Source organism: Zea mays, chromosome 5 (assembly GCF_902167145.1).
Source record: "Zea mays cultivar B73 chromosome 5, Zm-B73-REFERENCE-NAM-5.0, whole genome shotgun sequence".
Classification (NCBI taxonomy): domain Eukaryota; kingdom Viridiplantae; phylum Streptophyta; class Magnoliopsida; order Poales; family Poaceae; genus Zea; species Zea mays.
This window is the reverse complement of record NC_050100.1, coordinates 14,600,839-14,743,584: the sequence shown is the minus strand read 5'-3', so window position 1 is coordinate 14,743,584 and position 142,746 is coordinate 14,600,839. Positions and strand designations below refer to the sequence as shown.

The window sequence follows — 142,746 nt, the reverse complement described above, 5'->3', positions numbered from 1 at the left end:
GGACTGTCCGGTGCGACTCCGGAGCAACGGCTATCTCCGCGCCAACGGCTCTCTGCAGAGCAATAAATGCGCGCGCAGCGCGCACAGGAGTCAGAATCGCCCATGCTGGCACACCGGACAGCAAACAGTACATGTCCGGTGTGCACCGGACACCCTGGAGGGCCCACAAGTCAGAAGCTCCAACGGTCAGAATCCAACGGCAGTGATGACGTGGCAGGGGGCACCGGACTGTCCGGTGTGCACCGGACTGTCCGGTGCGCCATCGAACAGACAGCCTTCCAACGGCCACTTTTGGTGGTTGGGGCTATAAATACCCCAACCACCCCACCATTCATGGCATCCAAGTTTTCCACTTCCCAACTACTACAAGAGCTCTAGCATTCAATTCAAGACACACCAAAGAGATCAAATCCTCTCCAAACTCCACACAACGACATAGTGATTAGAGAGAGTGATTTGCTTGTGTTCTTTCGAGCTCTTGCGCTTGGATTGCTTTCTTCTTTCTTGATCCTTTCTTTGCAATCAAACTCACTTGTAATTGAGGCAAGAGACACCAATCTTGTGGTGGTCCTTGCGGGAACTTTGTGTTCCAAGTGATTGAGAAGAGAAAGCTCACTCGATCCGTGGATCGTTTGAGAGAGGGAAGGGTTGAAAGAGACCCGGCCTTTGTGGCCTCCTCAACGGGGAGTAGGTTTGCAAGAACCGAACCTCGGTAAAACAAATCTCCGTGTCTTACTTGCTTATTCGCTTGGGATTTGTTTTGCGCCCTCTCTCGCGGATTCGTTTATATTTCTAACGCTAACCCAGCTTGTAGTTGTGTTTATATTTGTAAATTTCAGTTTCGCCCTATTCACCCCCCCTCTAGGCGACTATCAATTGGTATCAAAGGCCGGTGCTTCATTAGAGCCTAACCGCTTGAAGTGATGTCGGGAGATCACGCCAAGAAGGAGATGGAGACCGGCGAAAAGCCCACTACAAGCCACGGGAGCACTTCATCGGAAGAGTCCCGCACCAAGAGGAAGGAGAAGAAGAAGGACTCCTCCAAACGGAAGGAGAAAAAGTCTTCCTCTTCTCACCACAAAGAGAAGAAGGAAAAGTCTTCTTCCCACAAGCCGCATCGGAAAGGCGACAAGCACAAAAGGATGAGGAAGGTGGTCTACTACGAGACCGACACTTCATCAACATCGACCTCCGACTCCGATGCGCCCTCCGTCACTTCTAAGCGCCAAGAGCGCAAGAAGTATAGTAAGATCCCCCTACACTACCCTCGCATTTCCAAACATACACCTTTACTTTCCGTCCCATTAGGCAAACCACTGACTTTTGATGGTGAAGATTACGCTAGGTGGAGCGATTTAATGCGATTTCATCTAACCTCGCTCCACAAAAGTATATGGGATGTTGTTGAGTTTGGTGCACAGGTACCATCGGTAGGGGATGAGAACTATGATGAGGATGAGGTGGCCCAAATCGAGCACTTCAACTCTCAAGCTACAACAATACTCCTCGCCTCTCTAAGTAGAGAGGAGTATAACAAAGTACAAGGGTTGAAGAGCGCCAAGGAGATTTGGGATGTGCTCAAAACCGCGCACGAGGGAGACGAGCTCACCAAGATCACCAAGCGGGAAACGATCGAGGGGGAGCTCGGTCGATTCCGGCTTCGCAAAGGGGAGGAGCCACAACACATGTACAACCGGCTCAAGACCTTGGTGAATCAAGTGCGCAACCTCGGGAGCGTAAAGTGGGATGACCACGAGATGGTTAAGGTTATTCTAAGATCTCTTATTTTCCTTAATCCTACTCAAGTCCAATTAATTCGTGGTAATCCTAGATATACTAAAATGACCCCCGAGGAAGTTATCGGGAATTTTGTGAGTTTTGAGTGCATGATCGAAGGCTCGAGGAAGATCAACGAGCTTGATGATGCCACCACATCCGAAGCTCAACCCGTTGCATTCAAGGCAACGGAGGAGAAGGAGTCTACACCAAGTCGACAACCAATAGACACCTCCAAGCTCGACAATGAGGAAATGGCGCTCGTCATCAAGAGCTTCCGCCAAATCCTCAAGCAAAGGAAGGGGAAGGACTACAAGTCCCGCTCCAAGAAGGTTTGCTACAAGTGTGGTAAGCCCGGTCATTTTATTGCTAAATGTCCTATATCTAGTGACAGTGACCGAGGTGACGACAAGAAGGGGAGGAGAAAGGAGAAGAAGAGGTATTACAAGAAGAAGGGCGGTGATGCCCATGTTTGTCGCGAGTGGAACTCCGACGAGAGCTCAAGCGACTCCTCCGACGACGAGGACGCCGCCAACATCGCCGTCACCAAGGGACTCCTCTTCCCCAACGTCGGCCACAAGTGCCTCATGGCAAAGGACGGCAAAAAGAAGGTTAAATCTAAATCCTCCACTAAATATGAATCCTCTAGTGATGACAATGCTAGTGATGAGGAAGATAATTTGCGTTCCCTTTTTGCCAACCTTAACATAGCTCAAAAAGAAAAATTGAATGAATTGGTTAGTGCTATTCATGAAAAGGATGACCTTTTGGATTCACAAGAGGACCTCCTTATTAAGGAAAACAAGAAACATGTTAAGGTTAAAAATGCTTACGCTCTACAAGTTGAAAAATGTGAAAAATTGTCTAGTGAGCTAAGCACTTGCCGTGAGATGATTGACAACCTTAGAAATGAAAATGCTAGTTTAAATGCTAAGGTTGATTCTCATGTTTGTAATGTTTCAATTCCCAATCCTAGAGATAATAATGATGATTTGTTTGCTAGGATTGAAGAATTAAATATTTCTCTTGCTAGCCTTAGATTAGAGAATGAAAATTTGATTGCTAAGGCTAAAGATTTTGATGTTTGCAAAGTTACAATTGCCGATCTTAGAGATAAGAATGATATACTTCGTGCTAAGATTGTTGAACTTAATTCTTGCAAACCATCTACATCTACCATTGAGCATGTCACTATTTGTACTAGATGTAGAAATGTTGATATTGATGCTATTCATGATCATATGGCTTTAATTAAACAACAAAATGATCATATAGCAAAACTAGATGCTAAAATTGCCGAGCACAACCTAGAGAGTGAGAAATTTAAGTTTGCTCGTAGCATGCTTTATAATGGGAGACGCCCTGGCATTAAGGATGGCATTGGCTACCAAAGGGGAGACAATGTCAAACTTAGTGCCCCTCCTAAAAGATTGTCAAATTTTGTTAAGGGCAAGGCTCCCATGCCTCAGGATAACGAGGGTTACATTTTATACCCTGCCGGTTATCCCGAGGACAAAATTAGGAAAATTCATTCTAGGAAGTCTCACTCTGGCCCTAATCATGCTTTTATGTATAAGGGTGAGACATCTAGTTCTAGGCAACCAACCCGTGCTAAGTTGCCTAGAAAGAAAACTCCTAATGCATCAAATGATCATGCTATTTCATTTAAAACTTTTGATGCATCCTATGTTTTGACTAACAAATCCGGCAAGGTCGTTGCCAAGTTTGTTGGGGGCAAACACAAGGGGACAAAGACTTGTGTTTGGGTACCCAAAATTCTTGTGTCTAATGCCAAAGGACCCAAAACCGTTTGGGTACCTAAAGTCAAGAACTAAACTTGTTTTGTAGGTTTATGCATCCGGAGGCTCAAGTTGGATACTCGACAGCGGGTGCACAAACCACATGACAGGGGAGAAAAGGATGTTCTCCTCATATGAGAAAAACCAAGATCCCCAAAGAGCGATCACATTCGGGGATGGAAATCAAGGTTTAGTCAAAGGACTTGGTAAAATTGCTATATCTCCTGACCATTCTATTTCCAATGTTTTTCTTGTTGATTCTTTAGATTACAACTTGCTTTCTGTTTCCCAATTATGTCAAATGGGCTACAACTGTCTATTCACTGATGTAGGTGTCACTGTCTTTAGAAGAAGTGATGATTCAATAGCATTTAAGGGAGTGTTAGAGGGTCAGCTATACTTGGTGGATTTTGATAGAGCTGAACTCGACACTTGCTTGATTGCTAAGACTAACATGGGTTGGCTCTGGCACCGCCGACTAGCCCATGTTGGGATGAAGAATCTTCATAAGCTTCTAAAGGGAGAGCACATTTTAGGATTAACAAATGTTCATTTTGAGAAAGACAGGATTTGTAGCGCATGCCAAGCCGGGAAGCAAGTTGGCACCCATCATCCACACAAGAACATCATGACGACCGACAGGCCGCTTGAGCTACTCCACATGGATCTATTCGGCCCGATTGCTTACATAAGCATCGGCGGGAGTAAGTATTGTCTTGTAATAGTGGATGATTATTCTCGCTTCACTTGGGTATTCTTTTTACAGGAAAAATCTCAAACCCAAGAGACCTTAAAGGGATTCTTGAGACGGGCTCAAAATGAGTTCGGCTTAAGGATCAAGAAAATAAGAAGCGACAACGGGACGGAGTTCAAGAACTCTCAAATTGAAGGCTTTCTTGAGGAGGAGGGCATCAAGCATGAGTTCTCTTCTCCCTACACGCCACAACAAAATGGTGTAGTGGAGAGGAAGAATCGAACTCTATTGGATATGGCTAGAACCATGCTTGATGAATACAAGACTTCGGATCGGTTTTGGGCGGAGGCAGTCAACACCGCTTGCTACGCCATCAACCGGTTGTATCTACACCGAATCCTCAAGAAGACATCATATGAACTCCTAACCGGTAAAAAGCCCAACATTTCATATTTTAGAGTCTTTGGTAGCAAATGCTTTATTCTTGTTAAAAGAGGTAGAAAATCTAAATTTGCTCCTAAAACTGTAGAAGGCTTTTTACTGGGTTATGACTCAAACACAAGGGCATATAGAGTCTTTAACAAGTCCACTGGACTAGTTGAAGTCTCATGTGACGTTGTGTTTGATGAAACTAACGGCTCTCAAGTAGAGCAAGTTGATCTTGATGAGATAGGTGATGAACAGACTCCATGCATCGCGCTAAGGAACATGTCCATTGGGGATGTGTGTCCTAAGGAATCCGAAGAGCCTTCAAATGCACAAGATCAACCTTCCTCCTCCATGCAAGCATCTCCACCAACTCAAAATGAGGATGAAGCTCAAGTTGATGAAGTAGAAGATCAAGCAAATGAGCCACCTCAAGATGACGGCAATGATCAAGGGGGAGATGCAACTGATCAAGACAAGGAGGATGAAGAGCAAAGGCCGCCACACCCAAGAGTCCACCAAGCAATCCAACGAGATCACCCCGTCGACACCATCCTCGGCGACATTCATAAGGGGGTAACTACTCGATCTCGTGTTGCTCATTTTTGTGAACATTACTCGTTTGTTTCCTCTATTGAGCCACACAGGGTAGAGGAAGCACTCCAAGATTCGGATTGGGTGGTGGCAATGCAAGAGGAGCTCAACAACTTCACTAGAAATGAGGTATGGCATTTGGTTCCACGTCCTAACCAAAATGTTGTAGGAACCAAATGGGTCTTCCGCAACAAGCAAGATGAGCATGGTGTGGTGACAAGGAACAAAGCTCGACTTGTGGCCAAGGGATATTCACAAGTCGAAGGTTTGGATTTTGGTGAAACCTATGCACCCGTAGCTAGGCTTGAGTCAATTCGCATATTATTAGCCTATGCTACTTACCATGGCTTTAAGCTTTATCAAATGGACGTGAAAAGTGCCTTCCTCAACGGACCAATCAAGGAAGAGGTCTATGTTGAGCAACCTCCCGGCTTTGAAGACAGTGAGTACCCTAACCACGTTTATAGGCTCTCTAAGGCGCTTTATGGGCTCAAGCAAGCCCCAAGAGCATGGTATGAATGCCTTAGAGATTTCCTTATCACTAATGGCTTCAAAGTCGGCAAAGTCGATCCTACACTCTTTACTAAAACTCTTGAAAATGACTTGTTTGTATGCCAAATTTATGTTGATGATATTATATTTGGGTCTACTAACGAGTCTACATGTGAAGAGTTTAGTAGGATCATGACACAGAAATTCGAGATGTCGATGATGGGGGAGTTGAAGTATTTTCTAGGATTCCAAGTCAAGCAACTCCAAGAGGGCACCTTCATTTGTCAAACCAAATACACTCAAGACATACTAACCAAGTTTGGAATGAAGGATGCCAAGCCCATCAAGACACCCATGGGAACAAATGGGCATCTCGATCTCGACACGGGAGGTAAGTCCGTGGATCAAAAGGTATACCGGTCGATGATTGGTTCATTGCTTTATTTATGTGCATCTCGACCGGACATTATGCTTTCCGTTTGCATGTGTGCAAGATTCCAATCCGACCCTAAGGAATCCCACCTTACGGCCGTAAAACGAATCTTGAGATATTTGGCTTATACTCCTAAGTTTGGGCTTTGGTACCCTCGGGGATCCACATTTGATTTGATTGGTTATTCGGATGCCGATTGGGCAGGATGTAAGATTAATAGAAAGAGTACATCGGGGACTTGCCAGTTCTTGGGAAGATCCTTGGTGTCTTGGGCTTCAAAGAAGCAAAATTCGGTCGCTCTTTCCACCGCCGAAGCCGAGTACATTGCCGCAGGGCATTGTTGCGCGCAATTGCTTTGGATGAGGCAAACCCTGCGGGACTACGGTTACAAATTAACCAAAGTCCCTTTGCTATGTGATAATGAGAGTGCAATCAAAATGGCCGACAATCCCGTCAAGCACAGCCGCACTAAGCACATAGCCATTCGGTATCATTTTCTTAGGGATCACCAACAAAAAGGGGATATCGAGATTAATTACATTAATACTAAAGATCAATTAGCCGATATCTTTACCAAGCCACTTGATGAACAAACTTTTACCAAACTTAGGCATGAGCTCAATATTCTTGATTCCCGCAACTTCTTTTGTTAGATTGCACACATAGCTCATTTATATACCTTTGATCATGTCTCTTTTATATGCTATGACTAATGTGTTTTCAAGTCTATTTTCAAACCAAGTCATAGGTATATTGAAAGGGAATTGGAGTCTTCGGCGAAGACAAAGGCTTCCACTCCGTAACTCACCCTTCGCCATTGCTCCAAGTAAAGGACCGGACTTCGTCTTTGGTATAATCTTAACTCATTTACTTATGACCAAAGGGGAAGATAGTACTTCGGAGGGCCCTAATGACTCCGTTTTTGGCGATTCATGCCAAAAAGGGGGAGAAATAAGCCCAAAGCAAAAGGACCGCACCACCACCAATTTCAAAAACTTAGTGTTGAATATTTTCAATTGGTTTTCCTATTGTGTTCAAAAGGGGGAGAAAGTAGTATTTTAAAATGATATATCAAAACCCTCTTGAACACTAAGAGGAGGATCTCATTTAGGGGGAGTTTTGTTTAGTCAAAGGAGAAGCATTTGAAACAGGGGGAGAAAATTTCAAATCTTGAAAATGCTTGGCAAAATCTTATTCATTCACCTTTGACTATTTGCAAAAGAACTTTGAAAAGGATTTACAAAAGAGTTTGCAAAAACAAAACATGTGGTGCAAACGTGGTCCAAAATGTTATATAAGAAAGAAACAATCCATGCATATCTTGTAAGTATTTATATTGGCTCAATTCCAAGCAACCTTTGCACTTACATTGTACAAACTAGTTCAATTATGCATCTCTATACTTGCTTTGGTTTGTGTTGGCATCAATCACCAAAAAGGGGGAGATTGAAAGGGAATTAGGCTTACACCTAGTTCCTATATAATTTTGGTGGTTGACTTGCCCAACACAAATAATTGGACTAACTAGTTTGCCCAAGTGTATAGATTATACAGGTGTAAAAGGTTCATACTCAGCCAATAAAAAGACCAAGTTTTGGATTCAACAAAGGAGCATAGGGGCAACCGAAGGCACCCCTGAACTGGCGCACCGGACTGTCCGGTGCGCCACCGGACATGTCCGGTGCACCAGGGGAACTCAGACTCAAACTCTCCACCTTCGGGAATTCCCGGAGGCGACTCGGCTATAATTCACCGGACTGTCCGGTGTACACCGGACAGTGTCCGGTGCGCCAAGGGAGGTCGGCCTCAGGAACTCGCCAGCTTCGGGAAACTCCAACGGCTAGTCCACTATAATTCACCGGACTGTCCGGTGTGCACCGGACTGTCCGGTGCGACTCCGGAGCAACGGCTATCTCCGCGCCAACGGCTCTCTGCAGAGCAATAAATGCGCGCGCAGCGCGCACAGGAGTCAGAATCGCCCATGCTGGCACACCGGACAGCAAACAGTACATGTCCGGTGTGCACCGGACACCCTGGAGGGCCCACAAGTCAGAAGCTCCAACGGTCAGAATCCAACGGCAGTGATGACGTGGCAGGGGGCACCGGACTGTCCGGTGTGCACCGGACTGTCCGGTGCGCCATCGAACAGACAGCCTTCCAACGGCCACTTTTGGTGGTTGGGGCTATAAATACCCCAACCACCCCACCATTCATGGCATCCAAGTTTTCCACTTCCCAACTACTACAAGAGCTCTAGCATTCAATTCAAGACACACCAAAGAGATCAAATCCTCTCCAAACTCCACACAACGACATAGTGATTAGAGAGAGTGATTTGCTTGTGTTCTTTCGAGCTCTTGCGCTTGGATTGCTTTCTTCTTTCTTGATCCTTTCTTTGCAATCAAACTCACTTGTAATTGAGGCAAGAGACACCAATCTTGTGGTGGTCCTTGCGGGAACTTTGTGTTCCAAGTGATTGAGAAGAGAAAGCTCACTCGATCCGTGGATCGTTTGAGAGAGGGAAGGGTTGAAAGAGACCCGGCCTTTGTGGCCTCCTCAACGGGGAGTAGGTTTGCAAGAACCGAACCTCGGTAAAACAAATCTCCGTGTCTTACTTGCTTATTCGCTTGGGATTTGTTTTGCGCCCTCTCTCGCGGATTCGTTTATATTTCTAACGCTAACCCAGCTTGTAGTTGTGTTTATATTTGTAAATTTCAGTTTCGCCCTATTCACCCCCCCTCTAGGCGACTATCACAGCTGCTGGAGGGGCTTGGCCCCCAGCCTCTACCCGTGGTGTCCTGCTTCATCCTTCAGGCGACCATCGTTGCCTACCTCCACGGGATGTCCGTGGAGGCGACGCTCCTTCCCGCTTCTTCCACCAGCATTTGGGGGAAAGGATGATCACCAGCCTCGTGAAGGTGGACAGCGGGCTGATCCACGACTCTGTCCCACGCGCCCCCCAGTTCTTTGGGGTGGGAAGCGAGCCGTGCTGCGGCTCCATCTCTTTGGCTTTGATGGTTTTGGTGTCGCCTCCAACGCTGCCTCCCACCGCCAAGCGGGGCGTGGTTGTCCGTCCACTGCACGGGCGACGGTCGCGCCGTGCGCAGGTCCACCGCATCTGTGGCGTCCCCTGCGCCACCGGCCGCACTGCTCCGACGCTGCCCGAGGGGTCGTACAAGACGTCGTACGCCGTGGAGGTGGCGGCCGTGTTCTTGATGGTCTTGTCCTCATCCCCATAGGAGGACAGGGGCGAGGACCTCTTCGCACGCGCTGAGGTGGCCACCGCTGCCGGCAAGCCACCAGTGCAGAGGTGGCCGCCGCAGCTGGTGAGCCGTTGGTGTAGAGGTGGCCGCCTTCGCTGGCGAGGCTGCCCGGAGCTAGCTTCCAATGCGACCCTGCTGGTGCAGAGTAGTCCATTCCTGGAGAGTAGAGATGGAGCTAGGACTCCGCTTGAAAGCGGATGTAATACTTTTGCTTTTTGTAAGGTACTTTTGAGTAGTATTTATCAAGCAGTATTAGCACTTATCTGTGAACCACTTGTCCCTGTTGTGTGTGGTGTAACTGATTCCTCCTTGGTACCTGGCCCCGGGATGTAGGTTCAGTTTGTCGAGGCTGCAGACCAGCATACCAAAGAAAGAGTTGGCAATGGCCCCTAGGAGGTAGCCTCGACTGGGACCTGAGCCTGCACACAGTTTTGGCTAGGGAGCATTAGTAGTACACCCACAGGACCCACCATCTGACACTAGTCATCCTTTGATACATGCTCGGGACCTACAGGGTCTAGTCTGGGAGGCCAAATTGTGCGTCCGGACCCCCTGTATGGTGGTTCTAGGTACTAGGACACCCGTCGCAGAGTGGTGGAGCGTGCAGGCCCACGGTACGGAACCAGGCTGAGCGGCTACACGGGCTCCGGACCACCCCAGGAGACAAGTGTCCATTCTCTAGTTCCGGACCCCAGGTTGCCGGACCCATAGGACTTGTAGCTTCAAATACTAGGGTACCCGTCACGGAGTGGTGGAGTGTGCGGGCTTTCGGGTACGAGACCAGGCTAAGTGGCCACACAGGCTCCGGACCACCCCATGGAACGGGCTTCCGTTCTTTAGAACCGGCCCCCAGGCTGTCGGGCCCTCCTGCTTTCGCAAAAAGGTCCTAAACTACAAGCCTAGCTGTTCAATTCGGATGTCATTACTTCTGATGGAAAGGGAACTGTTTGGGTGGGTTAGATAAAATAATATCTGGAAAACTGCAAGGTAAGACCATGGAGCAGTAGGATAAACTACCATAGAGGCACATCTGAGGGGGGTAAATCTTTTCTTTATAACCTGTCATGCATGGGTGCAGACCAACAGGCCGGGCTTATAAGGGCGGACCTCACCGGGTTGGCATACACGTATGCGTTACCTAGTTACAAAAGGGAGAAAAATTTGACCCCTCAGACTTGCTCCTATGGATAGAACTTACAGAGATGCTCCAGTGGCCAGGAAGAGGTACTCCTTCAGTCATAGCAAGATAGTCACCCCCGGGTCGGCGTATTCCCGTCACCTTGAAGGGTCCTTCCCAGCTGGGGGCGAGTTGCAGAGCCCTTCTTGGTTTGGTACCTGCCGTAGGACTAGGTCCCGACCCTGGGTTCCCATCTGTGTTTGATGAGGGAGTCCTCGTCCTCGTGCTGTAGCCATTTCTACATGGACCTGTCAGAAGCCTGGACCCGTGGGGAGTCCAGAAGGGTTTCCGGGGGAAGGCGGGCTTCGGCCCCGTAGACCGGGGAGTTCGGGGTCCCTCCGGGGGTTCACCTAGTTGTCGCCACCGGAGTGGGACTCTCCGGCGAAGACATCCTTCAGGTCCCCCTCGGATGACTGATACCCGAGGTCCCGTTCAGCCACGGCCACCTCGCCGTCGTCGACCTTTTCTTTGCCAAGTCGGCGACGAGGTGGGGAGCCGTCCTTGTAAGACTGCTCGCGCCGCTCGCTGACGCATTTCGCGAGGTCAATGATCTCGCGACACTCCACGGCGCTGTGGCGACCGTTGGGGTGCACAGGGCATGAGCCGCTGTTACCCCTCTGCGGTCATGGGTGTTTGTTGCGGTCGCCCCGGCCCCCGGTCACGGCTGCAACGACTAGAGCGGTGGACCGTGGCTTCTAGTAGTCGCGGTCCTTCTTCTTTTTCTTCCTACCGTCCCGGGGGATGGCACCCGAGCCACCCGACTGGGCAGCCCCGGTTTGTGGGGCCGAGTGCCATGCACGGCCCTCGACGGCTCTGGCGCATTTGTCGGCCAGAGCGAAGAGTGTGGGGACAGTCTCCACGTCATGCGTGGCCAACTTCTCCAACATTTTCTCATCACGTACTCCCTGGCGGAAGGCAGTGATGATGGAAGCATCGGAAATGCGAGGTATAGTACCTCGCACCTTGGTGAAGCGGGAGATGAACGTCCGGAGAGTCTCCCCGGGCTCCTGCCTTACCGCGTGGAGGTGGGCCTCCACACCGTGCTGCTGGTAAGCGCTGGCGAAGTTCGCAACGAACCGCGTGCAGAGCTCTTCCCAGGAGTATATTGACCCTGGGGCGAGGTTCATGAGCCAAGTCCGGGCAGGTCCAGATAAGGCGATATGAAAATATGTCGCCATCACAGCGGTGTTTCCACCTGCTGCTGTGATAGCGGTGACGTACACATGCAGGAATTCCGACGGGTTTGACGTACCGTTGTACTTTTCTGACAGGTGTGGCCGAAACTTGGATGTCCATGATGCCGCGCGGAGATGATCCGCGAGAGCGGCGCAGCCCACGCCGGCCAAGGGGACACCCGCTTGAGACCGGGTGCCTATTGGGGCCTGCGGTGCTACTGCAGCGAAGGCTTGATCGAGGTTGCGACCCTCGATGTTTTGGCGGCGCTCGCGCGCCCTCTCTAAAGAGACCCGGGTGTCCTCTCCCGCACGCCTGCGGTTGAGCTCGGCCCGGAGGTCGTTGGTCTGTGCGCCCCTTACTGAGGGCGAGCACATAGACGTTGATGCCCCATGTTGGCGCCGGGATGACCGTGGCCTCGACCTGGTCGAGGTAGAATGTGCCATGCCGAGCAGTCGGTCGACATCGTCCCGCCACTGTTTCATGGCCCCTGGTGAGGTCGTGGAGCTTGGAGGGTGACGCAGCAACTCCCTGGCTGCTGACAATGCTCTCGGAGCCACCCTCGACGGAGTCCGGGATGTCTGTGCAGTTGTATGTTGTCGTGCAGCGTGCACAGCAGTAGTGCCCGACACTGGGCGGTTGGGAACCTGTGGCGTGGAAGAAACAACTTCTTCCTCCACCAGGAAATCCGTTGAAGTCTCGGCGCGGTGCTCCACGATTTGCACCATCATGCTGAGCGAGGAAACAAGCAAAAACTTAATGCCTAGCCCCCTACCTGGCGCGCCAAATGTCGGAGAGGGAATTCTTCAGACGGGTGGCGGAATGCACCCGCCCTAAATCCTAAGATGAGGAAGGGGCTTAAGCGTTTTGCCTATCTTGCTAAGCGATCACCGAGCACATGAACACGCGAGGATTTAGAGTGGTTCGAGTCGCCAGAGCGTAATACCCTACTCCACTGTGTGTTGGATTGTTGTGGAAGCTTGAGCGTTCAGAGTCTTCGTCTAAGCTTGGTCAAAAAGAGCCTCCCTTGTAACGTTGCATGTCTCCCCTTTTATAGCTAAGGGGGGCATGTACAAGGGTACTGAGCCCCGACATGTGGGCCCAGGAACATAACAGATGTAGTACTTGGAGCTACTAATGTTTGCTGCTGGAGCAATCTTCTTACGCCCTGACGTCTGAGATCTGCGTAGCCTCGGCGTGCAGGAGAAGCTTCTCGTAAAAGGGATGATGAGCACAATGCGCCGCGCAGCACGGGCGCACTGTTTGACAATGGACTGGACATGTGCGCCGTCTGCAGGGTGCCCCTGGCGCCGCCTGCCAGCGGAGTGAACTGGACGCATTAAATGCTGAAGGGGCACATCGCCTGTCAGCAGGGTGGACAGGTGGCGCGTCCACTTCGCAATAAGTGCAGAGACCGCGCGGCCTAGAGGCCTTACGTCAGGCTCCGCCCGTTGGCTTATGTCATGGGCAACAAGTCACGTGGCAGCATCGGATCTCCGCCCAAGCGAGGAGCGCAAGCGCACAGGATAAGGCCTGGACACGTGTCAGTACCGGACCCTTGCTTATGCCAGGGTCTCCCCTGTCCTGGGACCTTGTTGTGGCCCAGACCTCACTCGGAGGGATCTGGACCCCATCCAAGGGACCCGACATGCTTACTTGGGAGTCCCGGGCCGTAATCGGGGGTCCGGGTTGTGCGTACAGGGGTCTGGTGCTCCCTCGTGGAGGTTCGGTCCAACTGATACATCCTGGGATGTATCATATTTTCTCGCCACGTGGTGCCCCTTGAGCCGCCCACGTGGTGGGGTCGGGTGCTGTTCACCGTGCGGCTAGGGAATGCCGTACGGGCACCGCGTCTTCATACTGTAGTAGGGGGTACTCCTGATTCAGGGTACCGACAGAAAATATTTTGAGGTCATTTCCCTTTTGATCTTCTCCTTTTTGGTGATTGATGCCAACACAACCAAAGCAAATAGAAATTTTAGAATCACAGCTAGTTTGCAAACTTCCAGGTGTTCATAAGATATTAAGTGAAAGCGGTTCTATTAAGTGAAAACAGTTCTAAGTGAATATAAGTTGTGTTTGGTATGATTAGCATTTTGGACCTCTTTTGCAGCACTTGACATTTGACTTTGCTAAGTTTTTTAAATCTTTTGAATCTATCCTACTTTGCAAATATCTTAAGTTTTTGAAAAGTTCTCTTCCTTGCTCAAATGCTTTTGCTTTGATCAAAATAATCTCTCCATTTAAAAACATTTTTCTTTCACTGAGTAAAAGAGTTTCCCCTTTTTGCAACTACCTTCTCTTAGCTATCAAGAGGGTTTTCAGATAAATTCAAAATTTTGAAAACACAAGCGGTGGTGTGATTCTTTTGTTTGAGCCAAAAAAAATCTCCCTTTGGCATTAAACACAAAAAACGGAGTAAAGTTGTATGGCCTTTACACGAAAGATTTTGCGATTAAGAACATGAGTTTGAGTAAGGGATATTTGGTATCGATTAAATATGCAGAGAAAGCGCTTTCCTTGCTCAAAATTCAATTTCCCTTTCACCTAGCAATTTCTAAAACCTGGATTATGACGTTAGAGTTTAGAGAATGTTTAGTTTAAGAAATGTAGTTGAAGTTAATGAACGTTTTGGTTCGAGAAATAGAGCAATCCATCATCTTTGAATTCCTCGCTTTGTGTTTGTTTGGTTCATAAAATAATGAGATAATAATATATCACTATCACATTCGGTCATTTCCCCCAAAGTTTAAGCGATAGACTTATAATCAACCATCCCATCTAACGTAAGATGAATTTTCAGATGAAACATTCCATTGCTGCTACTTTGAAACTACTATATTTCCTTGCAAACATTAGCCAAAGCCATAATTTCTTGTTTATCTGACTTAACCGTATATGATCGTATGACCAGGTCCATGGCGATATTCGTTTGTGCGACCATCATTGTGGAATTGCCTTCGTATTACCCTGCTGATACATCACACATCACAGGAGAACATCTGCAACACTGGAAACAATGTACTCCCTCAGTCCTAGAAAAAAAATACAATTCTAGCACATTATTATGTGAGTATTCTAAGTCTAACCAATTATTAGAAAAACATATCAATATTATTATATCAAATAAATAATATTAGATTAATTACAAAATATACTTTCACAATAAATTGATTTAAAGCCATAAATGTAAACCATTCACAGAAAAAATAGTCAAATGCGAACCACTATAACTAGCACACACCCAAAGTTGTTCTTTTGGAAGAGTATCTCGCGCGGCAATAACGTAAATTCATTCAGTACCAAGCTGGATTCAGCCAATAATATACATTTTTTCCGTAACACAATACAAACCATCAAATATACAACCTTGTCAGAAACAAACATCAACTGGGCACAAGAAACAGAAAACCATCCAGTGTCCTCATTTTAACCAAAAACTCACTTAGCAAATGAGCTAGGATGGAATGCAGCTAACAAAATCCATCAGAAGTACGAACTAGTATCTGCATACACGTGTATGGCGACGCCCAATGTATTATGACATGTTGAGTTGTTTCCTTGGGCTGAAGTCATCGACCAAACAAATTTACAAAAATGAGTTTTGTAGCTGACAACACAACTGGTATCTACTCGCAAAACTATCATTTCTCCTGTAGCACTTAGGAAAACACTGAAGAATAAGAATATGTATTAGGGTCCAGAGATGTATAAAATGTTGGATGTGCGCCAGACAAGCAGCAAGTTAAGAATGCAGATTCTATCAAGACAGGAATAGGCGCAAAAACAAGGAACCTACCAACAACCTTACACAGAGAGAGGCAACAACAGTCTTCTCTCTCGTTTCTTAGCCAGCTTTCTTTGCCTCAAAATATACAGGCCAGCAGGAAGAAGAATACCGAGTGAGATAATAATGGCACTAAGCCAAAAGTGCCTGAAGTATAGCGTCATGTACGATGATATTATCAGAAAACAACACAACAAGCCCCATGATATAGCTCCGATAACGTCACGCCTACAGAATGCAGAAAGCAGATTCATGTTCAGGTCGTTGAAGAAGCAGGTGTGAATGTGTGATCTACCAAGTAACAACTAGCAGAGAGAAGAAATAGTTTTATGCTTTCCATCGGTATTGTATGATATGTTAAAGAACTATCAGCTTCCAGACTGACATGAAGCATGAAGTGGTACGCTAGCAAGGTTTACCATTGCCACTCTAGGATAATCAAGAAAGTGCATGTTGTACAACTTAGGGCACAGACAATAAGTTCCTTATAGTGATGTGGTTAAAAATGCAGTGGTAAATAGTAAGTCAAGAGTCAAGACAATTTATCAACCAGGGATCAAACCCACCAGATGCCATAGTGCTACGTTCAGGCAAAGTTATGAGATGCAAAAACCAGGACAGTTTGAATCTGAGTACCCCTGTTCATTTGCAAAGAGCGGGTCACTGGTCATGGGTCAAGTGGCAGAAGGTGGAATTGACAGTTCAGTGCTTGAGTATGGGCATGTCAAGTACCAATACTCCCCCGAGGTTAACATCACATATCACGATAGAGAACACGGCAAGATCGACAAAATAATCACTAGCACAAACACTGCTCTAAGAAAGATCAATAGCCACCGACTGTATTGGATTAGCTACAGTTCTACACTATGAACTAACAATGCATGCGCGAAGAGAAACAGAATTCAATCGGCAAAACCACCATTAGCTACAACTAATGCAACTCGACCCACTGAAGTTCCGACACAAAACCTAACCACAGACTAATGGAACCAAATCTAGCACCACCCGCGTCCAGGCCCACGAGATCTGAGCACACCGCGACCGTGACTACCCCATTATTACTAGGCGGAGTTACCGGTTGGGGTTTCAGGTTCAGGGGAATGGAGACGGGCGGGGGATTTACTTGTGCTGGGATCGGATCTGGTAGTCGCGCAGTTGCTCCACCAGCTTCGACCGGGTTATCATCGTAGATACCCCGGCCGCCGACGCCGACGACTTCGCCACCACCGCCTGCCTGCTGCTGGTCCTCCTCTTCTGACGGTCTCTCCCCTGGTTCTTCCAGACCCTGCTCGATCTCCGAGGCCACACGATTTGGTGGCGTCGGGGCTCGGCTCGATTTCGTGGGCTTGCAGTTGCAGGTGGATTCCGCAACGCCGTGGTGGGTTGGGGACTCGGGGTTGTGGAAGACGGGGGAAAAGTCGTCCAGAGGACGACGAGGCCAGACAATCACACTTCACACAGACAGATTTCGCTCTGGTCTTGAAGCTTTCACCCTTTGGTCCAGTTTACAAGCGTATCAAAAATTAACTTCAGAATGGTTGGCCAATAATTTAGTCAGTAATTTTAAGCTTATAATCATAAAAGAATATATTATAACCAAATAAATAGTTAAGTTAATTTTAGCATCTAGAGCTCTAAATGAGTTGGCTAATAAATTGGCTAATTATTAGCCGGAGAGATAGCAAATTGTTTACCATTAGCCATCGACCTGGCTAATAGGTGCTAATCTCTACTACTCCTTAAGAGTGTAAGGAGGACGTCCACATTTGCTTCACCACGGCTCCGCCCTCGCTCCCTCACCCCGCCAATCTCGCGGGCGAGCCGCGCCCGCCCCATCCGCGCAGGCCGCAGCCGTCACCAGCGCGGTCCAAGCCCAAAGATCCGCACTCCCTCGCCATGCCACCGAGCTCTGCTGCCTCGGGCCGCCGGCGCCAATCAGACCTAACCACGCCTAGATGGAGTCGTCGCCGCCCCAAGCTCCACCCAGGTCGCGCGCTCGCCTGTCAGGACGACCTGGACGAGCTCCTCCACAGCGCCGGTGGTCGGCACTGGCAGCCGAGCTCCTTCAGCGGAGGCGTGGATCCCCCGCTAATCTCACCGTGCACGCCCTCCCTCACGTCTACAACTACGTTACTGCTGAAGATCCAGCCGGCACACACAGACACCATCTCCGATGGAAACATCCTTATCGAGCGGTACTTTTCCCCTTGCCCTCCACTCACTCCGCTGAGATCTGATCTCGATTCGCCCCCCTTGACGAGATCTACCGTCTCTCTTGCGCAGATTCCATGGGGTTCCCGCGGAGGAGAGGCTCCACTGGCGCTCCTTCCTGGTGAAGCTCGGATCTGAGAACCTCAAAGGGTCCAAGAACGAGGAGCTCCATGTTGCCTCCCACAAGTACGTTTCATGATCATCTCTCCCTACAAACCAAATTTACCCTTTTCATTCTTATTGTTGTCATATGCTTGTGACCATTTTGGTTTTATTTAGAAATCAACCCATCTCTGATGGGAATTAGCTCCAGGAAAAAAAACTGTGGTACTATTATTAACTGGTTACTTTCAATTGGTGGAAGCCAGTCCATGAAGATTCTCCCTCTTCTTACGTGAAATTTCCCCTCTTTTTTAACTTGTTACTGGGCGAGGTGTTCTATCGACGATGGCTTATTTTCTGCTCTTTTTCTCGGGGTGGCGGTGGGCGGGCTTCAGATGTGATTAATCATCTTCAACATGGTGCGCGACAAGGGCATGGCAGCGATGTACTCATGGTCCTGCAAGAGGTAATGCGACACTACTCCTTGTTTGTGACATTTTCCTGACCTGTTTTTTCATGGCAATCTCTTTTTCCCCCGGTGTTGATCGATCAGTCGATGGTTTCAGGAGCTACAAGAACGGGTTCGTGTGGCACGACCTTTCGGAGGACGACCTCGTCCTCCCGGCAACCGACGACGAGTACGTGCTCAAGGGCTTCGAGCTCGTGGACCAATCCCCTTCGGGTGAGCATTTCTCTTCCCCTTCTGAATTCGCATTTCCCCTTCTAAATTGTTGTGCACCGCTTAGCAAAATAATTCTCTGCGACGGTTACTTCCATTGGTGTGGTTGGTGCAAGGTGATTCTTCCTTGCGACGGCAACGCCAACAACGAACTGGGAGGTGTTGCGGCTCTGCACAACCCTTGGTTAGCCTTACTCAACCTTTGCATCCCCTCTTGCTTGCTTTCTCTAACTGTAGGGATTTGTTTTTTTTCTGTGCTTTTACAGACACAACATATATATTATTTAGGATGAGCTGTTACAGACGCATATTTAGGATGGGCTCAATCACTAGCTTTGTTTATAGAATTTTTGTTACCTCTGAAACTATTAATCAGAATAAGCAATCTGTAGAAGGGGATTGTCGGTGTTTTGGGTCCGACCGCACACCCGGGGTTGCCCCTCAAGGTGTTTTAGGAGTAGGACGGTGTCGCCGACTGTAGCTAAATGGTTTGTGTCCGGTGCACGAGGAACAATGGACAATGTTTACAAGTCCGGGCCGCTTTGAGATGCGTAACACCCTACGTCCTGGCGAGTTTGCTTTGTGTAGTGGGTTACAAGGTAGTTCTCCTAAAGAGTTGAGGTGGGCGGCTGAGTAGTCGGATCGATCGTTCTGAAGGGGTGCCCCCTAGGCCTTATATATTCGACCGTGAGGCAATACATGTGGATATGCACCTAAAAGATAGTGAACCGTTTTTGTCTATCTTCCTATGATTCTGCCGACTTATCCTCGCCTGGTTACATCGTACGGGGCTCCAGCGCGGGAAAGTCGGATCTTCTGTTGCGATCGTTTGCTCGACACTTTGGGGCCATCCGGGCTTGCATCAACCCGGCCTTATGTTGATCTGCTTCACTGGTCGCTCCTCCCCAGGCCCATGAAGGAGTGACCTTACGATTTATTGGGCCCTTAGGCCTTTCGTGAGGTCTTTTATCCTTCTAGTGGACCTGGGAGATATCTGTCCCCCACAAGCCCCCGATCTTCGGGCTGATTTTGAGATAATCAGCCCAAAGATCCCAGGTCCAGCTTGCAGTCTTTGTTTATGACGAGAAATGCTTTCCAAGCAGTTTGGCAAAAACGATTTTTTACTGTCTCCTCCTGCTTTGATTACTCGTGAACTGGAGCCTTGTTTCATGCTTGTGCCTTAGAAGTCGGCATTTCATATTGTAGGACCCTGAACTTCATTGGGTGCACCGGAGGTGCACCCAATGGGTGTAGCCCCCGAGCTTCGAGTGGATTTTGGAAAATAATCCACTCGAAGGTCTTCATCAGAAATCTTGCCTTCAGTTTTGTCTTATGCCTTAGAAACTGGCGTTGCTTTCTCTCGAAATGGTGATTTATTGGGTGCACCGGAGGTGCACCCAATGGGTGTAGCCCCCGAGCTTCGAGCGGGTTTTTGAAGATAATCCACTCGAAGATCTTCATTTCGTGTCTTTTTGCTGAGAGTAACCCTTTCTTTTTCCGAATGCCTTAGAGGTCAGCATTATGTCATCAATATTATGCTTTAGAGGTCAGCATGCATTTTGTCTTTTGCAGCCGAGTTCGCGATCCGCCCATATCTTGCTAGGTGGTGTAATTTACTTGCTCTGCGACTGATTGGACATTTGATGGGCGTTCTCTGGCTAGTCTTCACGTCGCTTCTGTCGGTCGGATTTTGTACTTCACCGGCTATATTTGGCTTTCCTCTGATCCTTACTGATATCTCATTTTTGTCTTGAGGTATTCATTGCATGCCCTGCACGGATGTGACAGTTTTGAAAAATATACTGATAATTCCTGGGCGTCCCCCCCAATGGGTGTGGGCAAGGGACGGCTTGGTACGCTGAGTGTTTTAGTCGGCTGCTTCTGAGTAGTAATGTGATGTGACGGCGGGTGTAATCATATCATCCGCGTTGTTGACTGGAGTCCCAATGGGTGTTGCGTTGCGTGAAACAGCGTCAGCCGCCTGACGTGTCTTCAGACGGGTTGAAGTGTGTATTGAATGCTTCGCGACTGTTCAGTGACCGTGGTTGGAGGTGAGTGGTTGCCTTCTTCTTCTATAAATAGTGCCTTTGCCTCTCTGGTTTTTTCATATCTCTTGTTGTTCTCCGCTGCTTGCTTTCTTCCTCTCCTTGCATTTCCGCCATGGGCAAGAACAACAAACGCAAGCACGAGCCGACTCCTCCATCAGAGGACTTTGGCGACTCGGAATACTCAGAGGAGGAGTTCTCCTCTAAGTCCGAGGGGTCTCCAGCTCTCGTCTCTCCCCCAGCGTCGTCTGATGACTCGGACGACTCTCAGGGGATTGTCGCGGAGGTCTGGACTTACATCCGGGCCGTCGAGCGCTCCGGGCTCGAGGGCTCGGATGAGTCGGAGTACTCCTCGGACGAGGAGGACTCGCCCGAGGAGGACGGCGAAGGTGACGACGATGACGACGACGACGAAGGCGACGGCAGCGACAACGGTGACGGCGGCAGCAGGGGCGGCAACGACGGCAGCAGGAGCGGCAACGGCGGCAGCAGGGGCGGCGACGGCGGCAGCAGCAGGGGCGGCGGCGGCAGCAGCAAGGGCAGCAACAAGGCCAGTGGTTAAATGCCACTGGTTTTTAGATATTAGTATAGATTAGAAGTAGTATAGTGAAATAATGTAGTAGTATTAGTAGTGTAGAGTAGTATAGTGTAGCGTAGTAGTAGTAGTAGGGGAGTATCAACTCATAATGAGTTGATTTGTAAGTATTGTTACTTCCCTTAATGAAGAATGACTTTGTCTCCTCCTGTGCCAATTACTTTGCTTCATAGTAAATTGATCTCTTATTTGTGAAGTTGATTCATTCGGAATAGTATCCAAATAACTCGGGCATCATATCGTCGCCTCAGGGGTGATGGCCGAGCTATTATTGTCGACATTTATGCGTTTGAAATAGAGTCCGAGTGACGACGAAATCATGTCAGCACCGGAATGACTGTTGACCACGTCGGCGATCTTAGTGGTGACAGCCGAGTGACTTGTGACGATGCCCGCGTTTTTTAGAGATAACCGCCAAGCGACTGAGGACATCGTCGGCGCTTTAGAGATAGCCGCCGAGCGACTGAAGACATTGTCGGCACTTTAGAGATAAATGCCGAGCGACGGGAGGCATCGTCGGCACTTTAGAGATAAATGCCGGGCGACTGGTGATAACGTTGGCGTTTTAGAAATTGCCGCCGAGCGACTGAAGACATCGTCGGCACTTTAGAGATAAATGCTGAGCGACTGGTGATAACGTCGGCGTTTTAGAAATAACAGCCGAGTTAGAACGGGTCGTGTCGGCCACTTTGAGGATAATAGCCGAGTGATGGTGTGGCCCGCCGGGGTTTTAGAAGTAACCGTCGGGTGACAACGTGGCACACCGGTGTTTTAGAAGTATCTGCCGAGTGACAACGTGGCACGCCGGTGTTTTAGAAGTAACTGTCGGGTGCTGACTGGGCGCTTTTGGAAACGGTATCTGGCTCGGGAATATCCCATATGCACTGCGCTTTTCAGCCGCCTCTGCTTTCCGTGCCCTAGTTCTTGCTTTCCTGCCTCCAGATCCTCTCTGCAATTCAGCTCCCGCTCTGTTCGCCAGTAGAGTTGAGATGGCGCCCAAGCGAAAGGCCTCGAGTTCATCCGCTGTGGTGATTCCCCCCATCGATCCCAACAGCCAGTTGCCATTCGCAGGTAACCATATGTCTGTTGTCTCCGAGCCTGACCTTCTCCACCTCGTATCCATTGGGGTCCTTCCCCTGAGGGAGCTTTGTTCTTGGCGGATTTGCCATGGGGTCACTGTCCCGACAGAGGATACCCACGAATCCGTAATTTATGTTCATTTTCTTCTCCGCGGTCTCGGTCTTCCCATTTCTCCCTTTTTCCGCGGCCTCCTTGACTTTTATCGTCTTAATTTGACCCATCTGAATCCCAATTCCATTCTACAAATTTCCATTTATGTTCATATGTGCGAAGCTTTTCTTGGTGTCCTGCCACATTTTGGACTGTGGAAGTATCTGTATCACTGTCGCCCTGGAATGGCCGAGGGGCAGCATCAGCTGGTTGGGGTGCTACTTTAGAGATGCGCCGTGGGAGGAAGTCTGATTATCTTGAAATCCCTCTCAAGGACAGTATTAAGGGATGGCGCTTGGAGTGGTTTATCGTTGAAAACCACGGAAATTCTCTCCCCCCATGTTCGGGGAGACAGCCGGACGTTCGTACTCCGAGTTGGACCGAGTCCCCCACAGATCAGGAGGTGGCTGAGGCTGGGGCTTTGCTAGCTGAAGTTGGACTACTGAAGGAGAGGGGTCTGACTGCAGAGGCTGTGGTTGCTGATTTTGTTTTCAAGAACATTCAGCCGTTGAAGGACAGGGCTTACCCGGCTTATCTGTACCGAGGCCTAGCTGACTCAACTCGGGTTACCAACAGAAGAGTTCCCTCTATAGACTTGGTGAACCGACTTGAGATGATTCTTAGAGGCAAGGTATCAAACGTTGGTGCCCCAGTGGCATACTCGGCCTGGAACCTGCCTCCTTCCAAAGCCTTCACTCATTTTGCTTCGAATCCACCTGTTGCTGATGGCAGTTTGGGCCTTAGAGTGCGACCCTCTGCTGAAGAAGTTAACGCCTTGGTTGCCTCGCTCGGGGAAATTCCTGATGATGAACGGCAAGTCCACTTTGAGGTACCTTTGGATCCTAGTGACGCAGAAATAAGTGCTATGCTTGATTTGCTGGCTGAGGACTCTTCTGGTGCTGCTCCTGTTGGGACGTTGGTGGTGGCACCTCCCCCAGAAACTGATACAACCTTGGATATTCAGAAGCCTGTCAGTGTTCGCCCAAGACGCCCTTCCCGAGCCAATCAACTTGATCCTCCTCCTGACGAGCAGAAAAGAAAAAAGAGACGTCTCCGGCGAGTATCTAGTTTGGATCGGGATGTTGGTCCTTCGGTTCCTGCTGCTGGAGAAGTGCCTGCTCCTGAATTTACTGATGCTGACCTCAATGGGGGTGCTCCACCTGCTGCTGACCCCAATGTGTGTGTTGTCTGTGTTGCTGATGAAAACGATGGGGAGGAAGAAGATGAGGTCCCTTTGACTCGAAAGAACAGTCGGCAGTATGTCGCCAGTGGGGAAAGTAGTGGAGTTCCTTGTCCTGCTCTGTCTGCCCTCATTGGTCTACAAGAGTTGTCCCTGGCAAACTTTGATCAGACTCTTGAAGATATGGTTCCAGAAGACCTGCTGTCAGAGCCAGCGGATGATGGTGTGATGGAGGTTTGTGCTGATGTGCTCGACGCCGGGTTGGGATCATCCCGAGCAGCGCCCCGCGCCTCGTCGACCTTAGAGCGCGGTCTCGGGGGTCAGGAAACTGACTTGGATCGTCTTGCTCCCATGGAAGTAATTGAGGGACCCTCAGCCTTAGAGGCGGCTACTGCGGAGAACTTGGTCCTCAAGGATGGTGTTGACACTTGCCCAGCCCCCGAGGATGTTGCCAGAGATGACTCGGCTCGGGTGGGAAACACAAGCCACTGCCCAGCCCCCGAGGGTACTGCCGGAGATGATCCGGCTCAAGTGGGTAGCGCAAACTATAGCCCAGCCCCCGAGGGTGTCCGAGCAGGGTCTCCTTCTTGTACTTCCATGGATGTTCACGCAGGATCTTCTCCGTGCTCCGGTTGCATGGTGGTAGCCCAAGCTTTGGGCCAGAGAGTCGCTTTAGAGGCTAGCGTTCCCGCTGACCAAGTTTTGGGCTCTGTTGATGGTACCGAGTTGATCCCTGCTGGTTCATTGCAAGCTGCTTCGGGTGGCGACCTTACGCCAGGTCGTCAATTGATCTCTCACGATTTGGGAGTTCCTTCGTTCTTCTCCAATCTCCTGGTACTGTGGTATATTCTGGCCTGACTTTTACACCATACGAACTGCTTCCAACACGCTCATATGTTCTCCATATCAGGCATTGGTGGACGGAATGGCTAGTCAGCTGAGGTTGCAAGGTGCTTCTGTTCCAGAAGGAGCTTCATCTCTGGCACGTTGGAATATGGTGTTGCTCCAACATCGTGTCTCTGATTTGGAGGCGATGAATGCTGGTTAATACTATTTTGCTTCTCTTTGTCTACCTTATTGAACTGCTTTACATTTTGACTCTTTTTGCTTGATTGTCTCTTGCTAGATATGGCTCGGCAGATTTCCATTCTTGAAGAAAAACATTCTCAAGGTCAGGCTGAACTGGTCCAGCGGTGTTCTGATTTTGAGGAAAAGTATTCTCAAAGCCAGACTGAACTGGCCCAGGTCTCTGCTGCTCTAAATGACGCTAAAACGCTGAACTCTGCTCTTCGCGCTCAGCTTGATTCTGAAAAGGTGACTTATGAAACTGTGCCTTGTATTACTGTGTTCTTATTGCCCGCTTGATGTTTGAAGGAGTTGATTCTTGTTTGCAGGAAGAAAAAAGTGCCCTTGTCGCTTCTCGCGACAATCTTGACAGACTGTATCGTGATTCTAGCAACTCGTTGACCATCCTGGAGAGAAGTCATCGCTTCACCATGGAGGAGTTAGACAATCATCGTTGTAAGCTGCAGGAATCCACGGATGATGTGATCCGTCTCAGGCAGTTGATATCGGCTAAGGATGTTGCTATCAAAGAACTCCGTGCTTCCAAGAAATCCATTGCCCAGGAGCTAGAGACCGCTCAATTGGCTGCCAAAGTTGCTGAAGAAACTTCCATTACTCTGAGAGCTAAGCGCGACAGAGCCATGGATAAAGCCATTCGTGCGGGGCGAATCTTGATGAGGAGACCCGATGTGGTTGTTCCTAAAGACATAAGGGCTGACGTGAACGCTGCTCCTGATTCCTCAAGTCGCCCTTCTTCGTCGGTTGCTCCTGAGAAAGATATTGCGAGATAGAGAAACATTTTGCATGCTTTGAGCGCGCGGTTAGCATGATCGAATATTTGTTAGAGGACACCGGTTCAGTATTCGAATGATATTGTTACTCTCGGAATTCGACAGTACGTAAATTTGCAGTAGTAAAGTGCTATGTGATGGCTTTGGAACTTGTTTATGGGATATAGAAGTCACCCCTATATGAGTATTCGTAAGCATGCAAAATCGTCTTAAGTCGTTGCTGACTTGAATCGATCGCTTTTGTTAGTAGGGCATAGTGGTCACCCCAAGTTAAGTAAGCGCGAGCATGTTGCACCGTCTTAAGTCGTTGCCGACTTAAGCCGATTGCTCCGTTAGCAGGGCATAGTGGTCACCCCGAGTTAAGTAAGCGCGAGCATGTTGCACCGTCTTAAGTCGTTGCCGACTTAAGCCGATTGCTCCGTTAGCAGGGCATAGTGGTCACCCTGAGTTAAGTAAGAATGTGAGTCAATCATGAACAAACTGAGTATTCTTGAAGCCTTTCTTTATTGATGACATATTTCCCATTTTACAGAGTATATTGTCATCTCGATAGCTTTTGAAATATAGCTAGGGATAAAACTTCCTGAGGTGTTCTATATTCCAGGAGTTCCCAATTTCTGTGCCGTCCATTTGAGTGAGACGATATGATCCCGGCCGAGTGACTTCTGCTACTATGAATGGTCCTTCCCATAAGGGCGATAACTTGTGTCGTCCCTCCCCCGTTAGAATTCGGCGGAGGATGAATTCTCCCACTGAAAAGGATCGTTGTCGCACGGCCTTGTCGTGATAGCGTCTCAGAGTCTGCTGGTACCGTGCCGATTGAATTACTGTGTTCAGCCGCTCTTCTTCGAGTACATCAACATCTTCCAGCCTAGTTGCTTCGGCCTCTGCTATGCTCTCAAAGATCAACCTTGGCGCCCCAAACTTGAGATCAGCAGGTAGTACTGCCTCTGACCCGTAGACCATGAAGAAAGGAGTGTTTCCATGCAGAGCTCGGCTAGGTTGGGTTCTTAGGCTCCAAACGACATAGGGCAATTCACTTATCCACTTTCCTGTGAACTTTTCATTTTTATCAAAGACATTTTTCCTGAGTGCCTCCAATATCATCCCGTTAGCTCGTTCAACCTGCCCGTTGGCTCTCGGGTGTGCTACCGAAGCATACTTGATCTGAATGCTTTTTTGCTCACAGAAATCGAAGAACTCTGAACTTGTGAAGTTGGACCCCAAGTCGGTTATGATACTGTTCGGTATTCCAAACCTGAATATTATGTTTTGTATGAATTCCACGGCTTTAGCTGAGGTTAAAGAAGCAATGGGTTTGAACTCTATCCATTTAGTGAATTTGTCGATAGCTACCAACACGTGAGTGTATCCTCCTTGAGCTTTCTTGAAAGGTCCAATCATATCTAGCCCCCAGCATGCAAAGGGCTAGGTCACCGGTATGGTCTGCAGTTGCTGTGCTGGTAGATGTTGTTGTTTCGACAAGTACTGGCAAGCTTCGCACCTCTGAACTAACTCGGCGGCATCACTTTTTGCTGTTGGCCAATAGAATCCCGACCTGAAGACCTTCCCGACTAGTGTCTTGGACGCTGCGTGTATTCCACATTGTCCAGCATGAACCTCCTCCAGAAGTTGCTTCCCAGTAGATGATAGAATGCATTTCATGAAGATGCCTGATGCGCCCCTTCTGTATAGTGTCTCCCCAATGAGTGTGTAGTGAGCCGACTGTCTGGCGATGCGCTCGGCTGCATTTTTATCGTCTGGCTCCTCTTCATTCTTTATATATCTGATGATCGGCCTTCTCTAGTCATCAGAGCTTGACTCTGGTTGATTCACGATATTACACTCTTCTGCCTAATCCATTGAGATGCTTGGTTGTGGTATTTCTTGTACAAAGACTCCGGGTGGGACCTGAGTTCGACTGGATCCTAGCTTGGACAATACATCGGCTACCGTGTTTCGATCTCTTTCTACATGATGAAATTCCAGGCCTTCAAATTTATCTTCTAGTTTTCGGACGACAGTGCAATATTTTCCCATTGAATCATTCGAATAGTCCCATTCTTTGTTTATCTGGCTTATGATTACCAAAGAATCTATGTATACCATTAGTCTCTTGATGCCTAATGATATGGCGATGTTTAGTCCATGGATCAGAGCTTCATACTCGGCTGCATTGTTGGAGGCTGGAAATAACAACTGGAGGGCATACTTGAGGTGCTCGCCTCCAGGTGCGATGAAGAGAATTCCCGCGCCTGCTCCCTGCAGCTTCAGCGAGCCATCAAAATACATCCGCCATACTTCTGCAGTTTCTGGGTTTTCTGGTACTTGTTGTTCAGTCCATTCTGATACGAAGTCAACCAATGCTTGGGTTTTAATGGCAGTGCGAGGTCGAAATTCGATGTCATGAGATCCCAGTTCGCAGGCCCACTTGGCTATTCGGCCAATGGCTTCCTTGTTATGAAGGATGTCCCCTATCGGAAAACCAGTGACTACTATGACTTTGTGGTCGTCAAAGTAGTGACGTAGCTTGCGGGCAGTTAGAAGTACTGCGTATAATAGCTTCTGAACTTGAGGATACTTTTTCTTCGAGGGACCCAGAACTTCACTGATGAAATAAACAGGATGCTGCACTGGGTAGGCATGTCCTTCTTCTGCTCGCTCGACTACCAACGCGGTGCTTACCACGTGAGTCGTGCAAGAGATATACAGCAGCAGACCTTCAGCTGGTTGAGTTGATGTGGCTCGCCGCGGTGGTTTCAGTACTGGTGGGGTTGTCAAGAATTTCTTCAGTGCATCTAGGGCTTCCTGTGCTTCTGAAGTCCACTGAAACTTGTCCACCTTCTTGAGTAGCTTGTAAAATGGTAAACCTTTTTCTCCCAGCCTGGATATAAATCTGCTCAGGGCTGCCATACATCCGGTAAGTCGCTGAACCTTCTTTTGTGATCGTGGAGCTTCCATTTTCATGATAGCTTCAATCTTATCCGGGTTAGCTTCAATTCCCCGGTGGCTGACAATAAATCCGAGTAGCTTCCCTGCCGGTACCCCAAAGACACATTTTTCAGGATTAAGCTTCCATCGATATCGCCGTAGACTGTTGAAAACCAGCTGTAAGTCTTCGATGAAGTTTTCTGAGTTCTCTGTTTTGATTACTATGTCATCCACGTAGGCTTCCACACGCTTGCCCCAGTGATCGGCTAAGCATGTTTGAATGGCTCTCTGATAAGTCGCTCCAGCGTTTTTGAGGCCAAACGACATGGAGGTATAGCAGAAAGCACCGAATGGAGTGATGAACGCTGTTTTTTCCTCGTCTTCCTTTGCCAAACAGATCTGATGATATCCAGAATAGCAGTCCAGAAAAGACAGCACAGAACATCCAGCGGTGGAGTCTACCACCTGATCTATCCTAGGGAGCCCGAAGGGATCCTTTGGACAATGTTTGTTGAGATCTGTATAGTCGACGCACATGCGCCAATCCACTTTATTCTTTTTGAGTACAAGAACAGGGTTGGCTAACCACTCGGGATGTAACACCTCTCTAATAAATCCGGCCGCGACCAAGCGAGCCAACTCAGCGCGAATGGCCTCTCTTTTGTCGGGCGTGAAGCGACATAGTTTTTGCCAGATCGGCCTTGCCTGGGGGTAGACCTTCAGTTTGTGCTCGGCCAGTTCTCTCGGGACTCCCAGCATATCCGCAGGTTGCCATGCGAATACGTCCCGGTTGTCTTGCAGAAACCGGACGAGCGCGCCTTCCTATTTATCGTCCAGGCTAGAGCTGATGATGGCAGTCTTGCGTTCATCAGCAAACCCCAGGTTGATCCTTTTAGTTTCTTCAGTCGGCCGCATAGAGGTTGCGGCTTGAGCTTCGTTCGCCGGTGCTGTAAGGTCTTCCTCAGGCTTAGAGTTCACCTGCGCTGAAGAAGTCGTCGACGGTTTGGTGGTGAGGGCTGCTTGGATGGCCACTCGGAAACATTCTGCGGCGCTTTGGAAGTCAGCGCGCACAGTTATGATTCCTTGTGGCCCTGGCATCTTCAGTATCATGTACGTGTAATGCGGGATGGCCATGAATTTTGCCAATCCCGGCCTCCCGATGATGGCGTTGTACCCGCAGTCGAAGTTTTCTACTTCAAACCTCAGGAACTCGGTTCTGTAATTCTCCGGAGTTCCGAAGGTGACGGGCATGTAGATGTGGCCCAGCGGGTATTCCCCTTCGGTCGGCACGATGCCGAAGAAAGGAGTGTCCGACCCGCGGAGTTCTTTGAGGTGAACTCCCAAGCCTTGGAGTGTCCGGGGGAAGGTGACGTTGATGCTGCTTCCCCCGTCCACTAATACCTTCTTCACCCTGCTCTCTCGGATCACCGGATCGACGAGGAGCGGGTACTTGCCTGGGTGGTCGAAGTTGAGCCATTGATCTGCCCGAGTGAAGGTAATCGGGTGCTCCGACCACCAGTACGGAGCGGGAGGACCGGTGGTCGCCACCAATATCTAGCGATCGTTAAGCTTTTGTTGTCTTCTGTTCTCCTGCGATCTGTGTCCGCTGAAGATGACGTTGACTTCCCTGTCAACGCGTGGGAAGGCTCCTCCTTCCCCCTCCTCCTGCTGCTGGGGTTGTCGTGGTTCTTCTGGTCCTCCCCACGGCGGAGGAGGAGGTAGAGGTTGGAAGGGTCGGCTGTGTCCGATGGAGTGCTTGAAGTCCCTGCAGTTCCGCAGGGTGTGGCGCATGTCCTTGTGGTACGGGCACTGGGCGTCGAGGATGTCGTCCAGCGTGCGCTTGCCTCCGCGGGGTCCTCCCTGGGCACGAGAGGCAGGTGGTCCAGCGGCGTGCACCTCTTCGCGAGGTCTTTTCTCCCAGCGTTTGTCGGGTTGCTGGTTCGTGTCGCGTCGTGGCGCTACCGGTGTGGGCTTCGCTCCCCCGATGAGGTCCTGAGCTCGCTCGTCGGCGGTGATGTAGAGGTCGGCTTCCCGGAACAGCTGCTCGGAAGTAGTCGGCGCTTTCTGCAATATGGCTCGAACGAAGGCTGAGTCATTGGATCCTCTGTAGAAGTCCTCGATCACGGCCGCCTCCGTGACCTCGGGGATACGATTTCTCATGGTCTGGAACCTTTTGAGGTACGATCGGAGAGTTTCGTCCCCCCAGCGCTTGATGGATTTGAGGTCCCATGGTTGCGCTGGTTTGTCGAAGAGGGACTGAAAGTTGGCGGTGAAGCGTCGACTGAAGTCGCTCCAGTCGTCGATGCAGTGTCGAGGTAGATGTCGCAGCCATTGTAGTGCGTCTTGCCCGAGGACAATGGGTAAGTACGCAGTCATCACGTCCTCGGATGCCCCGGTGGCTCGGGCGGCAGTGGTGTAGACGGCCAGCCAGCCTCCTGGATCCTGCTTAGGTTCATATTTGTCGACATTGGATACCTTGAAGTTAGGGGGCCACTGAATGGCCCTAAGGCGTGGAGTAAGGGCTGTCACTCCACACGTGTCCTCCTGTCGTCGGGGATGATGTCTGTCCCGGGGAGGGGAGTAGTCGTTGCGATTCCTCGACCGACCCCGGGTAGTACCGCCAGTCGAGGCCGTTGCTGACTCGGTTCTGGTTGCCTGACTCCGAGCTGGGATGCCATGATCCCTGTCGTACTCCTCCCGGCGGCGGATCTCGTTCTCATGACGTCGTTCACGCGAAGCGTTGATGGAGCTTCGCGTGTCCCGGCGACTATTGATGGCGTGTCGTAGATCGTTCGGCGGGTGAGCGAGCGGTAGAAGATGGTTGGCTGCCTGGGTGAACAGTCGTCGATAGCCCTCGGCGTCGGGAGTCCGAGAGAGTCCATCAGCTATCCGAGCTAGTACCCCTCCGACTTCACTCGGCGTGTTCATGGCTCGGGCGAAGTCGGGATTCAGGTTGCGCCCGAAGAGTGGATTTTCCCGGCGCTGCCTTGCGTCCTGCTCGACTTGTTCCTGAGCTCGTCGGCGATCACGTCGGTGGGAATTCCTTCGTTCTCTGAAGATGCATTCCTCCGAAGTTTCTCCTATCTCCGAGACCTTGTCCCGCGAAACAGGTTGCTCTGGATCCTGTTCTCCGGCCTCATGATGTCGCCGAATGTTTCGACACCGGTTTCTCCGTCGGCGGGATTCCCGCTGAGGTGGTTCTTCTTCGGGTGCGGTCGGCTCGTCGTCGGAGACGGGGGGCGACTCCACTCTTCCGATGAAGAGGATGTCGGGGTAGAATGGTGCGTCGGTCGTGGCGATCTTCTTCCCGTTCTCTTTTGAGGGCGGAGGAATGGAAAGAACGACTTGCTTCCTCCCGGTCTCTTTCTTCCTTGCGATCTGTGTCCATTCTTTCATCGGGGAAGTAGACAGTGGAGTTCTCCGGGTCAGCGGGCCCTCGGCTTCTGGCTTTCTGAAGGCGATTTTTTGCGGAAAGCTGGAGGTTGCGCCTCTCCGATATTTTCGGAGTTTGTTGGAGGAGACTTCTTTTCCGGTGGATCTGCAATGCGGTGTAGAGTTCCCTCTTCATCTGCTATGGACGAGATCGTTCCAAAGCAGAATACGGATCCGGGTCGGAGGGTGATCTTGCTGTAGAAGGTGATGGCCATTGAGCTAGCTTGGATCGGCGACACACCCCCTACCTGGCGCGCCAGCTGTCGGTGTTTTGGGTCCGACCCACACCCGGGGTTGCCCCTCAAGGTGTTTTAGGAGTAGGACGGTGTCGCCGACTGTAGCTAAATGGTTCGTGCCCGGTGCACGAGGAACAATGGACAATGTTTACAGGTTCGGGCCGCTTTGAGATGCGTAACACCCTACCAACTGGCGAGTTTGCTTTGTGTAGTGGGTTACAAGGTAGTTCTCCTAAAGAGTTGAGGTGGGCGGCTGAGTAGTCGGATCGATCGTTCTGAAGGGGTGCCCCCTAGGCCTTATATGTTCGACCGTGAGGCAATACATGTGGATATGCACCTAAAAGATAGTGAACCGTTTTTGTCTATCTTTATCCTCGCCTGGTTACATCGTACGGGGCTCCAGCGCGGGAAAGTCGGATCTTCTGTTGCGATCGTTTGCTCGACACTGTGGGGCCATCCGGGCTTGCATCAACCCGGCCTTATGTCGATCTGCTTCACTGGTCGCTCCTCCCCAGGCCCATGAAGGAGTGACCTTACGATTTATTGGGCCCTTGGGCCTTTCGTGAGGTATTTTATCCTTCTAGTGGACCCGGGGGATATCTGTCCCCCATAGGGATTAAGGTGTGTCTTGGGATCATTGTTAGGCAGCTCTCATATGAATCCAATGGAAAAAACTTTAGATAAGTGCTTACACACTATACTGCGCAATGCAAACTTTTGTAAGATTTATGTTACCTGCACCTTAATGTTAACCTACAAGAAAAAATAATAAGGAATTCTTGGTATTCAAAGCACAAAACATAGATCTTAATGTTTTAGTATTCAAAGCACCTTAATGTTAGAATACTGTGACTTAAGGCTGAAGGTTGCTGCAATTCAAATCAATAGAAAAATCCTTTTAAATCATCTACTATACCTTTTTGCATGAACCCAGCATGTGAGGCTCAACATTTCTCAAGGTTCATTCCTAGCTCTTCAGTTATTACCTGAATCATGATGAATTGATGAGACAAGTCGTTTATAATTATGCAAAGAAATAAAATGCACACCAGAAAGATTGTTTCTGCATAGCCCCCAGAATCTCCAGAAACCCCATATAGATGTCCTTCCTCATAAACATTTGTTAACCTGGGTTATAATAAAGAAAAATTACATGTCAGCCCTGAGATAAATCGACAAGAACAGATAAAACGAACTATGGTACATTCAGATAGTATACAGACAGTAAATGACCATTAAATGGATTTCTTTTCAAAACATGTGGTTGGAATAAAATTAGCTAAAGTTTGTAGACAGAAGTAGCAGTCAAACAGATTATAACCCATGTTAATAATCCTGTACTTGAGTACAGGCACAGAATGAAACACTTCACCAGTTGTCAGTACTGAATCCACCTCTGTAATTTCTTTACCATCTATTGATAAAGTGAAATCATCCCGGACGGCCTCTAGCTTCTTGTCGTAGCAGGGCATCACAGTGACATGATATACATGATACGACCTACATACCCCTTTATCAAATACTAGAAAGTAACAATACTATAAAGAATGAAAATTGTCTACTTCAGCATATAAAATACATCGGTAATACAATCTCCCATGATTGTTGGGCTTGAGGTACATCTATATAAGTTGTTGGCTAAACTGAAGTTGACTCAGTCGTTGGCTCTAAAGATGACCTACAACAGCGAGCCACTGCTACTTTTACAAAACATTTCCTGATGACAGGTCTCTTAAACCAAAATATACAAAGCAATAAATTCAATATTAGTACTAAATTAATACCAGCACAAATTAGGTACTGCTATTTTTATTTTGCTTCTCATTTATAATTGATTCAAGCCTCCAAAACAGTCGTGGCAGCAGATACAATCCCAAGTTCCTTTTTTCTTACTTTGGTTCGTAGATTTCTGTTATTTTATCAGTGTGTATTAAAATGTCTACAGATCACTACTTGCTCTGTCACGCTGCAGCTGTATTCTGATTTAGGATAGGCTTCATGCAGTTTGAGTGTTTCTGGTCCTTCATTTTGACTACATAACATGTTTAGCTGTTTCTTCAATCAGGATAGGCCTCATGCAGTTCGAATTACTCATTTGGGGCACTGGGTTGAATGCTTACCATCCTCTATCTTCGAAATTCATTATCTGAACTCATATATTTGTAGCTGCTCTTTCTGTTATGATTTCAGTTCATTATTTCTATGTTCTAAAATCTCTGGATTTAGTTATCATATTCGGACTGCTATACTCAGACTGTTCCACTGTTGCTACTTAGGGTTTTTTTCCAGCTAGCCAGTGATATGTAGCTAAGGCAGTATTACAACTAAATAAATACTGACCTACGTGTGTACTGATAGGAATACTCATTTGGGGCAGGATGAACAAGGGCTATAGTTTCTAAAATAAAAGAAATACACAGTTCTATTTGCATTTGTTCTTTTATATACATAACTTTATGTTGAATCCCGCATGTGAACCTATTTTCTTTCATCTCTCGTGATTTTATTGGCTTCAACCATTTGATATCATCTCTTTGGTCATACAGTGCTTTTTTGGATTACATCCTTTATGATGACAAAGAACCGCATTGTACATGTGCGCTATTTAAGTACAAAAGCTATACATCAAGAATTTGCACTATTAGAATATACTTCTCACACCATTTTTTTGGGTTCTGCGGTAGAGTTGTGGAGGCTAAGATCCCTATGGCAATTGTGATTCCTGTAAGGGGATCTTTGCCAATAAAGGGACTGTGTCGACGATTGACCCCATTTTTTCCCATCATTCATAACGATATTAGCAACGAGATACCTGTTCATATGCAAAGAATGTTGTATGTCGTGTTAGCATCACTCTTAGGTATGTATTGGTTTACCCTTTATCTGAAATGCTATTCTTAGTATTACCAGTGTTCATGTTGTCACCACGCAATAATGGTACCTTCATCACATTGCAAAAGTTATTGATGTGTATCCTGATATATGTCTGGTAAGGTTGGTATTTGCTTGTTTTGGAACATAATCTGTGTTACCGCTGCCTGAGCAAAAGGGTTATGTACGTGATAAAAACTTGGTTCACGGCCATGTGCATCTGTTGGTGAAGAGATGATGACAATTTAAATTAATTATATAAAAGAAAGAATTTGTGTTGTTTTGTTTCTTGGTGCAGGTCCTAAGATATGGTTTCTCGCAATCATATACTTCATTCTCGGATGCCTCCAGTGCCTACTACCTTTGGTATGGCCACTATACCGTGCAATGAGGTAAATGCGATGTTTCCCATTAGTTGTTTCCTCCCTGCAAAAAATATTTCATTCAACGGGTTTATACTTTGAAGGCATATTAAGCATCGCCCTACCTCATATAAGTTTCTGTCTACAACACATGTGTACAGGAACGAGAGCGCTCATAAGTTCGGATGGTTTTTCCTCTTCTACATGGTGAGCTTCCGATAACGTTGTTGTATTAGAATGTGTGCAGATAACGCACACAGGTTCATGCTCATGCTAACCCCACACAGGTTCATATCGCCTTTTGCGTGTATGTAGTTGTTTCTCCTTCAATTCTCTTTGTGGCAAAACGTTAATGTAAGTTACATTTTTACTTTTTGCACCTATCACTATTGTTTTGACATCTTTCTTTCTTGAAAACTCGTGAATCTGAATTGTAATGCGATTTTCTTCCACCTATCTACCCGTCATGCAGTGGGATTTTCCCGGCAATCAGCTTGATAGACGACAACGTCATTGTTGGGGTGAGTGAGTCTACCGCTATTATTCAGTCTGAGTCCAGTAAACCAGAATTCCACAGGATATGATTGTACATATATTTATTTCCTGAAGAGACAAATGAAACATACATCAAAAGCAAGCCCCTGTCTATTATTTTTGACCTCCAGATCTTCTACTTCATTGGCTTTGCATTGTTCTGCCTAGAGGCTTTTCTGAGCATGTGGGTCATTCGGGTGAAGTTACTGCCTACCGCTTCTTTATTCATCTCCCTTGATACTTTCAGTTGGTTGTGAACTGTAAGCTTTGTGTCCCTAACCAAACTCACAAGGATCAGTACAACAACGTTCCTAGCTTTTTATGCACATTGAGTGCCATATGTCATTAGAAAATCTCTAAGAGCATAGATTTAATTGTGACTAATAGTTAGCCAGATGTTGCTTCACTCATTACATGGCCACAAAAAAGATCAATTGGTCTTGAGAAGATTACCTCCAGTTGTCATCCATGTTGCTGCTGCAAAAGCCTCTAAGAGTTCCATGGCATGTACAATATATAGGCTTGTTGTTCTCTGATTTTATGAACCCTGTTGAAAATTATGGATATCCTTTCTTCCATGGAGCGGGTAGCACATTAATGTTTCTATGTTCATAGCAAATGGCTCTAAGAATGTGTGTCCAGCTTGGTGCTTGAATCTTTTCACTTTGCACACTTGGGTTCTATTTATTCTGTTATATGCTTGTGTACTCTTCATCCTACCCCTATGCTAAACTACCAACTATTCCAAAAGCATAGTAGATTAATAATATGATGACAAACCCATATGAGTAGAGGACCATTGGAGTTGGGTGGTACCTTCTCTTAGGGGTGTGCATCACCTGTTCGACGGAATGTGTGGGTCAATTTGCAAATGTCTGTCTTAGCATTGGGTACTTGGCAGTCCAGAAGTTAGCCTATCCAAAAGAGCACAACCGGCATCATCCTGTAGCAGAAATAGTTTCGTTTGTTTAGTACGCCTTCATGGTTATTCCATAGAGTGGATGCACGTTCAGTGCTTTAATTTAGTTTTCAAATTTCTTTTGCACCTTCAGTTCATAGTGAGACATCGAGTTATAGTTCTAGCAAACTCTCTGTATGATTGCACCTAAACATTTTTATTTGAAGGTTATTTGATATTCATTTTCAGCTTGCAGTTTAGAAATGGTCTTTGGATTCCCTGGTAGCCAAGGTTACTGAAGGGTAATAGAACATCTTGACCAACGAATTTGTAATATTTACTCTGTTTGGTTATCAATGTTTACTTGCTATTTAAGTTTTGTTTGATCGTCAATTTTTTCTCAATGTTTGATTGTCAACTTTTTCTATACCAGAATCGATGTACAATCGTGTGAAATTGTATTACAGGAGTGCACGTGTATCTGCTGAAGTTTTTAGAAGATGATAGTTTTATATACTTGATTGTTATGACAAAAATGTTTTATTCATAAAGAAATTTGTCGGTGTATTGCTACCAAAATTCGCTATTAAGTTTGAGAGATCTGATGGATGAGGTGAGATCTTAAAGGCACTACTATATGTTTCTGTAATTGTTAATTTTAGTAGGATATAGTCTCACCACATTGTTATTGTCCATGCTAGATTCTATCGATTGATGCTGATGTTGGTGAAGTTGAGTTTGGGAAGAAGGTAAGTGTTGGCACCGATCCGGGCACCAAACACGGGAATGGACCGCCTGGCGGGGCTCTCTGCGGAGGCACGGACGGTCCGCGACACAGGGTCGGACGGTCCGCGACCTGGCGCAGGAACGGCTCCTCCTCTGCACACTTCAGGACGGTCCGTGTAACACCCTGAATTCTGAGATATAAAATTTCTTCTCTAAATGCCTATCAAATTCATGTGTTACCCTGTCGCCGACAATTCTCTGGTGGTAATGTGATTTTAAAAGTATTGTTATCTATTGTTTGTACAGGTGAAACTAACACATCCTTGTCGTCGTGCTGATTCCAGATCAAGGGGTAGTAATTCGGAAGGTGGCTATGGTTTTTGTAAGTACGAGGCTCAAGATCTTGTTCAAGGAAGGTGGCTATGGTACTTTTGATCCTCTGTTTCTCAACTTGATTGCATCTATGCAAGCGCTACAACCAGATTGAAGCCCAGTCTGCTGCTAGCATGGCACCTATGTGGACCCTCTGCAATATGTGTATGATAGGATGTGTCATGCGTGAGTTGATATATGTTAACTGAATTGGCAAAACACTTGATATATGTTAAAATATGTTGACCCCAATAATCCTACCAAGATCTTCCTTTGGCATGATATATGTTTTATACAATTTTTTTACTCCCGTCGCAACGCACGGACACTCACCTAGTATATTATAAAAAAGACATCCATTAGTCAAAACTCCAAACATACACTATCTAATTATTTGTTGGCTAATTGTTAATCACTGACAAACAATTAGCTAGGAGATCTAAATAGCCATAGATCCATATTAAAGACAGATTAGTAATATAATCTAATGTCCTGTCGGAATGCAACCGGCTAATAACTAGCTATGGTACAGATTCTAAATATATGGCGAGAGAATGAGAGTATAAAGATGAAGTTTAACATTATTTTAGCCAATAAAATAAAAAATATATTATATGAAATAACTATATAGTCAAAATATGAAGGATTTATGATGGCTTATAGCCGGCAACCGGTCAAGGACATGTTTGTTTTAGCTTATACATTATATAATGTTATAATATATCGAGACTATAATTTGTATAGAGCTATGTGGATGACCAGATTATATAAATGAAGATTATTGATCTTTGACACAAAGGCAAAGACAACAATACCCTGTGTTTGTGATTTAGGGGAAAGAAGAAAAATAGCATACATTGTAATTTTACGAACATAACTATAGATAGTGGGTCTTTTATCAAAAAGTAATCTCAATTAAGCTACTCTTAAGAAGATTATGAGGTTAATCTGGACTTTAGATTATATATAATCTTACAATCTAGATGTTCGTTTACATATTAAATTATTTACGCTGGATTATTAAATCTGAACAGATTATAGACAAATTATAATCCGAAACAAACATAATCTAAATCATAAGCCTAGCTTGCTCGCAAGTCGCAATAATCAACCAGTGCAGTGGCGGATCCACAGGGTATGCTGGGTATACACCGGCATACCCTGCAAAACCAGTGTCACATGCACATGGTATATATACATATAGTTTATATATGGTATATATATGCACATGTATAATATTTTATTTAAACAATTTGTATTAAAATTTGCCGTCGTACTGTATATGATTTTACCGAATTCGAATATGGTTTTAATAAATTGTATAAGACATTTTTTTGTATCACATAACCATAACCATGGTCAAATTCTAGATTCGCCACTGGTTACCAGTGCGTACCGGAGCAGCAGACGCGTGCGTAACGGCTCTCTCCACTCTCACCCGTTATCGACATCGTCCTCTACTCCTCGGCGACTGCGAGCCTTGTCGGAGTCAGAGGTGGGTGTGAGTGGAAGCGCCCACTGCACCCGCAGACCCCGGTCCACCCGCCGTCGCCTCCAAGGTCCAGCGATCCGACTCCGATCGCCGTCTACGTACGCGCCACGGCCCACGCACGTGGCCACAGCTCAGCGCGCGTCCTCGCACAGCCGCCCGCACTCTCAAGTGAAGCCTCCAGGTACAACACGTACACCAAACACCGGATGCCTTCCCCCTTCACTAATAAACCTTACCCACGAGCTAGCCACGGCGGGCCAGTGACAGTGTGGCCTTCGCGCTAGCGCCATTGCATAGGCTGCTGGGTGCTGGGTGGGTGGATAGCGGCGCCCAGGCATACGATTCCCTGCGTCATCTGGCTGGCCGACGGGCTGCGTGTTTTAACGGCTCCACTCCTAACACTGGCTGAGCTCAGCCCACACTTGGCCTGGCCTCGTTCTGCTGAAGCTCGACCCGTTCCCCCTAATCTTCTCCAATCCCTTTCTTCTGGGCTCTGACAGGGTGACGAATCCCATGGGCGCCGCGGCGAGGAAGCCCGCCGCCGCTGGGGTGTTGCCAATCTGGCTCTGCCTCGTCTGCGCGTCGAGTGAGTATACTGCTACTAGAAGTAGCAATCTCTTTTTTGTCTCCTTTGTTTTCTTTTCTTCCCTTTTCGCGGAGCACCAATCTCGATCAGCGAGTCCCGAATCCAGGCTTTACCCGCCCGCCGTAAAGTTCTTCTGGAACTGGAATGGGGGTTCTTCTCTTTTTTCTGGCTAGTTGATTGAGAGCCTGGATTGAGTTGGGGGCAGGATATTGGTGATGATGATGCGGGAGCGGATTTGTTTGCGCCACATTGCGCGCGTGCAGGAGCGCAGCCGTACATCGGCGTCAACTACGGCGAGGTGGCGGACAACCTGCCGTCGGCGGACGAGACGGCGAGGCTGCTCAGGTCGACGTCCATCTCCAAGGTGCGGCTGTACGGCGTGGACGCGGGGCTGATCCGCGCGCTGGCGGGGTCCGGCATCTCCGTGGTGGTGGGCGTGGCGAACGGCGACATCCCGTCGCTGGCCGCGGACCCGGCGGCCGCGTCCCGGTGGCTGGCCGCCAACGTGCTGCCCTTCGTCCCGGCGACCACCATCTCCGCCGTGGCCGTCGGCAACGAGGTGCTGGAGTCCGGGGACGCCACCCTGGGCGCCGCGCTGCTCCCGGCCATGCAGAACCTCCGCGCCGCCGCCGCGGCGGCGGGGGGCGGCGCCGCGGGGATCAGGTTCTCCACCGTGAACACCATGGGCGTGATGGCGCAGTCGGACCCGCCGTCGACGGGCGCGTTCCACCCGGACGTGGCTCCGCAGCTGCAGCAGATCCTGGGGTTCCTCAGCAGGACCGGCGCGCCGTTCATGATCAACCCGTACCCGTGGTTCGCGTACCAGTCGGACCCGCGGCCGGACACGCTGGCCTTCTGCCTGTTCCAGCCCAACGCGGGGCGCGTGGACGGCGGGTCCAAGATCAGGTACACCAACATGTTCGACGCGCAGCTGGACGCCGTGAAGTCGGCGCTGGTGCGCGCCGGGTACGGGGACGTGGACGTCGTGGTGGCGGAGACGGGGTGGCCGACCAGGGGCGACGCCGGGGAGCCCGGCGCCACGGCGGAGAACGCCAGGGCGTACGTGTCCAACCTGGTGGCGCACCTGCGGTCCGGCGCCGGCACGCCGCTGATGCCTGGGAAGGCGGTGGAGACGTACCTGTTCGCGCTGTACGACGAGGACCTCAAGCCCGGGCCCACGTCGGAGCGCTCGTTCGGGCTGTACCACACGGACCTCAGCATGGCCTACGACGCCGGGCTGGCCTCCTCCGCGGCGGCGGGGGGTCGGGGCGGGGGCGGGGGCGGCGCGGCGCAGCCCAGGGGCGGCGGGTGGTGCGTGGCGCGGGCCGGCGCCTCGGACGCGGAGCTGCAGGCGGACCTGGACTACGCGTGCTCGCAGGTGGGCGTCGACTGCAGCGCCATCCAGCCCGGCGGCGCCTGCTTCGAGCCCAACACGGTGCGCGCGCACGCCGCGTACGCCGTGAACCAGCTGTACCAGGCGGCCGGGCGGCACCCGTGGAACTGCGACTTCCGGGCGTCCGCCACGCTCACCTCCGACGACCCAAGTACGTGTGCCCCGCGTAGTCCCTGTCTGTCTCCCTTCCAATCTCTCTTGCTCTGCAGTTGTTCTTGTCCATGGAATCATGGCCCGCCGCATCATCTCATAATCGTCACGGGGAGCGTCGTCAGCCGTCGTTTGCTCGCTAGCAAGGCAGGCCGCCGACATGGCCTGTTTTTTGTTGGGTTCTGTCCGTGCAGATCTCGCAGCACTGCTCGAGCATGACAATGGTGACATGACATGACATGTGCACGACGAAAGGAGACCAGCTTTGCTCATCCCCTGCCCTGCTCCGGCGCCTTTCCTTCCATCGCCCATTTGTCCATGTGCTGACAGTTCGCACACGCACAGCGTCTGCACTAGTGCACTCTGCAGACTGCAGTGATGAGTGGACGGACACCCTTCCCTGCGCAGCTGTGCTGCCGCCTGCCGGACGCTTTCTGTCGTGTTCCACTCTTCGCTGCAGAAAGCTTTTTTTTCTTGCCGGAGATTGTTCTCTGCTCCCATTTTCGCGAGGAAACCTAACTCGTTTCTCTCTCTACGACATCTGCAGGCTACGGGGCATGCGTGTACACCGGGGGAGGCCAATAATGCACGGCGCACTGGAAGAAATTTCCCGTTCCTTTTCAGCTGCAGGCTACGGGGCATGCAGTGCAGATCCTCTTGTTTGTTTCGTCGTACCGGAAGAAATTTCCCGTTCCTTTTCAGCTGCCCTGACTGCCTGCCTGCCTTGGGACAGGCTGGGATGTGTCATGTGTGAGTGTGACTTCGTGTAAAAGAACTATTGGACGCTGTCAGTGTCGCCGTGAGCTCTGTGGACGGTAGTAGTACATGTGTCTAATGTACAAGTAGAGTGAGATTGTATCTATATATGTATTTTTTCCCTAAAAATAAAACTTCATTCGGCTCTCATCGGAATGCGAGATTATATTGCGAGCAGAACAAGGGCCACATATATGTCATGATGGTCCAATTGGGAAAGATATATGCTGTCAACATGCTCTGTCATCGTGGATGGACGACGGCGCGTGTGGATCGAATTCTTCCGCTGGATAACGGTTGGTGGGGTTGGACCTGTCGGGATCCCGCGGCCACTAACCAAGCTGTTGTTTGGTTCACATATTTGTAATGTAATAGATAACAAATAACGTTAGATCGTGTTTGTTTAAGTCCAATCATAATCAGATACCACACTAGGAATTGATACCAGCTTATTTAAATTTGTTACCGCTGATAATCAAATGCAAACCATTACCGTTATCATTTACGTTACATTTTGGAAACCAAACGTGTCGGGGACCATAATTAGGGGTACCATCAAGACTCCTAATTCTCAGCTGGTAACCCCCATCAGCATTAAGCTGCTAAGACCTGATGGGTGCGATTAAGTCAGGGATCAGTCCATTCAAGCGACTCGATCACGCCTCGCCCGAGCCTAGCCTCGGACAAGGGCAGCCGACCCCGGAGGATTTCCGTCTCGCCCGAGGCCCCCCTCCAACGGCAGACACCTCTCCGGCTCGCCCGAGGCCCTGCCTTCGCTAAGAAGCAACCCTGACTAAATCGCCGCACCGACCGACCAAATCGCAGGAGCATTTAACGCAAAGGTGGCCTGACACCTTTATCCTGACCGAATTTTTTGTATTTTAGCCCCTAAACCGAAGTAAATTTACGTTTAGACCTAAAAAAATTTTAAATGCAGTTTTGGACCCTTTGCTCGGCGCCATAGGCCGTGGCGCCGAGCTAACACAGCTCGGCGCCACAGCCTATGGCGCCGAGCTGTGACGTGGCCGCAACGGCTAGTTGCGTCCAGGGCTTACCTGGCTCTGACGTGGCGGCGGCGCGGCCTCGTAGCTCGGCGCCACAGATCTTGGCGCCGAGCTACGAATGCCTATAAAAACGCCCGCGCGGCTGGCCGAGAGCAGCTCATTTCATCCCATTTCCAAACTTCGTCAAAAATTGTTGGATTCAAAGATTTGAGTTGGTTCACTTCGTAGGCCAAGGTATGATTTCCAACTGATTCGTTTTGTATATTGGGTTGTTAGTTAAATAATTTGTATACACCTATTATATTTTTATTTCGAATATTAGTTTGTGTAGACTTATTATAAAGCAGAATAGGTACAAGTGATAATTATAATCGTTTATTAGATGAAAGACATGTACCGAGAGGCGTTGTGGCAGAAGAGAGGTCGTCCTCGGGAGTTATATCCGGACGTATCTAGTAAGGATGCTCCTGTTCCTCCTGAACTCCCCGTGCCTAACTGTGACTGTGGCAGACTGGCTTGGGTACATCAATCACAACATCCAGACACGGCTGCTCGCTGCTACTACCTTTGTGGCACTTTGGACGTACGTAGCTTATGACTTGTCACTTAACTTTATTCGCATTCATTTTTTTGTAGATATGTAATAGTGCATCTTTCCATTATTTTAGGGACATCAGAAGTGTTTCTTTTTCCAGTGGATCGATGGTCCTGATAAATTTGACCCTCGATATCTTCTTTTCATTAATTGGTTGAGTGGAAAGACCAGTCATGAGCGTTTTAAGCGTTGGGTACCTCCTCCCCCGAATCCTCCACCAATGACGGATGCAGAGAAGGAGGTAGCAACAGAAAGACGGATGGACTCACCGCCTCGATGCGATTGTGGAGACCGTGCTGTCATCGACGAAGACTATGACAAGCAGTTCTGTTGTCCGAACATTGATTATGTGAGCCCATTGATACGGTAAATATATGAACTATTTTTATTTACAATAAATTACTAATTTTTTCTCCTGCAGCCATACGGGTGGCGTAAGTGTCGTTTCAGAGAGTGGTTGTATGGTCCTTTGTCCCATTGGCCAGAGCCAGAGGTAAAGGAAAAGAGATACATGGGGTGGGCGGCAGAAGAGGTCAAATTTGATCCAGTACTCTGCAAATGCGGTATTGAAGCTAAGTATGGATTAGTTCCTTTGGAGCTTGGTGTTGGATATTTTTGTGGACATATGGTCGATTACGATGAGGTTGGTATTTTTTTTTGCACCAGATGTAATGTTATAGCGGTACTTACTATTTTTTTTAGGAGACGAGGAAATGCAGTTGGGAGAGTTACGACGACAAAGGAGAGGTGATGCGGACAATAGAGTCCAAGAGAATAATGGGACAGAAGATGCGTTGTGGATCTCAGCTCGTTGATTCGTACATTAACGATCGCATACGCGACATGCGTAGGGAAGCAAAATCTGCCTTTTATGATAGCCCGAAGCGTGCAGAGTATAGGAGGTTGAAGGCGGCAGATGAGAAGAGAGCACAGGATGCAAGGGAATGGGAAGCGGCTCAAGCCGAGAAACAGATGTTGGATAATCTTGCTGATCGCCTCAAGGGAAGTAAGTGAGATAAATGATATTATAATTATGTTAGTACAATTTATTTATCCTGACTTTGCTAACTTAATTTTCTCATTATATTTGCAGAGATTGGAAGCGGCGTAAACTATTTGGCCGATGAGGCGCATGCGAGATATGTTCAGGATAAAATGGCAACAGTTGAGCTGATGGAGGAGGAGGACGACGACACATCTAGATTGAGTGAGCTTATCGCCCTCGCAGAGGCAGGATTACATGAAGAAGAGGAGGACGACATGTCAAGGTTGAGTGAGCTCATAGCACTAGCTGAGGCAGGATTACGTGCTCAAGAGGAAGAGGATGAGTTTCTGTCACAGGCCGCCGCAGAGGTAGAGGCAGCTTATTACAAGAAGAAGTCTGATGAGGCTGAGGCTGAGGATGAGCTATTCTCCCAAGCTGCAGATGAAGCAGAAGCCAATTATTACAAAAGAACTGGTGACAAGTGTGATGCAGGACAATGCAGCAAGTGGAATGAGGTTGTTGTTGAGGATTGCGCGACGGATGACTCCGAAGATGAGTTACTCATAGATTGTGATTCAGACTGAAGAATTGTAGCCTATTATGTAGTATTTACGTATCAAAAATAATTTAGAACTCTAAAGATGCGTTACTTATTGATTATTATGTTTTTTACAGTTCACAAAAAAATTTTGCAAGAGTTCCCCTTGTTTTATTAACAACCACAGTTCAAATAATCACATATTATAAGACATATAAGCATTTCAACATATAATACATCACAAAATCACATCGAATATAAAAACATCCACAGAACATAGTTCTTCATATAATGTCCACAAACAAAGTCCAAAATACAAGTTCCCAACACATAGTCCAAAACACAAAACATAGTTCATATTACAACCGTCTCCAGCATAAGTCCAAATCACACCGTCCATATCACAAAAGTATTCATTTCCTCCTAGTCTTACCCTTGCCCTTGGCCCCAAGAGCGTCGGTGCCTGGAGTGTAAGGGTCTCGTGGACGCCTTCTACGTGGTGTCAGCTGTGATGCCTGAGTTGTAGGAGCATCCTGCAACTGAGACGGTCCAATCTCCACCTGACCTGCGGCGCCAGCGCCAGCGCCATCGTCGTCGTCGTCGTCGTCCTGGGCCACGTTCTCAAACGTGTCCCGCGTCGATCGCGACGAGCTGAGTCCTGCTGTAGATGGTCCAACTGCACAAATGGGAGGCTGAACGTCCTGCTGCATACGAGGCACAGGCAGCTGCACGTCAACGCCCGCTAGAGACCGGCATCCACACCGAGCCGCTGCTCGACGAAGACGACGTGATACCCTCTGTAATCGAAATGTTAGTTAAAGACATATGTTACAACATACAAATAAACAAGTTTTCTGTTAGACATTGATACTCACTGATAGTAACGATAGCGTAGTAGTATCTGAAGTTCTCTGTGAGATACGCTCGAGTTCAACAACAGATACGAGCATAGAGTTTCCCTATCACAAGTTAAGACATTAGGATGCTCAAAACTAGACATATCTCATTGAATTGAAATCTCTAATTTTAGTAAAGAAATAGTTACCACTCTATCAAGGATTGGAGCAGCCTCAATTTGGGACCCGTGCCGAGCAGCTATGTCGAAAGCTGTGTCTTCGTCGTCTGACGATTCTTGCTCGGCGTAGTCTGCTGCTGTCCACTGTCCCTTCAACTTGCACCTAGTCACACCAGAATACCAAATCAAATACCTCCGGAAGTTGTAGTTTGTGTGCGCCTGGTCATTCTCATAGTTCAGATCCCCCTGCTGGTCCCATTCATCAATGTAATCACGATGGTGCGTCTCGAAGTCCGTGACCTTCTTCTGTCTCTGTCTGTCGAACCTGCAAAAGTTAGAACCATATATTAGCGACTAACTGATATTTCAATTATTAGTTAGAATAACAAGTGCATGTAGTAACTCACTTATGAAGTTCTATTGAAGTCGAGAATGGCTCCACCGGAAACTCCTGGCGCAATCCGAACTGTCGAGCAACTCTGTGGGGCAAGTGGTACTCAACAGCATAAAAACAGATGAGGGGACACCTCATGAGGTAGAGGTTCTCGTCTATTGAGCACATGCTGCTCAACTGTATGCTGGCGAAATATGGATCAAGATACGGTTGCCAAGTCACCTGCAAAAGTTTTAGAAAGCCCATGTAAGCACGCTGGTGTCGTGTGATAAAAGTAGAAAGGACATGTAAAAAGAAAAAAGGAGACAACTCACCATCGAAGGAGTAAGTGCGTCGAGCTCGTTTGAGTACTCCACGTAAGCACGCTGGTGTCGTGCGAATGGCTCCTCGACCTGGTCCCAGCGGTAAGCAGCCGTGGGCTTAAGCCGATGTCCGGCTACCACGAACCACTCACGAGGAGGAAACTCTCTGGGTCGCCCGACGGGTATGTGTGCCCACATCCACAGCTGTAGTAGGTAGACACATCCACCTAAGCTGGCGGTCCTCGACGATCGACGACAAGCCTCGCAAAGTTGCCTGTACAGGAAGGCCAACACTGCTGAAGCCCAGCTGTAACCTCCGGTCGTATCCCAGTCAGTCAGGCAAGGCAGAAACATCCATGACGCGCTGTCGCCTGTTGCGTCTGGAAAAAGAACTGAACCAAAGAGATGGAGAATCCAAGCTCGACAATGGTATCCAACCGTCTGCTCATCTGCACCAGGTGGACACTGCCCAAAGCTCTGCCTAAGCCAGGTCAGTGGGACTCCGGTGTTGTGGCTACCTCGTAGCTCATCCGGAAGCAGTCTCCCAAGAAAGGCCTCCACCCTCTGCCTCCAACCGCCTGGTGATGCCTGACCGGTCACTGGACGACCCATAATGCTGAGACCAAGAATCTTCTGGCAATCTTCAAGCGTCACAGTCATCTCACCGCAGGGAAGGTGGAAAGTGTGAGTCTCTGGCCGCCACCTATTGGAAGACAAAAGAATACAAAAATCATTAGTATGCAAAGTAGATTTAATAATTGTAAATATTAAACAACTAGAGAAGTCTTTACCTGTCGACCAGAGCCGTCAACGCCGCTGGGTTGAAAGTGGGCAGCCCACGGCGGACCTGGTACGATAAGACGTCCAAGCCAGCCCTCTGTAGGAGAGGAGTGTACCTCTCATCGTACCTCATCTCCTCCAGAAACCGGTCGTGGGTCCGGACCCGCAGAACGGGCAACACCTAGCAATCAAAAGATTTTTCATTAGTCAAATATAGGTCGCATATATTAATTCAAATATAGGTCGCAAATATAGCAAACAAAATATTACCTCTCCCTCTGCGGTGAGACGGCCCCTGTGGTGCTCGTCGTAGTGAGGGTCCAGCAAGTGGAACTGCGCCATCCTGCAAATTAAGATATCAACATATTAGAATATAAGTTGTGTACAAAGTGTAACAAAAACATCGACATATTAGAATAAAATTTGTCTATAAAAAAATATATCACACCTGACTAAGTGTCCAAATGCATGTACGTGAGTTGTGGCCAAGTCTACCGCATTTTCCGCATTCATTCTGCTCTGGGTCCACGAGAAAGGGGGACGCTCGTCCTCTCCTACTGCGACCGGAAACCTGATCCATAACCATGTTGCACCGGCTCCTTTTCCTACTACCACGTTTGTCCCATCGATGCGCTGGATCAGCAACGTATACCGGACCGGTGTACGGTGGCCATTGTGACTCATCAAGAAATGGCTCAAAACGAGGGCTCCAGGTACGTACTAAGCTCTCTACACTGAACTCAGAAGGTATTCTGCTCTCAAATGCAAAGTTACGATGACGTGCGGCCGCAACATAATGAGAACATGGAAAATGGTATTGTCTAGGTTTACCACATCCACACCAGAATGCATCAAGTAACACGACATGTGTCCTCGAAGGTCGCACCTCACCGTCGGAAGTTATGCCGCCTAGTGTTGTTACCTCGTATTTACCCAGCTCCTCATCAAAGCATTGTACCTCATGTCTATGGGCACGTTCCTTTGCATTATTAAGGTGTGATGTTGGTTTAGGTGCCCATCTCTGCCCTCGGGTCTGCATTGCCTTGGCCTGCGCGTGTCTATCATTAAACCAAGCCACTAGCCTATAAAAAGTGAATGTTACTATAGCATTGACTGGCATGCCCCGTATACCCTTGAGCACACTGTTAAATGACTCGGCCATGTTGCTAGTCTGAAACTCGAACCGCCAGCCACCTTCGTCGTAGGCCCTTGTCCATTTGTGCGGTTCCCTCAGCAATCCAGCAATCCAGTTCTTACCTTCAGCATTTGTTGCATCTTTTAGTTCCTTCAACTTATCCTCGAAAAACGAAACCTCCAACTGACGACATACCTCCTCAAAAAGGGGGAAGTTAGCCTTGCTATGATCCTTTCGAAGAAGATTTTCTGCTAGATGTCGAGTGCACCATCTGTGGTGCATGGGTGCGTAGCCAGGAATCTGCTCTTGCACTGCATTAAGAATACCTTGGTGTCTGTCAGATATGACACCAACCTCGCGTCCAGGGCCTACGACATGGATGCGTACAAGCCGCAAGAACCAAGACCAACTATCTCTGTTCTCCCTCTCCACCAAAGCAAATGCCAAAGGAACCAGTGAGTTGTCTGCGTCGCATGATATGGCAACCAACAATGTGCCCTTATACTTCCCAAGCAGAAAAGTACCATCAATAGAGAGCACGGGACGACAATGCCTGAAGGCCTCTACGCACTGCGAGAAACACCAGAAAGCACGATAAAATATCTCTTTGACGTTCCTCCATTCATTAGGTTTGGGGATGTACTCGTAATGCATGCCTGGGTTTTTTGCTTTCATTGCATTGAACAATGCTGGTAACTTCTCATAACCCTCCTCCCAATCCCCGTATATCATCTTCCATGCCCGCTGCTTTGCCCTCCATGCTTTCCCATATTTGATCCTGTAACCAAACAGCTCCGCAGTCATGGTCATAATTGACTTCACCTTCAAGTTTGGCTGACCCTTCAATATCCCCAATATCCTTTTCGCAATCAGGGTAGATGTCAACTGACGATGCTTAGAGCTCAGCTCTGTCTGGGCACAAGTGTGTGGACCTACAATTTTGGTGATCTTAAACTTTCCGGTGTCCTTCTGCCTTCGGGCACATACCCTCCAATTACATTCTGGCACCTCGCACACAACAGTGTAACGACGCTGTGCATACGAATGTCTCACCTTGAACGGCCTCTTCCGGTTCACAGAATATTCCTGTAGCCATCGTCTCAGTGTAGGCAGATCCTTGAAAAGTAAGCCAACCTTAATCTCAATGCTATCGGCGTTATCCGGAGCCTCTAGCAGTTCATCGTCACGTCCTTCAGCATACGCACGGGTGGAATGACTTAAACTGCTAAATTCATGTACTGCAGGGTCTCGCTCCGGACACAAACGTCTTATGAGTTCAATTTCTTGCTCGGTCATTTCTTGAACCGGACGGTCATCATCAGAATCTACGGCCCGTGCAACCTCATATGGCTCCTCCTCATCCTCAATCTGAACATCAACACTATTCGATGCCCTGCATATGTTGTCCATATTATATGACACAGGCACATCAATCTGAACATCAGCATTATTGATATGTGGAGATCCTGCATCGGGTCGGAGCAAGACAAACCACATTAAAAAGTCTAATCAAACGAAATAATGATGGATACGAACAATGTGTCGAAGACACTTACTAGGATGATCGTCAACTGGATCCTGGGTCAATGGGATCTCTTGGGGGGGTACCACCGCATTAGAAGCCCCACAAACGCCGGGAATAGGACGAGAAATCCCATACTCGTGCGGACCCGATTGAGCATCGGGCACAACAACGACTTCTTCATGAAGCTCTACCAAAGGAGCTTCAATACGAGATGCATTTGGCATTTGTGGAGATAACCCGACTGGACCTTCGCATTGACTAACAGGTAACTTTTGAACAACCACATCCAAACATGGTGGAACCATCGTCTTCACAATTTTTAAATATATCACCCAATCATCTTCTGAGGTAATGGAGATCAACCGTCGGACAACTGTTCCATATGTAATATGGGACAACAAACCCTGAATTGATATTCTAGGGTCGTTTATGTCGCAACTAATCTCCTCACAAGCTCGAGCCAAAAGCTGGTCAAAAGTTGGTCTTTCAACGAACAACATGGTCACGATCTTCATACCATCAAAAGTAACACTCCCATAAGCATCTATCTCCACCCTTCCTCCATGGTATAGTGTTACTAGGCTGTCCATCTATTGCAAAAATGGATTACTAACTCAATAATGGCTACATACTTAAGCCTACTAACTTACTAAGTAATAAATATATATTAACTAATAACTATACAGTAAATATTAAATGAACACATCAAACGAAATTACATAATCTATAAATAATGTACGAAATACTATGTATACCTGAGAACGCGTACGACTCCAGCTAACGGTGGAGAAGGTCAAGTCGGACGAACACCTACGTACAAAAAAACCAATTGTCAGTAAAAAATTTGGCAGCACCTCCCCTGTAAAGTGATGTTTATAGAACCTGCGAATAAACGACAACACGATGGTTGCCAACACAGAAAACATATAATATCAATGCGCTAAACAAAATGATAACTATATACTACGCAACTATAACAACAAACTAGCTAACTATTTTAATCACTAAGAATTTACTAAACACTAACAATATACTACGCAACTAAAACAACAAACTAGCTAACTATTTTAATAAACAATAACAACAAACTATCTAACTATTTACTAAATAATAAATAAGTGGATACCTAACTAATTACTACTAGTTTACAAATTAAGAAATTAAAAAAAAATGGTCGGCAATGGAAGCGGGAGCTACCGAGGACGGAGCGGGCGGTGGCGGCAGTGGGCTTCGTGGGGAGCTCGGGCGCGGCAGTGGGCGGGCGGAGCTCCGGCGACCTCGGGGCGGCAGTGGGCGGAGCTCGGGCGCGGCACAGGGCGGGCGGCGGCGACCGCGCACGGGGGAGCTCGAGCGGGCGGCGGCGACCGAGCTCGGGGGAGCTCGAGCGGGCGGCGAGCTCCGGCGACGTCGGGCGGGGCTCGCTAAGGCGAGCCGGAGCTGGGCCGGGACGGGCGGGCGGCGGCGAGCCGGAGTCCGGGGAGGCGGCGGCGATTGAGGAAGTCGGCGGCGGCGTTGTTTGGAACGAGCACAAGACAAGAAACGCGCGCACAGAGAAGGCCGTTTCCAGTTTTTTCCTAGCTCGGCGCCAAGATCTGTGGCGCCGAGCTAGGTGCCACGCGGGACTGCCACGTCAGGGAGCTCGGCGCCATAGGCTGTGGCGCCGAGCTGTGTTAGCTCGGCGCCACGGCCTATGGCGCCGAGCAAAGGGTCCAAAACTGCATTTAAAATTTTTTTAGGTCTAATGGTAAATTTACTTCGGTTTAGGGGCTAAAATACAAAAAATTCGGTTATCCTGACACGCGCCCCCCGGCAGAGCCGAAGTGACCGCCGTCACTTCGCCGCTCCACTGACCGGCCTGACAGAAAGACAGCGCCGCCTGCGCCACTCCGACTGCAGTGCCACTCAACAGAGTGAGACTGACAGGAAGTCAGGCCCTGCCAAAGGCGCCATAGGAAGCTCCGCCTGACCCAGGGCTCGGACTCGGGCTAAGTCCCGGAAGACGGCGAACTCCGCTCCGCCCGACCCAGGGCTCGGACTCGGGCTAAGTCCCGGAAGACGGCGAACTCCGCTCCGCCCGACCCAGGGCTCGGACTCGGGCTAAGTCCCGGAAGACGGCGAACTCCGCTCCGCCCGACCCAGGGCTCGGACTCGGGCTAAGTCCCGGAAGACGGCGAACTCCGCTCCGCCCGACCCAGGGCTCGGACTCGGGCTAAGTCCCGGAAGACGGCGAACTCCGTTCCGCCCGACCCCAGGGCTCGGACTCGGGCTCGGCCCCAGAAGACGACGAACTCCGCTTCGCCCGACCCCAGGGCTCGGACTCGGGCTCGGCCCCAGAAGACGACGAACTCCGCTTCGCCCGACCCCAGGGCTCGGACTCCGCCCTGGCCTCCGCCGAACGACCTCCGCCTCACCCAACCCAGGGGCTCGGACTCGGCCTCGGCCACGGAAGACAGACTCGACCTCGGCTTCGGAGGAGCCTCCACGTCGCCCAACCTAGGGCGCAGGCCAGCCACGTCAACAGGAAGCGCCATCATCACCCTACCCCGAGCCGACTCGGGCCGCAGGGAACAAGACCGGTGTCCCATATGGCTAGCTCCGCCAGATAGGCAATGATGGCGCCCCCGCACGCTCTGTGACGACGGCGGCTCTCAGCTCTCTTACGGAAGCAGGAGGACGTCAGCAAGGACTCAACCGCTCCGACGGCTGTCCCTCCACCAGGCTCCGTCGCTCCTCCGACGGCCACGACATCACACCGGCTGGGTGCCAAAATCTCTCCGGCTGCCACATCGGCATGTACTTAGGGCACTAGCTCTCCCCCGCTAGACACGTAGCACCCTGCTACACCCCCATTGTACACCTGGATCCTCTCCTTACGCCTATAAAAGGAAGGACTAGGGCCCTCTTAGAGAGGGTTGGCCGCGCGGGGACGAGGACGAGACAGGCGCTCTCTTGGGGCCGCTCGCTTCCCTCACCCGCGTGGACGCTTGTAACCCCCTACTGCAAGCGCACCCGACCTGGGCGTGGGACGAACATGAAGGCCGCGGGATTCCCACCTCTCTCACGCCGGACTCCGGCCGCCTCGCTCCTTTCCCCCCTTCGCGCTCGCCCACGCGCTCGACCCATCTGGGCTGGGGCACACGACACTCACTCGTCGGCTTAGGGACCCCCCGGTCTCGAAACGCCGACAGTTGGCGCGCCAGGTAGGGGCCTGCTGCGTGTTGACGAACAGCTTCCCGTCAAGCTCCAAATGGGCAGTCTCCAGCAACCTCTCCGACCCGGGACGGTGCTCCGTTTCGGGAATCTTGAGTTCATGTCCTTCGACGGCAGTTACGACATGACACTCCTTCCACCGCCGCGCGACAACGACAATGGCGGCCGACAGCTCGCCCGCCGGCGGCGGAATCGACGACGTCTTCCCTGCGTGGTGGAAGAACAACATTCGAGGTCGCCCCGTCCTCTCCCCCACCAACGGAGGAGGAGGCGGGGCAACCAGGGCCAAGCAGGAGGCCGCGCCTCGTCGGCTGTCGAGCGGGTCGACGTCCCCAGCGCCCCAACGAGGGGTGCACCGGGCATCGACCTCGCGTCTGAGACGAAGACGAGCGCCGTCTCCCCGCGACACGCCAAACCCGAGAAAGTGGACGACGCCAGCGCGCTTGCGAAAAGCTTGCAAGACGTCGCCCTCGTACCTGAGGCGACGGTGCAGTCAGTCCCCGACGTGACTTCATCGCCGCTCGACGACCAAGAGGTACCAACCGATTCCCATCCTACGTCTTTTGGATTCAGCCTCAACCCGCCTAGCAATCTTGCTTTGGCGGGCACTCTCGTAGAGGCGAGTTCAAACCCTCTGGGGTTTCGCATGCGGTCGCCTTGGGACCGGCTGACGGACATCTCGACCTACGGGCCCTCTGAGTCCGAGGGAGACGACGACCCCAGCATCTGTTGGGATTTCTCTGGACTTGGCAACCCCAGTGCCATGCGGGACTTCATGGCCGCATGTGACTACTGCCTCTCCGACTGTTCCGTCGGTAGCCGCAGCCTCGACGACGAGGACTGCGGCCCAAGCCGCGAATGTTTCCACGTCGATCTAGGGGGTCCCTCCGAAGGCAATCATCTTGGCATGCCGGAGGACGGTGATCTCCCTAGGCCGGTGCCTCGCGCCGACATCCCGCGGGAGCTAGCTGTGGTCCCCATTCCGGCGGGGGGTCACGACCCACAGCTCGAGCAAGTCCGCGGGGCACAGGCCAGGTTCGACGAGGGAGCAGGAGCGCTTGAGCCAATCCGCCGGGACGTCGGGCAGGCATGGGCGGGCCAACCCCCGGCCGGAGAAATACGTCACCTGCCCCAGGGTCTCCAGCTCCGCGTCGCCAACGACGTCAGGGTCAGGCCGCCGCCCGCATCCAGTGGGGTCGGTCAGAACCTGGCTGCAGCAGCGATGCTACTCCGCACGATGCCGGAGCCGTCAACCACCGAGGGTCGGCGAATCCAGGGAGAGCTCAAGAATCTCCTGGAAGGCGCTGCGGTCCGACGGGCCGAGAGCTCTGCCTCCCGAAGGCAGGGATACCCCTCGGAACCTCATGCCGCAACTTCCCGATTCATGCGGGAAGCCTCGGTCTACACCGGGCGCACGTGCAACACCGCGCCAGCGGCTCCGGGCCGCCTCGGCAACGAGCACCATCATCGCGACCGTCGGGCCCACCTCGACGAGAGGGTGCGCCGAGGTTACCACCCCAGGCGTGGGGGACGCTACGACAGCGGGGAGGATCGGAGTCCCTCGCCCGAACCACCCGGTCTGCAGGCCTTCAGCCGGGCCATCCGACGGGCGCCGTTCCCGACCCGGTTCCGACCCCCGACTACTATCACAAAGTACTCGGGGGAGACGAGACCGGAACTGTGGCTCGCGGACTACTGCCTGGCCTGCCAACTGAGTGAAACGGACGACGACAACCTCATCATCCGCAACCTCCCCCTGTTCCTCTCCGACACCGCTCGCGCCTGGTTGGAGCACCTGCCTCCGGGGCAGATCTCCAACTGGGATGACCTGGTCCAAGCCTTCGCCGGAAATTTCCAGGGCACATACGTGCGCCCCGGGAATTCCTGGGACCTCCGAAGCTGCCGGCAGCAGCCGGGAGAGTCTCTCCGGGACTACATCCGGCGATTCTCGAAGCAGCGCACCGAGCTGCCCAACATCACCGACTCGGATGTCATCGGCCGTTCCTCGCCGGCACCACCTGCCGCGACCTGGTGAGCAAGTTGGGTCGCAAGACCCCCACCAGGGCGAGCGAGCTGATGAACATCGCCACCAAGTTCGCCTGTGGCCAGGAGGCGGTCGAAGCTATCTTCCGAAAGGACAAGCAGCCCCAGGGCTACCCATCGGAAGATGCTCCCGAGGCGTCTACTCAGCGCGGCGCCAAGAAGAAAGGCAAGAAGAAGTCGCAAGCGAAACGCGACGCCGCCGACGCGGACCTTGTCACCGCCGCCGAGTACAAGAACCCTCGGAAGCCCCCCGGAGGTGCCAACCTCTTCGACAAGATGCTCAAGGAGCCGTGCCCCTATCATCAGGGGCCCGTCAAGCACACCCTTGAGGAGTGCGTCATGCTTCGGCGTCACTTCCACAGGGCCGGGCCACCCGCGGAGGGTGGCAGGGCCCGCGACGACGACAAGAAGGAAGATCACCAAGCAGGAGAGTTCCCCGAGGTCCGCGACTGCTTCATGATCTACGGTGGGCATGCGGTGAATGCCTCGGCTCGGCATCGCAAGCAAGAGCGCCGGGAGGTATGCTCGGTGAAGGTGGCGGCGCCAGTCTACCTAGACTGGTCCGACAAGCCCATCACCTTTGACCAAGCTGACCACCCCGACCACGTGCCGAGCCCGGGGAAATACCCGCTCGTCGTCGACCCCGTCATCGGCGACGTCAGGCTCACCAAGGTCTTTATGGACGGGGGCAGCAGCCTCAACATCATCTACGCCGAGACCCTCAGGCTCCTGCGCGTCGATTTGTCCTTCGTCCGAGCAGGCGTTGTGCCCTTCCACGGGATCATTCCCGGGAAGCGCGTCCAGCCCCTCGGACGACTCGACCTCCCCGTCTGCTTCGGAACGCCCTCCAACTTCCGAAGGGAGACTTTGACGTTCGAGGTGGTCGGGTTCCGAGGAACCTACCACGCGGTGCTGGGGAGGCCATGCTACGCGAAGTTCATGGCCGTCCCCAACTACACCTACCTGAAGCTCAAGATGCCGGGCCCCAACGGGGTCATCACTGTCGGCCCCACGTACAAACACGCGTTCGAATGCGACGTGGAGTGCGTGGAGTGCGCCGAGGCCCTCGCCGAGTCCGAGGCCCTCATCGCCAACCTAGAAACCCGGAGAAGATCGCAGCCATCACCAGCATGGGGCCCATCAAGGACTTAAAAGGCGTACAGAGGGTCATGGGATGTCTCGCGGCTCTGAGCTGCTTCATCTCACGCCTCGGCGAAAGAGGTCAGCCTCTGTACCGCCTCTTAAGGAAGGCCGAGTGCTTCACTTGGACCCCTGAGGCCGAGGAAGCTCTCGGGAACCTGAAGGCGCTCCTCACAAAGGCGCCTATCTTGGTGCCTCCAGCTGACGGAGAAGCCCTCTTGGTCTATGTCGCCGCGACCACTCAGGTGGTTAGCGCCGCGATTGTGGTCGAGAGGCAAGAAGAGGGGCATGCATTGCCCGTTCAGAGGCCAGTTTACTTCGTCAGCGAAGTACTGTCCGAAACCAAGATCCGCTACCCACAAGTTCAGAAGCTGCTGTATGCAGTAATCCTGACGAGGCGGAAGTTGCGACACTACTTCGAGTCTCATCCGGTAACTGTGGTGTCATCCTTCCCCCTGGGGGAGATCATCCAGTGCCGAGAGGCCTCGGGCAGGATTGCAAAGTGGGCGGTGGAAATCATGGGCGAGACAATCTCGTTCGCCCCTCGGAAGGCCATCAAGTCCCAGGTCTTGGCGGACTTCGTAGCCGAATGGGTCGACACCCAGCTACCGACGGCTCCGATCCAACCGGAGCTCTAGACCATGTTTTTCGACGGGTCGCTGATGAAGACAGGAGCCGGCGCAGGCCTACTCTTCATCTCGCCCCTCGGGAAACACCTACGCTACGTGTTGCGCCTCCATTTCCCGACGTCCAACAATGTGGTTGAGTACGAGGCTCTGGTCAACGGGTTGCGGATCGCCATCGAGCTAGGGGTCCGACGCCTCGACGCTCGCGGTGACTCGCAGCTCGTCATCGACCAGGTCATGAAGAACTCCCACTGCCGCGACCCGAAGATGGAGGCCTACTGCGATGAGGTTCGGCGTCTGCAAGACAAGTTCTACGGGCTCGAGCTCAACCACATCGCTCGGCGCTACAACGAGACTGCGGATGAGCTGGCTAAAATAGCCTCGGGGCGAACAACGGTTCCCCCGGACTTCTTCTCCCGGGATCTGCATCAACCCTCCGTCAAGATCGACGACTCGCCCGAGCCAGAGGCGCCCTCGGTCCAGCCCGAGGTACCCTCGGCACAACCCGAGGCACCCTCGGCTCGGCCCGAGGCACCCTCGGTTCAGCCCGAGGTACCCTCGGCCACCGAGGGCGAGGCATTGCGCATCGAGGGGGAGCAGAGCGGGGTCACGCCTAATCGAAATTGGCAGACCCCGTACCTGCAATATCTCCGCCAAGGAGAGCTACCCCTCGACCGAGCCGAGGCTCGGCGGGTAGCGCGACGCGCCAAGTCGTTCATCTTGCTGGGCGATGAGAAGGAGCTCTACCACCGCAGCCCCTCGGGCATCCTCCAGCGATGCATCTCCGTCGCCGAAGGTCAGGAACTCCTGCAAGAGATACACTCGGGGGCTTGCGGCCATCACGCAGCACCTCGAGCCCTCGTCGGAAATGCTTTCCGGCAAGGCTTCTACTGGCCAACGGCGGTGGCTGACGCCACTAGAATTGTCCGCACCTGCGAAGGGTGTCAATTCTATGCGAAGCAGACCCACCTGCCCGCTCAGGCTCTGCAGACGATACCCATCACCTGGCCCTTTGCTGTGTGGGGTCTGGACCTCGTCGGACCCTTGCAGAAGGCACCCGGGGGCTACACGCACCTGTTGGTCACCATCGACAAATTCTCCAAGTGGGTCGAGGTCCGACCTCTGAACAGCATCAGGTCCGAGCAGGCGGTGGCGTTCTTCACCAACATTATCCATCGCTTCGGGGTCCCGAACTCCATCATCACCGACAACGGAACCCAGTTCACCGGCAGAAAATTCTTGAACTTCTGCGAGGATCACCACATCCGGGTGGACTGGGCCACCGTGGCTCATCCCATGTCGAATGGGCAAGTAGAGCGTGCCAACGGCATGATTCTACAAGGGCTCAAGCCTCGGATTTACAACGACCTCAACAAGTTCGGCAAGCGATGGATGAAGGAACTCCCCTCGGTGGTCTGGAGCCTGAGGACAACGCCGAGCCGAGCCACGGGTTTCACGCCGTTCTTCCTGGTCTACGGGGCCGAGGCCGTCTTGCCCACTGACCTGGAGTACGGCTCCCCGAGGACGAGGGCCTACAGCGACCAAAGCAACCAAGCTAGCCGAGAAGACTCGCTGGACCAGCTGGAAGAGGCTCAGGACAAGGCCTTACTACACTCGGCGCGGTACCAGCAGTCCCTACGACGCTACCACGCCCGAGGGGTCCGACCCCGAGATCTCCAGGTGGGCGACCTGGTGCTTCGGCTGCGGCAAGACGCCCGAGGGAGGCACAAGCTCACGCCCCCCTGGGAGGGGCCATTCGTCATCGCCAAAGTTCTGAAGCCCGGAACGTACAAGCTGGCCAACAGCCAAGGCGAGGTCTACGACAACGCTTGGAACATCCAACAGCTACGTCGCTTCTACCCTTAAGATGTTTTCAAGTTGTTTATATACCTCGCACCCACGCAAAGTTTAGTCATCAAGGAAGGGTCGGCCTCGCCTCGGCAAAGCCCGACCCTCCCTCGGGGGCTAAAAGGGGGGGCACCCCCTCTGCGTTGAAATTTTTCTCGAAAAAAGATTTCTTCTGCCAGAATATCTTTCGTGCTTTTTGACTACTTCGAGAAGTGGATCCTGAAAACGACGGAGTACACGTAAGCAGCCAAGGCTGACCGAGCCGAGGGACTCCTACGCCTCCGGGATACGGATACCTCACTCATCACCTTCTGCGATAAGTAACTCGCGTTCGGATAAAGTGATTCCGCGGACCGAACAAGTCTTTACGTTCGGAAGCTCTTCTGCCGAGGCGATTCTTCGGGCCTTCTCGACTGAGTCGGTGACAGGGCCTCATGGACGGGTGAAAGTACGCGTAAGCGGCAAGGCCGACCGAGCCGAGGGACTCCCACGCCTCCGGGATACGGATACCTCACTCATCACCTTCCGCGAGAAGCAACTCTCGCTCGCACAGACATCCCCGTTACCGACAAAAAAGTCCAGATACTCGAAACAAGAGGAAAGGAGACGCAACTTTACAACACAGCGAGGGTGTGTTTTCTGGCCTCGGCGGCCGCAGAAGACACACACTACAAGACATTCTGATCCTGCAGGCTCGGGTCTTGATGCTGGAAGGGGGCAGCAGCACCCTCGGCATCGACAACACCTTCGGCGAGGTTCGACCTAGCCTCGGACGGCGACGCGGTCCGAAGGCCTCCGCTCCGAAGGACGACGTCATCACCACGCCCGGGCCATCGCCGCCAGGGTCTTCTCCGGGAATCCGGCCCGAGCAGGCGGCTCGGCCGGTTACCCCTGGGGCCTCGGCCAACCATCTTCCAAGGGCGCCAGCCCGACCCGAGGCCTCGGCTGATCGACTCCGGTGTCGGTCCCGCTGACGGACAACCCGGCTAGGCTCCGGCCAACCAGGTTTCATTTTCGAGCCAACTCCGCCTCTGTTCATGCTGATATCGCTACCCCTGGCCTCGGCTCGTCGAAGAGCGGCCGAGGGGTCCTTTTAACTAAGCTAGAGGAGCCTCGGACAACAAGGCCGACCGAGCCGAGAGACTCCTACGCCTCCGGGATACGGATACCTCACTCGTCACCTTGACACGAGGCGACTCATGCTTGGTGAAGCGGTTCAGATAATCAACAGGCGAGTCTTAGTGCTCGAAAATGAGGAAAAAACACGGCTCCGAGCCAAAATTACACATGTTCAGGCCCCGAAAGCCGCAGTGAACAAAACACCGGCATTCAAGATGCCATCACAAACGGAACTCCGGTTCCGTCCCCGCGGGTATGGACAACCTCCACGCCGGGGAAGCCCGTGGAGCGACAAGCTCTAGGTGAATCACCAGCAAACGCGGGCCGCCCCCAAGCGCACCAGCAGATCCTCGCTGCCGTCCTCGCCGCGAATGCGAGGAAGAGGGCGGAATGTTGCATCCTAGCTGGGCAGCAACAGTTCGCCTTCCCCGGCATGGCTGGAGGACGTCTCCGCCACAGGGCTGGAGGGCGATTGCCACCACCAGAAGCTGGAAGAAGAGGTGGTCCGCCGACCCGCGCAGGAGGTGAAGCCCCGGCTCGCCTCGCTCCCCGCCCCAGCGAGGATGGCGAACACCCTCAACACTGAGGGCGGGATCGGGATCACAGCCCGGTTTGCCTCTCCCCATCGAGGAGCTAGAGGTCACCGTCTTGGGTGACCACCAGCGGAGAGGAGCAACCGGGCTGTGTGATGAAAATCCTTGAAGCTGAACGATGGCTGAGAGGTACCAACTCCCACGGAGTTGCATCCCACCAACGATGAGGCGAGAAGACGGCGGGTACCCCCCATCCGGGGGCTTGGAAGATGGAAAGACACGATGCATGAGGGAGTAAGAAGACATGGTCGCCTTCCGGAAGGGATCACCCTCCTTTTAAAGGCAACTCTCCCTGCTCGCGCCCCCGACCGTCACGGGCTAAGTCTTCTCCAACACGCTCCAAGGCCATCCCCTGCGGCGCGGGGGCTGGGCCCCGCATGTCATGCAGACAGGCTCACAGCGGAAGAAGCCAAACCGCCGCGCGTGGTGCGCACGACCGCCCAGCGGTTACAAGAGACCCTCCACTTTTGCCCAGACCACCGGGCGAAAGAGGCGGGCAGCCATGCAGGCGGCATGCAACCGCGCCAAGTGGACGCGCTTCTCCGACTCCCTACACGCCAGCATGGAGGCCCAGGCCCACGCGTCACGCAACCGGCGCGCCGGATGCTGCATGCAAGCAACTGCACCGTCACTTGCGCCACCACCGCGCCTCCTCGATTGCGGAACCAATACCGCGACTCGAGGCGACCCAGCGCATGACCCAGCAGCGCCGGCCTGGCGCGATGGTCAATGCGGTCAAAGGTGGACCGGCAGTAATGACGATGGCAGGCGGGCGGGAGCAGCGGTCACGTCGTCAGCCAAGCTCACGTCCCATCCGGGGGCAACGAGAGAACCCCCTCTCACGGCGTGAAGACGACGCGCCCGTGATCCGTTCCTCGAACGGCTCGCGCACGCGCAACGGCCGCCCCGCCAACCACTCGCCCCGTCGCATTAACTCCGCGGCGGAGCAGGCGGCGCTTCTGGCAGAAGAAGCGGGCGACGTTTCGCCTTCGCCGTAACAACCGCGCCAAAAAAGGTACGCCGCGACCGTTCGATTTCGTATCCTTTTCCTTTTTTCCTCTTTCTCTATCTCTTGCAACAGGGACCGGGAAAGAGAGATACCCCGAAAAGGACCCTTCCCCGTGAAGGAACCAGGCCCCGAGCCTCCCTACTGATCAGAGGTTCGAAGGCTGGCCCCCCGAAGGGTTCGACAGTCGCCTCAGATCGCGTGGGCCCTACACCCACTACTGGTCAGAGGTTCGAAGGCCGGCCCCCCGAAGGGTTCCACGGCCGCCTCAGGCTACCCGGGCTTCGCGCCCATTACTGATCAGGGGTTCGAAGGCTGGCCCCCGAAGGGTTCACAGCCGCCTCAGACGCCGAGCGAGGGATGACCAGGGGTACGTTCGATACATAACCAAGGCTCGGGCTGCGCTCCCGAGGTACCCTAGGACATTTCCGAGACCAGCGGGAGCGATCTTGTAACAGAATCCCATCAGAGGGAGGCATCGAGCCCTCGGACCCCGTCGCCAGGGGACCGGGTCTGGCAGATCACCCGCAGGTACTTTTGGGCGTGCCTCTGGGCCCCTAGCCGACCCCTAACGAACGGGGCACGGACGTCCACTCGGATTACCCGCTTGCAGCTCACCGGAGACACCATGTTCGGTGCCCATCAAGGGTAACATGGCGCTTTCCCCCCTCCTCCTTGCGGAAAGGCGACGCAGGGGCGTATGCAAAAAGCTGAGTCTGTCCCTGATCGCCCTCTCGCTTTGTGCAGAGGCTCGGGGGCTGCTCTCGCAAACCCGGCTCCGGCCGAACCGTTGACAGCGTCAACATACCAGCCCGAGAACTTGGGCCCCGACCGTACACCCGGGCTACGGCCAGTTCGCATGAGGGAACAACCAGACCAGCCGAAGCATTACGCGAGGCATTAAGACCTCGAAGGAGTGAAATCACTCCTCCGAGGCCTCGGGGGCTACACCCGGCGGGTGCGCTCGCGCGCACCCACCGGAACAAAAATGCAACCGAGAAAGGCTGGTCCCCTTGCAAAAAAGTGCGACGAAAGCCTCCAAGCGAGTGCTAACACTCCCTTCGAGGCTCGGGGCTACTTTCGGGGACCATAATTAGGGGTACCCTCAAGACTCCTAATTCTCAGCTGGTAACCCCCATCAGCATGAAGCTGCTAAGGCCTGATGGGTGCGATTAAGTCAGGGATCAGTCCATTCAAGCGACTCGATCACGCCTCGCCCGAGCCTAGCCTCGGACAAGGGCAGCCGACCCCGGAGGATTTCCGTCTCGCCCGAGGCCCCCCTCCAATGGCGGACACCTCTCCGGCTCGCCCGAGGCCCTGCCTTCGCTAAGAAGCAACCCTGACTAAATCGCCGCACCGACCGACCAAATCGCAGGAGCATTTAACGCAAAGGTGGCCTGACACCTTTATCCTGACACGCGCCCCCCAGCAGAGCCGAAGTGACCGTCGTCACTTCGCCGCTCCACTGACCGGCCTGACAGAAAGACAGCACCGCCTGCACCACTCCGACTGCAGTGCCACTCAACAGAGTGAGACTGACAGGAAGTCAGGCCCTGCCAAAGGCGCCATAGGAAGCTCCGCCCGACCTAGGGCTCGGACTCGGGCTAAGTCCCAGAAGACGGCGAACTCCGCTCCGCCCGACCCAGGGCTCGGACTCGGGCTAAGTCCCGGAAGATGGCGAACTCCGCTCCGCCCGACCCAGGGCTTGGACTCGGGCTAAGTCCCGGAAGACGGCGAACTCCGCTCCGCCCGACCCAGGGCTCGGACTCGGGCTCAGCCCCAGAAGACGACGAACTCCGTTCTGCCCGACCCCAGGGCTCGGACTCGGGCTCGGCCCCAGAAGACGACGAACTCCGCTTCGCCCGACCCTAGGGCTCGGACTCGGGCTCGGCCCCAGAAGACGACAAACTCCGCTTCGCCCGACCCCAGGGCTCGGACTCCGCCCTGGCCTCCACCTCGCCCGACCCAGGGGCTCGGACTCCGCCTCGGCCACGGAAGACAGACTCGACCTCGGCTTCGGAGGAGCCTCCACGTCGCCCAACCTAGGGCGCAGGCCAGCCACGTCAACAGGAAGCGCCATCATCACCCTACCCCGAGCCGACTCGGGCCGCAGGGAACAAGACCGGTGTCCCATCTGGCTAGCTCCGCCAGATAGGCAATGATGGCGCCCCCGCACGCTCTGTGACGACGGCGGCTCTCAGCTCTCTTACGGAAGTAGGAGGACGTCAGCAAGGACTCAACCGCTCCGATGGCTGTCCCTCCACCAGGCTCCGTCGCTCCTCCGACGGCCACGACATCACACCGGCTGGGTGCCAAAATCTCTCCGGTTGCCACATCGGCATGTACTTAGGGCACTAGCTCTCCCCCGCTAGACACGTAGCACCCTGCTACACCCCCATTGTACACCTGGATCCTCTCCTTACGCCTATAAAAGGAAGGACCAGGGCCCTCTTAGAGAGGGTTGGCCGCGCGGGGACGAGGACGAGACAGGCGCTCTCTTGGGGCCACTCGCTTCCCTCACCCGCGTGGACGCTTGTAACCCCCTACTGCAAGCGCACCCAACCTGGGCGCGGGACGAACACGAAGGCCGCGGGATTCCCACCTCTCTCACGCCGGACTCCGGCCGCCTCGCTCCTTTCCCCCCTTCGCGTTCGCCCACGCGCTCGACCCATCTGGGCTGGGGCACGCGGCACTCACTCGTCGGCTTAGGGACCCCCCGGTCTCGAAACGCCGACAAAACGGCACCCAACTATCTATCTATTCCGTCGCCGCTACACGAACACGAGCACGGCTGTCATTATATCTTTGCATATCGTTTTCACTTTTCAATACGAGTGTCTGTTCTAGAGCCGGCGAAATCCTCAAGCTCGATAGCATCTTCATGAGTGACACTGACACCCATTAAGGCTTGTCTAGTATCCATCGCCTCATTGTGGTCCTCAAGGTGTCGCTCCTCCTCCTCTTTAGCCGGGTCAGGATCCATGGCCTTGACCTCGACCACGAGCATGAGGAGCTCGGCTGGCTCCTAAACCTCTCGGCACGAGGGTTAGGGATAGGGATAGGGATAGGGATAGCGATAGTGATGTTAGGGCCCGAGGAACTCACCTTGTGCAGTTGGAGCACCGGAGACGACTGACGATGGTCAGAATCCGAGGACCGAGAAACACCGAAGGGGATTAGTGTTAGGGAGAGGACCGAGAGAGGAGAGGTAAGGATAGGGAGGGAGTATAGATGTCCAAGCACGACGCGCCAAGGAGGGAGACGTTGGTCCTTGAGCGGTCGGAGGCTTTGAGCACCGGAGACGACGTTAGCGACCAACTGGTAGGACCATGGATCCGAGAGAAGCACGGCATGTGCAGAACAAAAGACGTTGATCCTTGCACGGTCGGAGACTCCGAGCACCAGAGACGACAGCGGCGGTCGGCGCGAGACCGTGGATCCAGGAGAGCGGAAAGCCGTCAGGCGCCAGTGGGGAGGGGATTAGGGTTCAAGCGGAGTGAGCGAGGCGAGGGCCGTGAGGCCAAGGCAGGCGAATATGCGAAATGAGGCGAGGGGACGATGCGGAGCCCACATGGCGGGTGGCTAGTATATCCTAGATATCGGGCCACAACCGTGCCTCTCGCTGGAATGGGCCGGGTCGTGCTAAGCAATGTGGGCCGAATACCTTGGCCCCACTCGACACGGCTAACGGGCCGTGGTGGCCCGGGTACGTTTCTAGATGGGCCGTGTCGGGTATGGGCTGGGCCAAATTCGTGTCGTGTTGCGGGCCACACTGTGGGCCCAGACCATATGGACATATATACATTCGACGTCGCGTCGGTGCCTGCTCTGTGGTTGTTGTCCGTGATGGGACAATGATGTCTATCGAGCGTCGTCAAGGTCGTCATCAGCACCGACCGGATCATGGCCGACGTCCAACCGCGGTGCCTGCGCTTCAGCAGAGCCACAACACCGACAATGTGCGGGCCTATGATACCCTCATACGACGATACAGATACATGTACGTGATACGTCGATTCCCTGCTGCGCTAATTCTCAAAAAAACATTGATACGACGATACACAAATATATATTATAAAAAATAAAATCTTGGTATAGTGGACCACATAAGTTTACAACCAATCCATAGATAATAAAGTTCGGGCCATCAAACCTAGGAACTTTAGCCTTTAGGTTCTAACATACCATAATATTCCATCAAACCAGAGAAGTAGCTATCAGTAGATTGAGAAGCAAGGAGTTTGAGAACCAAGGAGGGAAGAACATAGACTTGCAAGTCAATTTGTGGCAATGGTACACAAACGCCTAAGACACACACCGGCGTGGATTTTTAGATCGGTTGGGGCCACCACGACACGGGTCGGCAATGGCGGCCACAGACCCACACGACCACACCCCACAATCCGTGGCGGTGGCAGCAAAAAACTCAGACATTATTGCATTGTGGTTCAAATCGGTGACCAGCGGATGACGACATGATTCAGTGGGTGGCGGCGGGCGAGTGGAAGCACCGAGGTGTCTTTGAGCCTTTGGCGTTGTGCCGAACGGTTTGTATACAATACTCCCTCCATCTTAAAATATAGTTTTTTCTAGTCCATTTTTGCATCCACATTTATTCAAATGATAATGAATATAAACATATATGTAAACTACATTCATTTATTATTTAAATATATGAGTAGTCTAAAACGAATCATATTTTTAGGACAGATGAAGTATAATATAAGTGTGGTCCATCTTGGTACTGTGCCAGGCCCAAACACACCATCCAAATACTTTGCTTGTTTTCTTTGTTAACTCGTGACAAAACAAAAATATAAAACATGTTTTGTATGTACCATTTTCATAAAAGGTTCTATTAATAACTTTCATAAGCCATTCACTGTCCCAAACATACCCTAGTGAACCGTGAACAACAGCACAACTTCCCAACTTTATCCCGATGGGGAAAAATAGTGGTGATAATTTGGAAAAAAAAATTGGTGCAGCCGACTGCAAACCAGGATGTTTACTGCCTCTCACACAAAAAAGAATTGACCTCACCTGCAGCAGCAATAACACAACTAAAATATTATCTAGTGGACCTGCAGGTGGAGTCAATCTTCCTTTTTGTGAGGGACTGTAAACATTCTGTTTTGCAGCGGGCTGCACCAAAAATTTTTTCCGCTAATTTGGTGACGTAAACTTCCATTACAAATGGCCACGAGCCACGAACCGTATCTATATTTGTACCGTGTCTTCCGTGATTGTAATTAATTCTTCCATTCTATCTTGGCTGGAACTCGGACGCGGACATCCCGTTCAGAGAGAAGGCAGCAGCAGCACGAGACACTGACAGGATACCCCGCTCGTCAGAACTCGTGGTCTCCCCGTAGGCAAAGGCGAAAGCCGGCTTGGACGGTGCCGCGAAGCCTGACGAGTGGCCGTGGAGCATGACGAGGACGTCGAGCATGTTGGGGCGGTCCGCCGGGTTCTCCTGCACGCAGAGCAGCCCCAGATGGATGCACTTGACCACCTCCGCCTCCGCCTCCGGTGCCTGGCAGTGGCAGGCCAGGGACGGGTCGACGGCCTCCAGCGCGGTGCCCCTGACCCAGTGGTCCCACACCTAAGTAACACAAGACAGAACCATTTTGCTTAATTGGAATGGAGAAGAAGAAAAACAGAGAACGTAACGTAACAATAGGTAGAGGACTCACGTAGCTCAGCAGGATGATGGACTCTCCGGCTGCCGACTCGAACATGTCGGTGTTCCTCCGTCCAGTTACGACCTCCAGGATCAGGACTCCGAAGCTGTAAACGTCAAGCTTCACCGACAGGTGCCCCAGAACCGCGTACTCCGGCGCCATGTATCCTCTGCCAAGCAGGCATGAAATTCTTCATCAGGTCGCGGAGCGGAGCTGCTCGGCAACACAGCTTAATTACATTAACAGGCTCGCTTACAGCGTTCCGACAACTTGGCTCGTGACGGTGGTGGTGTTGTCGGCGCTGAAGAGCCTCGCCAGCCCGAAGTCGGAGATCTTGGGGCTCATGTCGGCGTCGAGCAGGATGTTGCTGGCCTTGAGGTCGCGGTGCACGATCCTGACCTGCGAGTCCTCGTGGAGGTACAGCAGGCCCCGCGCTGTCCCGTAGAGGATGCGGTACCTTGCCTCCCAGTCTAGCGATGCACGCTTCTCATCAGCTGCTGCAAAACCAAAACCAACGGCCACGTACGTACGCGTACATTACATTACGTTATTAATTGGAATATAATGCTCCATCGAGCACAGCTGGGAAGGGAAGGGATGGCATGGCAGTGTGGCCTGTGTACCGAAGAGGTAGGTGTCCAGGCTCCGATTCGGCATGTACTCGTAGACAAGCAGCTTCTCCTGTCCCTTCACGCAAACGCCCAGAAGCTTTGCCAGGTTGTTGTGCCGGAGCTTGGCGACCAGCAGCAGCTCGTTCCTCAGCTCTTTCAGGCCTTGCCCCGAAGCCTTGTCCAGCCTCTTCACGGCGATTCGCCGGCCATCAGCCAAGAAACCCTGCAATTTTAGGCGCCGTGCGTGCTTGCTTATGAGATGTGTCTCCCTCCCTCTAGCTAGCGCAGGAGCAAGGGTAGTACCTTGTATACCGCGCCGAAGCCTCCATGTCCGAGCTTGTTCTCTTCGGCGAAATCTCCGGTTGCCCTTCTCAGTGTTGCCAACTCGAAGATCAGAGACCCGGAATCGTCAGCTTCCTCGGCATCTGCACACATATGCTTGTTCTCATCATCACCATACCGATTTGCGCCGTGCTTATTTTGCTCTGACGCTCGTTTCTACCATACTTTCAGCTCTTCTTCTTCTTCTTCTTCTAAGTATGTTTTCACCTCCCACGACTCTTATTATATTGGAGGAGATTTTAATATTCTAAGGAGTAGCAAACAGAAAAATAATGATAGGTTTAATTGTCGGTGGCCTTTTCTTTTTCAATTATGTAATTGATAGTTTTGATTTAAGGGAAATTGATCTGACATGCATGGCGGCAATACACCTGGTCAAATTCCCTTCCAAAACCAACCTATGAAAAGTTGGATAGAGCCCTCATGTCTACCGAGTGGAAATTTAAGTACGCTTTGGGTGTTTGAGTGTTTCAGATCTCCTTCTCCTTGACACAGGTGATCCAGCCTTCCCGGGAAGTAATAAACAATTTAAGTTTGAACTGAATTGGTTTCTTCGTGAAAGGCTTTGATGACAGTGTCAAGGAAATTTGGACCAAGGGAGGCGACTAAAGGTCAAAATTCCATAAAATGATGGAACAGCAAGTTGGGTGCTCTGCGTAGATTTCTACGAGGATGGGCTGCTCAAACTAATGGGCAGTTCAAGAAAAAGAAATAGAGCTTCAAAATTTAATTTGCTCTCTAGATATTCTTGCTGAAGTCAGAGATCTGACTGAGAGGGAGCAAGAGTACTTGGCTCAATCTCGAGATCACCTGACCAGACTTCTTAGGGAAGAAGAAATCAAATACTACCAATGTGCAAAAGCAAAGGATGTCCTACTAAAAGATAACAACACTCGGTATTTTCATATGATAGCCAATGGGAAATATAGGAAGCAGAGAATCTTTTCACTTGAAAATGGAGACACTAAAGTGAAAGGTCGTGCTAATTTCAAAAGCTTCATCACTAAGTTTTATAAGAGTTTATTTGGTGAACCGGAAGATAATTCCTTCACTTTAGATGAATCCAGAAACCTAGATATACCCCAAGTTTCTAGTTGGGAGAACAATTTTTTTACAACCGACTTTACTGAAAGTGAGATCAAGGAGGCTATTTTCTCAATGAAACTAAATAAAGCACCAGGTCCGGATGGCTTTCCAGCTGAATTCTATCAGTATTTCTGGGAAACCGTCAAGGGGGGCCTAATGTAGATGTTTTGGGATCTCTCTAAAGGAGACCTTTCGCTTTTCAGTGTCAACTTCAGGGCTATTACCCTGATCCTGAAGGTTCATAGGCAAATGTCATTCAACAATATAGACCGATCTGTCTACTTAACGTGAGTTATAAGATTTTTACTAAGGTGGAAACAAATAGGTTGAGCTAAGTAGCAGACAAGGTAGTCAGCCCGACTCAAACTGTTTTTCTAAAGGGTCAAAACATTCTTGAAGGGGTGGTGAATTTTCACGAAACATTACATGAACTTCATCGAAAAACAGAACGGGGTAATTCTTAAGCTAGATTTTGAAAAAGCCTATGACAAAGTGAGATGACCATTTCTATTCTAATCACTCTGGATGAAAGGTTTCTCGTCCAAATGGATATCTTGAATTAAGACTTTCATATCAGGAGGGAGTGTAGCGGTGAATGTCAATGATGACATGAGGCATTATTTTCAAACGAAAAAGGGCCTTCGAAAAGGAGATCCAGTGTAACCTATTTTGTTTAATTTCATGGTTGATATGCTAAAAGTGTTCATTAGCAGAACAAAATTGGATGGGAAATTTGAAGGAGTGGTTCCCCATATAGTTGATGAGAGTCTCTCGATCCTTTAGTATGCAGATGACACTATAGTCTTCTTCACAACATGAAGCTTCTCCTTTTTGCTTTTGAGCAAGTGTCAGGTCTAAAGATTAACTTCCACAAGAGTGAGTTGTTCTGCTTCGGGACAACCCAAGATAACCTGGACCTATATACGGAGCTCTTTGGGTGCAAAGCTGGGAGATTTCTGATAAACTACCTTGGTATCCCAATTCACTTTAGAAGATCAAGAAACTGTGATTGGGTAAAGGTCGATGAGCATTTTGAAAAGAGACTTAGCAGCTGGAAGGGGAAGGACCTCTCAATTGGAGGATGCCTAACTTTGATTAATTCAGTGCTTAGTAGCCTTCCGAGTACATGATGTCATTCTTCAGCATGCCAAAAGGAGTCCTTAATAAGTTGGATTATTTTCATTCTAGATTCTTTTGGCAAGGGGAAGAAGAAGAGAAATATAGACTTGGTAAATGGAGTATTCTGTGTGAACCTAAGGACCAAGGGGGCCTTAGAATTCTTGATTTGAACACTAAGAATATTGCATTACTTAGCAAGTGGATATATAAATTGCTCACCTCCGATGGGATGTGGCAGCAGGTACTTCGAAACAAGTATTTGGGCTCAAAGCCTTTGGCTCAAGTAGAGTCGAAAATTGGGGACTCTCACTTTTGGTCCTACTTAATGAGTGTGAAGCATGATTTTCTACATTTCGAAGCCTTCCTTGTAAAGGATGGATCTCAAGTATGTTTTTAGAAAGACAATTGGTTAAGTGATACTCCGCTGAAAGACCAATATCCCTCTCTTTATAATATTGCGAGGCCTAAGTTCACCACAATAGCAGATGTTCTGAGTGCCTCATTGCCGAGCATCTCTTGGAGGAGACAACTCTTTTGACCCAACTTGATTGCCTGGAATGATTTGTTGTCACGTATGAATGGTCTTGTGTTGTCTCACGAACACAATGTCTTTTACTCGAACTTAATCTCAAATGGGCAGTTCTCGGTAAAATCACATTACTTTGCCTTGATGCTCTGGAATACCCCTAAAGTGAATAAAGAACTATGGACACTAAAGGCCCCTTTGAAAAATAAAGTCTTCTTATAGTTTTTGTGGCGCGCAGTAATCCTCACAAAAGATAATTTAGCTAAGTGAAACTGGAAAGGAAGCTTAGACTGTGTTTTTTGTCATATGGAGGAAACTATTAATCATCTGTTTTTTGAATGTCGCTTGGCCCGATCGGTCTGGGACAGGGACGGGTGCAAGGGGGCTGCCGGGGTTGCAGCCCCGCCCAGCTGTGAGTTAAAAGAGTAGAAGCAGATCTTCAAGATAGCTCAAATGTCTCATTATGCAACCTATCACGCATCAACTACATCCATATCTAACAGGACAATCTAATCTTTTGTCATCTTTATGAGATGGGTGTCACACAAAATGCTATATTAATGACCTAGCTATCAGTGACTGGCAATTTATTGTCATCCATAAAGATAACAAAAGATTAAATGTCTCCATCCCACACACGCGCACCATGACACTGATCATGTCCTAATATGTGTCCTAACCCTAGTCGCCCGATGTCTAGCACCCATGCTACCCGTTAGTCGTTGGATCGTCATTTTCTGTCTGGCGATGCCCTCATCTGTGGTCGACAGGCACCCGCACCTATGTCTAGGCTCTAGATTGGCAGACGGTAGTAGCTAATAAACCAAGGCACATGTCGCCTTTCTAGTGTCATAGTTGGTCCACTTACTAGGCCTCCTTTCATCCATTTCTGGATCCGCCACTGGTCTGGGGCATTTTGCATTTGGTTACATGTTTTGGTCAATCAGAAAATGTGGATCTTTGTTTGGGTCTTGGGCTCACAAGTTCAATAAAAATAGCATATCTTTGTTTCTACTTGGAGCAGCGGTCTTGTGTTGGACTCTCTAGTTTTGTAGGAACGACTTAGTTGGTAAGGGAAAAAAACTCTTTTGTTCTTCTTTACATGTTATCCAATTAGCGGCCCGCTGGCTCTCTAGCTGGGCTATCCTCCAACGGGAGGATTTGCAGGATTTGTGTTGGGGGCCTTCGTCCTCCGAAGGTCCTCAAAAACATGATTTGACAATGTTTTCCAAGTGGATTATGTGAACAGGTACCTTCGGACTCAGAATTACGAACATGAAGTGCGGTCAGGACGAAGCCTGAACCAGACGAAGGACGGGCTGATCACCAAGCTCCACGAAGGATGGTGCACAGCCGAAGCTGTGCGCAGGGAAGCTTCGTCGCGATAGCAGAGAGGGGAACCGACTTAAAGATGAAAAGACTACGTGGGCCTTGTCAGATTTCCATAAGTCATTGACAAATGTAATGGACATAAATGTAATTTTACGTGGGCTGCGTCCCGCGTCTATAAATAGATGAACAGTACTCCCGTACTGTTCACGCTGACTGGGCATTTGCTTTTGCGTCACGCTTGTACTTTTTACCTTCTCTCAGGACCGAAGGTACATTTGTAATTTGAAATCATTTCTATTTTTCCATGTTAATAAAATAGAAATGATTCTATGATGATGCTTATATTATATTTCATGCTTTATATGAATTCTTCGTCATTACTTGTTATGTTTACGAAGGTATGTCTCTTATGACCTTCGTCCGAAACTCATTATTTCCCGAAGGGACATAATGCTTCGAAGGACGAAGGACTTTAACACTTAACACTTTTTATGTTGCCTTGTTCTTAACTCTTAGCATTTGAGAACAAGTCCCCAACATTGGCGCCCACCTCCGGTGAACTCACTTCCACTTCGAGTTTTTTTTGAACACCTTCGGAAGCTATAGACCCTCGCTATGGCGCCGAAGAAAGCTTCAGCGACTGGGGCTGCAGCACTGCAACCGCTGGACCCCAACCAGGAGACCGTCTCTCTTCGGGAGGCCCGAAACCAGAAGAGGAAGGCTGTCAGCCCGACGATTCAGGAGGATGAACTAGACCAAGAGATCAGGGACATGGAGATGCTACATCAACAGGTGCAGAGGAAGAAGGAGAAGATGGCCAGGCTAGCTGAGCTGCAGAGGCAGATAGACGAAGCTTCTGAAGAAGTCCGTCATCTTACCCACGATGAGCAGAACTGAAGGCCTCAACAAAAAGACCTTCATCAGGAGGGCTTCTTCAATGAAGATGACTGGTATGACAATTTCCATCATGGAAATTTTGTTTTCGACGATGCTTCTCCTCTGTCCGCTGAGCTGCAGGCTACACCTTGGCCTCCGTCCTATAAGCCACCCCAGCTTCCCATGTTCGATGGCCATTCGGACCCGAAGCAGTTCTTGATGAGTTACGAAGCAACAGTGTCTTCGTATGGTGGCAATGCTGCAGTAATGGCAAAGTCTTTCGTTATGGCCGTCAGGAGTGTTGCTCAGACCTGGTATTCCTCCCTTCGGCCAGGAACGATCACTTCATGGCAGAAGCTGAAGGATATGTTATTGACCAGCTTTCAAGGATTTCAGACGAAGCCGGTCACTGCTCAAGCCTTGTTCCAGTGCACTCAGGATCATGAAGAATACCTTCAGGCGTATGTCAGAAGGTTCTTGCGTTTGAGGGCGCAGGCACCAACGGTGCCCAATGAAATTGTCATCGAAGCCATGATCAAGGGGCTTCGTCCTGGACCTGCTGCTCAATACTTTGCTAGGAAGCCTCCTCAGACCCTGGAGAAGCTGCTCCAAAAGATGGACGAGTACATTCGTGCTGACAATGACTTTCGCCAAAGAAGGGAGGAGGCCTTCAGATTTTCTGAAATGACCAGGGGCTTCGGAGGAAGATCCTATCCGAGGCATGTCAGGTCCATCCATAACTCCACTCAGAATGATGATAAGGGGAGTCAGCAGAACAGACCGCAGTGCTCCTCACAGGCTTCGGGGCAACAACAAACTTTCTTCCGGCCACCAGCTCCAAGAGGCAGAGGCGCCAGGGGCTTCGGCGGAAGATTCGGAGATCAACCAAGGAAACTGTTTTGCTTGTTCTGTGGAGAAAGCAAGGGCCATACCACCAGGACGTGCCATATTACAATCCAGAAGCAAAAGGAAATAGCCGAAGCTGCATCTCAACAAGCTCAGCCGAAGCAGGTCATGCACACTGCTTCGTATCATCCACCTTACATCCCACAATACATAGACAACCACCCTGCAGCTTCTGTAGCTTCGGCAAGTCAACCTCAAGCTTCCTGGCAGCAGCCTCCGCCTCCACCTCCACTGCAACAGGGTCAACAGCCAGAAGGGAGTCAATATGCCCCACACCAAAGGGACTTCAGAGAACAATCCGAAGCTCGCACAGTCAACAGCACTGTGCCAGAGTCGAAGCACATTTATTGACACATATCCTACCTTTGATAGCAGTCTTTTCTATTCAGTTTTATTTTCTGTGAAACAAAGAACATTATTAGTTTTCATGTAATAATTTCGTTGTTTCCCACGAGGAAAACCCATTTTCTTCACAGGCTTAAGTCCCTGAAGCTAACAAGGAGGACCTTCGAATTATTAAAAATCCTTCGAAGCAACAGAAAGTCGTTCTAAGGAACGCAGAGTAAGTTGATGAAGTCACAAAAAGCCGTTCCAAAGGGAGCGCAGTGTAAGTTTTCTGCTCAAAAGTCGTTCCTACGGGAATGCAGAGCTTACAGCGAAAAGTCAACGCTGATACCGCCTAAGTAAAAGGCGAAGAAGCTCCTAAGGGAGGCTTACAGCGAAAAGTCAACGCTGATACCGCCTAAGTAAAAGGCGAAGAAACTCCAAAGACGTTCCTAAGGGAATGCAGAGTTTACAGAGATATTTTGTGTGTATCTTCGGAACAAACGTCATTTGCATAACATAACATCATCACACCATTTTGCATAGCATAAGCATCATACATCATGTTGCATATGGCAAAAGAAGGGGACACCGTATCAACCTTTGAAAGGACGCTTTGAGAAAGTGAAAATTGTGTAAAGTCATGAGGAAATACAATGATAATCTTCGGAATACAGCTTCGGAGAATGTTTTTACGAAGCATGGATGAGCCTCATCAGAGTAATATCGAAATTGTACAGCTTCGGAGAATGTCTTCTTCACGAAGCATGAAAAGAAGGGAAGGTGTTTTTTCGCCGAAGGCTCAAAAATGGTATGTATGTAGAATTTCATGCATCGTAAAGAATTGAATAATGAAAAGGGACTTATATATTACATTCAAATGTACAAAATATTACATAGATCACACTTCAAATGTTTTTTCTAATAACATCTAGTCTTCTCTTAATACTACTTCGGCAGCCTCATTTAGAAGTTGTTCGACAACTTTATCCATGATAGCTTCGGCCATTTGTTTGATTTCGTCATCCTCTTTGATGTGAGGGTCAATAGACGATCCAGTAGGTTCTGAGGAAACAGAATATTTTTGCATTACTATTACAAACTGCGAGTAAAGTTTGAAATAAAAATTACAACACAATAAGTGCGACTAATTAATACCTATTTGCCCTTCGGCAACTTCTGCCACTTCTCTAGCATCATGGATGCCCTTTTCACTTCTCTGAATAATTTCTCTTGCCATTTCTCGGCCACCGTTATCCCAGATATCAGTAAAAAACTTTCCACCAATTATGCTAGCTTCGGCCGAAGGATCTTTTGTGTCTTCAAAGGACAAAGCAGCTTCGGACTGTGCTAAAATTTTCACATGCTCACAGCCCTTCTTCTCTAAAATGGTGGCAATCCCTCTGGCGCCAGAGAAGGCACATATATCTCCTCGGCTATTTAAAATTTCTTCGAAGGCTTCAGCTTCGTGGTCAATCCATTCAATGACACTTTCGGGATTGCCCCTCAAAAAATTTTCTTCACTTGAGAATGCGCCGATCTTGGCGAAGCTAGCCTTTAATTTTTTAACACAATCTACAGATTTATTGTAGCATTTCTTTTTGGACGAACGAAGCTCTTCAACAGTCACTTCTAGATGATCTGCCCATTGATCGCTGAGTTCACGCTTTGTTTCTTCAAGTATACGTTCTTCTTTGGCTCTGGCCAGTTGTTTCCGAAGGTCTTCAATTTCGCGTTTCTGAGCTTCAGTTTGACTTTTGAAAGCAGCTTCGTCCTCCTTTATTTTATCTATCAATGAGTATAATATTTTGTCTTTTTCGAGACCTTCGTTCCTCAGTTCAATTACTTCGGAACGAAGGTTGCTCAGGGCTATAGTACATCCTTCGTCCTCAGCATCTTTCTGTGCTCTGAGGGCATTGCTGAGTATCAGGCCCTGCAGACAGGAATATGTCTGTGTCAATAGTTTTAAACAAACGAAAAATTTTGAATTCAACAAAAATATAAGAATTCCATTTGTCGCACCTTTAAACTGTTGTAAGCTAGGCTGTCAGCCAGATCGTTCTTTGACAGCACCGAAAGTCCGTCTTCTAAAGTTGGAAATCCGAAGCTTCTGCTCATCTCCCGACAGACAGAAATTTCCTTGCTGTCGGGGAGGCAATACAAGAAATCTTCTTCTCCACTGCCATTAAATATCAACGCCCCCTTTGGATATTTCAACTTTTGGGCATAGTGTTGGGCCTCTTGTTCTTCTTTTTCTGTTAATTTTTTCCCCGAAGCATGACGAAAAATATAATCGCGAATTTTGGATGCTTCGGGGGTAACAACACCAGTTCCTTCAGCAAAAGTTGGCTTTGTTATTTTTTCTGCCTCACTTTCCAAGGTTTTTGCCTTTGAGGGCTCTGAGGGCCCAGCTTCGGCTTCAGTATCTTGCTCTGGAGCTTTAGAACCCGAAGCTTCGACTGTTGTTTCAGGAGTGACGGCAGCCTTCTTCGGAGGGGTGCTTGAAGATTTGATCGTTTCCAGCACATCTAGCACATTAGCCATTCTCCTTCTTTTCGGAGTCACTGCTGGCACTTTTTGATTTCTTACTGTTTCAATGTTTGCCACAGGACTCAAAACTCCTGATGTTTTGGAGTCCTCGCTTGCTTCCTTTACCTCTTCCATTTTTTCTGTGAATGGCGCTTCGGCCTTCTCTTTCGTTTCTGGTAACAAAATTTTTGATTGCTCCAATTTTGTCTTCGTTGGTATTTCGGCTGTTTCTGTGACTTCTGGCAGCAAAGTTGGCTCGGCTGGTTTTTCAGCTTCGGTGGCCGAAGAAGTCTCTCCGGTAAACTCAGGCACCGAAGCTGGTTCAATATAACGCGGTCGATAAGAAAGAACCTTTATCTTCTTCCTTTTCGGTTCTGGCTCGCTAGGAGCAGCTGCAGTTTCTTCTTTTGCAGAGGTTGTATTTTTTCTCTTCTGCCTTCGAATGGGGTAGCAATAGTCAGGGTAGACAAACCCGATGGCATCAAATACCCGATTCAGCCTTTTCTTTTTTCGGCCTCCGAAGGCTGCTGACATTGCAGTATCTTCGGCCTTCGAGTATGTCCCAAGCAGCTCATCACTTAAATTGTCAATGCTTTTCAACCACTCATCATCTGGCTCAATAAATTTATCTCCAAATTTAAAAGTGTACTTAAACCTGACAAGTCCACCTTCGTCGGCCTCTTTAATGGTTTCTTGTGGCATTTCCCATTTCTCCGCAAGCGGCCACACCCTGAAGGCAATATGCTCTTGTACTAAGTCCCTTGTTCCTATAAAAGAGCAGACAACGCCGAAGGCTCTTTGGCACTCTTCGGCGGCTTCGTTCATTTCAACCTTCGGCCTCCGAAGGCCGAAGCTTTGCCAAATAGGACGCATAATTATACCTTTGATGTCTTCTCGTGCTGATAAGTCATTCTTCACATAAAACCATTCTGTCATCCAATCCCCGGGCCATCTCTTCCGAAAGGTTGGTACGGGACAGCTTGCCCCGGACCGAGAGACGAAGCTGTAGCAGCCAAAGTTGTTATGGTACTGTTCTTTGCCCCAAGGCTTTGTTTCATATAATAATTCATGAACATTACAGAAGCTTCTTGCGTCAGGCTTCAGACCTTGGCTTCTCGCGGCCCACACGAAGATATTTAGCCTTATAATTGCCTCGGGAGTAAGTTGATGAAGATAGACTTCGAAGATTTTCAACACCTCCACGACGAAGCTGCTCAAGGGGAATCGCAATCCAGCTTTCAAAAAGCTTCGATACACCACAACTTCATTTTCTTCAGGGTGTGGACAAGTTTTTTCCCCTTCGTCCGCCCTCACAATGGACAGGTCCCGGAAATACCTTCCTCTCATATTAACAAGATGATTCTCTTTGATAGTTGATTTACCATAAACTGAATGGCTTGGTCGCCAGGGGCGATCTTCGGAGTCTTCGCCACCGCTGTCCACATCATAACTTTCACTGTCACCAGTATCTTCAGACAGCCCTTCCAGAATTTCCCTGGTGATCTTTTCTGTGTTGGTCTTCGACATTGCTATAAGAAACCCTAAGTTCTTCTCTTCATCAAGACTCAGCTTCATCTCAGCAGCAGCCTTCTTAGCAGCTTCAGACATCTTCGGAAACACTAAAAAACTGTTTTCAAGGCCGAAGCAGATGGCAAGTGTGCGTACCAAATGAGTTTGCGGTATGATCTTATTTATACGCCCAGGGCGTTGAAAATTGAAAGACCCCGCTTGTCAGTGAAAGTTGCTATTCTAGCAAAGGGAAGGTGTTTTTTCGGACCTTCGGCTCAAGGCCTTCGTCCATATCGCAATCTGAATTTATCATTAACAAATTAATATTGCGAGGGGCTACTGTTGGGGGCCTTCGTCCTCCGAAGGTCCTCAAAAACATGATTTGACAATGTTTTCCAAGTGGATTATGTGAACAGGTACCTTCGGACTCAGAATTACGAACATGAAGTGCGGTCAGGACGAAGCCTGAACCAGACGAAGGACGGGCTGATTACCAAGCTCCACGAAGGATGGTGCACAGCCGAAGCTGTGCGCAGGGAAGCTTCGTCGCGATAGCAGAGAGGGGAACCGACTTAAAGATGAAAAGACTACGTGGGCCTTGTCAGATTTCCATAAGTCATTGACAAATGTAATGGACATAAATGTAATTTTACGTGGGCTGCGTCCCGCGTCTATAAATAGATGAACAGTACTCCCGTACTGTTCACGCTGACTGGGCATTTGCTTTTGCGTCACGCTTGTACTTTTTACCTTCTCTCAGGACCGAAGGTACATTTGTAATTTGAAATCATTTCTATTTTTCCATGTTAATAAAATAGAAATGATTCTATGATGATGCTTATATTATATTTCATGCTTTATATGAATTCTTCGTCATTACTTGTTATGTTTACGAAGGTATGTCTCTTATGACCTTCGTCCGAAACTCATTATTTCCCGAAGGGACATAATGCTTCGAAGGACGAAGGACTTTAACACTTAACACTTTTTATGTTGCCTTGTTCTTAACTCTTAGCATTTGAGAACAAGTCCCCAACAATTTGGTTGTAGCGGGATCACAACTCTTGGTGTGGTGTGGCGATTTAGTCTTCGGATGAATGCTCCTAGCATGGGGTTATGGTGTTTTTTTTAATCTTTAGCTGGCTATGTATGTTAAACAAAGGTCAGAAGTTGTACCAATGCTTTGTATCTTCTTGATGTATCGTACTTGATATTTTAATAAAAGCATCCTTTATCGAAAAAGTATGTTTTGTGAAATATCAAAGATATATGCAGGGCTTGGTCAGGAACAGAGAACTCACATCGTTTTACTTGTGCTTTTCTCCAGAGGTAGATGGTGAAGGTGGAGAGTAGGAAGATAACTAGGACCCCGAAAACAATGGCCACTACTGTTGCTGCATGTCCTGCTCCCCTTGTCCTGTTTGCTGCAGATACAAATACAATACAATGCAGTTGGTATTTTCGTAATTTATCTGTGGCCACTACTGTTGCTGCTATGCCGTGTTGTTTCATTGTTTGTGGTGTAGTGGCGTACGTACCGTCGCCGTGGACTGCTGCACCCGGCGGAGCCGGCGTCACCGGAGGCGCGACAAGCTTCACTACCGGGCTGCTGTCATAGAAAAGGAACACCTCGAACCTCAGGTTGCACCACACCGCGTTGAACTGGCCGCCGGTGGAGCCGTTGAACACGTCCGGAATCTCGTCCCTGAGCCTGCCGAGGCACGCCAGGCACGCCTCGGGCGCCTGGTTGGGCGTGCACTGCACCAGCCCGTAGATGTCGTGCACCAGAGAGTGGTCCGTCGTCGTGAACCCTTGGGCGGAGGTGACCACCCCGGCGGCGTATCTCGCCGTCGAGTTCCACGCCGCCCAGGCGGACAGCGCGCCCACGAGGTCGGCCGCGAGCCCCGCGAACCGTCCGGGATCGGCGGTGACGTTCACCTGCAGGTTGGCGCCGTACTGCACCGACGCCGCGGCGTCGTCCGGGGTGGCCAGGAAGTCCGTGTCCGAGTACCGGAGAAGGCAGCGGTCGTAGTAGATGGACGCGTCCTTGACGCCCCTGCACTTGCCGAAGGCCACGTCCGGCGCCAGCGCGAGGCAGGACGCGCAGGCGCTGCCGTTGACGTCGCCGCGGCAGAGCGCGAGCCCCCACGTCTGGTCTGGGCCGCGGCCGAGCGTGCCGGTGGCGAAGCCTACGGCGGAGCTGGACGCGTTGGCGGACAGGGACCCGAGGAGCGCCACCACGTTGGAGCGGTAGGTGGAGTTGAGGGCGTAGGAGCTGCCGTTGTTGCACAGGTAGTTCATGAGGCTGAAGGCGTGGCTGCGCCCCGTCCAGTGCACGGAGAAGACAAGCAGCAGCGCAAGGACGGAGGCCATGTTGAGCGTGCAGGGTGCGGCGGCCATGGGGATTGGTTCCCTGCAGTGCGGTGCGGCCTCGCAGTGCGCCTATGCTGTGCACGTGTACTTCCGATTCCGGCCGGTAGCGTTTGCTTTTTTTTTTCTTTCAGAAATGCATAGTTGTTGTAGTCGTTCATCATCTCTGAATGATGTACCCAGTGATTGCGATGTGGCCCCACAAGTGTTGACCACATTTCCCCTGCTGCTCGCTTCCCGACGCGGTATGCAGTTGACGGAGGCTAGAGCGGCAGACCGGCAACCATAACAAGTTTCATATGCATTTGCACTACGTAGCAAAAACTCACGAATTTTTTTTTATCTTGTAGTCGTGCACACGCATCTGAAATCTGTTATTTTCCTATGATTTTTTCTAGTTTAAGCTTACATCTCAACTTTTTCACGTGAGTATGTATATGGATGCACTGTGAATATATGAACTTCTAAATTTATTTTGATGTAAGCCTCGCTCAAGGATATCAGTTTTACGTGGAACATATCAACACTGAAACTTGTTCAGTACCGTTATGAAAACGTAAAAAAAGTATCTCTATCTTCTTCCTCCTCTGTCTCCTGCCTGCGCTCCAAACCGTACGGCATTGAAGTATGGTTTTTGAGTTGATCTGCAATTCTGCATGTTTGCATCTAAGATATTGTTTGCACCGTATATTTTTTCAGAAAAAAAACTGTGTACCACAAAAACAGAAGGACTAATAATTTGAACACGAAATACGCTTAAATATATATAGACAAACCCAAAATACAAAACGATTTGCAACACTGGTAGCTTTCTGTCGTGTCAAATACTCCCCCACAGAGTATTCGTTTTAGCTCTTATATACTATATATATATATATATATATATATATATATATATATATATATATATATATATATATATATATATATATATATATATATATATATATATATATATATATATATATATATATATATCAAGTATTGTATGACACCATTAATTATTTAAAATGAGTCTTAATTTAGGATAGAGGCAATATTAGACAAACGAAAAGGATACGCTGCATACGGGTACGAATTTATCCACTTAGGCCCTGTTTGAAATTGTAGTATTTTTGCAGTTTTGAAACAATAGTATTAAAGCTCAAAAGGTGTTTAGTTTTTATAGTTAAAACTCAGTTTTGCAAAACTGTGGTGTTTTTGGAGTTTTCAAAACTCCACTCAGGACCTCAGTTTTCTTCTCTTTTCTCTACATATACTTTATTTTTCTAATAGAACCAAACATATCTCGGTTTTAAGCAATACTGTAGTTTTATTGTAGTAAAGCAATACCGTAGTATTTATGTCATATACAATTATAAACTATAGTATATCAAAACTACAGTGTTTTAAACAACTCAGTTTTTTCTAATTCCAAGAGAGAAAATACCATGGTATTTATGAATACTGTAGTTTTTGATCAAAAGGTGTTTGGTAGGTCACCTAACAACTCTGTAACTTAAACCATTGTATTGCTAATACTTGCCATGCAATTAGTAAACCATGGTATTTTGTTTTACACGCTGCTGCTGCTCTGTCCACCGAATCTTAGGTTGTCTCTAGCAACGTTCTCTATATCCATCATATATATCCGTCATTTACAGTCTCCTCTAAAAAAATTATTCTCTATATCTCCTTCCTCTACAACAACGTCCTCTAAATCACGTCCTCTATACTCAAATATATATATCTGAGATATTTTTTATTTTTATTTTTTATACGTACGTATTTGTCATACTCTCAAATGTATTATACATATTTTAGTTTTGCTAAACCGGTTATTTAAAGTATTCAAATGGATATAGGACCGTTTAGAGAAACTCTATATATAGAGAATTTAGCAGCGTCCTCTAAATTTAGAGAACTGTTTAGAGGACGCTGCTGGAGAGCGTAGAGGACCATTCGATCCTCTATATTTAGGGTACAGAACCCTTTAGGGTCTCTTGCTGGAGCTTACACGCTCCTGCTGATGAGAGTGCCCCGTCCGACCCCGTCCATGGAGTATTTTGTTTTTATAAGGCCCCTGTTTGGTTTCTTTAGTCTAGTACTAAAGTTTAGTTAGAGGACTAAAGTTTAGTCCATAACATGTTTGGTTCTAGGGACTAAAATTTGTAAGAATATACTAAATGACTCATAAGAAAACTAAAATAACCTTTAACATTCTCTTAATATTAGTACAATTGAACTAAATGAGGGGTGGAATTAATATGGTTTAGTCCCTTTTAGCCACATCTTGAGGGACTAGGGACTAAAGCAGTTTAGTCCCTGATCTAGTGATTTAGTCCTACCGTTTGGCAATTTAGAAACTAAATGTGATCTTTAGCCCCTCAAACCAAACAGGGCCTAACTCATGTGAAATGTTGCTACTTTGCTTCTGTGGGGCGGTTCTTGCGGACGTGTAAGACTATCTCCATCAGCTATTCAAACTCCAATCTACAAACACTACAGTCTAAAGTGCAAAAACATTAACAATGTTTTGGATAAACTATAGATATAAACTGCTGGACACGATCTAAACAATCATACCAGGTATACATGCATTTGAATAGACCTTTTATTTAATTTATGAATTGATTAAAACTGTGTATACGAAAATACTTTGTTGCCAAACAGGTCTGACCTTTTATTTAATTTATGAATTGATTAAAACTGTGTATACGAAAATACTTTGTTGCCAAACAGGTCTTAGATTTTACTTATGTAAAAAATACTATGGTTACCCATGCATGCCCAGCATCGAGAAGAGAAGACGGGGCTTCCTGTTCCCGTGCTACCGTATCCTTCCGAGTTCCGTCGACGGCCTGCCTGCCGCGTGTGGACCTGGACCAGCACGACCCGCGAGAAGAAGCATGCGGAAGAAACAGGAACAAGTGATGGATCGGAGGCAGTGATTTCTGTTTGGGAGTCATCGTCCGAGTCCGCGCGCCGCCTAGACGACCACATCCCGGACTAGAGCAGGCAACTATCCCAACCTGGTCGATAAGCGGCGACTTAACGAAACCATGGAGGCATGACATGGGGATGGAGACTAACGCGAAAGGCTACTCTTCTTTACATCATTTTCTAATTGCCCATTGGATAATCTATGTCCATTTAGGCATATGAAGAAGTCTACTTTTAGCTACCAAAGTTTTGACGAAGTCTGGACTTTTAGGCCTCACGCTCCTTACAATAATAAAATCAGACAACTTTACAAATGTTCTCAATGTGTCTGGTTGCACGGTTACACTAATGTGCCTGGTTGTAACTGATATGTTCTCCTTTAATCAGACAACTTAAGGGCTAAAAATAAACTTTTTCCTGGAGTTTGGGGATAGTTTGAGAGATGTCTTCTGATTAATCACTGGGTTCAAGTGGGGTGGGCATGGGTAGAGGGTAGTCCATCCATTCCCCATCGGCAACGGCAATATTAGATCTGGCACAAGCTCAGCACCCTTGACTTTCAGCGCCCATTGCTGACCCTACAGACTACAAGACGGAAAATTCCTACGATGTTCCAGTACGGAAATTTCCTACGCTGGAAGCAGATGAGCACACCAGTTCACGGAAAATTCCTAAGCTGGAAACAGATGAGCACACCTAGTTCAACGAAAGTCAGCAGCAGAAATCTAAGGAAGGGCCCACATCCATGTTGTTTTTACCGGCAGAATGTGCTGTGCGTGTGTGTGTCCTACCTTCATTGAAACTTTCCTACCCTACAGCTGCTTGACAAATTCCATGTTGTGCCAATAAGATGGTTAGCAGCAATCACACCAGAAACATATACATAGTTTGCATAAAAGCATGAAAAGGTCATGCCCAGAGGAAACAGCATAATATGAACTGGGATATCGATGGGGGGGGGGGGGGGGGGGGGGGTCGCATCCTACTCATGATTTCAGTGTCAGTCAACTTCCAGAATCCAAACGATACTTCAAAAATGGAATCACCTAAAAACAGTATGCCCTAGTCTACTATTAGTGCACAGAACACTTCCGAAGTAAAGAAAATAATATTTACCTCACCGTTTTACTTGTCTCCATTGGCATCATCCTCGTTACACCGTTTCCTCTTATTTGGCAGGGAAACTTTGCTTTCGATGTTCTCGTTGTCCTCTGCGTCTGTATCAAGTTCGTCCTCATCGTCTTCACTGTCTTCATCTTCCTGAAAATGGTCAAATGTATTATTGCACAATTAGGGTCACCGAAATCTTTCCCCACAAAATCAAAGTTTCAATCGGTAAACTGGACTGCTCAATCGATCCGATCTCGTTTAGGTCACTCTGACGATTGCAGGGAAGTTGGAGAATGAGCTAGATAGATTTGGGGGCATGTACGCAAGACTGTGAGGCCATGGCAGTTACAATTTTAAAGGTAAAACGATGCCAAGATCACACTGCAAAATGCAAACATAGCACACCATCAAGAGTTCAGTGACTAAACTCAAGTTATGGAGCATCCAAGCATTTACAAGAACAAATAACTAGGTGATAATACATAAAAAAGACAAGTGTCGAACCGTGATGATACACAGCGCAACAATGATCATCCTTAAAGGCTTGTTTCATTCCTTTAGTCCAGGGACTAAAGTTTAGTCCCTGCTCTGGTTGGTTCCAGGGACTAAAAGTGTAAAAGTGATCAGAACACATTAAGGGCCCGTTTGGCACAACTCCAACTCCTGATTTAAGCGAGGATCTGGAGGAACCGTGCCAAACGGGTATTTTTTTAAACTGATTCTCGTGTGGAGCCGAAAGATCGGGAGTCGTTTTTGTGAAGAAATGTGGGATCTAAAAAAACCTGCTCCACCCTCCCTTAAAACAGCTCATCAACCAACCAAATATGGACCTCCCCATAAAGTTTGATCGAAATTACCCGTAATTGCCATTGGACAAAAACATAACGAGCCAATTTATGGATTAAACATTTGAGACCATTTTATGCACTACTATGATGGGAATATTGTATATGTTATTGTTTCATATTTTTTTCCGTATATGCATCCTACTTATTAGTTTGTAACAAAGTTGAACTGCAAAGGGTAAAACAGACAATCGCCACAGACCACCAACTCTCAGAAGACAAGAATCAATTTACTTGCCAAACGGTTTTGAAAATGATTCTGATTTTCTAGGAGGATCAGCTCCTCACGAGGATCAGGATCTTGAGCTAAAGAAGCAGGAGCTGGAGCTTTGCCAAACGGGCCCTAAATGCAGTATAGGAATACTTTTTTTTCTCGAATACGCAGGAGAACTGTGCATCATTATATTGAAAGAGAGAAAGGTCCGAAATGGACCAAAGTACAATGCCATAACAGGCAAAAATAAATAGAAAATAAAACAGTGCAACCTCATGCACTAGGAAAAGCCCTAGCCCCCCTAGCAAATGCAGCCAGAAGCCCAAGACTCTCGAGCTGCTTCGCACCAGCCATACACCAGCACTCCACCTCATCCAAGAAAAGCCTCTGAATGGTGCTTAATGAAGGGTTGACACCATCAAATACCGCCTTATTGCGATGTAGCCATAAACACCAGGCCCCCAGGATAATGAGACTATGGAAACCTTTTCTGATATGTTTGGGGACCCTCCTATGCACCTTGCCCCACCAATCCACAAAAGAGCCCACCTCCCTAGTAGGCGTAAGATGTCCTATCCTCAAAGCTGAAAATATAACATGCCAAAATTGTCTAGCGAAACTGCAAGAGCACAAGAGGTGCAAGATAGTTTCCTGCTCTTGATCACATAGTGGACAGACTATCGGGTGTGGTAGTCCTTTCCTCTGAAGTCTATCCGCAGTCCAACATTTATTCCTTATCGCCAGCCAAACAAAAAATTTGCATTTGGGGGGTGCCCACGACTTCCACACCCATTTCCATGGCTGGAAAGTAATAGATCCCATAAACAACGCCGAATAACAAGATTTGGAAGAGAAAACACCAGAGCTCGAGTGCACCCACACATGTCTGTCCTCCTCCTGATTAAGCACCACTCCACTTAAAGCATCCCACAGCTGCAAATACTGATGTAGACCAATCAAAGATAAAGAATTCGTGATATCGCAAACCCATTGCCAATTATGCAACGCCTGAGCAACAGTTCTCGAATTAAATGGCCTGCTGCTCACCATATTAACAACTTCAGGTGCAAAATCATGTATCCTCTGCCCATTCAGCCATATGTCTGACCAGAAAAAGGTATTGGTCCCATTCCCAACAACAGAGATCACCGAAGCATTAAAAAATTGTCTAACTTGCTGCTGCACAGGGATACTCAAACCAAGCCACGGCCGAGTTGGATCAGTCTTCTCTAGCCAGAGCCACTTAGCCTGCAGTGCCCAACTCATCAATTGCAAATTAGGAACACCAAGACCCCCTAAACTTAGTGGCCTTGTCACACTTTCCCAGGGAACAATACAACTTCCACCATTCACCTCCTTTCGCCCTTTCCAAAGAAACCCTCTTCGAATCTTGTCAATTGATTTAATAACCCATTTGGGAATTTTAATGGCAATAAGGAGATAAATTGGGATGGCTGATAAGACAAACCGCACCAATGTTGTCCTCCCGGCCAGGTTCAATAAACGAGCCTTCCAGTTAGGGAGTCTGTCTGCAATTTTATCTATCCACAGCTTAAGATCATTTCGCTTCAGCTTCCTGTCTGAGATTGGCAGCCCCAAGTAAGAGCAAGGAAATGAGGCCAAACTGCACCTCAGCACATTGCAGCCCTCTTGAACCACATGCTCCTCACATCTGATAGGAATAGCATAACTCTTATTCATATTGGTAACCAATCCAGAGGCTGACCCAAAACAATTCAGAATTAATCTAACACAATTCAGATCTTCCTCAATGGGTTTAACAAACAGGACCACATCATCAGCATAGATAGAAAGCCTATTACGGACTCCTGTCCTTTCCAAACTATGCAGCAATCCCCTACATTCAGCAGCCCTAAAAAGACTGCTAAGCACGTCCATGATCAGCACAAACAGCATAGGGGAGAGAGGGTCTCCCTGACGAAGACCTCTCTGATGCTTTATATGGATTCCAGGAGACCCATTCAATAACACTTGCGTAGAAGATGAAGCCAGCAGATTTGAAATCAAATTGCGCCAAATAGGACCGAAACCCAGGTGAGATAAAACTTCAAGAAGAAAAGCCCACGATACCGAGTCAAAGGCCTTGGAAATGTCTAGCTTCAGAAACAGGTTGTCAACCTTTCTCTTGTGAAGGGATTTGATACTGAAAACATTTTGCTATTTCGCTGCTATTTTCCTTCTCCCGCCTGTTACAGAAAAGCGCCAAATAATTTCCCGCCAAATTCCGTACACCCATACAGAGCTCAACAATTGTCATACTTTTAAAATAAATTGTTCAAATATTTGTTACACATAATGAATATGTACATTCTACTAAACAAACTATCTTTTTTTTCTCGAATATGCAGGAGAGCTGCATATCATTATATTTAAGAAGAAGAAGAAAGTCGGGGCTGAAGCCCTTACAAACCATAACACTGAGGTTTAAACTCCTCAAAAAACAGATAAAAAACAACAAACCCTTAAACAGAAATTAGCCGTGAGGAAGGTTAGCTGCTAGGAAAATAAGTCCCTTAGCCCCTGCCATCTCCCACAACCTTCGCTCTTCTCCAACCTGCTCCAGAACAGCAGCAACACTCGGACTGCCGCCCTCGAAGACACACTGATTGTGGTGCTTCCATAAGATCCATGCACCAAGCAAAACAAGGGAGTTAATCCCCATCTTCATTTGTCCAGCTGCCATTTCACTTATTGTCCTCCACCAGTCCAGGAAACTGTCATTTTCTGGTTGAGGGGATAGAGTATGCAGTCCAAATTGTCTCAACAAAAGGAGCCAGCACTCCCTTGAGAAAACACAAGAGACCAGAAGATGGTCTATTGTTTCACTTTCTTGTTCACAAAGAGGGCAACTATCAGGGTGATCCAATCCTCTTTTTGCAAGACGATCAGTTGTCCAACACCTTTTTTGAGCAACTAACCACATAAAAACCGACATTTAGGAGGCGCCCAGGTTTTCCATACCCTCTCGTACGGTTCAAAAGGAATCGAGCCAATGAATAACCCCTCGTAGACAGATTTCGCTGAATATTTTCCATTGGCAGCCAGCCTAAAAATGTGCTTATCTTCAACATTCGGCCTTAATTCAGCAGTTAACAATAAGTTCCAAAGGTGAAGATAATCAACAATTGCCCCCACAGATAGGGCCCCTCGAATATCCGACATCCATGCTCTTCCAGTAATAGCTTATTGCACTGTCCTTGTATTGATTTTTCTTTTCGGAACAACTTGAAGAAGTCTTGGCGCAATATCTGCCACCCTTTGTCCTTGAAGCCATCGATCCTTCCAAAAAAGAGTATTAGCACCATTCCCAACTTCCGTTTGCATCGCCATACTAAACAAACTATCGGTTATCCAATCATGAAAACGATTCATATTTCGATCTTCAGCTTGAGTTGTACCCGTGTACCGGCTTACATGTTCTTGAGTACTTGGTTCTTCAATTAATGACACGTAATGTCTTTGGTAGACAGTCATGGGTACAAGGACAATACCACCGTAAAGACTCGGCAAAGGGCTCTTGGTGTGCTGCTCTACTATCTACCACGGCGTAGAGGCCGCCCGGTTGTCGGGAGATGACCACGACAAACACCCTAAATACGACAAGGGAAACGAGGGTTTTCTAGAGGTTCGGGCAGCCAAGATGTAATACCCTAAGACCTCCTTTGGTGGATTGGATTGCAAGAGATTGGCTACGTCCTAATACAGAAGGCTAGTTAGAGACAAGAGTGAAAATATGTGGGGTCGTCTAAGAAGACAAGCCCTAGAGTAACTTGGGCGTGTTCGGTTCTGTTGTGTTAAATCTAGTTTTCCTCCTTAAGGGAGGCCCCCTCTCCCTTTTATAGACCAAGGGAGTGAGGGTCACATCTGGTAGGTGGGGCCAACCCTGGCGCATGTCCCATGCTGCATTTATGGAAACCATGCTGATGTCAGCCTGATGTCCTGTGGAAATGTCAGTGGCGTTGTAGGTACATGCCCTACCTGTACCGGATATCCCGAGTGCCATGTCGAGCATGTGCCTGTATGCCGAAAACCTAGAACATGGCAGGAGGAGCAGGCTCTACATGCCACCACATGAGACCTGAGAGTTGTATCGTACGTCACGAATGACCGGGGTGGTTAGACATCGTGATGTATAAAGTAGATGTCCCATGATGTGATAGACCATGACGAGTATCGCTCATGTTGCCATAGTGGTCGTGCCAGGGCGCGCCCTATAGCGTGCATGTCGCCACAGTGCCACGCTGGCGCCACTCCCCAGATTACTAGGGCCTGACATCCAGAGAGTGGACATGATGTTAACACAGTTGCACTTGCCATGTCGAACAGGAGCATTATGTCTTCTAACTCCAACTCCTTGACTGACCATGGCATGGACGGCTAGCCAGGCGGCGAGTTTGAAGCCCTCCCATTGACCATGGTTGTCGCGGGCCCCGAGACACGTGGCGTGTCGGGAGCCCGACAAGCTAGGGTATGCTGGAGCCCGGATGTAGTGGGGCCATGAGCCCTGCTTGGTGGTCAGCGTAACGGTTGTCTGGAGGAGCCCATCATGGGATCGAGAGTCCACCTAGAGGGGTCTGGGGGCCCAAGAGCAGATGAAGTAAGGTGAAAAAGGACCGCTAGGGGGTCCGGAGCCCTTCTCGAAGGGGGCCTGAGGCCCCTAGTGATACCTTGAGAACAGGTGAGGTGCAAGATAATCAGTACAGTTTGGATACCCCGAGTCCACAAGATAGAATTCTCCTTGAGGTGGATGTGGAAATTTATTTCCATACTTCTCAATTGCATCTTTGAAAACTGTCACGTCATGAACTGAACCCAGCCAACTAGCCACAACAAAAGTAAACCTCATATCAAAAGCACATATAGCCAACACATTTTGAGAAGTGTACCCATGTCTTCCAGTATGTTGAACTACTTTGCTTGTCGGTACCACAACAGGGATATGTGTGCCATAAATTGCCCCAATGTAATTGTCTGAGGTATGGTGCAAATCTAGGTAATTGCAGCCTTTGATAGACACTTATAAACTTAGGATCTACCGGTCTAATGATATCTACTACCAGTTTGCTCACATTGTTGAGAACTTTGTCGAATTTCCTACTGCATCTTTCAAGTGATCTAGTAAATCGATCTTCATCTTGTCTTACTGATTGAGGAGCACCACAAATCCATAAAAACAGACCTAAAGCCTCTATTGATGACATCCTTTTAGTGCTTTTCAGCCTATTTGAATCCACCAGCAAGCTATGTAATTTTTCAAACACTATCCTGCTCATCCTAAACATGTTGTAGCAACTAGTTCTGTTTGCTAGTGTTTTCATTACCCATCCATGACCAGTTTCTACTGGAATCCTATAATCTGCTTTGTTCATGTAGGTCTCATAGTGAAACATACCATTTGCAGTAGACAGAGCATACAGAGCAGAAACATAATAACCCATCTTCTCCTGTTGTTGTGCAAGAGTAACATCAAAGCTGCTTCTTCCGCCTCATCTTCATCAGAAACCTTCATTCGCAGATATGACTATTAAATACCAGAACACTATAATATCAACAGTTCACACATAATACCAGATTACTCAAACAGTTCACACATAATAACAGATTACTTAAACAGTTCACACAACATTATGATGAAAACTCAAATAGTTCAGAACATACACTGCTCAAACAGTTCACTACTCAAATAGTTCATGAAACAAATAAATAGTTCAAACAACCATGACAAAACAGTTCAATACTACTAATGACCACATAACAGTATGTGGCATATAGATTAGTAATCCTATTACACCCTTCATCCACTCTTCTCCCTGCACCACTGCTGCAGCCACAAAAGTCTCTCTTCTATAGTGCCAACCTGGCTGAAGATGGTCCTGTTGTGCTTATCTCTAAATAGTTTTGTTGACATGAAATACTCATCTGATGATTTTCCAGCACCATATTCAATTACCAACTTTAGACAGCTGCTAATGTCTTCCACCTCTTGTTTCTTTTTATCTCTCTTGCTGTTCTTAATTTGGGTTAAAGCTTCCTTGTCTTCATTCCTTGCAATTTGCACTTCAGTCCACCGTTTTCAAGTCGTCCGATTAATCGCGATTAGTCGCGATTAATTGTCCAAGTCGGTTTGGAGTCTTGGACAAGTCGCGACTAATCGCTCAAGTCGTCCAACTTGAAAACAATGATTCAATCAGCAAACCTTGGAACATCTTTAGCATAGGACTCTTGCTTTTTTTGGTGGACTATGTCAGGTACATTAGAGGGTTATGGGCACGACGTGGTAATGTGGAGTGGTAATATGAGAAGATATGGGCTGGTATATTAGAGGGTTATGGGCACGACATCGAAGAGCTTGCCCAGGATGCAGACGTTGTTGATGTCGCCCTCCACGACGAACACGTCGTGGGAGCCCAGTAGCGTGTGCTACGCCTTTTTGAGCGAGCAGTGCGCTCCCATGAAGTCGGCGACGCCCGTGATGAGCATGAATAGCCCCGCGGGCCCTGGCGCCGACTGCCGCCGCGACGACACCGACACCCGGATCTAGCGTTCCCAATGCAGCCTGCCCCAGGACACCGCGAAGTAGCGCGGGGAGGTGTTGTCGACGCAGGTGTGCATGCGCAGCAGGTGCGTGGCCGTCATGGCCCACATAAACTGACTCAGACGATTCGGCCTCCTCTGCTTGCGGTTGCAAGACCTCCTCGGTAGAGGGAATCTGGGCGGCCATGGGGTTGATGACGAGCAGAGACTGGCGGGTCTCCTCGGACTCCGACTCCATGTGGTTCTGGTACATGGATGGCGTGCTGTCGAAGCGTGCGGTGGCCGTTAGCATGGACAGGGAGCGGTGAGCCAACGCACTGGTTAAGCGTACCTCCATCTGCGCCATCTCGTCCAGAAGACGTTGCATCGCAGCATCCATGCCTAAAGTAGCAGCAGAACGTGGCTGATGGCCGAGAATGGGTGAGCAGGTTCCAGGATGCGAGCTATCTTTGATATCAGATGTTAGCACCTAGGATGGGGATCGGAGAGAGGAGAGGTGCTCGGGTAGAAGAAAGCTTGGAGAAGGGGATAAAGCGAGGAAGATGATCCTTTGATAACCAAATTGTGCATACCCCTTACAGAATTATTCCCCGCCTTATATCTCACCTGCCATTACTTAGCCTAGGATTACAAGGCCCATTCCAGCCCATATCTTCTCATATTACCACTCCACATTACCACGCCGTGCCCATAACCCTCTAATATATGCGCTACGCCATGGAGAACCCGGTGTGGCCGAGATCCGCGCGTGTGTGACCGCGACGTGTGAGGGCTGGGGCATCTTCCAGCTGGTAGACCACGTCGTGGACGCCATGCTGGGGGCGACATGGCGCGCCTCGCGCACGACTTCTTCGCATTCCCGCCCGCGGACGACCTCTGCTTCGACATGTCCGGCGGGGAGAGTAGCGGCTTCATCGGCTCCAGCCACCTCCAAGGAAACATGGTGCAGGACTGGCGTGGGATCGTGTCCTCCTCCTCGTACCCGGTGAAGGTCTGCGATGTCCACCTGCTCCGCTTCTTCTCGCCGTCGCCGGACCAGACGCTCGACCACCCCAACATCAAGCCCGACAAGCCGCTGCAGGTGAACAGCTTCTTCCAGCACATCAAGGGCATGTTGTCCAACAACAGCGTCGTCGTCGCCGAGAAGCTCGGGCTCACCAACAGCCAGCCTGCATCTACCTCGAGTGATGCTCAAGTGGTGTTTGATAAAATGCAGCAAAGTGATACTTCAGTTGACGTAGCACAAGATACCTTCAGCACGTTCTTCAGCAAGACTGGTTCTGACAAGCAGGTGACCAGGGCCATATTCATCGATCTTGAGCCCTTAGTTCACAGCAAGAGAACAATCAAGCATATCCTAGCAACTATCGCTAGCATCAACAATGCTCAGGTTCTCATTTTCACCACCATGTATGAGCTTGAGGTGGAAAGAATGGCATGTCAGTTTGCAAATACAAGATCAGATGGCCTTGAGGAGCGAAATGGAGTGAAGTTGCCAAGCTATAGAGGGTATGAGGTGGGCGTGCCACTGTTCACGACGCTGGTGCGAGCTTTGGCCCGTGACGGGCATGTTGAGGAAGCCCTGGCACTAGTGGACGAGGTGAAGGGGAACTGACTCGAGCCTAGCATTGTGATGTACAATGTGTGCATTGATTGTTTCGGGAAGGCTGGGAATGTGGACATGGCCTGGAAGTTCTTCCATGAGTTGAAGTCCCAAGGGTGGAAGCCAGATGATGTTTGGTACACGAGCATGCTTTGGGTGTTGTGCAAGGCAGGGAAGCTAAGTGAGGCTGAGGAATTGTTTGGCCAGATGGAGACAGAAAGAGTTGTGCCTTGTGCGTACGCGTATAATACAATGCTCATGGCATTAGCAACCGGAGGGTACGCTGCAATGCAGAGCGAAAGACAATGGAACCTGGATTTCACAGAGCACAATGAACAAGGCGACAGATACCTGGAGTTGGCTCATCGAGTTGCTGGTGTTGGACTTGTTGGCATTGGCTTTGGCACTGGCCTCGAACTCATTGGTTCAGGGATTGTTGTTGGCGCTGGCATGGTTACCTCTCATCTGAGTCCTATCAACAATGGAGAAGGCAATGTCTCTGGCTTTCTTTGGGACCCTGGTGGTCATGCGAAGAACAGCTTGGGAACAAGCTGTATTTCAAGGAGTGGGGAATGTCAGGTATGTTAGAGGGTTATGGGCATGGCGTGGTAATGTGGAGTGGTAATATGAGAAGATATGGGCTGGACCTAGTAAGCCTAGGCTAAGTAATGCAGGTGAGATATAAGGCAGGGGGAATAATTCTGTAAGGGGTATGCACAATTTGGTTATCAAAGGAGATCATATTCCTCGCTTTATCCCCTTCTCCAAGCTTTCTTCTACCCGAGCACCTCTCCTCTCTCCGATCCCCATCCTAGGTGCTAACAGACTAGTGGTTGAATCTTGCAGCTGCTACTTGTGTGTGGAGAGTTGACAAATCCTTCTCCATCTGCCTCTTCTCCTTCATGCATATCTTCAGATTGTCTAGGTACCACTCCAGGAATACAAGAACTAGACCCATCGACAACAATTCCGGGAAACATCTCTGCTAAGTGTTCCATGTAGTAGGGGTGGCAGCGGGGTGGGTTCGGGGCGGATCTCCGCAAGTTTTGGACACGGTGGAGGTGGGGGCGGGGCTACATTTTCTGAAGAACTTTTCTGAAAACCAGGATTTCTGGATAATATAGTTGTCACAAGAATCTAGATATCATGGGGGCTGGCGTGCGGAGGAAGATGGAGTCTGCACGGTTTAGGGTTTATGAAGCAGCGGATTTCTCCCGCCGTGACGACTTGGCGGATTCTGCGTTCACGTTGGTTTGGGTGTTTTTTTCACAAAAGCGATTCTCACATAAGCAAACTGAGAAGCCAAGCATTTGGCTGCCAGAAGCCGATTATGACGGCCAGGAGCCAAAACAAGCAGGCCCTATGTAGAAGATCAAGCAGGAAAGAGGTCAACACAAACACATCCTACCCAGAATATCTCAAGCTATACATCTAGCAATGCATAAATTACTAACAAAGAGAATAAATATTTCATTTAGAACAATGCACCTTCATTAGATGCAAATATGTCATAATTTTTATAACCTCGCACAAGATTTGCTTCCATGCACCCAAAAATAATAAAAAATATATATACACTCGATATGGTACCAGAGTTTTCATATTGGAATAAGACACCAACAATTACTCGTCGCATACAGGATTCAACAGCAATGAACGCCAAAAATGAGGATGTACACAGATTGATGGATGGCACAACACTTCAGTGTGTACAATGCCACAAAAGCATACATGTAGACATATAAAAGAAAACAAATGAAGTAAGATTTATACATATAGGAACCTACCAAAGGAAATTTATCGACAAGTAAATGGACCATATGCAGTACCACGAACATTTACTAACAAAGGCACCCACGCAAATGTAATACCTCAAAGCTAGCATCATATATCCTCTAACTAACAATGCTACACTGTTAGTAATAATAAATCAATTAAGTGAAATCATACCCATATAGCCATCTTCATTAATCAGAACTCATGAATACATTAGCACATGATTTTGCAGCCCATTTTTCAAGTTAGGAGTTGTCAGCTAAAGAGTTGAATTGCATTGACACTTGTAAGGTACTAAGGTATAAGAGCTGAAGTGCGTCATATCAAAACACACTAATCAATGCAGATATTGACTGGTAAATAAGGGAGATCATCACCTCCTCATCCTCCCATTCACCATCCTCGTCATCTGCTTCATCCATTTCCTCTCCATCACCCTCTTTTCCATCCTCCGAGGGAGACACCTCTCCCCATCCTTCTCCCTCCTCGTTGTCCTCCTCGTCGTCCTCATCGTCACCCATCTCCAAACGCTCGTTGCCCTCAGCGTCGGCGCCATCGAGATGCTTCAAGCTGGGAATCAGCGCGAAGACCTTCTCCCTGTACCCCTTGACTTTGGTGACGGGGCACTGGTACAGGTCGAGCAACTCGACTCCGATCCCGGCGAGCGGCGCGAGCTCCTCGACTTCGGCGAACAGGTTGTTACCTAGATCGAGGTGGCGCAGCGTGGCACCGCAGGCCTCCGCGACAGCGGCGAGCGCGGCGGGCCCCGAGAGACGGTTGTCGGGGAGGGAGAGGCGCCGAAGCGCCGGGAGGCGGGGCAGGCCCGTGAGCGAGGAGAGGCCGGCCCCCGCGACGGAGAGCTCCTCGAGGGAAGCGGCGAAGCGCCCGATGAGTGCGGCGGAGGGGAGGCGGCCCGTGGAGGACTTGACGGCGCCGTCGAGAGTGAGGGTCTTGGGCGCGGAGGTGGACTTGGTGGCGGTGGAGATGGCGCGCTCCCACGTCGCGTCGTCGGCGGCGGCGGCCATCGCTGCTGCAGCGACGGCAGGGGCGGGAATGCGGGATGGCGGAGCGGTGGTGGCGGGAAAACCCTACCAAAACCCCTGTCGGCGTACGGAGAAGGATGGGAACTGCGGATCGGCGGAACCGGTGGGCGGTGGCTGGGCTGGGACGTGGTCACGTGGATGTGGTGAATGGGCCTGGATACCCTGTACATTGAATTTAGTCTTTAGGCCCACCTTTCTTTTTTTTAGCGGAAGGACCAGCTGTTGTGATGATTACACTTGATGATTTGAGGCCCATGGAATCTCATTCAAATTGATAGTCGAGTAGAACAGCAGCAGCCTGGATGCTTCAACTCCTCGTGTGACAAGTAGAACAATGAACATGCACTTTGCCTTGAAGTGACAGATCGCGAAAGGGCATTGAAGATGTCACGGTGCCAATCATCCGGTATCAGCGCCAGATTGAGTTCATAGAGGAGGTACACATTTATCCTTATCGGAGCAACTCGAGCAAAGTCTCCATGAGTGTATGGAGCCATGCATCGCGCTCCATCCATCGGTGTTCAGGATTCAGATAGCCGCGCGCGCAACCACTGACCACATGCGTGCTGCATGCGCCAACAACCAGGCAGCAGACGCCGAACGGACTGCTCATGCTCGGCAGGCACTCGGCACCAGCAGCACTGATGGATTCAAATGCTGCTGCTGGCTGCGGCTCACACCGTGCCACCGTGGCCCCCGGGATGAACGGCCAAGATGAACGAAGCTGGGGATGGATCAGTCGTTGGCTCGGCTGTTTTTGTCCCGTTTGTAAATAATTGTGTTTTTTTTTGGGGTTTGATTTGTACTCCCGACGCAGCCACCACATGAATTGTTCCACGCTGCGGCTGTTTTGGTTACGGTTGTGGGTTGGTCCGGCATGCAGTTCACACTTCCGCTCCAGGCTTTCAGTAAAGCAGCGTGTCAGAATGGACCGCGCCCACGGCCCACCGTGCCATTGTTTCCTCGTCTCCTGCCGTCCCGCCGTGCCCGTGCGCCCGCGCCGCGTCCTGTCCGCCAGCTCCAACCGTCTCCTTGTTTTTAATTGAATCCCTACCGTGTTGTTTTTGATACAATAATAATAGTCTGTGCTTCCTTGTTTTTGATTGACTGCCTACTTTGTTTTTTTAAATCAATCCTACAGCTTGAGAGTTGAGAAAGCAACCGTTTGTTTTGCCTTTCCGTGTTGTATACGACGCGATTACAACAAGTGGGGTTTAAGGGTCTCTTTGTTTAGGCTGTCAACAGCGAAGGAGGCATTCACATGCGCAAGAAAACCCGTGCTTATTTTTCGCGTCTTTATTCCCACAGACTTTGTTGGAAGGGTGAACAGTTGATTACGAAAAATACACAGAATACAATACCCGTCCGTTTGGTTTACTAGAGACAGGCGTATGTAACTTGATCACTTGGCTATAGACTTTACAGACGTAAAAAAATGTGTTTGTATTGTTCGGGCCAAAGCTAAGACACTGGATCTAAAAAGGCTAGATGCCCATCGTATCAGCTTTCAGGTGTGATTTCTGAAACCAACGGACGGCTAGCTCAAATTTATAAGTTCTAATCAGATACTCTAAAAAAACCCAAAGAAAAAATGTGGGAGGGAGAATCTAACAAATACGCTAAATTAGAAAACAAACAGAAGCAACACAAAAATGACACTGAAAGTTTCCGAACTTTGGGACTATATTTTTTCTTCTCGCTCGAGGGTTTTTGGAGGGGGGGGAGGGGGGAAGGCAAGTGCAAAAGATGCATCCGTCTCCAAAAAAAATTCTAGTCTATCCAGTAATTCTATCGGTTTCAGGACCATCACGAAAAGTTGACGCAGACGCTGCCATTCTTGGCGCACCCGCACGCCGGGCACGCCCTCGCCGCGGCCGCGCACGGCGCGCACGCGCAGAGGTGGCGGCACGGCAGCAGCAGCACGTCGGCCGCGTTGTCGCCGCACACGGCGCACGCCCCCCTGACGTGGCCCGACGACGACGTCCCGGTCCCGGCCTCCTCTTCGTTCTCCGCCGCGCCTGCTCCGGTGATGAAGACGTCGTTCTCCCCGCAGCAGCACGAGTCGGCGTCGTCGGCGCGGCGGCGCGTCTGCTGGGCGTCGAGCGCCTGCTGCAGCTCGCCGCGGAGCGCGGTGACCGCGGCGTCGTTGGACTGCGCCAAGTCACGCCACATGTGCGCCTCGACGTACATGCTCTTCACCCGCTCCTCGAGCGCCCAGTTGACGCGCCGCATCCGCCGGATCTCCTCCTCCTTTGCGCGCAGCCGCGGGGCCGCGGCGGCCTCCACGGTGGCCACGACCTGCCGGGCGTGCCGCCGCCGCTGCTCGGTGAGCCCCGCCCACATCTTGGCGGTCTGCAATTGTTCAAATCCGCCGCAAAATTAACACGCCACCTCTCCATCAGTCACAGTCAGTGCACGTTGAATCGTTGATGACGACGCACGTACTAGACAACCCCGGCCCCGCAGGCGCAGATCGAGGCATTGGCCGGCACCGCCGGGCTCATCAAAGGTAAACTTACGTGTTGGAGGACGAGACGGTCGACGTCGACGAGCTGCTGTTGAAACTGCGCCGCCACGTCGGCCGCGCCGGTCCCAAGAACCGGCGGCGGCGTCTGCCCCTGCTCGGCGCGCTTCCGCTTCCGGGGCGCCTCCTGCTGCACCGCACCTCCTCCTCCGAACGTGACGCCGCTCTCCGCCGCGTCTCCCACGAACAGCCGTCCGCCAGCAGCGTACTGCTGCGCTATCATCGGCGCTGGTGGCGCCGCCGCGGCCGACGAGACCGGAGCCGCCGCCGGCAGGCCCACGCCCACGCCCACACACGAGGCCTGCTGGAGCTGGAAAGCCTGCTGGTGGCTCGGTCGCGCCGTCGCGCATCTAGCTTCGTCGCCGGTCGTCCAAGGCCATCCCGCGCTGGTGAGTTGCTTGTGCCCTCCTGCTAAGAGGAGGCTGTGCGCTTCGACAGCCATATCCGCCGACCGTGCAGTGGCCCGGCCCGGCGACGCCTCTATATCCTGGCCTCGGCAGGCTCCGAGGACATGCGTCGTTGGCGTCTTATATAAGAAGACGACGACCGCAGCACAGAACAGCTAGCACTAGTATATCTTGTTCTTGTCGACGAGCGAAGGAAAGCATGGAAGGGCCCGGCGCCCAAGGTGGTGGTGTGGATGCCTGGTGGAGATGGCGACGCGGGTGGCGCTGGCGGTGCGGACGTCACAGCAGCCTTGGAAACAAGCAAGGGCGCGTATTTATGGCGCTAGCTGCTGGGTTGGCCTTGGCCGTCACCCTCAGTCCCTCACCAGTGACAGTAGTGAGAAAACAAGTCGAGACGAAAATAACGAAAAATGGCAAGTGTTTTTTTAGAAGGCAGTTGTACTTTACTTACTCGTGAAATGAACCTGACTTGTGTGGAGTAGAAACCCATGAATCGTTGCATGATTTTCTGTGGGCTGCTCATTCCCGCTGGGATTTATTTATTACAGTATATATGAACACGCCGTCGCGCATGCAGGCGGAGCGGTTGATATGGAAACGTACGTGTGGTCAGCTGGCTTTGGTTACGACAGGCGGCCGGGCAGGTAAGGCGTGGTGGACACGTACGGATCTCTTCAACGTACGTATGGTTTTTGCCATATAGACGTTCCTGCAGCCCCCTCCATATGTTAGTTATATTGGAAGCATGATAGAAATAGATCGTATATCACGGCCAATTAATAGCCTAGCCTCCTTCATTCCAGTTTATGGACGTTCCTGCAGCCTCCTTCATTCCATTTTATAAGGCGCGATTTAGAGTGCCATCGCCTTCTACTTTTATATTATATTGTTTTATGTTTATAAAATAATTACTACCCATTTTCGAATATTTGTCGTCGGTTATTTCATTTTAAACTAAAATACGACAAATAAAAAACGATGAAAAATAGTATATATATTTTTTAAAATATAACAACATCAATTTCGTATAATAATAACTAAGAAAATATTAGTTAAATTATCGATTTAGTTTTAAAATTGGCAGTATATTTAGCATAACAACAACAAAACAGAACAAAACAAAAAAAATAAAAAAAATTGGTAGGCAAAAGCAGTTCTGGGTCATAACACTCGGCAAAGAGCACAGATCTGGGCACCGGCTTAGGTTCTTTGTCGAGTGTTATGTCGCCGGCACTCGGCAAAGAGTCTGACATGGGGACCCTCTCTGGCGGGCTCTTTGCCGAGTGTCCCAAGTGGCACTCGGCAAAGATGGATTCTTTACCGAGTGCTGCCTGGAAGACACTCGGCAAAGATAACTTATTTGCCGAGTGTCACACTCGGCAAAGCTTTTGTCGAGTGTTTTTAAGGCTTCGCCGAGTGCTTCAGACACTCGTCAAAGCAATTGATTCCGGTAGTGAGAACGGGCATGCCACACCACATCAACGTCTACCCCTGCCTCTTCTCCCTCTTGCTTACTTTTAAGGCTCACACATCTACACTCTATCGCTTTCACAAGACAGATATATAGGCCGTGTCTCCAAATACATCTGTCATGTTTAGCATGGGTTCATGCATGTGAACTCACGCACACCTTTTTCTAACCTGACAACTATAAAAGATTAGCGAGACGATCATATGGTTAACTGTCAGTCGATCGCCGTGTCATCACCACCTTCTTCGCGCGCGCTAAAGCGTGATTCCTCCGCTTATCTAACAAAGTAAAGAAGCGGACGGAGAGGGGGAGGCCAAAAAACAAAAAAGAAGAGGAGAGAATGCCGCCCTAACTAAAGCTAAGGGCAAACTTTTGGTTGCCGATGGCTCGTCTAGAATATGTGATGCCCTGTTCACCTCAGAAATAGATAGGGGGAGGGAGAGGGCAGAAGCTAGCCCCCATAAGTGCAGACATAAAGCTGATGAAGTACTCGGTCAGTAGATTTTTCACAAAGCAAATTAATTCCATCTATCACTAGCTAGCTAGTAACCGTGTGACTATAATCTTTAAACTAGTTGAGTGCCCGTGCGTTGCAACGGAACCGTATAATAACAAGACAGGCTTATCTTCTAAATGGAGCCAAATCATAAACCCAAAATAGCAGTCAAATCTATTCAAACAAAATTCCCTAACAATATCCTACTTTCTGAACCACACACAGCTCGGTCAATGTAATGGATTAAGAAAATGAACCCTAGCAGTTAGTAAAGTGGACCATTAGCAATGTAGCCGGGAGCGTAGAGCGCGCGGACCACCTAAAATGTGTAGCTGAAGTAATCGACTTTAAAAAAATGGGAACTGCACCAATTCCCTGATGAAGTTTTATATTCTGATCAGTACTCATTAAACATATACATAAACTTGTAGCGCTGCTCTTTCCAAAAATGTGATGGGTAGATCATTTGGCCAATAGTGCAAAGTAATTTCAGAATAAGCATACAAATAGAAGAGTAAGGACAAAATAATTTCAGATCACATTTACTCTATAGGCTATAAAATGTAATGTAGTGCTTGAAAAGATGGACCGACTTCAGTCATTTTTTGCCTGGAGACTGAAAATATTATTCCTTTCCTCCTCTAGAACCTTCGCATGTCCTTGCAGCTGCTTCTGTAATTGATGTTTTTCCTTGCAGCTGCTTCTGTATATAAACCAGGCAATAAGTTTCAGTGTAAGATTACATGATTCGCTGTTTCGCACAATATTACACAAAGTTCAATTTGACTGTCCAAAATTATCATATGGACATACTAATCTCCATGTCCAGTCCACAACTCCACATTATTAACTTTGTTGAGGTCTTAGGAGCAGGCAATAAAAAATTAAGAAAACATAATAAAAGTATAAAACAATATACTTTGTACATAAATTACATTTCACATTTTGTGTTGACTTTCTTTACTATGGTTTGGATTTTAAGTTATTTGTGCTTCTCTGATTTATATACAAATCATTGTGATCAGGAAAGGGAATCAAAATAGATGAACACCAAAGTTATAAGGTCAAGCTAATTAAACTTTCATGCAATAAATATTGCCTTATGAAGCATAAACACTAATTTATATAAGTCATACAGAACTATAATGAGCACAAATAAAGGGACATGCCAACAACAGGAGTAACAATGTAGACTATGGTAAATTAATATTTTTTAGGACCACAAAACATATCTGAAACAAAAAACAATTAAGAAAATTATGTTTTTTGGGGTCCACAACTATATAAGGCCTAAAGATCTATACGGAGCAAAATGTTTCTCCCGAAATACTAAGAGTTTTGAGCTAATAAATTTTAACAAGAATCTAGATCATGGCACTTGACTTAAAATATTCAAACAAATGATTATATATAGTTGTCTTCATCAGAATTGAAAGGATTATTTTCTACCAAAAAAAAGGAACCAATAATAGGTAAATAAGAATGGTATGGTTAGCATTGGTTGTTCTTAGGTTGACCTATAGGCAATTTCTAATAAACTGGAGAAATAAAATTTAGAAAATATAGTCAGTGTTCATCTATTTTTACCTAGCATGAATCACATGCTAGTCTTAATGACAACTTCTAGACAATATCGACAACATTTACAAAAAGAAACAGATAAAATAATGGCTCACCATCCCCTTGTAGTTGTGAACACAAATGAAGTTGAGCAAGTGGTACATGCTCTCCTTGTCATGTAAGAGGCTTTGATGACAGGTGCCTGCTGAGGGACTGCACACCATTGCCAATGGACTTTGACAGAGAAGAAAGGGGAAGGAGGCATTGGATAGCTCAAGTCCAGCTCAAGAACAAACGCCAACCTTTTCATCAACTTGATCCTGATAATGTTCGTAGAATGGTTTAACCAACAGAGAAAGCATTATATCTAGAAAAAAATGGTAAGTTTAGTATGGACTATGCATATTGAGCTATCATAAAAGAACAGTACATCCAAACAAGGGCCTCTAGAATGCTGAGAAAGATGACTTCTTGTTCAAGACAATGCTACTCACATGATACTTCAACTGCAAGGATTATGATTCAAATTATGCTCAAATAAGTTTACATAAATAACATTGCAGTGTCAAGGCAAGGTAGTAATCCAACGTCATGTTATAAGTCCATGAATACGACTGTGCAAGGACACATCAAAATTGCATAGGGCTATTCACTGGTCCATGTTTGGCTTTCAGCTAAAAAAAGGAACATCCTAAAGATTGATGCTTGCTGCTTAACTGAACAAAAACAAAGCAGAGGTCACATATTATCATACCATATAAATCCCAAAGAGCTCAAGCAAATAAATTAGCTCGGTGAAGTAGTATAAGTAAATTGTTGCAGGGTAGCTATGAGTATCCTCAAACAATATGGATCTGTCGAGTGGAAAGTGGGCAGATCAGATCACCTTGTATAGGTTGATCTTCGTGATCTGACAGGAGACGTCACACCAGGTGGTATTGGCAACCTTGTATCCTATGCCCCACTCTGGTAGGATCTGCACCACGTCAAACAAATTCTTCCTCCTCTTGTATACAAGAGTAGTTCAGATTTTAGTTAGATTGCATATATGGGCATACATAGAGTCAAAATGAAGCCGCATAAAAAATTTTCCTTCCGGCCTGCTAGCAACAGTTTGGAAGAAACCTCTGAGTGGGACATTAATCACAAAAAACACAAAATAGTCAGAGCCCTGATAGGAACATCAGAAACCAGAGCATTCAAAAGGTTATGTATACACAGTAAAACAAACATATAGCTCCACTATGTCAAAAATGTGTGTAGGTGTTTTCTTTCATTTTCATGATGAATAAACTGCACAAGGATATTACCTGCACAGCAACATGCCATAATAGAAAAAGAGCTAATTTTAGGTGACCTGGGCAGTGGATTAAATTAAACAGTCCCCATGTCTACCCATAATGCTTTATTTATGCCAGTGGAAGCATGTCCTCACACACGCATGAAAAATAACGACATTATATCTCCTACCACATACCAGGTTCTCGGGTTTGACTTTAAAAACGTCGGTTTACCAATTCATCTGCATTACCACCTAAATGCAAAAAAAGAGAACCTAGAGTTTTTTTACACGCAATGCATGAGTACATAAACATTTTCAGATGGTCCTATTACAGTTTTTATGCATAAGATAAGGGAATATGGGACGGTTTTTCTTTTATATGCATTAGTAGGAACAGTTGTTGTGACACTCTTTATGAGTCTAACATGACCTGTTTTGAACAGAAACATCTATTTGTGCATATAGAGGTCTCATTTTCTGAAGAATAACTAACCATTATCTTAAATATGGGATAATAATCAATTCCAAGAGAGCTCAATCACTGTGATAGCTATTTAACATTGCACACCGGCGGATACAATCCCCCTTCATACAACAAACCACAGCAAAGAGATGTCAAATGATACTTAGATTGCGAGAAAGTACAATTCCTTGAAAGGCATATACAGCAGCAGGGCTTGCTAAATAAATGAGGTGGGGGCAGGACGGGCTTTTTAATATCAGAATAAATATTGAAACAAAAAGAAGATTCAGTTCAGTGCAATGTTTACTAAAAGCTACAATTGTGAGGAGAATTGTCACCACGAATTTAAAAATACACAGCTTCAGAAAAAATCAAACCATCGTCTCAAATGTATTCCAACGATAAAAAAGCATTTAGATAACTGTGGTAGCCTACAACACAGTAAAAAAATATAGCACAAAATGAGCTCACCGATAAGTTGAGTGCCCGTACACTGGTGGCAATAAGATCATCGACTAAAAGAGCTCGATCGTTGGCCTGTACAGCCCCAACATGCATTTCTATCTTATCAGTGCCAAATTCCAGAGAATTTTCTTCAGAGATCACCTCACCTAGATAAAAGTGTTAGCTATCTCATCCATGATGAACTCAGAAGTAACGGGGCACATACCGTTGCAAACCCATAAAAATAGAAAGCATCACCAAATACGTAATATGGGAAAGCAAAGAATGTATTGACGAAAAAACATTATGAAAAATCCTATTACTTTGCATTAGTATCAATAACCATCTCCTTCATACACATGATATTAAGAGGTGCATATGGGCAGATCATAATTTGCACTGAAGGAGATAAAATGCAATGGAATGATTGAAAGGGACAAAATGAGATCTCTGACAGGTAAAACTCGTTGATTGCTAATTGAGACACACCTACTAAAAAATAAACTGAGCAGTTGTTGGTAATGTACTGGTACTCAGTGCTAAAAATGTGGCTTTCCATGAGGATTGCCTCCATGAGCCCAGTGCTATATGGGTTCGGACTGGATAGTGATGGCCTCCATGACCACGTACAAGTATGGAACAGCAAAATCATTTACTGTCAGCTAAAAATACAGTCAAGCTGATGCAGCATCAGCAAGCAGCGGGGGAGCCAACAAGGCAGCAGGAGCTGCTCAGCCAGTTGGTGTTCAACAACATGTGCTCTTTCCAGGAAGCGAGGAATGGACCCCACATTGACAATAGGTACGGTACTATTGCAAGCTAAGTTCATTGATTTCACAGGAAAAATGCAGGACATTCCAATTACTTAATCAGAGGCAACTGTAATTTCAGCCTATCTTCTGAATCTAAAACAGTCTGCAACTGTAACCAAACCGAAACTATACAAGCTACCAAACTCTAACGAAACTTTTCTGAATCTGAAACAGTCTGAATCTAACGCCTTTTCTAACGGCCTTTGAAGTGTTCGATCTGACACCTTTACTCTGTGCTCATGAGCAGAGTAGTTAAGCTGACGAATAAAAGCATGATGAAGGGCATTGTAATCTGGATGTGCATTTTTGTTTCAGCTAGGAGAATGGACATTCGCAATGTTTTGGTGTCTCATGACGTTCAGTTGCTAGCTTGTGGGCTTGCGGCATACAGCCTGTAGTTAACTATCTTCAGAGACCCGGTTTCATGTATACATTATACAGGCTGGCACCTTATCCATGTGAAATTTTATAGTAGGACGCACCTTTGAGATGAGCAGAACTGCGGCGACAAGAAACAAGAAATGTTCAAACTGATGCTTACCAGTGCATAGGCGACAGTGCCCACCGGAACAGCAGCTTCTTATACTGTTTGGATAATTTGAGTTTATTCGACTAATGAGGCTCAAAGGTTTGTGACATCATTCTGCCATCATGCAAGATCCAGAAACAAGGTTGTATCAATTTCCATCAGAAATCTTTAGAGCTGGCTGTGTCCATAATGACTTATCCATCTCCCAGATACGCTCCATTTTCTTTTGTTTATCCAAACCTCAAGAAGCATCCCTGCACCAAAGCTAGCAGCACATACAACACCGTAGGTTGTCAGTGCAGAAGGCCAGGACCGATGAGGGAGAAAATAGCAGTCAGTGACTTCTCTGATTTTCTTTGGGAGACCCTTCTTAACAATTGGATAAACAAAAAGACTCACCACGATGAGCGTCGTGGGGCTGTTCTCCCTGTACATCTTGGTGAGCGCCAGCTCCAGCGCGATCCCGAACGCCGTCGTCGTGGAGAAGAAGAACACCAGCCCCGCCTTCATCCTCGCGACGTACTTCGCCTGCAGGATGCAGCCGCCGAGTCCCATGCCCTCGGAGAGCTGGTGGAAGCACATCGCCGTCACCAGCGGCCGGATGGTGCACACGTTCTGCGATTTGGGGGCGCAGGGCCGCGGACCTTCCATCCGCGCATCCGAGGAGGAGGTGGCGGCGCAGTGAGGGGGAGAGGAGGAGGAGGAGGTGGCGTAGGGGCTGCGGACGCGCGGACCTTCCATGCGGATATGCGATTTGGGGGGCGGGATCCGGATCTGGGGTGACGACACCTCGCCGGACGGCACGGAGGACGACGTTGAGGCGACTGCCACGAGCCACTCCCCCCGAGCTTGGTGACGAACCGGCTGTGCAGGTGCAGCCGCCGCACCTGAGGAGTGTGCCAGCGGCGGATGTTTTGCAGATCTAGTGCAGGCATGGCGGGGGCAAGGGGAGCGCGAAAGCTGTTGCACGCCAGGGGAGCGCGAAAGCTAGTTGAGCGGCGTTGCCGGCGTGGGCGTGGGCTGCGGGGAGAGGGGAACGTCAGGCGGGGGGCGCTCGGTCGGGGGCACGACCTCGCAGGCGGGGGCGCGGGTGAGAAGAAACTGGTAGAGGTCGCGAATGGGAGGGCGAGGGTGGGCGGAGGTGTGGTGAAGGCATGCGGGCGTTGCGGGGTGGCTTGCGCGGTTCACTTACCCGACGGCGGGCATCACGGCGTGCGGGGGAGGCGGGCGGGATTACCGGTGGCGAGGGCGACGCGCGCGGGACGTGATTCGCGGGCGGAGGAAGACGCGCGTGGGGGTCCAAAATCGCGGGCGGGGGCACGGTGCGGTGGTGGACGCCCTCCGTCCACCCTTAAGGATTAGTAGAGATAACGATGCGTCACGTCGGAAACCTAATGCACTACTTGCTGGAAGGGGGAACCGTTCTATACAGCTAGAGTTCAACAAAAGAGACACGGCCGCCGGCGGGACGACATTGTTTGACAAAACTTTTAAAGGTAATAACACCGTGGATCCGTCGGTCGGACGTGGGATTTTTTTTCCATCGATCGGCAATAAAGGAAAAGAAACGAATATCTTTTTTGCTCGTGTGTAGCCAATAATAATACCCACTACTACAAATTGGTGACGTAGTACAGCACTTGCTCCGCTCTAGCTAGTACTGGCCAAAAAAAGAACAAGAACGAAACGTATAGTTGTTCTTCCTCCTCCTTGGACGGCAAAGCGAGAAGCGCCATCCATCAAACAAAGACGGCACGGCACGGCACGTGATCCCATGTCGACATTCTACACATACTCCACTACATACTGTACGCTTAGCCTTTTGAGCCTTGTGTAGTTAGTGCTTTAAGGCACTGAGCTATACTGGCTACTAGCTAGCTACGTTCACATCTCAGGCGGCAGCATCGGCAGGAGAAGACGCATGGCGACAGAGAGCATGGATATACATGTCGTCGTGCGTCGTCGCTATGCACTCACACAGCAAAAGAGATGCAAATAATATTGCGTGCGTCCACCAGGCCAGACCAGACCAGTGGCAACGCACGGATCGGAATCGCTTCTGCCTTTTTCCGATCAGGCTGTGCCACAGGGGCAAGGAATATATAGGGATACTTATGTGATAACGAAAAGGAGAGGCCGAATGGAAAAGGAGAGGAAAGAAAAGGCGGGGTTGAAATTTGTGAAAAAGCCTAAAAGGCGTGGGTAAAATTATGCCTGATCGATCGACCCGGACGACGCACGCGGAGCCATGCGAGTGAATGCGATACGTATACATATTCCTTTTTTGTTTTATTCTTTTCTTTTCCTGCTGTTGTCGTTTTGGTGTTGACGCATGCGTGAGTGCGTGCGTGGAAAACTCTATGGGCTAGCAAGCTATCAGCAGCTCTATTATTATTATTATTGCTCCCATCAACTCGAAATAACATGGGCATCATGGCGGCGATGCCAACCGAGTCTGTGTGTGCGCGAGATACGCCAGCTGACGCGACCTACCTTTGGCTTTTGTATGCTGTCCTGATGAGGAGATCGATTCATTCATTCACACACCCAAAAAAAAAATGTCAAAAGCCTATATATTCCATGATACCCGCTTGCTTCTTTCCTCCGAACGGCCTCGATTACATTTACACGGCATGAGCGCATGGCTCCTCCCCTGCCTTGCCTTTCCTTCCTCTCCTCTCGCAAAAAAGAAAGAAAGAAAGAAAAGAAAAAAGAAAGGAAGCAAGAAAAGTCAAAAGCCTATTCCATCCTCGGGGAAACATTGTTTGTTCCGCGTGCCGCCACTGTTGCCGTCAGGCCCACCACCAGCGAGCGTCACAGGCCCTACTATAATACTACATACTATAGTACTATACATGTAGATATATAGATAGATACAGCATATCATAGATGTGTGTGCTGTGAACAATTTTATATATATGCAAGCGTCCTTCCATTCCACAGGCCCACCGTCAGCGAGCGCGACAGAGAAACAAAGCTCCAGAACAAGCTCACGACTGAGTAGGAGTACTACGTGTATGTATACATACGTCCACTTGCAGCATTGTGAGGACAGAAACTGTCCGAGTTTTCAGCGCTCCTCCAAGAACAACACACACAAACGAATAAATGGAGGACAGTGACGCGCCGTGCGAGTTTGCAAACTGTACAAGGCAACAAGGAAAAAGCCGGATGCTGAGTGCGGTGTGCATGGATCGATCGATGCCCAAGGAAGGAAGCCAGCAAAAAAAAAAAGGCACAGAAAGTTGTTTGTACCCTACGAATCAGATAAACCTACCAGCTGCTAGTAGTCCAATCTACTAGTATAAGATAGGAGGAGTACGGTTGCTACACTGTACCACCAATAAGTGTGCCCCTCCAGTATGCCCGGCCTGATTGACATGGAATAAAGAAGAAGAAAAAAATCGTCTCTTCCAGTGATGGGCTCAGAGAATAACGTACCTCGTGTCTTTACTTGCGAACATGACGGGGATATAGAAACCTGCAAACGCTACGAATGGATTGGGTGCAGAGGTACACTACGGATGGAAATCGTCATTCTCATGACTTGAGCATTTGGAAGTGCCGTAATGCCTGTCTTTTTCAGGACAAGGACCCAACGGTGCAGCAATGCAAAAATGAGTTCACAAAAGAATTACACCTAGCCACTCATAGAGCTAAGGGCAGATTCGATTCGGCCATCTCTGCATGCATGGCTTCAACATTGACAGTAGAAACCACCACATCTAACCTTCTGTAATATATCTTCCTATCTGTTCTTAACTCTGTCGTTTTCTAGTTTTAATAAAATTCCAGTATGGGCTCGCCCCTCCTGTTCTATAAAAAAAATACAGACCGCCCGACCGTATTGTATGCCCAGATTGCGAAATCTGGACTTAACAAATCACGCAAGGCTACGCATGGCATGACCCCCCCCCCCCCCCCCCCCCCCCCCCCCGGGTCGTGGATAGAATAAGCCCGCGTTGCTATCTTCAGATGAGACAAGTGACTTGCCGCTGGAGGAGTTTGGGAGAAACCAGACTCCAGGACGACGCTGACGCGTCACCCCGCCCGGATTCTTGTCCGGGAGGACAGACGGCGATGTTCTGAGAGATGTTCAAACCAGGACTTGTTTCGCCCGACTTGGTCATCCAAGCAAAGCAAGCCAAAGAGAAGCGGTTGCGCACTCCAAATGGATAGACATTGATCAGGTGAACGGTGGGTGGCAGAAATAATAACAGCGGCCTGGCCTGGCCGGACCCCTTCTTGTGACGACATCCAACCATCTAAGAGACGTTTGTTTATAGCAATGAGATGAGATTCATGCATGGGGTCAATTGCCTAAACTTCCTCTTAAGCTAGACAAGCTATTGCTTAAGAGCAAAAAGTCAAAAGGACGATAATGATGCTCGAGCAATAAGTGCTGCAAGATGCCAGGAAGCCCGCCTAAACGATGGCACAAAACTAGATTTTTAGGTCTGAATCAGGTGGTAAGTGTGGGAATTAATCCAAGTGAAGCGCAATAAAAAAAGACAACGGCAGCTTCCTCAAGTCAAGGCACGGTCCAGGGAAAGGGACACCGAAACTACCAACCGGAGAAGCCGGTTCCGCCGCAGCGATAACCCTCCCCTCTCGATGGTTCTGTGCAAGTTGCCAGCCTCCAAAGGCATGCATGCAGTGCAGGCCCGAGCCTCACACACGAAAGTTGTTTATCAGATGGGGTAATGCTGCTGCAGCCCCAAGGACGGTGACATACATGCAGGCAAAGAATTGGTCTACAAGGAAGCAGGACGCATGGCCATGGAATTCCAGACGGGTCACTCACTAGTCACTACACTAGGGGCTGACGTACGGTGACCGGAGGAGCAAAGTAGAAGCATTTGCTGATTGATGTGCTTGCTCTTGGCGGCCAATAATAGAGCCAACCAAAATTTAATAGCCGGGATGCGAGGTCCACGATGTAAGCTGTGGAAGTAACAGCAAACAGAAAGGCTACCGATAAACACACACAAAAAAAAACATGATACCAAAAGGGCGGGCGTCTAGTCTCCATCCTAAACTATCACCCACTACTAACTCCCATCCAAATCTAGCTTTTAGTGCATCTGACCAGGCTCATGCACGGTGTCTGCAGAACCTGGTCCCATTCGCTGCACCACCCCGCATATATGCTCCTCACTTTCATGGGCTATATAATCGAGCGGCGGCAGCAGCCAGCTGGCATGATTCCACCCCTCAATGTGTCCACACCATCCATAATTCTGTCGGTCCAAACTTTTGCTTGGTATACGCTCCCACCAAGCCATTCCTTGTGCACCGTGGACAGCCACTTCGGTACTGAAATAAAAAACGTGAACTATAGATACCGAGGAAGGTACGTGTGATCGATTGAAAAAAAAGATCCAAACCTGTGCCTATTGGTAGCTAGTTGTGGGGTTGGGATGACCACTGCTAAAGGCTAAAGCTTTCTCCCACATTTAGAATCTGATCCCAGATCAACGGCACTTATTGCCTGACCCCCATTAATTATTCCGCTGGTCATTATTCACCAAAGCAACAACTAATGTAACCCCCACAAGCATCCAGAGAGAGGAGATCAGGGTGGCATCAGTCTGCCACCAGCACTAAACTAAACCAGGAAGTTTCTTTATTTGATAACTGCTGGGCGTATCAAACACAAAGCCTCGCCAGAAAAAGAAACAATAGCACAGCGTGCCTGCCATGGAATAGCCTGACAGTTGGTAGAATCAACATATGGTAACCAAAATCTTGATTATTGGATCGCTAGGTTCCATGGACAACCATGTGGTGATAAAGTTCACTTTTCAAGAATGACTGCTATGGTACGAGTTCTAGAAAAAATAAAAATAACATCGAAACAATCACATGGTCGCATACCTGTTTCATTCTGATGGATATGGATCACACGCAATAACTCATTGCCCAGCATTTCTCGTATCGTATCTGACCCCTACTTCGAGTTCCCTGTGCCCGGCTGTTACTGGTGCATCACGAAGAAGTTGGGCTAATCATCCCAGGTGCACAAGTCTTGGTCAACAGAAACAGGAACAATCTGCAACATGAATCTGATGATTGTATAGGATGCAGATGGTGCAGGACAAAATTCTACAGAAACAATCTAGCACAGAAAGTATCAGAACACCAGGAATGCAAAAGGACACATGAGCTAGACTGGCAACAGACACATAATCAGGTGCAAATGATAATCCAGGAGCACACAGACACAGGAATCAAATGGACCTTCCATAACTGGACCAGATGGAATGTTGAGCCACGGCAGTGGGGTCTATAAATCATGAACGATCTGAATAAAATGATAACATAGACATGTGATGGGTCTGGTACGTAGGTAGTTGAAAGTTAAGTTACGTTTGCAGCTATCTAAAATGATAAATGCCCTACCACATCTGTCTAAAATTATAGTTAACATGTGGACTTTAAAGTTTTTTGGCAGCCATTAACATATGTGTCCATATGGCTGTCGATATTTGAAAAATGCATGTCTAACATTTGAGCATAAGCATAAACACTCTTACCCATCATCTATGCTTAATTCAACAACAAGGAAGTAGACAACTCAGTATTCAAAACATGTGGCACTGCAATACATTAGACAGATCCTAGTAATGCAAAAATAGGTGAACGGGTGTGATCATCCAACGAACATGACTGAAGTAAGTCAAGTAACAAAGTAACGTAAGAATGAAGAAACAATTAAAAATCATGAGCATAGAAAGCTTGGCGCTGTCAACAAATTCAGAAGCTAGGGTACCATTGGATGTGTTAGATGGAAGAAAAAACTTCAGCCACTGGCATTTGGTGCATCTATGGGTGCTTTCTGTAAGGTAGTATTGGATACATTAGCGCTCAACAGTTATGATACCAGAGATACAGTTCACCGCTGCCAAAGTAGCCACCAATATCATCGCTGGAAAACCAGACGTCGCTATCTATGCCTAAGCAAGTCTCAAACGTTGTCTTTCTTCCCTAGTGCCATCCCTCCTAAAAACCAGCACACCTCCAACACCCACACACACATGCCAGTCTTCTAAAAGGGCTTGCCCCGATTACAGATTGACTCATGTGCCCCCCACCCCACCACCGCGCACACACACACACTTCGGACTGCGCCTGCAGACACGCTGACGCGGTCCATCTCATTGTCCTCGTTCTGGTCTGCATCTTCAGTTGGACTGGGCATCGAGCCTTGGCCTGCCACACTTTGCTTCTGTGTGCCGCCTGGAGGCCTGCGGCAGGTTGCTGACATCCCACCGTCCTTGGCCACCAGCTTGTCCCCAAGCTAGAGCGTGGGGAAATTACTCCTCCAGTGGCTGTTCATCCTCCCAAGTGGCCATAGACGGAGGCCACGTTGATCAATGCGCAAGGATTTGAGGGGGTCAGTTTGCGAGCAAGTTGACAAAGGCAATGATCCAAAATGGACAACAGAATTTGCCAATTTAGATCAAGGTCAGGAATGGTGACGTTGACCTGGTGTGTTTGTCCCTACCCAATTTCAGTTGGGACACATGAAACACCAGGTAAACTTGATTGAGGAAGCCAAACCTTATATGCCATTCCATTGATTTTGCTGGTGACAGGAAAATGCCCAAAATAACGAAATGAGAGATCATAGTTGGATTGGACACTGCAGAATTCTGAGCATATGACTGAAGCTTGACAAACACCAGTTCACCAAAATTGAGCTACATTCAGATCGTCTTTTATCTGTCTAATGTTTGAAGTGCTGATGTGCGCATTCAAGATGTTGCCTGACCAGCACTCCTCTAACCATTCTTGAAGGAACATCACTAAACAGGGACAAGAGTAATGCAAACAATGTCGAGGAGAGTGTCAATATACTACCTCAAAAGAAGACTTCCTCAAAGAATGGAAACATGCAGTATACCAATACTCAGCAAGATAGAGCCACTTTCCCTACTGTTTTGGACAAAGCATGTACAAAGCACCTGAGATATGTCTCAACACACCGGTTTACTCTTTGAATCTGCCAATCAGAGTGAGGATGATTGGAACTGCTCACACTCAGTTGTGTGCCTGCAAAATGGAAGAACGCTTGCCAAGGGCTACTAGTGAAAATACAGCCCCTGTCTGAGATAATGGTTTGGGGCATCCCTTGAAGCTTAAGACCTTCAACATGTTTGAGCAAGAGTCATAACTATAAATAGATGTCAGTGATAAAAACTTGGCAACTTTAGAAAATTTGTTGACTACCACCAAGATCCATTGTAACTACTTGCCAAGAATGTTCAGGTATTGGCAACGGTAACAGAAACCCTGGATACTTCACATGCTTTGGTTTAGCTTGTTGACAGACCTGGCACCATGTGATGAAGTCATGGACTGACTGCTTCATTTGTAGCGAAGCAAACATTGCCTTTAAATTGGAAGTTTTTCCTGTCAAATACTTGGGCTTACCTCTTGTAACACCCTGAATTTTGGGTATAAAAATTTCTTTGCTCTATACTCAAAATTTAGGTATTACCCTCTTTTCCTTACTTTTCTTTTCCTTTTTTCTAAATAGTGGAGAGAATTTGAATTATATGTAGGTGTTAACCTTAATAAAATAAAACTCTAAGGAATGCCATGATTGTTGCATACTTGCATCATGCTGGAGCATATTTTATTTTGTTTGATGGGTGATTTTGATACATATTCATAAAATTTGTGAGTGCACTTGAGGTTGGAAATAAATAGGAAGAAAGGAAAATAAAAAAGGAAAAAACCCTTTCCCCCCACGGCCCAGCTCCTCCTGGCCCAGCACCTCGCCCCCGCACGGCAGCCTGCCCGTGGCCTAGCAGTCGCGTCCCGCGCCTCACGCCCGGCCCATGCCACGTTCGTGCCCCCTCAGTGTGGCCCATCCCGCAACGCGCAGGTGCCCCGCGCCACATGCGCCTGTGCACGCGTCCTCGCCGCCGGGCCCACCTGTTAAAGACTCCGCCGCCGCCTGTTTATCGTCTTCCCCCAACCGCCAATCGCCCACGACATTGTGCCCCACTCCCCTGCAAAACCGCCCACGTCGGTTCCATTTGGAGCCCCTGCGGCCGACGCCCACTCATTCGTCTCCTGTCCTCACGTGCAGCAGGTGTCGTGCCGGCCTCGCCCCGCCACGAGTAGAGCCACCCCGCCCACGCCGGCCTCGCCCCGCCGGAGATGTCGCCGAGCTCCACGTGCGAAGGTGAGCCTTCTTCCTCCTCACCTCGGACCCCTTCTTCCTCGCGCAGTCCCCTTCCCCATTGTTGTTTCTCTCTATTTCCATGGTGATGGCTGGAGGTGGAAGAAGCTTGCATGCCCTGTTGCGTCCATGTCGCCTTGCCTCATCGGTTGCGCCATGCTCTGCCCCTGGTGAACCACCACCTGCGCTCGCGCCCAATTTCCGCATCCGCCAGCGCGTCTGCTCCCTAGCCAGCGAGGCGGCGAGCCCCGCCGGACTGCCTTGGACATGGTCGTGCGCTGCCACCGGCGAACTCGCTGTGTCGCATGCCGCTGCACGCCCAGGTCTCGGCTCGTCTATGTTGCGCCCCCGTGAGCCTGTCCTACTGTTGCGCCGCTGCTCCGGCATGTGGGCGCTGCCCAGGGAACTGCCCCGTGTGGGGGCGGTGGTAAATCTTTTTCTTGTACTATGTGTGTTTTTGGCCTTTTGCCTTCTCTTAATGAAATGATACGCAGCTCTCTGCGTGTTCGTGAAAAAAAAACATTGCCTTTAATCTTCTATAAGTCACTGGAAAACAATAGTGGCCTCACAAAGGACTAGCATGGAGAGCAGAAATGAGCTTGAACTGTAGTGCACTATTGGCACCAGTCTAGATTCTTCCTTTAATTCTTAGAACAACTTGCTGAAGAGTGAAGTGTGGAACTGTTACCGATTGCAAGCTCAGCAAGGATTTGGACTGTGGCAGGATCGGTGGAATAACCCAGGACAACTTCCAATCCAACTGGTTTGTTGATAGGGAGCTAACGGTTGTTAACCTTTGACCAACAATTAATTTGTTTTCGAAAGTGCAGGAGAGTTGTGCATCATTTAATTAGAGAAGAAAGGGTCGAAAATGGACCAAGGTACAGAGCCTAACAGGCAAGGTAAAACACACGCGCAAACACTAACCTTCAGCCAAACTACAGCCTTCACCAGAACAGAGGCCATGGCGGGACTACAGGGGGACTCCAAACCCACAAAAATTATGCAATGTTCATATTAAGTGCGACCTCTAGGCCTAAGTTCTCAAGATGTTTAGCTCCAGCCTTAATCCAACACTATCAACTCATCTCGAAAAACACATCGGATAGTGCCCAGCAAAGGGTTCTCTCCATTGAAGACTGCCTTGTTGCGGTGAATCCATAAACACCAGGCCCCCAAAATGATGACGTTGTTCATACCCTTTCTCTTGTTTCTATGTATCCTCTTACATACCTTTCGCCACCAATCGGCAAAGGAGATCTCATCTTCAGACGGAGAGAGATTACCAAATCCCAAGGGCGAAAAAAATGATATGCCAAAACTGTCTTGCAAAGATGCATGTACACAATAGATGTTGGATGGTTTCTTGCGTTTGATCACATAATAAACAAGACTCCGGATGGTCCAAACCTCTCCTTTCCAATCTATCTTATGTCCAACATTTATTCCGTATAGCCAGCCATAGGAAAAATTTACATTTTGGAGGAGCCCAAGACTTCCACATCCTCCTCCAAAGCTCAAAAGTAATGGATTCCATGGAAAGGCCTTGTAGCATGACTTGGAGGAGAACAGAACAGATGAAGTATGCGGCCATATATGTTTATCAGCTTCTTGTGTTAACACCACTCTTCTTACCACATCCCATAAAAGCAAAAACTACTGTAACCCAACCCAGGAAAGGGGTGTCATGATGTCACTGATCCAATGCTAGTTTTCAATAGCTTGGGCAGTTCTAGTGGAGACAGAATTTTTACCGACTTTAGAAACAACAGCAGGAGCAAAGTCCTTGATGCAGCCGCCATCTAACCATCTGTCTGACCAGAATAAAGTTTTGTTCCCATTTCCAACAACAGTAACAACCGAAGATTGAAAGAACTTCTTTACTTGCATTAGCACAGGCAGTTTTAACCCATGCCAAGGTCTGTTAGTGTCTGTTTTCTCCAGCCACAGCCACTTAGCTTGCAGCGCCAGCTTTGGAAATACAGATTAGGGACCCCAAGACCACCAAGAATGAGCGGCCTTGTAACGATATCTCATGAGACTAAACAATTGCCTCCATTCACATCCTTTCTTCCTCTCCATAAGAAACCTCTTCGAATCTTGTCAATCGACTTGATCACCCACTTAGGGATATTCATGGCAATGAGGAGATAGATTGGGATGGCAGAGAGAACAAAGCGCACCAACGTCGTCCTACCAGCAAGATTAAGTAGACAAGCCTTCCGATTAGGGAGTCGATCTGCTATCTTCTCAACCCAGGTCATAAGGTCTGTCTTTCTAAGCCTTTTGTCTGAGACTGGGAGCCCCAAATATGTGCAAGGAAAGGAAGCTGAGCTGCAAAGGAGAAGGTTGCAGCCCTCCTGCACAGCTTGCTCACTACACCTTATTGGGATGGCACAACTCTTATGCATATTACAAACCAAACCAGAAGCTGAGCCAAAGCAGTCCAAGATCATCTTAACACAATTCAGCTCCTCCTCAATAGGTTTGAAAAACAGTACCACATCGTCTACATAGATTGAAATTCTATTTCGAACATTCGCTCCCTGCAGATTCTGAAGCAGCCCTCTATCTTCGGCTAGAAGAAACAGACTGCTGAGGACATCCATAATCAGAACAAACAACATAGGAGATAGGGGATCACCCTGGTGAAGTCCTCTCCGATGCCTAATAGAAATACCAGGAGACCCATTTAACAACACTTGAGTGGATGAAGAGGCCAACAAATTCGAAATCGGATTACGCCAAATAATTCCAAAACCAAGGTGAGAAAGCACCTCAATAAGAAAAGCCCAAGAGACTGAGTCAAAAGCTTTTACAAAGCCTGCTGGCCTATCATTAAGGAAAATGTGATGCAAGTTTTGGCAGCCATTTGGGATAGGAAGTTTGGTCACTTTCACAAATTAAATTCAGCTCTTATCACCCTTATTCCAAAAAAGGAGGGTGCTGACCAAGTCAAGGACTTTCGGCCTATTAGTTTAGTGCATAGCATGGCCAAGCTAGTCACAAAAATCCTAGCTAACAGACTGGGGAATAAACTGCAATCTATGGTCTCCCAAAGGCAGAGTGCTTTCATCAAAGGCCGGTTCATCCAAGACAATTTTATGATTGTGCAACAAACTGCCGGACTCCTCCATCAGCAAAGACAAGCAAGAATCCTTTTGAAGCTAGACATTACTAAAGCTTTTGACTCAATATCCTGGCCTTTCCTCCTCGAAATTCTTCAAAAGCTGGGGTTTGGGCAGATTTGGATGAATGTTCTGTGTGGACTGCTATCTACCTCGTCCACACAAGTACTGCTTAATGGTGTTGTTGGCGAAAAAATTCAGCTCAAAAAGGGCTTAAGACAGAGAGACCCCCTCTCACCTATGTTGTTCATACTTGTCATGGACGTGCTAGGATGGTTAATTTCAAAAGCTGATCTAGAAAATCTGCTGCATCCATTGGCTTGTAGACCTTTGCAACACAGAGTGTCCTTGTATGCTGATGATGTGATCATGTTTTTGCATCCAAAAGAATCTGATATTCAACTGGTTCTCAAAATTTTAGAGATTTTTGGAGAAGCTTCTGGACTGAAAACCAACATCCAAAAAAGCAGTGTGTACCCAATTAGATGTGGGGAAGAGGAAGTGGCGACCCTTCAGGAGTGTCTCCCCTGTGAGATCTCTTCTTTCCCCTGCAAATACCTTGGTCTGCCTCTGTCTTTGAGCAAGCTTTCCAGAAATCAAACTCAATACATAATCGACAAGATTGCTGACCAGCTCCCGGGGTGGAAAGCGGACTTGATGACTAGAGCTGGAAGAAAAGTACAAGTCCAATATGTAATGACAGGAATGATCATCTACCTTGCAATGGCAGTGGACTTACATCCAAGAGTTCTGAAGGATATTGATAAAATCAGGAAAGGATTTCTGTGGCGTGGAAAAAAAGAAGTCAGAGGGGGACACTGCCTGGTGGCTTGGGGTAAAGTGTGCAGGCCAGTTGAGTTGGGAGGATTGGGCATTTTCAGCCTTAAAGAACTTGGTTGGGCTTTGAGAATGAGATGGTTGTGGCTGACTAAAGTGGAACCTGATAAACATTGGGCAGGACTCCCTATGCATTTTCCTTCCAAGGTGAAATCCTTCTTTCATGCTGCCACTCACACGGAAATTGGCAATGGACACTCGACACTCTTTTGAGAAGATAGATGGATTCATGGACGAAATGTGATGGATATTGCCCCCAGATTGCTACTAGTTGTGCCAAGGCGAATTCAAAACAGTAGAACTGTTCATACAGCTCTAGCAAATAGAAGTTGGCTAAATGACATCCAAGGAGCTCTCACTGTGGAGGTCCTTGCTGATTATCTTGATCTTTGGGATGCTATTAACACAGTAAACATAACCCCGCATAGAGAGGACAAACACATCTTTAGGTTTGCCCATAATGGCAAATACTCTGCCAAAGTAGCCTACGAGAGTTTATTTATTGGGTCAACATATTTTGAGCATTGTGACAGGGTTTGGCACTCCTGGTCCCCCCCAAATGCAAATTTTTCCTATGGCTTGTGGCGCTGCAGAGGTGTTGGACAACTGACAGACTTCAGAGGAGGGGGCTTGATCACCCTGATCAGTGCCCCCTTTGTGACCAGGAAATGGAAACCATTGACCATCTCCTCGTGAGTTGTGTGTTTGCAAGAAATTACTGGTTCAAGCTGCTGACAAAGGTTAACCTCCAGAATTTCACTCCTTATGTCTATGAAGAGAATACCATGCTCTGGTGGAAAAGATGTAGTGATCAGTTGCATGGAATTGCCAGAAAAGGGCTAAACTCGCTTATCAGTCTCGGCCTCTGGATATTGTGGAAACACCGAAACGCCTGTGTTTTTGACGGGCTTTCACCCTGCCTTAATGAAGCCATCAAGAGAACCGAGGAGGAAAGGGACCTGTGGGTGCTAGGAGGGGCTACAAACTTAGATCTCTTAACAGCCCCAATCCCAGGTCTTTAGGTCAAAGTAGTTTCTGGTTCCTTTTATTTATGGATGTATTTTTGTTTCTTTGCTTTCGACCACCGTAATGGGGGTCTTCTTGTACTGATCCATTTTGGATCCTTTTCTCTTCCTTCTTAATGAAAAGATGTGCATGTCTCTTGCACATTCGAGAAAGAAAAAAAAGATGTCCAACTTCAAAAATAAACTTGAGACTCGTTTCTTGTGAAGATATTTAATTGAATGTTGCACCATCATGTAATTGTCATGAATCGACCTTCCTTTCACAAAAGCACTTTGATTAGCTGCAACCAACTCCTGAAGGTGGGGACCGAGCCTATTAGCTAGCAGTTTGGTGACCAATTTAGCGAAACTGTGGATTAGGCTAATAGGCCGAAAATCCCTGGCTGTCAAAGCATCCATTTTTCTTGGGGATAAGAACGAGGTATGCTGAGTTTAGCGGTCCCAGTTTGTGAGCATTTCCATGACGAAGAGTTTCCAGGGCAGCCATTACATCTGTCTTAATGATGTGCCAACAAGATTTATAAAACCTCCCCGTGAATCCATCAGGACCAAGGGCTTTATCATTAGGGAGACTTGCAATCATATCCTGAACCTCCTTTTCAGAGAAAGGAGACTCCAAAGCGCTCAGATCAACTGCATTTCTGTGGCAATTTAGCAAATCAAGAGTGAATGGTCTCTGAATTTCAGCACCCAAGAGACTGGAGAAGAACCCATCCAGCACCTCCTGCATTTGGTCATGATTAGTAACAATCCTTCCATCATCCTCCAAATGATAGATTACACCATACTCCATGGGCAAAGGTTTGCTGATAGGGAGTACAAATTTGGTATTGTTGAATTCATGTTTGAAATTTTGAGAACACTTGCATATGTCAAATTCATAATCACAAACTTTATAATATATGAGAAAGTAATGGTCAAGTCGCTATGCCTGTGTTATAGACCGTGCTGGGTCAAATCGTGCCTTAAAAAATAAAAAGAGAGTATGATATTGTTTAAAATAAATGAGCATCTTACTCTATTATTTATCAGAAAGATCCAAGCCAAGAGAAGCAAACCACATGTTATGATAGTAAGGGCTACAAATGTTATAACATTGTTTTGGGATAGAAGCTGCATAAGAAGCTGATCCTAGAACATTCCTATGTCAATCATATGGTGCCAAACCTACAACTGAGGGAAAATGAGAATAAAGACGAGACTTCTGGTACAAGGCTACAAGCATTATTTTGTCTAATTTGCAGAGTTTCTAGATGGCTTCACATTTGAAGATGAGACACTGGTTTTTTCAGTTATCTATTTCTCTTTAGCTACTGAGATGAGAGAAACAGCAACTGTACACAGGATTTAAGTTGTAGTTGCATGTGCAATGAGCTGACCTGAGTTTCAACAAAACAGATGCACCAAATATAGTTTGTCTCCTAATAAGTAAATCCACACTCCAATTATATTGCCAACATGGTGTCTGACGGTCGGCCAATCAAAGATGCAAACTGATCATGGAATTTCAGTAAAGGACACTTATAAATAAGGTCACTGTTTTCATAAGCCTCCTTAAGGAAGACTGTGCTTCTTGCTCTCTTGTTAGTGATGTAGAAGATGCCATGATTTTTCACCAAACAAAGAAGTAACTTGCATGGAAGCCTGTACTCATTGTGAAAATATGTCTAGCTTATCAGATGTCAATCGCCTCTCCATTGTCAGGCTCAAAATCTCATGCAGAACAGCAATGGCACGCTTTCGAGCCTGTGGTGTTGCAGATTCGACTCGCCTAACATTCAAATAAGGTGAAGGAAATGCCATCTTCTGCCACCTGACAACCTCCTCAAGGTACTTCCAGTTTGGCCTAAATCCTGCTGGATACTTCAACTTAAAAGCAAAAGGACCCAAGACATTTCCATCTTTAGGAATCCCTCTAGAGCATATCTGGAAACCCTCAAAACTCTTTTTTTCTCGTATTGTTACTGCTAGTGAAGAATCCCAATGTTCCATACACAAACGGTCCAGTCCCTTCACATCATGGATTGAAAAAAAATCAGGGTACCTTGGAATCAAGTTGCTCTTGAAGTTCTTAGGTAATCCCAGTTCAAATTGGATTAGTTCGATCTTCTCCATTGGAATCTGGCAGTCCATCGACATCATCAGTAATTTCCTAAGGTTTCTCACCAAGATTGGCTCCATTAGTTCTCGTGCGTCAGCATCTTCACAGGATATCTTTCTGGCCTTCTCTGTAAGTGTAACAGAAATTGGCTTTCGGGAAGCACTTCCACCAGAGACATGGAAGATATTGGGGTGGCGTCCGATGAGTGAAAGAAAATCCCATTTTTGGACAAAGCCAACCTCCTTTTCAAGGTCACGTACAAGTAGTGACCCTGTCTTTTGTGCCAAAATGAGGTCACGCAGACGAAGGAGAAGGGCAGGCTTCTTTTGAAGGTCCATGGCCTTGTCAAGACCAGGTTCACGGTGGTATGGCTTCTTCTTGGGTCGGCGTCCATGACCAGCTGAGAATGAGGACATAGCATTCAGTTGCATAAAGGGAAGAGTTCTGGGAATCAAATATAATTGTCGTCCGAATCTTATTTCCATCATTTATGAAATGAATACAAGCTATGTAGTCACTATAGGTCCAAGCATTAAGATGTGCATATAAAGAAGCAGCCCACGTTGCACTTTAAAATCTGAAAAAAGTCAATTTTATATTCACAGCCATGTCAATAGCCTACTATTTGCATCTCAGGAATCAAACTGCACAGGGGACATCTAATGTAAAAAAAGAGGTCACTACTTGCTATCATTCGTAGTAACGACTCCAAATATAGCATAAAGTGAAGTTCAGGTTGGAGAATCCCCACTCAACATGGGAAATTTGAGCTTATGTGGCAAGGTGGTGGGAATTTCAGTCTGTTTTAGGGGATTGGTTCAACACTTCTATTCCAATGTGAAGTGTGCTCCATAGACATTGAACTCACTAGAGATAGCGACGAAGCTAGTGAATCTGCATGCCTAGTGCCAATATCTAAGAACTTAAAACACCTAAACTAGGGCACACAACCATAGTTAATAGTACTCCCTCTGTTCAAAATTATAATATGTTTTGGCTTTTTCCTACATACATTGTTTTACTATGTATCTGACATAATGTATATCTAAGTATGTTGCAAAAACTACATATTAAAAAAGCCAAAATATCTTATAATATGCAATGGAGGGAATAGAAAAATAAAATATGCAAGATTTAGACTACATCTCAACTGTAGGCTTAATTGAACAACATAGTTGATAAATGCTCCAGGTGCTACAAAAGAAATCCTAACTAGTGTCAAGATTCAGCAAATCATCAAATGCATTTGCTCAATTGGTATGCATAGCCTAGGATCCAAGGGCTGACCCAGTAAAGGAGATGTGTGTACACATGTACACCCAACAATTTTTGCAAAAGAATCAAAGTTAGTAGGCATAATAAATGCAGATCCGAATAAAAACAGTGGGAGAGCTCGTCAATTTTCACGCCTAGGGCCACTATCAAAGCACGTACCATCCGCACCGGGTGTAATACATATAATAACAAAACTAGCTTATAAATGCATAAGCTTAGATGGTATCTCAATCCCATGCTTAAATCCCCAACATAATTGATGGAAGCATGAAAGTGGTTGGAAAATACCTCACTAGTGGTCTGGTTCTCCCTAGTCTCTCATATCTTCATCAACAATAGCAAGTGAACCTGAACCTATTTTGTAAGCCATTTGCATTGCTAGCTGGTTTTTCTACTACTTCTGGTTCTTCTATAACCTGCGTTTCTACTACTACTTCTGATTGTGCTTGTCTAGAAAGTTGGTTCCGTGCCACTGGTTGTATAACTGGAGGAGCAAGAGAAAAAAATGTCTTAGTCCTCTTCATCGTGCAGCTCTACAAAAATCGACCTAGTTAATTGATCATTCAAAGATTTTTAGGTCGGGCAGAACCGGGGAATGAATTCGAGAATGGGGAATTTACCGGGGCTCGCACAAGTAGAAGTAGGCAACGAGTACCGCGCGGCCGCACTCCTGCGGCCCTGGCGGTTGGCCTCTGGCACCCTGCCAACGCCAACGACGCTCGTCGTTCACCAGCCACGGCCAGGCGGACAGCCGCCCAGCCAATCGCGCCCGGCGCCTCCGATCGCGGAGAGGAATAACGGACGGAGCCTACAGGGCCCTGAGAGGAACTGGCAGCCAAACGGGGACTCCGGGCGTGGAGGGAGTGATATCCGATACCCAAACACAAACTTGAACTGTCTAATCCCACACTTTGATATAGGCAAACCTAAATTACCCAAAAATTTGGATCCTAGGCCTGTAGACCTGAAATTATATTAGTAGATTGAATAACATGTTATAGTACCTGATTTATAACTCTTCATGTGATATAACTTTGTATGTGGTTGAGCACCTTTTGTAGCACTAGACACGGTCGTATGGTCTAGCATGTGGACGGTCTGCCTTTAAACGCGAACAGTCCATGATTAGATCATATTAGAAGTAACTAATCCCTTTTCTGCGCATGTTTAGTACTCCAAACTTGTGGCTGTTGTTGGTAAACGTCTAGGAACGGGTACAGACCTCCTCCTATATATATGAAGTGTGCGACCGATTGCAAACACCAACAATCGAACCCAACACACTAATGATTAGCATCCAGATCAGTGCTAACACGCTTTTTGACAACTCCACTGGGGACTTTGCGTGAGGATCTATCAGATCGGTCCTCATTGGCATGTTCAAAAGATGGTTCCAACGTCTCTCCCAACAACATCATCGAGCCGACTATGGAGAATCTGTCGGCTGAAGTTCAGTAGGAGTTCGAGGAACATAAGGAGCAGCTGATCAAGAAAGCAAAGACGAAATTACTAGCCAACTTCAAGGTGGACAGGAATCACAAGGTGGTCAGATAGCGCGTGACTGATTTGGCTTCGCTCCGACCTGCTACAACTACCCCAAGATAAGCGAGACAAACGAAATCCAATCTCTTAGAGCTGAAAGGGAAATAGGGTTTAACCTTTTCCTATAAATAATTTTGGTGGTTGAATGTCCAACACAAATAATTGGACTAACTAGTTTGCTCTAGATTATATAATCTACAGGTGCTAAAGGTTCAACACAAACCAATAAAAATATCAAGTTAGGGTTAAAAAGAAATGAGCAAAAGAAACCGAAGAGCACTCTGGTCTGGCGCACCGGACTGTCCGGTGCACCAGGGCCGTACATATGCGAACTCTTCACCTTTGGGTTTCTGAGGCCGCGCTCCGCTATAATTCACCGGAATGTCCAGTGTGCCACCGGACTGTCCGGTGTGCCAGCAGAGCAACGGCTAGCCAGAGCAACGGTCGACTCCAACGGTCGCCTGCAACGTGAACAATGCGCACAGAAGTCAGAGCAACCGCCAGAGGCGCACCGGACAGTGCACAGTACCTGTCCGGTGCCACATGAAGACAAAGCTCCAACGGTCGAAACCGTCAGAACCCTAATGGTTGGGTGACGTGGCTGACGCACCGGACACTGTCCGATGCACCCATCGATAGCAGCCTGGCTCAACAGTTGAATTGGTGGTTGGGGGCTATAAATACCCTCCAACCACCTCCACTCCAACCATCCAAGCATTCATTACTGCATATTCAATACAAGAGCAATAGACACCACTCCAAAGACACAATTCAAGTGATCGATCCGCTCAAAGTCTACAATTCAACTCTAGCGCATTTAGACTTGTGAGAGGATCATTTGTGTTTTCCTTGTTGCTCTTGTTTGCTTGGTTGGCTTTCTTCTTCCTCATTCTTGTTCTCAAGAAACTTGTAATCAAAGCAAGAGACACCAAGTTTGTAAGTGGTCCTTGCGGGGTCTAAGTGATCCGGTTGATTAAAGAGAAAGCTCACTCGGTCTAGGTGACCGTTTGAGAGAGGGAAAGAGTTGAAAGAGACCCGGTCTTTGTGACCACCTCAACGGGGACTAGGTTCTTTAGAACCGAACTTCGGTAAAACAAATCATTGTGTCATCCGCTTTTATTTTCTTGGTTGATTTGTTTTCCTCTCTCCCCCGGACTCGGATTTATTCTAACGCTAACCCCGGCTTGTAGAATTAAATCGTGCGACTCAAGATATATAGAAAAATTTACACGACTGTCGCATGGAAACTTTTCATGGCACCACTTGATGTATTTCCTTTCTTGATACTTTCCTTTTCATTTTTCAATTAAAGTTGTTACTCATTTTATCTTTACGGACACTGAGTATACACTAGGAGCAAACTTGTTAGTAACTTTATTTGTTTTGTCATCTAATCATCAAAACCCTCAACTTGGGGGTGATTTCACTTACAATATGACCAATCTCAACTCCTTTACGGAATGCCGATAGACACATATTCTGGACAATCACAGTCTCCCGTGCAAAACGAGGGTAAACCCGTCAATTTGCGTATGGACGTACCGTCCGCACGTGAGCACAAACCGTCTGGTCCAACGATCGTCGACCCCATTTTTTTGAACCGAATTACTGGAATCCGCGTCTAAGCCACCACATCTCATGATACTATATATTAATACAGTATTATATTTAGTATATACGATGATATGGTAAAATAACATATGATACTATATATTAATACAGTATTATCTTTAGTATATACGATGATATGGTAATTTTAGATATTGTGATAAGAAACTATATAGGTTGGAAATAGCCTAAGGTGAGGCGAGTACAGCCCCGGCACACAACCAATCACGGTGACGCTCTAGGATTGGGCCATTTGGTGTGGCACTGTAGCGAGGCCCAGCTCGGTCCATGAGCAGCATTCTGGTCGGCTTGACAGATCCATCACGCCATCGGCAAAAATATCTGGCTCTCGAGAACCCTCCCGGTCCCAGCGCGGTAGGCCCACCTCGGGATCCTTATCCTCCGGTCGGACCGTTGTTTGCGCGGTCGCCGCCCGATCCGATCATGACGGCGCCCGTCACGTCCGTCGCGCTATAAATCTGCGGGGTAGGGCTTCCTCACTCCCTCGTGCTCTCTCAGAGGTGGGCTGGCTTCTCCTCCCCCTCTTACCAAGTCCTCCTCGGGTTAGGGTTCCTTAGGGTTTTGTGGAGGGGCGATGGCGGCGGCTGATGTGGAGTACCGTTGCTTCGTCGGCGGGCTTGCCTGGGCCACCAGCAACGAGTCGCTGGAGAATGCCTTCGCCTCCTACGGCGAGATCCTCGACTCCAAGGTCTGCTTCGTCCTCGCTAGGTTTCATTTCGCGGTCTGTTTGTGCCGTTGGGGCTAGATCCGGGTCGTGGTTCAACAGATCTGCTTCGTTTTGGTACAGATCTGCGTTCGCTCGAATCGAGCATGACGTTTTCATGTGATTATGCAGGTCATCACCGACCGGGAGACGGGGAGGTCCCGCGGCTTCGGCTTCGTTACCTTCTCCTCCGAGAACTCCATGCTCGACGCTATCGAGAACATGAACGGCAAGGAGCTCGACGGCCGTAACATCACCGTTAACCAGGCCCAGTCCCGTGGCGGTGGCGGTGGCGGCGGTGGCTACGGCGGCGGTCGCGGCGGCGGCGGCGGTTATGGTGGCGGGCGCCGTGACGGCGGTTATGGCGGCGGTGGCGGCTACGGCGGTCGGCGCGAAGGTGGCGGCGGCGGCTACGGAGGCGGTGGCGGCTACGGCGGTCGGCGCGAGGGTGGCGGTGGCGGCTACGGCGGCGGTGGCGGCGGCGGCTGGAGGGACTGATGTGTGGGCCCATCCTGGCTTCGGCCGAGTTATCTTATCTATCTATAGTATCGTGTTACCGTTCGCTTCTGTCACCGTGTTAGTGTCCGTTCTACCTTTGGATTAGGTGTTGGTACCCTGTTGTTCGCTTTGGTTGCTCCCGCTATGAAACGAGACGAGAGAAGAATGAGCAAGGTTTTTGTTCGCAGCTATTTTTGTCCAATGATATTGATATATTGTTCCCCTGTCTGTTGCTGGATTGTTGTGTGGCTATACAAATATCATCAAACTGTTACTCCGAGAGCCCTATAAATATCAAACTTCCAGAACACAATACAGTAAAGTACACGATAACAGATCCAAAGAATTCGCCGCTTCGATGCACCATACAGGCTCCCAAAAAATCAACTCAAGCTAGCTCAGTTTCGAGAGGGCCGTTCAAACAAGGCGTGCCTTCAAACAAACTCCATCATCACTAGCGATGTTTACAGGCACCACAAGTCCACAACTAGCACCGACGCTTCAAACACCATCAATCGACTCTACAAATATCAGCACAGGACCTTACAAATATCATCAGTATAAATATCATCATACAGGATAGGACGCTACAAATATCATCAGCACAGAACCTTACAAATATCATCATTTTAGGACGGTAGATCTGAGAAAAGGCGATGCATCGCTCGTTCTGAATTCAAAGCATTCTTCAACTTGTGGAACTCGGGTGGACCAAATTGGAACTATGAGCTCAAACTATTCCTTCAGGAGGAGAATGCCAACTGGTGGTTTGTCTCGGGCAGGAAAAAAATCTCATTCGCTGATGTGGTTAGGCGCCCGCCTTTGACTGGAGCAAATGCTGTCCCAGTTCGTCGACATCGTCGTTCTTCCTGTTCAGCTGGAAAATTGATTGCTCCGAGGACCTCTGTTTTCAATAGACTGGGTTTTCCCTTCGGAGCTCGGGGTCCGAGGTCTCCTGCCAACTCCTCGACCTCGGGGGCCTCGTCGCGTGATCTTCATCGTGTGTCTGCCTCTACGGCGGGTTCTCCCAGGCCTAACGGGTGCAGGAATGGGCGCGGATGTCGGGGCTGTGATGATTGCTCCCTTTCAAATTCAAAGTCAATCTCAAATTCAACTGTTGCGCGGCATTGGCCTCGTAGGTTGTAGTGGCGGCCCATTCTGCGTAGCGGGCCCCTCAGGCATGAACTTGGGCCTGGAAGGATGGATTTGTCGGGCTCGGTTACCTCAGCCTTGCACTGCCTTTTTTGTAAAGCCAGGGGACATTTGGAATTGTTCTGCAAACGTAAAAAATCAGAATTTGGTTTCCCTCTCTCCTCGTTCCCTTCCTTCGAAAGTATCTGCCCTTTGGAAGGGTCACCCCGTCCCTTGGACTTCGGGTCCTGGTTCCGCTCGTCCTCCAGGTCTCTGACGGGTGGGACTCCGCCTTCTTATGCCTCCTTTGGTGAATTCGCCGAAGCGGTTTCATTATTAAAAAAATCCGAACAGGCGCCAGAAACGTCCTTGGAGCTCGCGTTGGGTGTCACTTCAACAAAACCCCAACCTGCTTCTCCACCCTTTGCTCTCCGGCGATCGTCTGAGAATCTGTCAATGGCGTACCGGCGCGTGGACCCGGGGCCGTTCCTCCCTCCAGGATTCAGCGCCGCGGTGGTCCACCACCGTGGGATTATGGTCAGGTCAGTTTCGCAGCGTTTGCCGCCATTTCATGAGGACTGGGCGATTATAAATATCCATCCTTTACCGGAGCACGAGGTCTTGTTCCCTGCGGTTAGGGATGTGGTCAGGGAATACCTTGTTGAGCACCAGAGGGTTGGTGTCCGTGCCATTCAGCGCTCGCATTTGGGACAAGTGTTGGTGCAATTCCGTAGTGTGCTGGAGCGGGATAACTTGGTTCTTCTTGGTCCCCAGCAGTATTTGGACGCTACTTTCACCGCGGTCCGTCACAATGATGCCTGGAACCACCGTGCCCTTCTCTTCAACCATGAATGTTGGCTTATGCTTCTGGGGTTTCCCTTGGATTATCGTTCTTCAGAGTACCTGCAGGCCGCCATTGGGGCGTTTGGGAGGTTGATTCTGTGGGAGGAGGACCGAAGCAATATCTTTAGAACCCTGCTCCGTGTTCGGGTCACTTCGCTTGAGGAGGTTCCCCAATTTATTGTTTTTTCGGAGGCCGAGGGTTTTGCTGGGGATTCCTGGACGGTGCAATGTGAAATTATCCAGCAGCTTATGCTTGGCGGTCAGGCTCAGGATGAGGACCCCATCCCTCCCCCGCCTGAGGATGGTCATCAGCTCCCCCTGGCCTTCTTCGGGCTGGGCCAACCTTTGCCCCCGGCTGGGCTTGACCTTAACTTCCCTCCAGAGCCTGAGGGTGGAATGTTGCCGGCTCAGCAGGACGAATTGGGGCATGGAGAGTGGGATCAGTGGATTGTGAATGAGCAGCCCATTCAGCAAGACCCCCAACCCCCCTTGCCAGATGAGCAACACATTCAGCAGGAAGAGCTGCAACACAGCAATCAGCATTCTGGCTTGTCGTCTGATAGCTCCATTGGTGCTGGTCAGCTTGCACCCCCCGCGAATGGTCATCCTGCAGTGAATGGTCATGCTCTGATTGGGAACGGAATGGAAATCAATGCTGCCCCCTTCAATGGGCCACAGGAGGTTGATGGACCACCACCTCAGGTGGATCAGGCCCAGGATTTGGAGGTTGAGCTCCCTCAGGTCCCGGTTGATGGGCCTAACAACATTCACCATCAGAATCTGGAGATGAATCTCATGCTGCATCAGGACTGGCAGCCTGACCCAGCCTTTCAGATGATTGAGGAGAGGAATAGAGCTGTCCAGTTCTCTAGGCTCTGGGCCAAATTCTTTGCTCCGGCTGGACCGACTGATCACTCGGTGGGTGTCCCTGAGAAGTGGGCACCTTTTTTCCTTTCGAATCTTCTTCAGCCGGAATCTTTCAACTGGTCAAAGACTTTTCTTCTGTCAGGTATCCCTTTAAAGTTGCTGGAGCAAGGAGTGAATTCCATTCCTTTTGTGGTTCCTAAGGATTGCCCAGTTGAACCCTCCCTGGGGGATGTCACCTCTGGGGCCTCCAAGGATTCCACTGGTTCTGGTAGGCTGACCCCAATCATTGCAGAGACAGGGCTCAGAAGAAGCAAAAGATTGAAGGAATCAAGTGACGGGTTCAGGCATGGGGCATGTCCAAAAAGGAACTGCCTCATGTGCCAGCATAACTTCGATGGGCCACCCCCGCTGTCCTCCAAGGTGCTGAGGAATCTGGGAACCAGGCTTTGCAACCTGTCTGAGGAGGAACTGTCTGAGCAGAGGCTGAAGCAAAAAAAATCGTCTGTGGGACCTGTTGGGCCGCGGAAGGTTGACAGGAAGGACCTGACAGATGAGAAAACTGACGATTCTTCTGATGAGGATCAACAAGATAATCATTAGGTGGATGCTGGGGGATCTGGGCTTGTGTGTGAGCCCCATTAAATTTTGGATGTACTTGGTTCTTCTTTTGGTTCTTGCAGGTCTTTTGGACTATGGGATGGCACCTGGGCATGCCTGTTTTAATTCTCTGTTAATATGTGGCATGTGGACTAACTTGGATTTTATCCACTCGTGTGGATATGTCCCAAAAACTTCTGGTGTTATCAATGAGTAATCCCAATTCTGTTAATTTCATGGAGTGGTCTGTGCTGAGCCACAACGTTAGAGGAATTAACTCTACCGCCAAATGGAATGCTATTCGTTGTTCTATTAGAGATGCGGGTTGTGAGGTTGTTTGTTTGCAGGAAACAAAGAGGGAATTCTTTGATCTGGCCTATCTTAAAAACTTTTGCCCTGCCCCTTTTGATTCTTTTACTTTTGTCCCCTCGATGGGGAACTCGGGCGGATCTGTTATCATTTGGAAGAGCTCTAGGCTTACAGGACATGTTATCTTTCAAAATAATTATGCCCAATCGGTGGAGTTCACTTCAAGCTTGTCGGCCTGCTCCTGGATTATCACCAATGTTTATGCTCCTTGCACCCCTCATGGGAAAATTGATTTTCTCAACTGGCTGCATAATATTTCTATGCCCCCTGACAAACTTTGGCTCCTAGTTGGTGATTTCAATTTAATCCGTCGGCCGGAGAATAGAAATAGAATTGGGGGGATATTAACCTTATGCTGAAGTTCAATGAAGCGATAAGCAATTTAGATTTGATTGAAATCCCTCTTCACGGGCTCACGTACACCTGGTCGAACAGACAACAGGAACCACTACTTCAGAGGCTTGATTGGTTTTTCATCTCGCAAGAATGGTCGACTGTCTTCCCAGACTCCTATGCTAAGACAATGCCACGGGACATTTCCGACCATGTTCCTTGCTTGGTTTCATTTAAGTCCAAAATTCCTAAACCTACAATATTTCGGTTTGAGAATTTCTGGCTTGAATTGGATGGTTTCATGAACCTTTTTCAAGCTACTTGGAATGGGATCCCTAGCATTCCCGACAAGGCCAAGAATCTGACTGCCAAGTTCAAATTGGTTAGGAAAGTTCTGAAAGAATGGCAGAGATCGCTGCCAAAAATAGATATAACGGTGAAGAACATTAAGTTGCTAATTGAGCTTATTGACATCATGGAAGAACACCGGGATCTTGCTGTTGAGGAATGGAACTTCAGGGAAATCCTGCAACAAAAAGTGGCTGAGTTGCTTAATATTCAAAAAATTTATTGGAAGCAGCGTGCGGCTATTAGGTGGGCTACTGAGGGAGACATCTGCTCTCGCTTCTTTCACGCCCATGCCACCATTAAACACAGGAAAAATTCAATCTCTACTTTGACCGATGACAATGGGACCATGTTCTTTGAACATGAACATAAGTCTGATCTTCTCTGGGAGGCTTTCAAGTGCAGACTGGGGTCGTCCGACTTTTCTGACATTGGGTTTGACCTATCAGAAATTTTAACTTCCAATGAGCAATTACAGGGACTTGATCATCCATTTTCTAAGCTGGAAATTGATAGCATCATTAAACTCCTACCTTCAGATAAATCCCCAGGGCCAGATGGTTTTAATACAAACTTCATCAAAAAGTGCTGGCATGTCATTGCTCCCGATTTCTATGATTTGTGTGATAAATTCTTTCATGGCCAGGCTTGCCTCAGAAGTATTAACGGGTCATTCATTGTTTTAATTCCAAAGATAGAGAGTCCTACGAAGGTGGGGGATTACAGGCCAATTTCTCTTCTAAATAATAGTATGAAAATCTTAACGAAGCTGTTGGCAAATCGTCTGCAACCGTTCATGCCTCGGCTAGTTCACAAGAATCAGTATAGTTTCATCAAGGGGAGGTCCATTCAAGACTGCTTCGCCTGGGCCTTGGAATATATTCACCTTTGTCACTCCTCAAAAAAAGAGATCATTGTACTCAAGCTTGATTTCGAGAAAGCCTTTGACATGATTGAGCATGAGTTGATTATCCAGGTTCTGATCCACAAAGGTTTCAGCCCTAAGTGGATCAACTGGATCCGGAGCATTCTTCACTCTGGCACTTCCTCGGTGTTACTTAATGGAGTGCCTGGTAAGCCTTTTCATTGCAGGAGAGGGGTGAGGCAGGGCGACCCTCTTTCACCCCTGTTGTTTGTCCTGGCAGCTGACCTTCTTCAGAGCATCATCAATAAAGCTAGGATGCGGAATCTTCTCAAGCTACCATTACCAGACATTGGTGAACAGGATTTCCCGATTATTCAATATGCAGACGACACTCTTCTGATTTTGGAAGCTTGCCCCAAACAACTTTTTTTCCTCAAGGCAATCCTCAACTCTTTTGCCTCCTCTACTGGCCTGAAGGTTAACTACAACAAGTCAAATATGTTCCCTATCAACGTGTCTCCGGATAAAATGGTGATCTTATCCCGGACCTTCAATTGTCAGATAGGCGAGATGCCATTCACCTATCTTGGCTTGCCTTTGGGCCTGGTGAGACCTAGAAAGGAGCACTACTTACCTCTTATTCAAAGGATTCAGAGGAGGCTGTCCTGCTCTTCAAATTTTTTGTCCCAGGCTGGGCGCCTTGAATTGGTAAATTCTGTCTTCTCAGCCTTACCAATGTTCTTCATGTGCACGCTCAAGATTCCTAAAAACATCATCAAGGAAATTGATATTTTCAGAAAGCACTGTCTGTGGAGAGGAAATGACATCAACTCCAAGAGGCCACCTTTGATTGCTTGGAATTCGGACACTCAGAGGAAAGTGAATGGTGGCCTGGGTGTTCTTCGCTTAGAAACGCAGAACGAGGCCCTTCTAATTAAATTTTTGCATAAATTTTTCAACCACAGCGACTTACCTTGGGTCCATCTGATCTGGAACAACTACTATCTTACTCGAGGTCTCCCTGGCAATCGAAGCGTTGGATCTTTCTGGTGGAAGAGCATTGTAAAGCTTCTGCCAAACTTCAAAGGACTGGCTACCCCCGTCATTGGCAATGGCAGATCAATTTCATTCTGGGATGATCAGTGGAGTCAGAGCATCCCGAGACATATTTTCCCAGAGCTCTTCTCCTTTGCCAAGAACTCAAAAATGACTATCAAAGAGGTCAAGGATCAAGAGCAGTTTCATGATCTTTTTCATTTACCTGTCTCTGATCAAGCGTTTGATCAATTTCTGGTACTCAAGGGGTCTTGGGAGCAAATTGGTCTTAATGATGTTCACGATCGCTGGAAGTACATTTGGGGATCGGACAAATTCTCGTCCCAAAAAGCTTACAGATCTTTCATGGGCCAGATGCAGACTCATCCTATCTACAAACTAGTTTGGAAAAGTAAATGTCAGCCTAAGCATAGAGTCTTCTATTGGCTGTGGCTTAAGAACAGGCTAAACACCAGAAATATGTTGAGAAGGAGAAACATGGAGCTAGATTCCTATTCTTGCGAAAACTGTCTTTGGCAAAGGGAGGAGACCCTTTATCATCTTTTCCTCAGATGCAACTTCGCGAAAGCCTGCTGGAACTCAATTGGCATTACCCCACCCAGGATCTCCAACCCTGAAGAGGCATCTGTGAACCTCAAACAACAACTCAACGTTCCCTTCTCTATGGAGATCACTATTCTTATGACTTGGAGCATCTGGAAAAGCCGAAATGAGTGGCTGTTCTCAAACAGAGATCCCTCAGTGCTCCGTTGTACTCAGGAATTTAGTAGAGAATTGCGACTAATCATTCACAGAGCACGGGGAGAATTCGACACCTCAATCCCGAACTGGCTAAATTTGTGGCAAATTTAGAAATAGCTCTTCCTTTTCCTTTTTCTTTCTTTTTCTCTTCTTTTCATTGATTGTAAAAGAACCAGGGCCTATCCTTTACTTTTCGATTTCTAATAAAATGCGCAGTAGGGGTTTCCCCCTCCTGATCCTTCAAAAAAAAGAAGCCCCTCTCCGATGTACTGCAGCTCCAGTCCCTGGCTGCCGGCTGCTGCCCACCATTTTGGATGAAACCAAAACGCAATTTTTTGTTGATTTAGGCTCGGTTCGGTTATACCTGAACAAGAGTAGGAACTATTCCAGTTTACCAATTGTTTTATAAATTATACAGTTATTCCAGCTGAATTCTTTCCTGGAGCAAAATCCTGAATAACCGAACCGACCCTTAGGCCTTGTTCGTTTGTGTCGGATTGTACCCGGAATCGTTCCAGCTAATCAAAGTTTATATAAATTAGAGAAGCAATCCGGTTAGGAATCATTCCGACCCCCCAATCCGGCACAAACGAACAAGGCCTTAAGTAGTTACAAGTCAGACTAAGACTAACCCTACCTACTCCCTATTGCTGATAAAAACACTCCCTATCTGACATAAGCTTTATACAATTCTCCATGTCAACATAAAAAATAGAGCAAATCAATTATTTTGTATGGCTGGGCGACATAATGCCAATAACAGCACACAGCTTATTTCTAGAGAGCAAAGATGTATTCATCCAATTATGCTATATGGATTATTGATACTTTGGCCAACGACAAGCCCTATTTTTTATAACACTACAGCTGTTCCTTTTACACCAATTTATACACACAATCTACTTTTCATGAGTGTTTCATTTTCTGTCTGAGGAGTATACGACAATTTCCATCTGATGGGGATGACTCCGCTCCCGAAGAGAACTCTACACGCTGGCAACCAAATCTAGTTTACGAGCAAACAAAATGCAGACTACAAAGTACAAGGGGTGACTCTGTTCCAAAAGAGAACAACATAATGGAAGCCAGATCTAATTTATAAGAAAACAAAATGCAGAATATCTACCAAGTACAAGTGGACCCAAGTATTGCAGAACACACTGAAATTGGATGATTCAGAACATCCATAATTGAGCATAACCGATGAAACTACATTCAATTTGACATATCCTTTTGCTCCCACATCGAACTAAGTAAAATCTTGGCAACCATGAGGACTGGAAAAACACAGTACAAGTTAAAAATGATGCCACAGACAGGAAAACATGTCTCTAATGCATATAATAAATGACTGAAGTTCGCTTACCTTCGCGATTCCAGTTGGTTTTAGAGCTCCTTGCATGTCTTTCTTATTTGCAAAAATCAACAATGAAGCTCCAGCTAGTCTCTGTTAAAATCAATACAGTAAGGATCAACAATAGAACACTTCCTAGATAGGTAAATCTTTATCCTATAGTGGCAAAGAGACATCATTCTTTACTGCCAAACAAATGGCATTGTACTTCCTTATTGGTTTACAATTTCTATCCACAAAGGTATAGAGCTTGATACCATCGAGAGAAAAATATCTATTCCAGTTCATTAACCAAGAGACCTCTATCATTAAGTAAATGGGCTTTGATACTAATCCAGTAGCATTATTCATTTATATCAATTACAGGACCTCTACCATTTCGATCATTATAGAAATCAAGTTCATCACCATCGCTTAGAGGTCTGCTGATACCGTAATAGCATACCTCTTCTTTCAAGAGATTGTGGAGTTCAGTACGACAATCATCAAGCCTCCTTATGTCTGAACTATCAGCAAACCAAACTAACTCATCAGTCTGCTCAAAGTAATTTCTCCAGTAAGACCTGATTGTCTTCTGTCCTCCAACATCCCATACGTTCAAACAGTATCTAAGATAAACTACATTTAAATAATTAATCAGACCCACCTGCAGTAATATGGAAAAACATGATTGACAGATTTGCTATGCCTGGTATTTGGAAAATCACAGGGACTGCTTATCTACATTGATTGAAAATTGCCTATGCTTCTGCTGAACTGAATGTTGCTAAAGTTCAGCACTGTGCACTGAGAACTTTTAGTAGTTCAAAACTTCAAATGATGAAAATGCACCTGCAGGATAACTTTTAGGTAGCTTGACAAGGAGCCTCAAATGCCAACCAGTCTCCGTTTTGCATGACCGACATGAAAACTAGACTATCAACTTGCTATCAATGCAATTTTTATCTCACTATCACAATTCTACAAACAGAGAAGTAAAATGTTCAAATTGTTTGTCTATGATGGCAGAACATGTGGCGGCAACAAAAAAAAGGAATGTTGAATTTTGTCTTCACATTTTTACAAACCCTTTTACCACATAATTTACTTCACAGAGTGGTCTACTGTAATATTCCACTTAAGAGATTAACAACAATCAAATTAGTATAACGAAAAAATGTTTTGGTGGATTGGGCCACTGCATTAATCAGATGAACACACGCATAAATGTATACCGGCTTGTACTGCTTATACAATAATTGTCTCTATGAATTACAGCTGCAACAGTCTAAACAGACGGCTTTAATCTCGACTAAGTTGGAAGCAGTGACTCGATCTGCGTTCGAGGCTGCCCGGGCTATAACCCCAGTCGCCGGCCCAGTAACACAGGACCCATAAAGTCAAGGAAAAAAGATAGCCCATCTGCTGCTCACGGCACCGCAGTCCACGTCCAGTTGCTGCTCGCATGCGTCCAGTTGCCGCTAGCACGCGTCCAGCTGGTGCTCGCCAGTGTAGTGCTAAGTACTAGGTAAGCATGTAAGGCTAAAAGGCTATTTTGTTGTTTGGTACTTTGATTTTGATTTTGATTATTTATTTGATAGTAATCCCATTTTTGCTAGGTTAGTTGATAAAATTAAATTTTATGTTTGTAGTGATAAGATGGATAAATTTGAGTGAGATATGTTTATAGATATTAAAGATGAATTTTTTTTCATCATTTTCATGGCTTAAGAACTCGGACGATAGATTTACCTTGCAACATCAACTCATGAATGATATGTATTGATTATTGTATTTGTAAAATTTCTATTTTATTTTGGTATATATAATTCTTGAATGATTAAATTATGTCTTGTTTCTTGTATCATATTAAACATCAGTTAAATTCTTTTTGTTCAGTTTACAAAATTTTTATAGTCTTAACTTAGTAGCCTCTCTCTTGAACCAATCCTGGATCCGCCACTGGTTGGAAGTGTTGTAGGTTCTCAATTCCAAGACACAACTGGTGGCAACAACCAGTTTCCATTTTGTATGAACCTAAGATGTAAAACTAGATATCATAATATTGATAGTGCTAGGGCGCAAGAGGGCCCGCTGCTGTAGCGCGGGCTACTGCATCACAGAACAATACGAATGGCACTGTAGCACCAGCCATAACAGATAGTCTATCCGTTTTTTATCTCCAAAAATTGTCTGACGTTGAAACTGTTCATGTGATGGTAGAACATGTGAGGGATATACAGAAGCGAAATTCAATTCTGGCCTTATTTTTAATAGACAATTTTATCACATGCTTGCAGATTGGTCCCACTAGACAGGGCGAGAAAAATGTGTCGCTACGATTCTTACCACAATATATCGCTATTTTTTTCAAATAAAAACAAGTAACACATAATTTTTTTAAACAATATTTTAATAAATAACTTAAATTAAACTTCTTAAGGCATAGTTTAAGTGCACGGCTTAATATGACCATAGCCAGATAAGATATGACAGTAATATTTTGCAAGGACATGATGAAGTAACTAGGTAATTTCTTGATCAGTGCTACTGTACAAGCACATTTGTTGTTGTTGGCATCCTCATTTATATATGTATCCCACGACAGCCGATGCTCTATGGAAGAAAGAATACTGATATTTTGTCAACTGAGAAAACAAGAATTTTACAATGGAAGAAGCACCTGCATTGTCGTTGCTATTTAACAGGGAAGAAGACAAGGTTATTTAACACGGAAGAAGCACGGGGGGATAATATTCCGACGGCCACCGGAGCATATATATTAGACATACTAGCAAGCTACGGTTTTCTTTTATGTATGATTGTACCGTTGGCTAATTTGTTGTGAATGTGGTTTGGAGCCAACAACCATTGTTTAAATCCTTATTTGTACATAATTTTACTTTCTTTATCATTTAAATGTGGTGAAGCACAACGATGATGGAAACCATGGCACCGACAATGGTAGGAACCGTGGAACTGGTGTTTTATTTAGTATAGAGATAATCACAAGGTTCTGCCGGCTGCCGCACTGGACTTCGTAACACACCCGGGTGACTTTAGTGTAATACCTTCCTAGAAAAAAAATCTTTGGAGAAATGCAATCCAGAGAATTCATCTAAAACAGAGGATTCATCTCAAACAGAGAGCAGTACAACGAGCAAGTCAACATCAATTAAATCTTAAGCAGTTATACTGAACACACAAGTCCTAATCATCTTTTGAAGTAAAAACAGCAGAGAGCTGTTTATCAAACATCACGCAAACCTGTTGATTGCCTAGACACATGATGCTTCACTAAGCAGCAAACAAAGTGGCAATAGCAATTATCTAATAATCTAAAAGGCAGTTCAGATGCCAGCTTGCGCCAATCTTAAGATTCAGGAGTTTTCACATTCCTCAGCCTGCTGGAGCGCCGGACTGGGGTCATCGCTTCGTCCTCCTTGTTTCCCTGTGTTGTGAGAACAAGGTCAGTGCAAGCTAACACAAGGGCCATACATTTAGCAAAAGGAACAAAACTAAATGTAAAGACCAATTGCAGCTTACTTTCTTGGCAGGGATCTTCTGGTATGTGGTGAAACTACCATAAGATGATGTGGATTGAGCTGTCGAGTCTCTCCTCGACACTACTGGCTCAAGGCCTTCACCCTTGGTATTCCTCCTCCTGCCAAGCCCAGATGACAAGCTGCTGCTATACTGTGAGGGGCCAGAGGCTTCTACGCCAGGACTGTGAAACAGTGAACCCTTGGCAACAACATGCCCCTGGCTACTTCCTGAGTCAGAAAGAGTTTCAACCTGATCAACTTGTTCAACCTGCTCAACTCGTTCAACCTGCTCAACTTGCTCCACCTGCTCAGCTGGTTCATTGGAGGCAACACGAGTTTGCTTCTGCCTCATGTAAAGGAATGCCACAACAGCTGCAACAATAATGGCAGCAAGAGCAGCACCAATGGCAGCAGGATCCGATACTTTGTCCAAGTAACTTGACCACATATCTGATCCCAACTTTTGACCATGCTGCGCTGGCTGATCCTCCTTGCCATCAGCATGATCCTCAGAATCCTCAGTCTGAACATCTTGCTGCAAGGATACCTCGTCAATGCCCTTTGCCTGTTCAGGCTCGGGAGTGGATTGAGAAGGAATATCTGAATTCTGAATGAAGGCTGCCGTCTCTTCTCCACTACTACCACCAGACACTTCCTCGGCCATCTCATCATCGAACTCCTCTACTACTGCATCAACATTCACCTCCTCCATGGCACTTGGTACCTCAGATAAATCTTCCTGTTCCATTTCAATATCATCAATAGGTTCTGCATCAGGGTCATCACAGGTTACCGGATCCTCCACATCAGGCCCAGCAATCATCTCAGTATCATTTTCTGAAACAACATCATGAGTCCCCAACTCCAAACTTGTTGGGCTTGTCTGAGCAGCACTGTAGTAGAAACCAACAGCGTAATCTGCATCTACTTCTGCAGCAGCAGCAGTAACATTGGCAGCCAAGTGCGGACCAAGGACAGGTCGTTCTTGGTAAGATGCAATAGCCTCCCAGTAGGACGTGACGAAGTCCAACGAACTGCTAGACCATTGCTTCAGCCTAGCAGCCAACTCCACAGGATGCAATTCTTGAACTGAAAGTAAGACTGACACCTTTGACATGGAGGTGTTCAGCATGACCGGATAACCCGGCGGCGGTGGAACACAGACAAACGCTGCAGCCATCAACAGAACCAGAGCAAGAGGGGCAAGCAGGAACCTCACTGGTGACCTCTTCTTCTTGGGACGAGCTCGCGCGGGGCTCACTGCACGTTCCCGCTCAGGTATCAAGACGCCACCAGCTCGCGGAGACTCCTTCGGCTCCGGTGTCAGGACCCGAGCTAGTGGCGAATCCAGCGCGGGCTGCGGCAGCAGGAGGCGATCCAGGGCCGGAGCAGTAGACTGAGCTCT

General features: G+C 48.3%; 6 protein-coding genes and 3 pseudogenes across 14 annotated transcripts in view; 3 read left to right on the top strand and 6 right to left on the bottom strand.

Moving 5' to 3' along the window:
* Nucleotides 1–14,542: 14,542 nt before the first annotated feature.
* Nucleotides 14,543–17,089, bottom strand: LOC103626003 (PHA03307 superfamily pseudogene; annotated as a pseudogene). Of its 3 annotated transcripts, none has more exons than NR_169145.1 (2): nucleotides 16,741–17,023; nucleotides 14,543–14,837 (listed from the first exon to the last, which is right to left on the bottom strand). The product of NR_169145.1 is annotated as a PHA03307 superfamily pseudogene, transcript variant 2 (transcript). The 3 variants fall into 3 exon arrangements; NR_169146.1 differs by lacking the exon at nucleotides 14,543–14,837 and adding an exon at nucleotides 15,123–15,500 and having other exon boundaries at nucleotides 16,741–17,089; NR_169144.1 differs by lacking the exon at nucleotides 14,543–14,837 and adding an exon at nucleotides 15,123–15,842 and having other exon boundaries at nucleotides 16,741–17,056.
* A 17,940-nt stretch (nucleotides 17,090–35,029) lies between these two features.
* On the top strand, nucleotides 35,030–37,940 carry LOC109939636 (secretory carrier-associated membrane protein 4-like; annotated as a pseudogene).
* Nucleotides 37,941–39,780: 1,840 nt separating this feature from the next.
* LOC100273173 (putative O-glycosyl hydrolase family 17 protein) lies at nucleotides 39,781–42,378 on the top strand. Its single transcript, NM_001360220.1, has 3 exons — nucleotides 39,781–39,955; nucleotides 40,219–41,499; nucleotides 42,046–42,378. The coding sequence occupies exons 1-3, from the start codon at nucleotides 39,883–39,885 to the stop codon at nucleotides 42,081–42,083; spliced, it is 1,392 nt and encodes a 463-aa protein (NP_001347149.1). The 5' UTR covers nucleotides 39,781–39,882; the 3' UTR covers nucleotides 42,084–42,378.
* A 24,549-nt stretch (nucleotides 42,379–66,927) lies between these two features.
* Nucleotides 66,928–85,431, bottom strand: LOC100191734 (uncharacterized). 2 transcript variants are annotated; one of them, NM_001360145.1, is made up of 8 exons: nucleotides 85,365–85,431; nucleotides 80,495–81,978; nucleotides 80,258–80,380; nucleotides 68,711–68,832; nucleotides 68,420–68,630; nucleotides 68,053–68,293; nucleotides 67,809–67,965; nucleotides 66,957–67,717 (listed from the first exon to the last, which is right to left on the bottom strand). In NM_001360145.1, the coding sequence occupies exons 2-8, from the start codon at nucleotides 81,354–81,356 to the stop codon at nucleotides 67,379–67,381; spliced, it is 2,055 nt and encodes a 684-aa protein (NP_001347074.1). In that variant the 5' UTR covers nucleotides 81,357–81,978; nucleotides 85,365–85,431; the 3' UTR covers nucleotides 66,957–67,378. The 2 variants fall into 2 exon arrangements, with proteins under 2 accessions (XP_008680981.1, NP_001347074.1); XM_008682759.3 differs by lacking the exon at nucleotides 85,365–85,431 and having other exon boundaries at nucleotides 66,928–67,717; nucleotides 68,053–68,290; nucleotides 80,495–81,657.
* Nucleotides 81,780–97,535, bottom strand: LOC103164613 (uncharacterized). Of its 5 annotated transcripts, none has more exons than XM_020537539.3 (4): nucleotides 96,729–97,501; nucleotides 91,831–91,941; nucleotides 85,370–85,508; nucleotides 81,780–81,970 (listed from the first exon to the last, which is right to left on the bottom strand). In XM_020537539.3, the coding sequence occupies exons 1-3, from the start codon at nucleotides 97,374–97,376 to the stop codon at nucleotides 85,374–85,376; spliced, it is 894 nt and encodes a 297-aa protein (XP_020393128.1). In that variant the 5' UTR covers nucleotides 97,377–97,501; the 3' UTR covers nucleotides 81,780–81,970; nucleotides 85,370–85,373.
* Nucleotides 97,536–99,059: 1,524 nt separating this feature from the next.
* LOC100279034 (uncharacterized) lies at nucleotides 99,060–100,604 on the bottom strand. The gene is made up of 2 exons (NM_001372491.1): nucleotides 99,914–100,604; nucleotides 99,060–99,746 (listed from the first exon to the last, which is right to left on the bottom strand). The coding sequence occupies exons 1-2, from the start codon at nucleotides 100,358–100,360 to the stop codon at nucleotides 99,201–99,203; spliced, it is 993 nt and encodes a 330-aa protein (NP_001359420.1). The 5' UTR covers nucleotides 100,361–100,604; the 3' UTR covers nucleotides 99,060–99,200.
* Nucleotides 100,605–102,731: 2,127 nt separating this feature from the next.
* On the bottom strand, nucleotides 102,732–125,925 carry LOC103626001 (protein WHAT'S THIS FACTOR 1 homolog, chloroplastic-like; annotated as a pseudogene).
* A 2,679-nt stretch (nucleotides 125,926–128,604) lies between these two features.
* Nucleotides 128,605–129,499, top strand: LOC100194217 (responsive to abscisic acid15). The gene is made up of 2 exons (NM_001138691.2): nucleotides 128,605–128,800; nucleotides 128,948–129,499. Exons 1-2 carry the CDS (start codon nucleotides 128,687–128,689, stop codon nucleotides 129,311–129,313), a joined length of 480 nt encoding a protein of 159 aa, NP_001132163.2. The 5' UTR covers nucleotides 128,605–128,686; the 3' UTR covers nucleotides 129,314–129,499.
* An 11,410-nt stretch (nucleotides 129,500–140,909) lies between these two features.
* LOC103625998 (uncharacterized) overlaps nucleotides 140,910–142,746 on the bottom strand; it is a 3,187-nt gene continuing 1,350 nt past the window's right edge. The window contains exons 2-3 of the mRNA XM_008646387.4: nucleotides 141,343–142,746; nucleotides 140,910–141,247 (exon numbers count right to left, since the gene is read on the bottom strand). The exon at nucleotides 141,343–142,746 is cut by the window's right edge and continues 770 nt beyond it. Of these exons, the coding sequence (XP_008644609.1) occupies nucleotides 141,170–141,247; nucleotides 141,343–142,746 (1,482 nt within the window). The 3' untranslated portion in view covers nucleotides 140,910–141,169. The remainder of the gene's footprint in view (nucleotides 141,248–141,342) is intronic.

Excerpts from the sequence above, each read along its gene's own strand:
- LOC100273173 (NM_001360220.1), top strand. The coding sequence starts at position 39,883 with ATGGGCGCCGCGGCGAGGAAGCCCGCCGCCGCTGGGGTGTTGCCAATC. Across the intron at positions 39,956-40,218 it reads CTGCCTCGTCTGCGCGTCGA|GAGCGCAGCCGTACATCGGC; the intron begins GTGAGTATACTG and ends GCGCGCGTGCAG. Across the intron at positions 41,500-42,045 it reads GCTCACCTCCGACGACCCAA|GCTACGGGGCATGCGTGTAC; the intron begins GTACGTGTGCCC and ends CGACATCTGCAG.
- LOC100191734 (NM_001360145.1), bottom strand. The coding sequence starts at position 81,356 with ATGGCCGCCGCACCCTGCACGCTCAACATGGCCTCCGTCCTTGCGCTG. Across the intron at positions 68,833-80,257 it reads AAAAGCACAAGTAAAACGAT|ATGCCGAGGAAGCTGACGAT; the intron begins GTGAGTTCTCTG and ends ATATGTGTGCAG. Across the intron at positions 67,718-67,808 it reads CCATCATCCTGCTGAGCTAC|GTGTGGGACCACTGGGTCAG; the intron begins GTGAGTCCTCTA and ends TGTGTTACTTAG.
- LOC103164613 (XM_020537539.3), bottom strand. The coding sequence starts at position 97,376 with ATGGCCGCCGCCGCCGACGACGCGACGTGGGAGCGCGCCATCTCCACC. Across the intron at positions 91,942-96,728 it reads GTGAATGGGAGGATGAGGAG|GTTTCTGATGAAGATGAGGC; the intron begins GTGATGATCTCC and ends CTGCGAATGAAG. Across the intron at positions 85,509-91,830 it reads TGCTCTGTCTACTGCAAATG|GAAGATGAAGACAGTGAAGA; the intron begins GTATGTTTCACT and ends GACCATTTTCAG.
- LOC100279034 (NM_001372491.1), bottom strand. The coding sequence starts at position 100,360 with ATGGCTGTCGAAGCGCACAGCCTCCTCTTAGCAGGAGGGCACAAGCAA. Across the intron at positions 99,747-99,913 it reads ACCGTCTCGTCCTCCAACAC|ACCGCCAAGATGTGGGCGGG; the intron begins GTAAGTTTACCT and ends GAACAATTGCAG.
- LOC100194217 (NM_001138691.2), top strand. The coding sequence starts at position 128,687 with ATGGCGGCGGCTGATGTGGAGTACCGTTGCTTCGTCGGCGGGCTTGCC. Across the intron at positions 128,801-128,947 it reads GCGAGATCCTCGACTCCAAG|GTCATCACCGACCGGGAGAC; the intron begins GTCTGCTTCGTC and ends GTGATTATGCAG.